At 41.1% G+C, this 144,179-nt stretch overlaps 2 protein-coding genes and 1 pseudogene across 5 annotated transcripts; 1 reads left to right on the top strand and 2 right to left on the bottom strand.

The window, feature by feature from the left end:
* Positions 1–1,802: 1,802 nt before the first annotated feature.
* On the top strand, positions 1,803–76,999 carry SMAD9 (SMAD family member 9). Of its 4 annotated transcripts, XM_003270278.4 has the most exons (7): positions 1,803–1,907; positions 41,877–42,474; positions 49,009–49,266; positions 54,544–54,654; positions 56,175–56,396; positions 68,225–68,481; positions 73,034–75,375. In XM_003270278.4, the coding sequence occupies exons 2-7, from the start codon at positions 42,063–42,065 to the stop codon at positions 73,175–73,177; spliced, it is 1,404 nt and encodes a 467-aa protein (XP_003270326.1). In that variant the 5' UTR covers positions 1,803–1,907; positions 41,877–42,062; the 3' UTR covers positions 73,178–75,375. The 4 variants fall into 4 exon arrangements, with proteins under 4 accessions (XP_003270326.1, XP_003270327.1, XP_030674377.1 ...); XM_003270279.4 differs by lacking the exon at positions 54,544–54,654 and having other exon boundaries at positions 73,034–76,999; XM_030818517.1 differs by lacking the exons at positions 1,803–1,907; positions 54,544–54,654 and adding an exon at positions 1,965–2,012.
* A 15,933-nt stretch (positions 77,000–92,932) lies between these two features.
* Positions 92,933–102,850, bottom strand: RFXAP (regulatory factor X associated protein). Its single transcript, XM_030818520.1, has 3 exons — positions 102,073–102,850; positions 96,523–96,630; positions 92,933–94,391 (listed from the first exon to the last, which is right to left on the bottom strand). Exons 1-3 carry the CDS (start codon positions 102,670–102,672, stop codon positions 94,281–94,283), a joined length of 819 nt encoding a protein of 272 aa, XP_030674380.1. The 5' UTR covers positions 102,673–102,850; the 3' UTR covers positions 92,933–94,280.
* A 24,725-nt stretch (positions 102,851–127,575) lies between these two features.
* LOC100582060 lies at positions 127,576–128,056 on the bottom strand (annotated as a pseudogene).
* Between the last annotated feature and the right edge of the window lie 16,123 nt (positions 128,057–144,179).

Here is a 144,179-nt window from a genome sequence, read left to right on the forward strand (position 1 = left end):
CCTTCTTGGAACTCACCAGATCTTATTGTTCTTGAGTGTAACGGATTAACTTTCTATACTAGCCTTGAGGAATACATGATAGGAATTATATCAGTGACAGACTAATGTTTAGGCAGGAAAAAGTCATCATTGTGCAGAAATATCCTGGTATGTAAATGAGAACGTACAGAAAAAAGCAGACTAAGACATACTCTAAATCAAAGGCCTGCCAAGAGTCAAGAGAATTCCGCGAACTGAGAAAGACTCCATGCCAGAAGCATGAGCCAGCGCTGCAGAGGTTATAATTTCTTTCTCTGCATCGTGTCCTCCGCATTATGCTCATATAAGAGAAGGAAACTGAGATAGTGATTGGGCCATTTCTTTTTCTTAATTTAATTTTTAAAAACTTGAGCCACAAGGTATCAATTCTGAGAACCTAATTAGTTTACTGGCAATAAAGTCCACATCCAGCCTAATCCTTAATATATAATCTGTAGCCCTTACCAGTGCCACTGTTTCCTGGTGTTTCTCACCCAGGATAATCTCAAACCCAACACGTAGCCGGGTGCAGAGGTGTCTGGGCCAGTGTAGAAAGATGACTTTGAGGTTAAGGCATGGTATTTAACGTTCTGCTGCAAATGTTGTTTTAAACAAATCACCTTTCAACTACAACGGTATAATAATGCAAAAATAGCATCTGCCACGAAGAAAGTGCAGTGCTTTGAGAACTAGAAAAAGCAGTTAAATTTAAGGCCTTGCTTTACATTTCGGAGCCGCTATCGAGGCCTACTGGAGGTATGACTTTCCTGCACACGGGAGCGAGCTGAAAACTGCCCTGTGGCTTTATTCCACGTTCACCCCTGCAACAAATGCCTTTTCTGTGAGGAGCTACGGGCTGATGGGGAATCAGAGGTGGTTCTTCCTAGTGGCGTTTCTGAGCGGGTTCCAGGAGTCCACAGTGACCTTAACAGGCAGGCTACCTGGGGGGCAGCCAGGCCGTGAGACGAGAAAGTTGTACAGTAACATTGCTGTGTGCCCGTAAGTTTGTATCTTTTATTAGATTAGATAATATATCTCACATGCTGGGTTGTTAAGCAAATAAATATGCGTAAGGAAATTACTCCACATAATTATATGAGTCGTTTTAACCACCACTCAACCCCAGAGTGATTAGATTTTCTTCTGCCTATGCCAGTGCGGCCCAGTTGCTCTGTCACTGTCAACGGGGACAGGATCCCCTTACTCCAAAAAGCAAATCAGGAACAAACAGGGCAAGTGAGAGTCACTATCAGGGCCCAGAAACGTGAGAAACAGCAGCTCAGAAGTGTCTCCAGACTGATGGGCTGGTGATCCTATATTCTTGTTGGGCTGACAACCCTTCTAAAGGCTTCGGGCTCCAGGTGCTGGCAAGAAATCTCAGAGGTGGGGTGGGAGAGAGAGACGCGAGGCGACCCACGCAGGCAAAGGGCTCCCACCCCACCCCGGGGCCCCCCAAGCAGGCCGGGATCGCCGGCAGGGGCTGAGCCTGGGGTCGCGCAGAGGGACCCAGAGGGCAGCCCGGGGCTGGGGGTGGGGAAGAGGCGGGAACGAGCTGCGGGCCGCTGCGACGAGTACTCCCCCGCCACCCCCACGCCGCGAGTTTCCGCGCACGTGGCCGTGGGGCGGGTCTCGCTCCCCGCCCGCCGCCGGGCCGGCGCAGCCCCCTCCTCTGCGGCTCCCTGAACGGCCAGAGCGCGCGGCGGCAGGCGGGGGCGGGCCGCAAGCAGGGCTCCCTGGCCGCTTTCCAGGTCGGCGCACTAATACGGGCGAGGAGGCTTCGCGGCTCCAGTCTGACTGACGCCGGCTGGGGCCGCCGCCGCCGCTGCAGCCGCTGTCTCGGTCCCCGCCGCCGCCGGGCCCTGCAGGCGCTGGGCGCGCGCAGCCAGGCAGTGAGTGCGCGGCGCTTGGAGCGGGCGGCCGGGGGACCACCGCGGGGGCGGGGTGGGGGGCGCCGGACCCGGGCGGGGGAGGGATGAGTGGCACCGCGGGGACAGGTAAGACGTGCCCTCCCCGGCCGCGCGCTGCTTGTGTGCGTGCGTGTGAGCGCCTTGAGGGGAGGGCGAAGTTGTTCGTCCTCGGGGCAGCCTGGGAGGCTCCTCGGCGTGTGGCTTGGCTCTTGGCGCTGGCTGTCCCGGTGTTTCTTGGTGGAGCCTGTCTGGGGTGGGGTGGGGTGGGCGCGGGGCCGGAGGGGACCGCTCCGGGGAGTTGGCTGCGGCGCCGCTCGCCTTCCTCGCGCCTGCATCCGCCCGCGCCGCGGGCCCAGGGACCTGTCAGGGGATGTTCGTCCCGCGGCGGGGGCGGGGGCGGCGGTCGGGTCGGAGCTGGGGCTCAGGGCGTGGGCAGGGACCGGGATAGGCGCCTGAGGAGTCGCTTGCTGTAGCTGGAGAGCGGGGACAGCGGACAGAGGGGGCGGCGGGGGTCGTCATTGTGACTCTTAGGGGACCACTTTTAAACTTGCCAGTGCCGAATTGGCCTCACTTGCCTTCTGTTTCATAGGCTTTTTGCTTTGTTTACCTTTGAGGCATGCGAAGTGAGAACAAAAAAGTTAGGAATGTTGCTCAAGTGTCTCCGGGCTGGCGCTTGGACTGTGTCGGAGCCGGGGCGTTTGTCTTTTCCTTGGCCCGCCCCTCGGTGCCAGCTCTCCGCAGAGGGGAGGGGGCGAGGTGGGGAGCAGATACAGGAGACTGCCTGACGCCAGCTTTGTGATCGGAAGGAGGAGCGCTGGGAGAACGTTTTTATGGATGGCTAATCGCTGACAAGTCTTCCCGTTGCTATTCCTTCCTCTTCCTGCCCTCGACCGTGGACATTTGAAGTGATAGTTTGGAAATACTACGTTGACTTATTTCTGGGCTGGAGTGGGTACTCCTGAGAACTAACCTACAAATGATACAAATCGAGTTTGGGGATAACGTTGTGTGTAAATTCTTTACCCAGTAGTTCACAGTGAGAAGCACACCCACAGGGCACTGTGGAGTGCTTTGGATGGACCCAGTTTAGTAGTACCATTTCGGTGGCTTGCCAGATTTCTCGCATGATCTTGTGGAAATGTAGGTTAGCAAGGAGCGCGGAGGCTGACCGTAAAGTCGTGAGGCATTTAATGATGCTGCCTCCTAAGCAGTAACTGAGCGGAACGTTTGTGGCACCCGTCTGGGAAAGTGAAATGTGACTACTACAAGCGTATCTCCTGCCTTAGCATTCCTCCAAGTGTGAGGGAATGCCTTTGGATGTTTACATTTTAAAAATAGTGATCTATATTTAAGAAGGCATTTAAAATAAAAGCCAAAGACATTCTCAACTCCAAATAGACAAAGATTCAATAAAAGAGTTTCCCTGTGCTTGTAGGAAAGCATCAGCACAATTTTAGACTGCTTTTAGGTTTGTGGTTATCCAAGAAGGAGGCTTCAGATAAGAAAAGGATGTGACGCTTTATAAATAAGGAGCATTTTAAATATAAGATGACAGAAATTTCAAGTACTGTATCCGAAAAACAACTTTTAGTGGTAATAGTCACCTTCACTGACGGCAAGACAGCTGTCTACCAGACAGCCTTTGGCCTCTTAATGTATTCTGACACAACCAACTCCCATTTTTATGCTTGACTGGTTATCTTTGTCAGAGCTGTTTTATGCTTGAGCTCTGTGGTTTCAAACTATGCTTAAGAGAATGCCAACATACTCTTGATCTGAACAAACTCATGTTTATCAGTGCAGTGTTTACTGAAAATCAAAGACGTAAACAAATTTTGGGTTAAACCTCTAAGTACTTTAGAATTGCCACATCGTTGTCATCAGCCTTTCAAAGTCAACATGAACTATTTGGCTTTTCTCCTTTAAAAATTTTTTTTAACTTATATATTCCTAGTTAATGAGTAATCAGAAAATATTCACAGATGTCAACTCTTGCATCTCTGATTGCCCAAGACATGGATGAGAAGAGTTTTGTTTTTTAAATGAAACATTACTAAAGATATCCATAAGTAATAAACAACTGGTACCCTATCTTTACTAATCATGTGGTCAGTTGGAGGGAAAAAAGTCTGTCCAGAAATTGTTTCATAAAGATGAAAATATTCAATGTCAGTATTTACTCAATATATTTTCCAAATAGTTTAATTCTGATTAATGAGAGTGCACTATGTATTGCCAAACTGGAGGGATGATGTTTCGTAAGTGATCACTGTAGCATTAAGGTAACTAGTTTATATCTGACATTCCCTCTCTAATAAATAGGACAGCAGTTTCATCATGTTCTGCTTTAATGTGTGGGAAATAATCCTTATCCACAGGATGTACTCTGATTTTAGGGAAGGTAAAGGTTATGACAAATATGTGGTTTTTCTGATTTGCCAGACATACTATGCTAAATTTTAAAGCTTTAACAAAGCTTGGTGCAGACTTTCTGTATATTGTTTTGGACACTTAGGAGTTAAAAAACGGGAAACTGTCCGGAATAAAACAGTAAATATAGTAGTATGTCGAAACCATGAATCTTCTCAAATAGTTGTAATTCTAGGCTGTTGGATTTATATTTCCTTGGTTACTGTTGCTAGTGAGTTGAAAAGTTATTCTAAAGCAAAAAAAAAAAAAAATGCAAAAAGTAAATGCATAAGTACTTATAATACTGTGAGCATTTTCACAATGTTTCATATTATCCTGGTGAATGTCCATGTCCTAAGTAAGGACGTTAGAAAAATAAACAATTATCCCCTGGTAATAAACTAACCTTCTAAAATAAATATTCCGGTAAATTTTGTCTCTTAAGAAACTTGTGTCAACTAAAGTTGTTAGGATTTCAAGATATCATCTGTTAGCATTAGAAGTCATTATACCCATGAAAACTGGATGTTCTTCTTGCCTGGTGGTCTTCATCCTAACACTTCCTACCCCAAAACAATGAGGGACACCTCGGCCACACTTGCCTGACTTGTATTCTGCTCTCCTTTGGTGTCGGCCTCCTTTTGTGTTAGGCTGACCCAAGACCACTTTTCCAGGCTTATCTTCCCGGTCTTTCCCTATTTTATGCTGCAGTTAAAATAGCGAATGCTAGTTTCCATGCATACCCTGGCGTTCCTCTCCTGTGTACCTTTACCCCACGCTGAGGCCTTCCCAGCTTCCCCACCTCCCACAGGATCCTCAAATGTGACTACTTCATCTTGTATGCCCTGTTCAGGCGCTGCCTTCACGGGACTTTCTGTGATGACCCTGGTCCCAGGTATGTCCTCCTTCGAACTCCTGTGGCTCTTCGCCTTTTCAACTCTTAGCTGTTTTGTATTGAGTTACTGATAGACTAATTTATTTCTTCCCCTCAGACCATCCTTACAAGATGCAGGAAGGAAGGGACTGTTTCATCTACCTTTTTTATTCTCTGAATGCTGACCACAGTGCCCTTTATAGTACTCTATCAATAAATAACAAATACATGACACATTTTTTTTTCACTGAACCCATGGTCCCTCTTGAAATAAAATCTGTCAAAGCATTTCACCCATAGGATAAAGTCTATCTTTCAAGAAGCTGGTGTTGAATCTGAGCTGAGGACTAGTTAAGAGGCCTGAAATCCCCTCAGCCCAGTTGACAGCCTCCTTTTCCTGAATATCGTGGCTGAGCATTACAGTCAGGAAAGCGTCTATGATACTCTTATTGCATTAGCAATTTTCCATATCAGATTCACTAAATACACAATGGAAGCCATTTAGTAGAAAAACAGATTTTAATGTGATATGGCTACCACAATGAAACACTAATGTGATTCCACAGAAAATTGCTAACACGATATGCTGATTCCTCCCCCCACCATAGCCGCATAAAAATTGATACTGTTTTTAGTGTATGTGTTTCAAACTATGCTCACAAAAGAAAAGCAGACTGTTACTGAGATGAGCTGCTGCTTTGTTCACGTTGGATGTATAAAGGGTCTTGTTATCAGCCTGGTCAGAGGCTGAATCTCCCTTCTGTGCTTTGGTCATTCTATTATCGAACAATACTAACTCTCATTTTAAAATATATCATGTTCTGTGTAATGATCCAGTATTAAAGTTAGTATGATATGAAAAAATAGAATTTGCTTATAAATGTCATGCCCGTATAATCAATTGTAGTGTTTTAATTGGGAAGCTCTAATCAACTCAAAACGCATTTTTCAAGAATCAAAACGACTCTAATATAAAATTTAAATATAGAATTTAAAATAAAATGCATAAATATTAAGATGGATTCTATATGTGTGTGCACAAGGCTGTAACACTTTAGAAGTCATAAGCACTGAAGAGATTATGGTTCTTCCCCCTCATTCCCAGCCCACATTTAATTCAAAGAAAAAAGTTTAACCCAAAGAATAATTGTAAAGGAGACCTATGTAGTTCTGATTTTTTCCTATAATGACAATTTCCAATTCCTCTTTTTTAGATATGAAATATCAAAATCTTCTCTCTCTCTCTGTCTCATTGTTTGGTACTCTGATTAGCTGATTCACTGGTGGGGATTATTTTTATGTGAATTTCCCCTTGGGGAAATTTAATAGTTAATATCTGATCACTTCCTTTTCTTTTTCATATTTAATTCTGAGGGACTATAAATAGAAAGCATGTACTCCTCAGTCCCGAGGAGAGTTTGGTGCTGCAGTTGTGAAAAGCAATCTTCAGTTTACAAGCGCTGGGAATGCCAAGGGTGCCCATTCATTCTAAGACTCCAGTTGCCAGTTTTCTATCACTGAACAAAGGAATCTGGATAGCATACATGTGGTTTTGGGGCCACTCCAACGTGTTGGTGACATTGGGGATTCTGAGCTGGGGGTTCCGACGACTTAGAGTTTGCAAGTAGTAGAAGTGTGAACACTGTGAGGTAGCCACGTCCTGAACTCACTGACCCCGAGAGCGCATCCCTAGGTAGACTGGGCCATTTGCCTTAAATCACTGCTTTAATCTATGGACTATCTTCTTCCCTACAGCCGGTTTTTTACTTTTAATCTGTTAAAGTGCTTAGAAGCCTATCAAATACAGATCTACTTTGGTTACTGTGTATTTTGATTTGTTTTCACAAAACGCAGTAATTGTGCAGTGGTTAATGTCATTCTAAAGGATTTTGTCCTAAGTACTTGTGGGCTATGGAAAGCTTACAGCAGATTTGCAAGTCTTTTTTAAGAAGCATTTGATGGATGGTAGCGTTCAACTGAAGTGCCAGGAGTTGCTTTCTGAATTCTTGTATCTAAATTTAACTGACTTGGTAGTACCGCGTTTCGGGAATTAATGGTAACGCAGAAAGGGATTCACAGATTCCATCAGTTTCCCACTTTGTGGCAGAATATTTGACATCTCTTATCAGTACACTTCATCATAAGTTCATGAATTCATCTTGCTCTTTTCTTTGCTGAGAATCACAATGAGAGAATTGGAGTTTGGCTGAGAGGAGGAGTGAGGAAGGAAGAGTAAGTCTTTTTTTTTTTTTTTTTTTTTTTTTTTTGAGAAGGAGTCTTGCTCTGTCACCCAGGCTGGAGTGCAGTGGCACAATCTCGGCTCGGCTGACTGCAAGCTCTGCCTCCCGGGTTCACGCCATTCTCCTGCCTCAGCCTCCCAAGTAGCTGGGACTACAGTCACCTACCACCACGCCCGGCTAATTTTTTGTATTTTTAGTAGAGACGGGGTTTCACCATGTTAGCCAGGATGGTCTCAATCTCCTGACCTCGTGATCCACCCGCCTCAGCCTCCTAAAGTGCTGGGATTACAGGCGTGAGCCATCGTGCCCGGCCCAAGTGTAAGTCATTTTAAGGCTTGGGCAGTAGCACTGTTGAGAAGTTTGAGGCATCTAAGTGTGGAAAGAGGGTGTTGCAGAAAGCAGATTGGCAGATGCCAAAGTTACACATCACGTATTTGAATTAGTGTTAGTAGTATGAAAGGCACCTGCATTGTGAGTTAAGAGGATCCTGGTGAGCTGGCCAGGGAAGTACATCAGCACTCATGACATTGTTTCTAGCGGAAAGTGAATTCCAGTTTCCAAATCACTACGCAGGATTGAACACAACTTGTTCATAAAGCAGGACCACCAGTGATTGATGATATGGGTGATTATTATTAATGACATAAGTGATTATTAGAAGCCAAGAATGGTGATAATGAATGTGGAAGATGAAAAATGTGTTAAGCTACAAAGATTTCTTTGTTTTCTAGTGGAAGTAGAATTTTATTTTTAGGAATAGGAGTTGAATAAAATATTTGTCAAAGACAAACATTTATGGACATAAATGTTTCCCTTTCAGCTTATTGACTATATGTTTACACAAAGCAGTCATTAGGTGTTGACTGTGTTTGCAAATAATGACAAGTTGGTATTATTTCAAAGGAGTGGCAGTTTTACCTGCTTTCTGTTGTCATTGCATCTAATTTTTTTTACAAGATATTCTAAATACACTTTATTTTTTTAAAGTTGTGCTGATTATATCTTGGGGTTTTAAAGTGTTGCAATTTTGTGGGTGTAACAATCAGTTTAGAAGGTGGAACTTGTAAATTTATGGGGCTTATATAGGATATTCATTCAACCATTATTTACTCTGCGCCTGTTGTATCTACACTGCCTATAAGGCCCCAAAACAGGCCCTGGGGACTACACAACGAAATAAAGTGACAAAAATAAAATCCCAGTCTCCAGGATTTCATAGCATAGTTAGTGTGAAAGAGATCAAGAAAGCAAATATTAAAATATTTCTCCAATAGTAAGATGTCTTACCTCCCCAAACTGTAATCTATTTGGGTTTATTTCTCTATTCAGCTGGCCTTGTGAGTCAGCAGTTTCTGCATCAACAGATTCAACCAACCGCAAATGAAAATTATTGGAGAAAAAATTAAAAATAACACAAATAAAAAATAAGATATAAAAACGATTTACATAGAATTTACCGTATAGTAGGTATTATAAGTAAGCTAAGATGATTTAAAGTGTAAGGGAGGATGTGGTAGGTTATATGCAAATATACCATTTTATACAATGGACTTGAGCATCCTTGGATTTTGGCGTCTGTGGGGATTCTGGACTGAATCCCCCATAGATACCTGGGGATGACTGTATCTTTCCTGATTAGACTTCTGTATTTTCTGTGTGTGAATTTTTAGTTAGTCTTGTCAAGGATAATGAGAATGATCCCATTTGGGATTTGGGAGGTAAACTAGAAGGTAGAGGTAAAGTAGAAGACATAAACGGGAAGAGGTTCTTTCAGTAAGTCCTCATGAGAACTTAGAGATGCTGAGAACATCCCTAGGCCATGGAATTTCACTACTTACTGAGTCTGTCAGGAGAAGGACCCAGCCTTTGTACAGTTTCCTCCTGTTTTTCCCTGCTACCCTTTACTGGTTCAAGGGTGAGTTTGCATGGCTGGTCCTCTAGGAAACGCCACCCAACCCTTTTAGCCAGCCAGGGGCCTCCAGACCACTTTGCGTACACTCCTCAGTAACTGTTGTAATAGTGCACCTATTACTTGCCTGATAATAATATGTTTAGATTGTGTCTCAATAGAGGAAAGGCACCATGTCTTATCTTGAAATATGCAGCTGCTAGGGTAGTGTCCACTTCATTGTTGACACTTGAACCACTCCACCTTTCGCTTACCTAAATATGTTGGGTTTTCAACAACCCCACCTTTCTCTTCCCTAAATAGGTTGGTTTTTGTAGGGTAAGGTGGAAGGAAGGGCAAGGAATTTGGATTTAATCTGTAGGCAAAGGAGAACTATTCAATTTTAACCCATAGTCAAGATAACTCTTAAATGGTTTGCACAGAAGAATCACATAATCAAAGGGGTATTTGGAAGAGTGAAAGCAAATTCAAGTGGTGTGCATGCTTTTAAATGGCCACAACTCCTCACTAAGCAGTTGACACGCCATCTCCACTGCTTCATGCTTCTCTTTAGCAAATAGAAATCTGAGCTTCCCCGACTGGGCGTGGTGGCTCACACCTGCAATCCCAGCACTTCAGGAGGCTGAGGCGGGCGGATCACCTGAGGTTGGGAGTTCAAGACCAGCCTGACCAACATGGAGAAACCCCCATCTCTACTAAAAATACATAATTAGCTGGGTGTGGTGGCACATGCCTGTAATCCCAGCTACTGGGGAGGCTGAGGCAGGAGAATCGCTTGAACCCGGGAGGCAGAGGTTGCAGTGACTGAGATCGTACCATTGTACTCCATCCTGGGAAACAAGAGCGAAACTCTGTCTCAAAAAAAAAAAAAAAAAAAAAATGAGCTTCCCCGAACAGCAGTTCATAACACGGCTTGTTTGTGATCCTTCATCAGTTTATGAACTCCACCCCACCAGGCAGCCTTTGGCTGGGAAACAGCCTTCCTCGAGACACACATCTATAAAATTTTAAAAATTGCCCACACATCATTAAAAATATATATATATATTAAAAAGCTTATTTATAGCCGTTTAATACTTTGCAAGTATTCAGACAGATTATGCTCTATATGATATTACCTTAAGTAGATAGACTATGCATAGGAAGTAGGGAATGCATTATATAATTCTGTCTTTCAAGGAAATTTATTGTATCGCATTAGTAAAGCAATGGGCTTTAGGTTAGAACTTCAATTAATTACATGGGGCTTAACGATACAATAGTTGGCCAGGTGCAGTGGCTCATGCCTGTAATCCCAGCACTTTGGGAGACCAAAGGGGGCAGATTGCTTGAGCCCAGGAGTTTGAGACCAGCCTGGACAACATAGTGAAAACCCTTCTATGAGAAAAATATTTAAAAAATTTAGCTGGTCTTGGTGGGGCGTGCCTGTAGTCCCAGATACTCAGGAGGCTGCAGGAGGAGGATCTATTGAGCCTGGCAGGTTGAGGCTGCAGTGAGCCGTGATCACGCCACTGCACTCCATCCTGGGTGACAGAGCAAGACCCTGTCTCAAAACAGTAATAATAATATTAATAATACAATAGTTAATGGTATTGATAAAACTGGGTTTTACTTTCGTTCATTCAACATTTATTGATGGCCTCCTGCATGCTAGGTAGGTAGTACAGACCACAAGGTGGCTTGGCTTGTGGCGTGATAGGAGGCTAGGCATCTCTGGAGAAAACACTCACCAAATCTGGGGATTCAAATGTGGTAAGTGCTGTTGTGAGTGACCAGCACGTTAGGTGCTGTGGAAGCCCAGAAGAGCAGCAGAGAGCTGATCAGTGCTGTTGCCTGGGGGCCTCCAGGGAAGGTTTCCAGGAAGTTGGCTTCCAGCTCTGTTTTGAAGAAGGAGCAGGAAAGATAGAGATGCACAGGGGCCTTCTGGGCAGGGAGGGAAGGAGTGATGAGCAAAGGGAGTGAAAAGAGATGAGGCTGGGAATGTAATCTGGGGAGGCCAGATGGTGAACAGCCCCATTTGAAATTGATGTTACAGGCATCAACTCACAACCCCCACCTCATGATATTTAGTGGGCTTTCAAGTGTAAAATGTATGGATACAGGCTTAGAGTAGAAATTTGGGGGATTCACTCTTGGAGTTGTACATTCTGTGGGTTTGGACAAGTGTATCATGACATGTATCCACCAGGGTAGTATCAGGCAGAGTCGTCTCATTGCCCTGCAAATTCTCTGTGGTCTGTGTTTTCATCCCTCCCTCTTCTCATATTCACTGTGGTTCCATCTCTACATTCGCACATAGTGTATTTGAGGATCCTGGAGTCAATGGTGGTTAAATTTTAGTTTAAAAAGTTTGGTTTTAGTTTTTTGGGCACCTTTTAACTGCCACAGTGAAGCCTACAGGAGGAATAAACAGAAGTATAACTCCATGTTGATAATATACAATAATATTATCTTAGTTTACGGTTTTCAAACTGCTTTCTCTCACATCCCCTCAGTACTTCTGCACAAAAGGTAGTGACTATTGTTTCCATTTTACAGAGGAGGAAACAGTATGGAAGTGACTAGTTACTTGAAGATGACAGTGACGGTACTAGCACTCAGACTGGAGTCTTCTCCTCCATTCTTGTGTTTTATTTATTATATCATGTTGCCTCTTGCTTCTGGAAGCATTAAATTGTGGGCCCTTCCAAACTTAAATAATAAAATAACACATTTGTGGGGTGGCATACAGTGTTTCCAAGAATATGCTGACTATGTGTGTGTAAATTATATACAGTTTATTCCATATGTGTAAAGAATGTAGGTCGCGATACTAGAAACTTAACACCATGATCTCTACAAGATAGTGTTGGCCTTCTCCTGTGTCACTGTTATGTTGGCTTACCATTGAAATGTTGAAATATGATCTTAATATTCAGACTATTACGTGGAAAAATATACAGCATTCGAAACCCGCCTGAAGTGACTCAAACTGTTAGTCATGACCTTTAGACTCCCATCTTTGCTGCTTTAATGCCCATTCTACTTCCCTTTCACTACATAGCAAACAGGCAGTGGAATAGTGGTTCTGTCTTCCAAAGAAGTGATAACAAGCAACAACAAAAACTGTATCTAGTCTCTTTAATTTAAAAAATAATTCAAAATCTCCATTGAAACTTTAAAAATGATATCCAATCAACAGTAACATTCTAGCCAAAAAATCAAACTGTTATGAGTGGCCAAGAGAACTGTATCTCAGGGATGTAAGTAAATGTAGACCAAGGCTTCCCAAGTGGCTTATTAAGTAGAAATTCCAATGACATCTGCTTACCGTAGTACTTCATTGCCATGAGCACAAGGCTGCCTGGTAAACCAAGAGTCTTCATGTGGGCCGCATATATCCCTTGTAGTCATGGCCTTCGGTTTCACATGAAATTCAGTATGAATATAAAAAATCAAGCTGTTGTTGCAGAGTTTCTGATTTTACAGTGAGATTGTATGTGTTCTTTCTCCTCCCACCATAATTAGTTGTTTAGTTGCTAATTTGTTTTTATTTTCACTTCTTTTTTTTCCTTTTGACTCTTTTATCAGATGAGACTCAAGCGATTATGATGTCACTTCCTCTGGGCCACAGTATACCAAATTCAGGAGTGATGATAATGTATTTTTAAAATGAACTTCAAATATTCTGATACTTAGTTGTGTATTGTAAGGTAAATTCACTTAACCCAATAATGTTTTTATGTAGTAGATTCTATTCTGTTATATTCCTATTCCAGGAGGGATCATAAAGTCAGTTTTATGAAAGAATGAATTTCAAATTTTGTGAACTTTTCAATTGATTTGAAGTCATGGAGACTCTGGGGTATTAGTAAAATTTAGCATGACAGAAATTTGTATTTCTGTCTTCTTTCAGAATGCCCACAGTTGTTGAATCTAGGAATGTTTGTTGTATTTAATTATTTGTTTTGACTGAAGAAATTTTATAGTTTGCATTACAAGAATAACTTGTTCTGAGAAAATCAAGCTGAATAATACTGATTCATGGCTTGTAACATTGTTGTTGGATGGCTGTCAAATAGAAAATAGATCTCATTAAAAAAGGTTTCTCTAGAGATTGTTCCATATTTTCTCCCCTTTTTAGTGTAGAAGCGAATGTTATTTTAAAAACAGTATTTTCTTTTCCCCCTCAAAACCACCACCGTCAGAGATGGGTATGTTTACATTAATCGGCACTAAGTAGAAGAAAGGATCTGAAAGGCAGGCAGCCTGCCAGGGATGTCAAGGGACTGGCTGTCCTTCAGAGAGGGTGGGCCGCTAAAAGGAGATTAACCTATGGAACTGGGCCTGGGCGAGTGTGAAGATTTCCCAGCATTTTACCTCATCAGCGATTCTGTTTTCTTCCATGGCTTCCAGGTACCGATGGCACATTATTTTTTACCTGAAAATTAGAGTTTATTAAAATACCTCTAATTTGGCAGAGGGAGAAACTCCATTTGTAAAATCCCTTGAAGGTAGTGATGAAGCATATTACTGTAACATTTGGATAGGGGTTTCCTTTATTGTGATTAAATATAAATAGTAATACAATTTACCATTTTAACATTTATTTATTTATTTTTAGAGTCAGGGTCTTGCTGTCACCCAGGCCGGAGTGCAGTGGTGCAATCATAGCTCATTGCATCCGCAGACTCCTGTGCTCAAGCCATCCTCTTGCCTCAGCCTCCTGAGTAGCTGGGATTACAGGTGGGTGCTACCATGCCTGGCTAATCAAAAACAACAACAACAACAACTTTTGTAGAGATGGGGTCTCGCTCTGTTGCCCAAGCTAGTCTTGTACTTCTGGCCTCAAGCAATCTTTCCACCTGGCCTCCCAAAGCCCTGGGATCACAGGCATGAACCACCGCACACGGCCTCATTTTCAACATTTTTAAGCATATAGTTCAGCGGCATTAAGCACATTCACGTTGATGTACAACTACCACCACTATCCATTGCCAGAACCTTTTCATCTTCCCAAACTGAAACTCTGTACCATTTAAACAATAGTCCCCATTTTCCCCTTCTCTTAGCCCCTGGTAACCTTCATTCTGCTTTCTTCTCTATGAATTTCCCTATTCTAGATATTTCATATAAGTAAGTGGAATCATGCATTATTTGTCCTTCTGTGTCTGGCTTATTGCACTCAGCATAATCTTTCGAAGGTTCATCCACGTTGTAGCATGTGTCAAAATTTCATTCCTTTTTAATAGTCGTGTAATATTTTATTGTATATGTATAACAATTTGTTCATTCATTCGTTTGTTGATGGATGTTTAGGTTGTTTTCACTTTTTGGCTATTGTAAATAATGCTATAAACATTACCTGTTTTCTTGTTTTTGGTGTATAATTAGGAGTGCAGTTACTGGGTCACACGATAATTCTACATTTACTTTTTTGAGGATCTACCAAACTCTCTCCCACACCTGCTAAGCCATTTTACATTCTCATCAACAATGTGCAAATTTTTCCACATTCTTGATTTTTCCTCATTGTTGCTGACACTTGTTATTTTCTGTTTTGTTGACAAGAGCCATCCTAGTGGGTATGAAGTGGTAACTTGTGATTTTGGTTTGCACTCATTCCCCTAGTAACTAATGATGTTGAACCTCCTTTTATGTGCTTATTTGCCATTTGTGTATCTTCTTTGGAGAGGTGCCTATTCAAATGCTTTGCCCCTTTTGAATTGGGTGGTTTGTTTTTTGTTGTTGTTGAGTTGTAAGAATTTTTAGATATATTCTGTTAACTTTTTTCTTTTTTGCCTCAATTTCCTGGTGATGAGATATATTCTGGATGTGTATCCCTTATCAGAAGTATGATTTGCATAGAATATGGTTTTTAATGGGATGTTTCTCGAGAAACTACATTTTTTTCCATCTATTTATGTAAGTGTCTTTTCACATCTAAGGTAATTACTTCTGTGGAATTCCATAACATATGGTCATGTAAATAAAACGAATAAAACATTTTTAAAAATTTCCTGTTTCTAAAAACCCACAAATTTTTGTTCACATTGATTTTAAATAAATCATGGTTAGAATAAAAGATACCTAGCCCACATAAGAGATAACAGTCCAGTGTGTGATATAACATTCAATGACACAGCATTTATTCTTCAAATGAAATTTGAAGGGCCATTTGGCCTTTGTAGCTGTAGAAATTTGATCAGTGAAGAAAAATTAGCTGCCATTCCTTAGAGTCTTTGTTATTTTTCCCTTGGTGTTCTCCTTATTTAAAGCTTCCGTTTGATTTAAAAGAGTTGTAAAGCATGTGGATTAGAAATAAGAATTTTTGGCCAGGCACAGTGGCTCATACTTGTAATACTAGCACTTTGGGAGGCTGAAGCGGGAGGATTGCGTGAGAAATAGCAGGAAAATATAGCGAGACCCTATCTCTGTTTTCAAAACAATAAACAAAACTTTTAAAAAATATAACAAAGGATATAAGATTTTTTTTTTTTTTGAGACAGGGTCTTGCCCTTTATCTAGGCTGGAGTGCAGTTGTACAATCTCGGCTCACAGTAGTCTCGAACTCCCCAGCCTCAAGTGATCCTCCTACCTCAGCCTTCCTAGTAGCTGAGACTATAGGCTTGCAGAGCCACACCTGGCTAATTTTTGTTTTTTGTTTTTTGTTTTTGTTTTTGTAGAAATGGGGTTTGGCCGTGTTGCCCAGGCTGGTCTCGAACTCCTGGGCTCAAGCCATTCGCCTGCCTCAGCCTCCCAAAGTGCTGGGATTACAGGTGTGATGCACCGTGTCTGGCCGGAAATAATAATTTTTAAAACAGCTCCAGTTCTGCCTTTTCATATTGATATATTGGTTAGTATTAATGAAAATCTGGCAGTAACTGTAACTAACAAAAGAAGATACTCAAAAGAAGTGTAAGACCTTTTGAACAGGATAAGAATGATTAAGATTTTCAGGAAGAGCGAATTATAACAGAGAGAGAATGGGAGTGGGGTAAAACAATCAAGTCGATTTCAAGTAATTAAAGTCTAGATGAGGGTTCCTCAGCCTCCACTCTGTTGGCATTGGGATCCCGATCATTCTCAGGGCTGTCCTCCAGCTTGTAGGATGTTTAACGGTATCCCTGGCCTCTGCCCACTAGATGCCAGTGGCACCTCCCTCCCCCAGTTACAACAACCAAAAGTTTCTGCAAGCATTGCCAGATGTCCCCTGGGGGGCAAAATCATCTCTGTCTTCCCTCAGTGCTCAAGTGTGATAAGAGCCTGAGCTGAGTTCTAATGGCAGAATGGTGATAAAAGGATGAAAACAAGTGAAATCTCAAGTAAAGGAAAAGAAGAAAATTATCAATAATTAATATGTATTAAGCATCTACTATATCCTGGGCACCACTGGGTGCTATGGTCATTTAACATAAATAACAATAAGAATTTATTGAACACCTCTTTTATGGGAGAGATTGGAGCTACAGAAATGAGTAAAATACTTGCTGCCTTTAAAGGCTTTGTGGTTCAATAAAGAGACAAATGGACAATAAATTGTAGTTCCAAGTGAAAATAGAAATATGTACAAGGTACTGACTGAGAAGATAATTTTATTTGGGGAAGTCACAGAGTCCTGGGATGTCTGAGCTGTGGTTGAAGGGTGAGTAGCAGTGTTGCCCCTTGGAGTGGGTTTTGCAGATGAGGTAGTAAATTGCCTGAGGCAATGTATTTGCCCATGGACTTTTAGTGGCTAAATTGAAGACCAAGCAGGTGGCAAAGCTCTCTCCAGACTGTCACTGCTGTCCAGGGAATAAAAGGCCCAGACCATAATTAAAGCTGGGATGATGGCGTAGGGCAATTATACATTTTCCCTGAGGCTTGAGTAGAGCGATTCGCACCTGGCTAATCCCAGCGCCATGCAATTTTAGTGACAGTTTATACACTTCACATATTGTTGTAAATCGTTATCCAGGCAAGGAAGATCAAGAGTCACGTATCTAACTCCCACCAGGTATCATACTGCCTGCCAAGTTACATTGACAACACATTGTTGATTTTGAAAAAATCAAATAAGAGGTACACTTGCATCCTCTGCTTAACAATTTCTTTATTAACCAGCAGTAGGTGTGGTGTAATGGAACCTAGAAACAGATGGGACCATATGGCTTGATTTGTGGAGTGGCAATATATTGCTTAATCTCTTACATGGCAGTATTTGCTATGTAAGACAAATAGTTATTCAGTGGCAGTTTACATAATATATATTAACAGTAGGGTGCTCTTTGGACTTCCATAATTATTTATATTTTAAATATTTTACATTGGAAAAGTAAATAGTATGCATCAAAGAAAATTGCTAATGAGGTTCTTAAGCTGCATCACGTGTGCCCTGTAATTCTGCTTTTTCTTCACTGGCTTCTGTTCCATTAGCAGCAGTAATGTTCAGACTTGCTGATGTCACTGCCCAGTTACTTAATTTGACTAAAAGTGTTGTGTGATAATTGTGTTTATTTAAGATTTTGTTCAGAATGTTTTTAAAAAGGTCGCTATGTTACTTTTGCATTATATATAGTATGATTGTAAAATTAATTTATCTAGAAGAATTGCTTGTATACACTAAAAGTTTTGGAGACTTTTGAGATAAGATGCAAAAGCTATTTTCTCTCGGTTCAAAGAAAACAATTTCATCTTACCTGATGTTTTATTTTTGAAAAAAATGTTTAATGTGATAGTTACTGATTTTTAGTTTTGGTACATTTGAAATACTAAAGACTGACTTGCACACAATAGCTGCTGCTGTTTGCTCACTCTGCCATTGAAGCCTTGAAATGGCCCCTCGAGGCCGGGCGTGGTGGCTCACGACTGTAATCCCAGCACTTTGGGAGGACGACGCAGGTGGTTCACGAGGTCAGGAGTTCGAGACCAGCCTGACCAACGTGGTGAAACCCCGTCTCTGCAAAAAATACAAAAATTAGCCTGGCATGGTGGTGCGTGCCTGTAATCCCAGCTATGCAGGAGGCTGAGGCAGGAGAATGTCTTGAACCCGGGAGGAGGAGGTTGCAGTGAGCTAAGATGGCGTCACTGCACTCCAGCCTGGGTGATAGAGCAAGACTCTGTCTCAAAAATAAAAAACAAAAAACAAACGAAAAAAAAGAAAGAGCCCCTCGGCACTAGAGCCCAAGGTCTAGGCCTCACCTCCTCCCTGCCATGTAAACTCCTCTTTGACAGAAATTACTCAGCCATGGTATTTTCTTCCACGCCTCTTATACTCCCATCCTCACACTTATCTCAGCTGTGGATGACTTTATCTTTTCAGGAGCCCACTCATTCATTTAGCAAACATCAAGCACATAATATGTGTCAGGCTCTATTCTAGGTGCTAGGGTACAGTGGTGAACAAAATGGACAAACGTCCATATCCTAATTGAGGCTGTATTGTGCTAGGGAAAGAGACAATAAATAATTTTTAAAAAGTAAAATACAACACAACATTGAAAAAGAAGAACAGGGCTGGGTGCGGTGGCTCACGCCTGTAATCCCAACACTTTGGGAGGCCGAGACTAGCGGATCACGAGGTCAGGAGTTCGAGACCAGCCTGGCTAACATGGTGAAACCCAGTCTCTACTAAAAATACAAAAAAAAAATTAGCTGGGCGTGGTGGCGGACGCCTATAGTCCCAGCTACTTGGGAGGCTGAGGCAGGAGAATTGCTTGAACCCGAGAGGCGGAGGTTGCTGTGAGCTGAGATCGCGCCACTGCACTCCAGCCTGGGTGGCAGAGTAAGACTCCATCTCAAAACAAAAAAAGAAGAACAAAGTTGAAGGACTCACATTTCCTAATTTTGAAACTTAACTACAAATATACAGCAATCAAAATAGTGTGGTATTGACATAAGAATAGACATAGAGATCAGTGGAATAGAATTGAAAGTCCAGAAATAAACCCAAACATCTGTGGCCAATTGATTTTTCACAAGGATTTCAAGACCATTCAATGGAAAGCAGTCCAATTCTTTATTCAGTGGAGAACAGTCTCTTCAACAAATGGTGCTGGGGCAACTACACAGCCACATGCAAAATAATAAAGTTAGATCCCTACCTCACACTAGATATAAAAGTTGACTGAAAATGATCAATAACCTAAACATAAGAGCTAAAACCATAAACTTTTAGAAGAAAACAGTGGTAAATATTTATAACCTTGGAGTTGGCAATAGATTCTTAGGATACCAAAAACATGAATAACAAAAGAAAAAGATTTCATCAAAATTAAAAACTTGCATGCATCAAATGACATAATGAAAATAAAAAGACAACATTCAGAAAAGGAAAGAGTATTTGCAAATAATGTATCTCAGGGTCTATATATCCACCATATGTAAGGAACTTTTAACAATGCAACAGCAAAAATACAAACAACCCAATTTTAAAGTGGGCAAAGGACTTGAATAGATATTTTTCCAAAGAAGACATACAAATGGACAGCAAATTTGCTCAATATCATGAGGCATTAGAGAAATGCAAATCAAAATCACAGTGGGCTGGGCACAATGGCTCATGCCTGTAATCCCAGCACTTTGGGAGGCCGAGGCAGGGAGATCATTTGAGGCTAGGAGTTCAAGACCAGCCTGGCCAACATGGCAAAACCTTGTCTGTACTAAAAGTACGAAAATTAGCCAGGCACGGTGGCACGTGCCTGTAGTCTCAGCTACTCAGGAGGCTGAGGCAGGAGAATCACTTGAACCTGGGAGGTGGAGGTTGCAAAAAAAAAAAAAAAAAAAAGGCCCAAAAAACAAAAAAGAAGCCAAACCCACAGTGATATATCACTATGTATCTACTAAGATGCTATAATAAAAACAAACAGTGAAAAATAACAAGTGTCAGTGAGGATGTAGAGAAATTGGAATTTTCATACATTTCTGATGGGAATGTGAAATGGTTCAGATGGTGTGGAAAATAGTGTGGCAGTTTCTCAAAAAGTTAACCATAAAATTACTGTATGACCCAGCAATTCCACTCCTAGGTATATGCCCCAAAGAACTGAAAACAGCTATTCAAACAGCTACTTTTGCACAAATGTTTATAGCAGCACTATTCACAATAACCTGAAGGTGGAATATGGACTATATCTGTCAATTGTTTATACACACCCAGACAAACACACACGTGTGATTCATCACACACAGTGTGTGGTTTCATTTATGTGAACAATTCAGATTAGGTAAATCTATAAAGACAGAATGCAGATTGGTGGGGAGGGAAGAATAGGAAAAAACTGCTGAATGTGTGTAGGTTTCTGTTTTGGAGTGATCGAAATGTTTTGGAACTAGGTAAAGGTGATGGTTACATAACACTGTGCACATATTAAATGCCACTGAATTGTTCATTTTAAAATGGGTGATTTTATGTTACGTGCATTTCACTTTAATAAATTTTTTTTAAAATAAGTAAAATAATTTACATTTACGTGTGTGTGTGTGTGTGTAGTCATAGTGATAGTTTTAGTGGTAAGTCCTTTTGGGAAAAATAAATCAGGAAGGGTTGATAGTAAGGTAGGGGTGGTGGGGGTTTGCAGTTTAAAATAAGATAGTCAGCCGGGCAGGTGGCTCACGCCTGTAATCCCAGCGCTTTAAGAGGCTGAGGCGGGTGGATCACGAGGTCAGGAGTTCGAGACCAGCCTGACCAACATGGTGAAACCCCATCTCTACTAAAAATACAAAAATTAGCTGGGCATGGTGGTGGGCGCCTGTAATCCCAGCTACTCAGGAGGCTGAGGCAGGAGAATCGCTAGAACCTGGGAGGTGGAGGTTGCAGTGAGCTGAGATCACGCCACTGCACTCCAGCCTGGATGACGGAGTAAGACTCCATCTCAAAAAATAAAAATAAAAATAAAATAAGATAGGGAAGGCTTCACTAAGATATTTGAGTAAAGTTCCAAAGCAGATGAGGACAGCAGCCATGTGTATACTAACATGAAGAACGTTGGAAAAACAGTAAGTGCTTTGAAATAGTTGCATATTTGGTATGTTTGAGGGAAAGTAAGGAGGCATTTGTGGTAGGAGTAGAGAGAGCAAGGGGGAGAGTAGAAGGAAAAGAAGGCAGGAAGGTAACGGATTCGTGCTCAAGCAGGATCATTCTAATATGCCACCAGTACTGAGAAGTAGTGGTGTAGGACCTTGCAGGCCATTGTAAGGCTTCTGGATTTTACTTAGAGTGAATCAAATCTTTGGAGAGTTTGGAGCAGGGAAAGATTGTGACCCAACTTATGTTTTAATTGGGCCAACATGGCTGTTGTGTTATGAATAGAGGGACTAGTGTAAAGCAGGGAGACCATATAAGCCTACTTTAATAATTCTTTTTTTTTTTTTTTTTTTTGAGACAGAGTCTCGCTCTGTCGCCCAGGCCAGAGTGCAGTGGCGCAATCTCGGCTCACTGCAAGCTCTGCCTCCCGGGTTCACACCATTCTCCTGCCTCAGCCTCCCGAGTAGCTGGGACTACAGGCGCCCGCCACCACGCCCGGCTAATTTTTTTGTTATTTTTAGTAGAGACGGGGTTTCACCATGGTCTCGATCTCCTGACCTCGTGATCCGCCCGCCTCGGCCTCCTACAGTGCTGGGATTACAAGCGTGAGCCACCGCGCCCAGCCGCCTACTTTAATAATTCAATGAAATGTTCTGCTTCTGCTTTTCACATACTACACAATCTCATCCAAACTAGTTTCCTTTTCCCCTCATATGCTGATAAATTTAGGATTCCATCCTTCAGTTCAGCCTCTCCTTTGAGCTCCAGACCCCGAACCCACCTACCAACTGAATTCCATTTTGATATTGTGCTTCCCCCAACTCTCTATCCAGCTCACTACCTCAGACTCAGTAAATCCAAGATGGATGTCTTTGCGTCTGTGTTACCCCCAGCTTCATTTAGTTCCTCCTGAATTTGTCATTTTGATGAATGGCATGCCCAGGTGCCCAAGAAATCTGGACTCTTCCTACTTTATTGATCCCTAGTCAATAGTCAAGATTTTGCGATATTCTACATACTTTTTCATGTAAATTTTAAAATTTATCAACATATACAAAAAAGTACTGCTAGGAATTAGGTCAAAATGGCATGGAATCTATAGATTGATTTGGGGAGAACTGAAATCCTAACATTATTGATTTTGCACATCCATGAACATGGTGTATTTCTTCATTTAATTTCTTTCTGCAGTGTTTTGCAGCTGTCATTTTTGAGTTCTCCCCCCACCGCCCCACCTTTTTTTGGTTAAATTTATTTCTAAGTGTTTTATGGTTTTTGAGCTATTGTAAATGTTTTCACTTTTTAATTTTCCATTTGTTTGCTGCTGGTAAATAGGAATATAATTGTTTTTGTACATTTACCTTGTATGCTGCAATTGCTAAATTCACTAATCAGTTTCAACAGTTTTTTCAATTTTTTTTTGGTAGATTTCTTTAGGATTTCCTTACTTTGTTCTTTCTGTTGCCTGTGAATGCAGAAAATTTTTCATTTCTAATCTTTTTGCTTGTTTTTGGTTTTGTTTGTTTGCTTTATTGCACTGGCTAGGACATCCATACAATCATGAATAGCAGTGGTGAGAGTAGATTTCTGTGCTTTGTTTCTAGTCTTAGGAGAAGTATTCAGTATTTCACCACTAATTACTATGTTAGCTATAGGTTGTAGTTACCCTGTACAGATTGTGGAAGTTTCCTTCTATTTCTAGTTTGGTGAGAATTAATAATTTTTTAAAACTCATGAATGGGTATTGAATAGTGTCAAATTTTTTTTCTGCATTTATTAAGATGATAGTATGGCATTTCTCCTTAATTTTGTTAGTATAGTGAAACATGCTAATTTATTTTCAAATTTAATGCCAGTTTTGCATTTCTGTGATAAACTTCATTTGGTCAAAATGTGTGTTAGTCCTTTCTATACTGCTGGGTGTGATTTGCTAATATTTTGTTAAGGATGTGTACATCTATTTTTCTGAATACTATTTGTGTTTTCTTTTTTCTTCTAATATAAGATTTTTGCATCAGGGTTATGCTAGCCTCACCAAATTATTTGGGAACTGTTTGCTCCTTTGTGTTCTGAAGAGTAGGTGTATAATTTCTTCTTTAAATGTTTTTGATAGAGCTCTCCAGTGAAACCATATGGGCCTGGTGATTTTTCCTGGGAAAGTTTTAAATTGTGAATTCAATTTCTTTAATATATATAAAGCAGTTCAAATTTTCATCTTTCTGTGTAGACCAACTATGTTACCTACCCCTATTAAGGGTAAACCACACCCTTATTAAGACATAGGACATTTTGGCCGGGCGCAGTGGCTCACGCCTGTAATCCCAGCACTTTGGGAGGCTGAGGCGGGCGGATCACGAGGTCAGGAGGTTGAGACCATCCTGGCTAACACGGTGAAACCCTGTCTCTACTAAAAATACGAAAAACAATTAGCCAGGCATGGTGGCGGGCACCTGTAGTCCCAGCTACTCGGGAGCCTGAGGCAGGAGAATGGCGTGAACCCAGGAGGCGGAGCTTGCAGTGAGCCAAGATCCCACCACTGCACTCCAGCCTGGGCAACAGAGAGAGACTCCATCTCAAAAAAAAAAAAAAAAAAAAAAAAAAAATAGGACATTTCTGTTACCTTGGAATGTTTCCACTAATGAACTTTGGGTAAATAGCTCCTTGTAAGTCATGAACTGCATGAATTGAGCAATTATAACTGAAAATACAAATGCATTATACCTTTTTTACCCAATCAAGTAAGTTTTCTTTCATTAGCAGTTTTCAAAAAAAAAATAGGAATTTTTCTACGTTTTGTTTTTATGAAAAGCAGGTTATCAAATTCTGCATTATTATTTTTTATTTAGGAAGATGTTAACTTTCTAATTTCCTTTGAAGATATCCCACATTTTGTCAGTTGATGCCAGTTTTCAAATAGACAGTCATGAATATATTGTAGATTTCATGTGCTGTGGGCGACTCTCTTGTATAGCAGGTTGGGCTTAAGCAGAAAGGGCTTTGCCACAGTATGGAATACTACGAAGCAGTTACCAAAAATGAAGTAGATTTATGTCCTGCTAACAGAAAATATCCTCAAGCAAGTTGTAGAATGCTTGAATCTCTTTAAAAATTCAAACTAATGCTATATTTTTTGTAAGGACTTTGATATGTAAAGATATGCAGAGTAAAATATCTGTAAATAAGTCCAAGCTAATTTTAGTAGTCATACCAAAGAGTGCATAAGGATTTGGGAACTGTGGTTGATGGTCAGATGAGATTTAACCTGATTATAGATGTTTGAATTTTCAAAATAATAGCAGATTACTGTAGAACTTATGTAATTAGAACTGCGAAGGGCTGTGGCAGATTTACTGATGACTAGAGGGAAAATGCGTCCAGATTTTGTTTTTGTTTTTGTTTTAGCAGTTACTTTGAAGCTGTTGAAAACCAGCTCATAAAATCTACACATAGAGTGTTCTAAATCTGTTTTTTTTTTTCAAATTATGGCATAAGAACATATTGCAAGTAAAGTTCACATGCAACTTAGAATTCAGATAAAAGTTGGATATTACTCTTGCTACCTCAAAACTTTAAAAACATTAAGTACTTAATAACATGAAAATGCTTGGAGTATACCATTCATTGAAATAGGCAGAATATGAGATATATTTATAAATGAACTATTTAAAAATGTTTATTTAGAAAAAAGAAATACACAAAAATGTTAGTAGTGATCGGTTTCTCTGGGTGGATAAACAGTGGTTATTTGAGCCTTCTTTTTTAGGAACTTTTCCATATTTTTCTATTTTTTTGGCTTGTTTTTCATTCACACAAATTTCCGAGAAGGGAAGAGAAGAAAGAAAATTCTTAGCATTTACAAGCATGCTACAGGGAGTTCTGGTGCTTTTTAACAGGAGAATGGTAGGATCAGATATGCATTTTAGAAGTCTGGCACTTTGTAGAAGAGATTTGGGAGGTCTGGAGGGAGATCAACAAGATGGAGAGGAAGAGTTGTTTTTGAAGGATGTTTAGTAAATAAAAAGTCGGCCGGGTCTGGTGTCTCGCACCTGTAAGCCCAACACTTTGGGAGGCTGAGGTGAGTGGATTGCTTGAGCCAAGGAGTTCGAAACCAGCCTGGGAAACATAGAGAGACCTTGTCTCTACAATAAGTCCAAAAATTAGCTGGCCATGGTGGTGTGTGCCTGTAGTCCTAGCTACTCGGGAGGCTGAGGTGGGAGGATTGCTTGAGCCCGGGAGGCAGAGTTTGCAGTGAGCCGAGATTGTGCCACTGCACTTCAGCCTGGGCAACAGAGTGAGACCCTGTCTCAAATAAATGAATAAATAAATAAATAAATACTCAACAGGATTGGCAACAGGGTGGGTGGGAGTAGAATGAAAGAATAAGGGAGAGGTTAATTTTCTGCCTTTTATGTTTGTCATTTTAAAACTAAGTCTTTTCAAATCTATTTTGTAACTGCACATTACTTCTGATTTAGGTAACATAAATAGGAAACTGCAATTCTTCTCTTTCTGTGCCAATAACTTATCTCTGCTTAGGTGGAAATCACAATTTCAGGCTGACTTGGAAAATACTATTTATTTCAATTAGATTAATATCTGAATATAAAAACTATGATGCAAATCCTTCTAATGTCTTCAACCTGAGTAACTTCACTGGGTAACAGTCCCTAGGCCAACTTAAAAAAAAAAAAAGCACTGAATTTCCTATGCCTAGTATTCAAAACTTAATCTGTGTGCAGCCATTAGCAAAGCAATTTCTCTCCAAATATTGAAATTCACATTGAACACATCTTTCTCTGAAATTCTGCTTAATTTTTATTTAACAATTACCCAGTTCTAAAAGATCTTGTGATTATTGAGCAGAATCAGGATTTATGCTCTATCAGTGGTTCTCTACAGAGGGTGACAGGAGATATTTGACAATGTCTGGAGACATTTTTGGTTGTCATCACAATTTGGTGGGAATGTGTGCTACTGGCATTTATAGGTAGAGGCAAAGGATGCTGCTAAACACCCTGTACCGCACAGGACAGCCCCTCCACACAAATCTAGCTTCAGATGTCAGTAGTTGAGAAACCTATGCTAGTTGAGGTTGAGAAACCTATGCTAGATCTTTAGATGGATACAGAGATGCAAGTGAGCTCACATTTTAGTAAGGGACTAAGGGGTTTCCTCTTAGTCATGTCTAAGAGGATAGGTATATCCACATCACAGGGTTGTTTACAGTTAAGGACTCATTAGAAAAGGAATGACCTGGGAACATTGAGGAGGATGTAGATTTGAGGATTTAGGGTTGATGGAGCGGTGGAGGAATCTAACTGGTTAATCTAACCTAAAGCTGACAGGTGCTGGCTGGAACTGACTGCAGGAGATTGAGGTGAGTGCTAAGTAAACAGGCAGTTTGGAGCCCCTCACTACCAGACAATTCAGGGAAAACTGATAGCCCTCCTTGCCATGGAAGTGAAGGAGAGTGTGACATAAGGGAATTTGTCATAAATCATGGCCAAGTAGTGTTCTTGGGGTGTGAGATGATTCTGCAAGGGCTGGTTCACTGCTGTCTTTTTCATGGCATCATGTGCATTTCTCAGTGAGATGTCACTTGGGGGATAAAGGAATCACAGGCTCCAGGGGAGGTGGGGTTCTCCACTGGGACCTCAATGAGTATGATGCCACACAGGATAAGTGACATATGGTAAGTACAAAGCATCGGGCAGGGGATCAGGAGGACTCCATGGAGGTGACTGGACCTGAAAGAGGGGAGAGGAAGAGGTCAGGAAGCAGAAAGACAGGAATGAAGATACGGAGACAGGAATGATGATACGGAGCCAGGAAAGAGTTTCTAGTCTATAACGAATAATTTCATTCTTGGGCTCCTCACTGATTGTTCCATGTGTTAGTTTTGTAACTTTATGAGTTGTTGTATTAGTCTGTTCTCACACTGCTGATAAAGACATACCAGAAACTGAGTAATTTAGAAAGAAAAAGAGGCTTAATGGACTCGTAGTTCTACATGGCTGAAGAGGCCTCACAATCATGGTGGAAGGCAAAATGCACGTCTTTCATGGCGGCAGACGAGAGAATGAGAGCCAAGTGAAAGAGGAAACCCCTTAGAAAACCATCAGATCTAATGAGACTTACTCACTACCAAGAGAACAGTATGGGGGAAACTGCCCTCATGATTCAATTATCTCTCACCAGGTCCCTCTCACAACATGTGGGAATTATGGGAACTACAGTTCAAGATGAGATTTGGGTGGGGACAAAGCCAAATCATATCAAAGCGTAGCGGTTGCCCAATAAATACTGTTCTTAACCTTCTTATTCATTGTTCTAAGGCTATTCTAGTTATGGATTAAGATTCTTATTTTTTCTTAATCTTTGAACTTTTGTTGAACTTATATCTGGTAAGAAATATTGTTAACAGCAGGGACCATGTTACATAAAATTGTCTAGGATTTTGTTTTAAATTAATTAAAATATTTTTTAATATTTGATACATTCAAAAGAATATGTAGCACACTTACAAAAATTACGATGGAATATTATAATAATACAACACATAATATGACAGTATAACATACTAATGCCACATCTTCTTGTTGGGCTACTCCCCTGCCTTCTGCTCAGAAGCATTAATTTCTGAATTTTGTGTTTTTATTGTCTTGATTTTTAAAATGAAATTTAATCACATATGTATCTCTAGGATACTTAGTGTTTATTTCTTTTTAAACTTTATAAGAATGATTTCATACTCTATGTCATCTTCTAGGCCCTGCTGTTTTTCACTAAATGTTATATTTCTAAGATTAATCTGTGGATATCATTAATATGTTTTTATTACTATATGAAATTCAATTGTAAGCTTATTTCATCATTTATTTATCCATCCTCTAGTCGATGGATATTTGGGTTATTTTCAGATTTTTGCTTTTTTGAATAATGCTGCTATGAATATTCTAGTATGTGCAGTGGTTTCTATATATATATATATATATATATATATATATATATATATATATTACTCTCCACAGAATATGTACAATAGTTTCTTTAGGGAAGTGGCTTTCAATTAAAAAAAAAACAAAACTATAATCCAATAGGACATATACACAAATACCTCTATTCATCTCTTCAAAAACTTCAAGAAGTAGTATTTTTCCCTACTATCAACAATGACCGATAAAATCTAGTCCATTTTTTAAAATGCTGGTTGAGATCCAGTGAATTGGTTTCATTAATCATTTCTACCTGATGTTTGGAAACTAGCCTAGGTTATATACTTTGTTGTGGAATTGCTATGTCTTATAATATACAAATTTCAACTTTACAAGATAATGGCAAATTATTTCCAAAGTTCTTGAACCGACTGTTTCTATAAATTCTTATTATTCACATTCTTATCAACACTTGCCAATGCAGACCAAATTTAAGTTTTCTACAAGAAGTCTATTAAGTTAGTAAATTATATGAAGATATTTTAATGATTTTTACTTATGTTCTAATTTTATAACTAAACATTTCTGGCCCCAAAAAGTGCCAGTGTTTCTAGAAGACTGGAGAATGCTGAGTTGTCCTATATTCTAATTGAGATTTTGCATAGGAATGTCTTCACATTTTCTTTTCTTAAAAGTACTTCTTGCTTATTATTCTCTTTGCTTTGCTGCTCAAGGTTACAACTATTGATCTATGTCAGTTGTGGCTTCGTGCTGGATTATTTTAAAGTTAAGCATCACTGATAAGTTATCTACTTAGTAAAACTTAAACCTCCTGAGAAAACAGCTCCGTCGTTCCTGATGTAGTCCGATCCATTTCACTCTCAGAAGACTGGAATGTTTATGGACAGTTGGTGATGTCAACTTTAAAGCACAAATGATGGTTAAATTTATAAAAGCAGGTGGTTTAGTGGAAAATTTTGGTTGATTTTTTCAAAATATGGTTTTTAATATCTGAAGCGACACAGGAAGAACTTAGTGTAGTTAGTTTGTGGGCTTTTCCATAATTTTTAAGGTTGAGAATGTCTTTCCTGATATTTTCTTTGCACTTGCTAGGGTGGTGCTTTGATAGGCTGGTGTATTCTCTCTTGGCTTTTGCTGTGTTTCATGACTCCTTAGCACATAAAAATCTACTTGTTCATCTACATTCAGTGACTAAATCGACATAGGAAGAATTTTTGCTCTGCGCAATGACCAACTTCATTATTCATGGGATATGTATCCTCCGTGACTTTGTAAGGTTCTTTCCTTAACATCTATCTGACCTGAGTGGCTCCAGTTTAAGTTTTCAAGTCAGTGGTACAATGAAGCCTAGTCACCCATTAATACCATTTTATGTATATTTCAACAATACTACCATCGTCATTGACAAAAATATTTCAACATGGTCTTGTACTGTCATTTTCTGTGTGTTTTTCTGGCTTGAGAAGGTACAGAGCTCATTACATTGGATGAGCTCACCCTTACTCCAGGACAGATTCAGTTTTTGGTTTTGTTTTGTTTTTAATTTCTGGAATTCTTTCCCAACCTTAAGAATCCAAACTGCAAATCTAAAGAAGTGCTTGTTTGTGTGGTGGGACTGTAGCATTTAACAGATGCCAGATGGAAGGAGCAGATGAATGATAGTGCAGCAGGATTAGGGCCTCATTGTTGTCATTTCCTCAGTTACACCATAACTACATTTTCAGACTTCCACCTGGAGAAAAATAGAGCAAGTTGGATTAGCTCCAGCTTATGCCCTAGAGTCCATCCAGTGCTGACCTAGGGAACAGGGAAGCTGTCCTGTGGGTGCCGGTTACAGATTCTGGGGCTTGCTAGGCCAGGTGTAATGAAGAAAATACATTACTTCTGGCTTGGCCCAGAGTTTTAGACTCTCTACAATGAAATCACTCTGTTGCCACCTATGTTTAAATAAAAACAAAACAAAGCAGCACATCTGCCCCCTCACCTAGTAAACCATTTAGTAAGGCCAGAAATAGCACCTCCCCTATCTTTTATTACATTTTTAAGACTCTGAATATTTGAAGCAGGCTAATGGCATCATGACTTAGAGTTCTTATTCCTTAGGTAATGGAGATTTTGAATCTGGGAAAGTATAGCTCATGCCACAGCACCCGGTGCATGATAGAGTCTCCATAAATACTTGTTGACTGAATCAAAGAATGAATGAAAGTGTTGAGAAGTATGTCAGGATGGCTTCCGCAAGGAGGTTTTAAAGGGCTTTTTAGAAATAATCTCTACTCCTAAGCACAAGGAAAGATAGTAACATGTTTTTAGTAGGACTAGGCAAAATGGCCATTGATTCTTCTTAGGATTTGTATTTCTCAGAGGACCAAAGCGGGAAGGAGGAAAAGTGAAAGGTCATTTGTTGGTTTTACCACCATGAACTACAGGCTGGAGTGAAGTTAATACATTTTCTAGTAAGCCCCATAAAAGTGACTTGTGAGTTAGCATATGAGAGATTCTGAATGAAAAATAGGGAACGTTTTGAAGAACGTGCTCTGTAGTCTGTGGTGTGTCTGTGATGCACTGTTCCTGCCCTGCCACCAGCTCACATTCCTCCTGTTTTGGCTGAACTGCACTGATTTTGAGAGAGATAGGGGTCATGGGGGTGTGGAGAGGGGAGAGTGGGGGGTAAGAGAAAGGGAGAGACGGTACGAGTGCATACATGTATGGTTAGAGGGGAGCTCATTTCTCTGGTTCCCAAACAGGCATCAGAGTTTAAAAAGGGCATCCAAACTCTCCTGAGGTGACTTTACAACAATGGGAAGAAAGTTGAATGTGCCTAGTTACCTACAAAACCAATTTTAAACACCTACTTTAAACAAAGAGAAATATCTCTTCCAAATTCAAGCTAAGCTGTTCCACCTGGGTATCGTCTGATATTTAGAAAAATACAATTTATCTGTTTTCTGAAGGACATGCTGGGAACATTGAAAAAAACTGGTTCATTGACTACATCAATAAAATATTGCTTGCAGCATTGTTTACCAAAAAGCTGGAACAGTTGTATAATTCTTAAAGTTTTAAGGATGCTTGGTGTTTTGATGGGCAAAGAGTTATAAAATAAAGTGTCCTCAAAACTAATTTGATTTGTTTTACAGTGATATTCTTCAGTGCCCTTCCAGAACATGTAGATGAAAAGATAAGCACAATACATTTTAAAAGTTAGAGTTATATTTTGGAAGTAGAAATGTAAATGAGATCTCTTAATTTTACTAAAGGGTATAGATTTTTTCTGACCAAAAAATTAAATATGCCTTTAGAAAACAAAAAGAAAGAAAAAAATTAGATATTCCTTTCGAAGTAAAATTAGCAGTTACACAGCAAGAGCTTGGTGTAAATGTTTTTGAATAAAAGGATATTTATTCCTGAAAAAGCTGTCTGTGAATCAGATTTTTGTAAATTGAGTCATATTTTTACATGTATTATGACTTATTTCATAAGACAAATAATCTTTCCTAAGTTTATATTTTTGATAAACTTAGATTTTCATGGGTCAGAATTGCTGGAGTAAGGACACCTTATGATGTTGCATAAGATCTGGGGTATTCTTTTTGAGGTTGCCAAAGCATAAGAGATTTGGTTCTTTTTAAGGGCAATCATTATTTACCAGATGATAAACAATTCAATAAAAATAGATTTCTAAGGATCTACATTTTGTGATTGATAAATCATTCATGCTAAAATAGTTGGCCTTGATGCTGTTCTCCTTGAGAATGTGGGATGTTTTATAAACACATTAAGAGTTACAAATAGAGTAGGGAAGGAAGAAATGATTTCATTGTCAGTAATATAATGATATAATTTTGTGTATACATAAAATTTCAATCAAAGAACTCTAATAAAAATAAAAAAGCCTGTTAGAGGGAGATCTATATTAAGAATTGTCTTTAAGTAACATGGGCCGCTTTGTTCTATGAGTTAAAGGCCCATTTTGCTTCTGTTTTCTCGTTTTTCTGCTGAGTTCTGGCAATTTAATTAGAGTTTTAGGACAAGTAGGAGCTCGTGATGAATGGATTGTCCCTGTTAGTAAGGTGGTCACTGCCTGCTGTCTAACTGGAAAGTGTAAGACTTATCTTGAGCATGAAGGAAACATGGAGCCACATTTTAAAGTAAGTAGCACACAATTTTCTGATGAATACAGGAAATCCAGTGTTCCTGTGGCCTTAACAAGAGCTGGACCAGAATATGTGGGCACCCCAGAGACACTAATCATATTATACTGCTTCAAAGCATTTTGAGGAAGGGTGGGAAAAATGAATCTTTGCTAATAAAACGTTTATTCAGGAATAAATTCAATTATGATTTTTCTTCTGAAGCAGAAGCAGTGTTTGGAAAGACAGTGGGCAACCTATTCCCCACTTTTCTGCCGTCCTCAATTTTCTATTGTAATTTTTCTGACTTGGGAGGCATTTTTCAGTTGATACAAAATGCAAACTGAAATGTCTTCCACCCTTCCTCTCCTGTGGCCACGTTCCCTTTCCAAAGGCAACAAATGTGGTCAGTTTCATGTGCGTCCTCTCAGGCACATGGAAGTGTTTTCCCTTCCTCTCTAAGCTATTATATTAAAAGGGTTCAAAGGACGATCAAGTTAATCACATCCTTTAGTAAAGCACACAAACACTCTGTATTCCCATTTCAGAATGTCTCCCCACTTCCTCACTTCCAGGTGCCAAGTGTCACGCACATCACAAAACATATTTAGGAGTGTTGTTTTTTTCCCACTTGAGAGCACCGCCTACTTTCATCATCATGTGATCAATGTATGATTTGGGAGTTGATTGCAGTGATATTTTTGCATCTGTTATACATAAGTGCCCAAATACTTGCCTGGCTCTTCTGCCTCTTTATCCAGCTCTGGTCACCTTCTGTATCATAAAGGTGGAAAGAGTCCAGCAGTAAGCTGTATTAGTCCATTCTCACACTGCTATAAAGAAACAGCCTGAGACTGGGTACTTTATAAACAAAAGAGGTTTAATTGACTTCCAGTTTCACATAGCTGGGGAGCCTTGGGAAATTTACAATCATCGCAGAAGGTGAAAGGGAAGCAAGGCACATGTTACATGGCGGCAGGAGGGAAAGAGAGAGAAGGGGGAAGCGCCAGACACTTACCAACAACCAGATCTCATGAGAACTCACTCATTATCACGAGAACAGCAAGAGGGGAATCTTCTCCCATGATCCAATCACCTCCCACCAGATCCCTCCCTCCACAAGTGGGGACTACAGTTCAAGATGAGATTTGGGTGGGGACACGGAGCCAAACCATAACCGTAACCAACTCTGGTTGCAGGCTGAACACCCTGAAACAGCAGTGCTCATTTATTCTGAGAGTAGAGCTCCTTTTTCTGAAACTCCTCAGAGTGGGACCCTTGCGGTGGCTTTGTTGTCAGCCCTTCTGGCTGACGGGCCCCTGCTGGAGTTTGCCTTTTGTTTTCTATGTAGAACACACTTCTGCTTCCCCACACTGTGGCTACTTCCCACCTTTTCCTTGCTCCTCAAATCTGTCACCCCTCCTGCTGCCTGTCTCACTAACTTCTCTGCAACCTTGGAGTTTTTAGAGGGAACACCCTCATCATCCTGTGACCAGATAGACAAACCTGCCCGTATCTGCTCCCGTTTACTCCTCTTCCCTTCTGTTGTCCCACTTCCATCTTTTGCCACATGCATCTCCCCTTTGTATGGATAATCAGTAAAATGAGTAAGATTCTCTCTAGAAGCCTCATCTTTAAACAAAACACAACACGCTGACCTCACCTTCCTAGTAACTGCCACCTCTGCCGGGTCTCCCAGCTCTCTCACCTGTCCTTCTACATTGTTTTCTACTTGCTCCGCCATCTGATCTGTTCTCCATATAAGCAGCTAGGATGATCACCTAAAAATGATCAAGTCGGCGAGGCGCTATGGTTCACACCTATAATCCCAGCACTTTGGGAGGCCGAAGCGAGCGGACCGCCTGAGGTCAGGAGTTCGAGACCAGCCTAGCTAACATGACGAAACCCTATCTCTACTAAAAATACAAAAATTATCTGGGTGTGGTGGTGTACACCTGTAATTCCAGCTACTCAGGACACTGAGGCAGGAGCATCACCTGAACCCAGGAGGTGGAGGTTGCAATGAGCTGAGATGACGCCACTGCACTCCAGCGTGGGAGACAGAGGAAGACTCCATCTCAAAAAAAAATAAAAAAGATCAAGTCAGATCATTTAAGTTCTTTGCTTTTCAGACTCATTCAAACTGGACATGGTGGCTCATGCCTATAATCCCAGCACTTTGAGAGGCTGAGGCAGGAGGATCACTTGAGTCCAGGAGTTCAAGACCAGCCTGGACCTCGTCTCTACAAAAAAAAAAAAAAGAAAAGAAAACCCATTCAAAGGCTCCCATTTGCACTTTAGATAAAACCCATTTTCCATATGCTGCTTTCCAGCTCCAGCATGACACTCGTGTCTTCCCTTCTTGCCTCACTTCCAGCCACTCACACCCTTGCCCACTCTTCCTTGGCCACAGTTTTTCCTCCAGTTACCCAAATGCATGGAATTCTCTCCACCCCTGTGCCACCCTCTTGGCATTTTTCTCTGGAGGTCTCACTCTGCAGCCCTTGGAGTGGCCGCACTTTCTCGTCCTCTTGATCTCATTGTCACCTCCTCAAGGGGTCTTCACCAGGAAGTCCAAGCAGGTCCCTGGCCCCACAATCATGTTTGTTCCTGCATAAGATTTCATGGCTTGTTAATATTTACATGTTTCATATCCAGACAGTTTCTAAGCCCTGTAAGGGCAAGGGCCATGTCTACTTTGCTCCCCACTGGGCAGGGCCTGGCACATGATAGGCATTCATATCAGGGCCATTGCTGAGATACGTGAATGAGTGAATGGAGGCTGACATGCAGCTCAGCTCGGGTTTGTCCTTTCCTTTAGGAGACAGAGCCCACCTCTCTGTTGTGCTTCCTGCCTCTTTAGAGCCACAGCGTTTTGGAGATTGAGGAGATCTTGGAGGGCTTCTCTCTCACATTTCCGCCATTTGGGCTCCATCTCCCATCCTCCTGCATTTCAGTACAGCTCAGGTCCAGCCTTGGGTTCAGGGGGTCTTTTGCTGTCCGTCTCGCCTTGTCAGGGGATGCACCCATGTTGCTTTCCTCCCATGTCCTTTGGGAGCGGGATTATGGTGCAGTGGCTTAGGATGTATGGAGCCAGACTGCAGGGTCTGAATCCTGGCTTACTAGTGGTGTGACCTTTGCAAGATAGTTAATCTCTGTGTACCTTGGTTTCTTCACATGTCAAGTGGGGTTAATGAGCACATGCAGCTGTGACAGTGATTCGGTGAGTAAATGTACTTAAGGCACTTATCATGAAGATAGTCAATATGCATTGGCCATCTGCCTCTCTCCCGTCTACCTTCTTCTCATGGTCTCCATGCACTGTAATCCTTCCAGGCTCTTCCCAGTACCAGCATAGTGAGAACAGTCAGTTACTCTCTACAGTCCCTTTAGCTTAGTCCCCTTCTCACTCTTTCTCCTTTTCCCCCTTTTTCTAATTCAGTGTTGTTGTTGTTTTTTTAACCTTTTGGGGGTCACAGGCTCTTTTGAGAATTTAAAGACAAATACCTATGGACTGTAGAAAAACTCAGTATTTGTGCAATCACCCCAAATGAGCACACAATTCAAATGTCCACAGATGCCTTGGAATCTCTCTACGGCCCCCTAGATAGAGCTCCCGTTACAAACAACTGTGTCTCTGTTGTCTTCTTTGGTGCTGTGGGCCAAAGGTATTCCAGAGAACTAGAACTGACCCTTCATGGATATTTAGGAAACCTCAGAATACAGCTAGAAAAGTCTCCTTCCAGAAGGTGAAATTATGATACCATTTCTATGTGTATCCAACCGCGTGGTACTAAACTGGTATATGCATAAAGTGATTATTTATATCTTATAATACAGCTTATGATTGCTACTCATTTGGGACATATGGGAATGCCAGGCTACTTTAAGTGAGGACAAATTTGAATTAAATATACGTGTGTGTGTGTGTGTGTGTGTGTGTGGTGTGTGTGTTTTAAGCCCAGTTTCTTCTCAAGTTGTACGGTAATAAGACATGATATATGTGTGCCAATGGTGATAGTAACAGTCAGCTGTTTTCTAGATAGAAGTCCTTTTGGACATAGTTTTACACTTGTGTGTAAAGTATAAATAAGTTATTATAAAGTAAAATAAGCATTTATTATGGCTGTATTAATTACCAGTGTACAAAAAGTGCTGCAGAAATAGTCTAGATAACAATATGTTTCTTGGAGGGGGTTAAATGTTCCTTCAGCAAATGTGTTCACTTTCTAAATTGGTTAGTAAACGGTTTTATAGATAGCAAGGTATACTTAACTCTGGTCGTGGATTAGAGGGTCAAAATTGATAAGTTTGAAAAATTAAAAGACAAAAACAAATAAGGAAATCATGATGTTTTATCGTGGTGATTGTTTCTGGACTAGTCCCTCGCAGAACAAACAAGTGCTCCCTGACCCCCTGGGCTGACCTGACCGCATTGTGCAGCCTGGTAGGTGATGGAGGCCTTGGCCACATGGACCCAAAAGCAGTGCCCGTGAAGGATTGCTCAAAGGTTCCATGTGCCCAGGGCTTAGGAATGCTCCATCTTAAACGGTATTTTTAAAATTGTATTTTCTTCAGTATTAAAATCACCAACTGAACCTTCCAAGGAGACCAACTGAGTGGAAATAATCTTCAGTAACTGCTAATGGGAGCTGGATTTAAAGCCCTCAACTTAAAATAAAAAAGCTTATGTCTCCTGAACTGTTACCCAGCCGGGTAAATTGTTTTTTAGTGTGGAATTATGTACACTTAAATCATGGTGTATGCATGTGGTCAGTGCTGCTTTTCTTTTAAGTGGGCTTGTTTATTTAAAAGACTCGAAAATGAGAAGTTGTTTTCTTACTCAGTTGGGGTTTATTGTAAAACTCAATGCCAGAAAAAGAAAAAAGTACTGTTTTTATGCTGCAAGTGTGTGAAGTGTGTCCTTTCCAAAGAAAGGACAGTCATGGTGTTTTTTCTCTGTGCCCAAAGAAGGAAAGCTCTAAGGGCCAGCGGGAGGCTCTGTGGGGGATCTGGGCTTATGAACGCTAATCACGCACTGACCAATGGTTTCAAACACAGGAACGCCCAGTATATGTTTTTACTCTTACTCCTTTGCAGTAATTAATACTGAAATGAAACAAGTAGCTGGAGAGCAAAGTGGGAATTGGTTCATGTTGGTAGATGATATTTGTTATTAACAGGGTCAGTTTGATAGCCGTGTCAGAGTTGTTGTTGTTTTGCCCTGCTCCGTGCTATGAAGTGTCATGAGTGAAGGTCGCGCTCGGACTACCACGGGCAGTCCCGATAGCATCAACACAGCTGAGCAAGTCTTGAGATCCCATGTGACGCATCCAGCCAACAGCCATGGAGTCATGGACCCATCGCCCAGAAACACCCTTCCCTGGAGGCTGAGCCTTGTCTTGATCTGCAAATGAGGAGGGGGTGGAGTCCAGAGAGACAATATGACGTGCCTAAGAGCACACAGTTGATCTGTGACAGGGATACACGATTTTCTTACAAAAGTGAGACTATACCACACCAAAAAATCTTAGAAAATTATCCTAATCCACCACTGTTTATATTTTTATTTTTTATTATTTTTATTATTTTTCGAGACAGGGTCTCCCTCTGTTGCCCAGGCTGGAGTGCAGTGGCACAGCCATGACTCACTGCAACTTCCGATTCACAGGCTCAAGCGATCGTCCTGCCTCAGCCTTTCAAGAAGCTGGGACTACATGTGCCCGCCACCACGCCCAATTAACTTTTGTATTTTTTGTAGAGATGGTGTTTCACCATGTTGTCCAGGCTGGTCTCAAATTCCTGAGCTCAAGCCATCTGCCCGCCAAAGCCTCCCAAAGTGCTGGCATTACAGGCGAGAGCCACTGTGCCTGGCCAGTTTATTTATTTATTTTCAACTGTGATTTAAATCCTTTTAAGTGCAGCCCAGTTATCCTCTCAGGAATCTTTCCAGACTTTCCGCCCCCTCAGGTTGGGCTCACTTATTGTTTGTTTCATTCTTCTTTGCACTTTTTAGAAATGTAGTAACTGAGAGAAATGTTAATCGCCCCTCCTCCTGTTTTTGCAACTAGTTTTTTTTCAGTGAATGCTCTGAGGCTGCTCTGTTTTGTTATGGTGAACCTGGGCTGTGGAGTTACCAGGAGATGACAGTAGGTTAGAGCTCAGAGTCTGTGGGCATTTCAGTTCTCTGACGATGGAAAGCTGTTCGGAGCCAGGTTGACACAACTGAACAAACTTGCACTGTTAATGTCGGGGTGATGACCACCTGGAGACAAACAGGGAGGCCCTTTGTTCTGCTAGTGGCTACAGCATTATAGGAATGAGAATGAATAACCTTTATGAACCCTGAAGTGCACTGCCTGGATAAATAGAAACAACCCAGACAGGGAAATGGGGTCTCTGCCATCCAGGCCGTAGTGTAGTGGTGCAGTCATAGCTCACTGCAGAGTCAAACCCCTGGGCTCAAGTGATCCTCCCACCTCAGCCTCCTGAGTAGCTGGAACCCAGGCTGTAAGCCACCACACCTGGCATGATTCATTTTTTACAATTAATTTTTCTATTAAAAATATGCCAAGCATACAGACAAGCATAGAACATAATATTTTGAACATCTGTATACCCACCAGTCAGCCTAATTAAAATCTTTTTGATCTTTTCTATTTCTAGCCTACCTGGAGGCCACTGTTAGGAATTGGGTGTTTATCACTCTTGAAGTTCTAAATTTAACTCTTTGGGGCCTCTCTCAATGCAAGGGCCTGTGTTTAATGGGACAGGAGCGGTATCTTGCAGCAGTAAAATCACAGTTTTGGAACTGTCGTGAGACCAACCACTGTAATGATTTGAAATGTGTCAGTGAGATCGGTCTGCAGAGAGCCGAGGTGTTTCAGACCCTAGATTCGTGACTAGTTGGGAATTCCCCAGAGAAAGTGTGGTGGCCACTGAAGGTCACTCATCGAGGTAAACCTCAGACAGTTTGAAGAAAAATGTATGGTTTAGGAGTAGTGCTTTTCAAACTTTTTTTATTGTAACCCAACTTAACAAGTACATTTTCCATTGTAACCCTGGATACATACACCACACACACACACACACACACACAGAGCACATAACTGTGAATGAAAATTTGTAATGAAATGATTATTATTATACTTATTATTTTTTGTCAGCTGCTCTGCAGTAAAGTCTGTTTTGTTTTGTTGTTTGTACAAAAGCTGTTTTGTTCCAATAAATTGATTTCACATGCCATTGGTAAATAGGCATCCACAGAACCAAACAAAACCTGGTTTAGGGAACTGTTACTTGTTTCATGGAGCAAAAGTTTCTAAAAGGTGTATTTGATTTAACTCTGCTGAGTGTTTTTATAAAAAGCTTTTCTCTACGACTGACCTCAGCTTAAAGATCTGTACTACAACTTACTAATAATGAATTCCATGTAAAACTAAGCAGAATTCACAACTCTTTTGGGGTTCAGGTTATTCTATCATGAGACTTCTCCTTAAAGCTTCTAACCCTCTTCAGCCATTGCTTTAAGGCAGCCTGACTAGATTAAGTAAACAGAACTCGAACACAGTGACTTAAATATACTTTATAAATTCATGATTGTTAAGCCACAAAATCAACCTTTCCAAATAAAACTGAGTGTAAGTCAAACTGCCAAGCGAAAAAGAGCAGCTGTGGAGCTCTCAACTCTCCCTTTTGTCATAGTTTATCTCTGTACAATGCCAGATAAAGCCCAGATGAGGAATAAAGTGATGTGATTATTGCTTTATACTCATTAAATTTCATCCGTTATTGTGGGACCATGCTGCCATCCTCCTCACCTGAGGTGCCCGATAATGATCACCCTAGCAGGGGATTATAAGGCACCTTTGTTCGAAAGAAGTTTATAGAATTGGACTCAGAAAGGTACAGCTTGCCCTCCAGGGAAGCACAGGAGAAAATTGTATTTAATGCATATTAAACAATTGTTGGAGATTATAAGCTACATTGATTCCAAGATCCCAAAATACTTGAGTGAGCTTACTCCAAAATGTTACCAGCCAGCCACTTTAAATATTAATGAGGTAGCTGGTTTCTAAAATCTGGAAGAAGGAGGAGGTTTTGTTTAAGCCAACTGTTTCACAGAAGAGGAAATACAGTTCTACCTCAGGAAATTTAAATGAGACTGCTGAATAACCGGGAAAGAACATCTGTGGATGACAGGGCAAAGAAGAATTAAGCTGATTTTAGGCCAAATAACAAATGTGACAGCTGTGCTTTTTTGTGTATATATTTGTGTGTGATAGTATATAATTTCTAGAAAAGCAGTTCTCATGCATTTGGGTCTTGAAAATTTCCACTTTTAAAAATTACTGAGAACTCCAAAGAACTCTTGCTTCTGTGGGCTGTATCTATCAATTTTTACCATTTTAAAAATTGAAACTAAGAAATTTAAAAATATTGATTGATTCATTAAAAAAACTATATTAACATAAAATACTTTTATTTAAAACATTGTTTTCAAAAAAGTTATTGAGAAGAGTATTATTGTTTTATATTACTGCAAATCTATTTAATACTTGGCTTAATAAATGGCACCTAGATTGTCATCTGTTTCTCTATATACTCTATTGTGTTATGTTGTTTTGGCTGAAGTATGTGAAGCGAAGTTAGTTCACACAAATAAGTAATTGGAAAAGAGGGAACCTCGTAGTCCTCTTAAAAGGATCTCAGGGACTCCCAGGGATGGATCCTTGGGGCACACTTTGAGAGCCGCTGTCCTGAAAAGTAGTTTGGAAGACTATGTTAAGAGTGGCTGTCCAGGAGTGGTGAGATTATTCACGATCCTTTTTTTCTTTTCTTTTCATTAGTATTTATTTTCTACAAGAAGATGGATTGCTTGTGCAAACTAAAAATGAGAAAGAAAGAACATACTCATGTTGAGGGCAGATTATGGAGGCCCTGGAAAAACCCAGGCAGAGGAGTTTACACTTGGGAGACCAAGGAGCCACTGTCATTTCTTAAATGGGAAAATGATAAGAGCTGTGTTTGGGAGTAAGTGGATTCGAATTGAAAGAGAGAAAGAGAGATGCTACTTCAGGGAAGTGGTATGATGGGTCAGACCTCAGGTGTCGGCAGAAATGGAGAGAAAGGGACAAACTCCAAAGACTTTGAGGGCAGAATGACCTGAGACCTGGATATAGGGAATACAGGAGAGGGCAGAGTCAAAGACAACAGTTTTCAAATTAAAACATTTGAAGAATGTTTTTTCCCTTCTATCCAACTTTGGGGCCTGGTTCTGTTGCTCAGGTTGGAGTGCAGTGGTGCAGCCTTGACCTCCGGGGCTCGAGCCATCCTCCCACTTGAGTAGCTGGGACTGCAGGTGTAGATTACCTCTTTCTATCCAACTTCAACTTTTTCTGAATGTTACCCTGATTGAGCTAATTGAAGTCTTGTCGTGTTTTCCAGAGTTGGCCAGCCTGTTCAAGGGCTTAGGAGAAAGTCAACACACTTCGCAACTTGAATTGGTCCCAGCTGCTCCCAGAAGAACGGGTGGGTTGGTCCCTATGCCACTCCTGGAGAGCTACTCGCCGCCCACTTTGCCGTGAAGGGCTGTGCGGTTCCCCTGCGCGCCGGAGCCTGCTGTGGCCTCTTATGCACTCCACCACCCCTATCAGCTCCCTCTTCTCCTTCACCAGCCCCGCAGTGAAGAGACTGCTAGGCTGGAAGCAAGGAGATGAAGAGGAAAAGTGGGCAGAGAAGGCGGTGGACTCTCTAGTGAAGAAGTTAAAGAAGAAGAAGGGAGCCATGGATGAGCTGGAGAGGGCTCTCAGCTGCCCGGGGCAGCCCAGCAAATGCGTCACGATTCCCCGCTCCCTGGACGGGCGGCTGCAGGTGTCCCACCGCAAGGGCCTGCCCCACGTGATCTACTGCCGCGTGTGGCGCTGGCCGGATCTGCAGTCCCACCACGAGCTGAAGCCGCTGGAGTGCTGTGAGTTCCCATTTGGCTCCAAGCAGAAAGAGGTGTGCATTAACCCTTACCACTACCGCCGGGTGGAGACTCCAGGTGGGTCGTCTTTACGACGTCGAGGTTTATTTTCAGAGAGAAGGTCATGTGCCCCATTGATGGAGAATGATGGGGCACCAGCAGACAGGGACCTCTCCCAAAAGAGAGAGAGAGGAGAGGGAGGTTCAGTTTTGAGGGACTCGTCCAGAATTTTGTTTCCCGGAAGGAGGCAGATGTCCAATCAAAGAAAGAAGGTTCCCATGAAAACGATATTCCTGCCTGGAATGCCACAGGAACACTCAATCCAAAGAGAATCGCAGTAAAACCCTGTTATAGCCAGTGTGAAGGAATGAAGATAAACTAGTCAGAAAAATCTAGAAAGAAGATACTTTCATTTGATTTCATTATGCTGGTAAGCTTTGTGTGATTTTGAAAATGAGGCAGATGGCTAATCAAAGAGAGAAAACTGCCATAAAAGTTTTATTTTGAGGTATCTGGGACAAGTCAACATAATCTTTTACCAGTTCTTAGGGTCCTGAAAGGTTTTAAAATGGCCTTGATAATGATGAGCTGTAAAAATTAAACATCACCCCCCCAGCCCCCACCCAAACAACTGAACTGAACTGTACTAAACTGAACTAAGGCAGGGTTTTTTGGCTGCTACTTTGTTCAAGTTCAGGTAAGTAGAAGATATCTCATGTCTACGTCTGAAAACAGCCAATGAAAGAGTGGCTGGAAATCATTCCAGGCAGTTATTTTTAAAAATGGTTTTAAGTACAGACAGGTATCACTTAATGATGGAAATACATTCTGAGAAATGCATCAGTAGGTAATTTCTTTCTTGTGTGAACACCCTGGAGTGTACTTACACAAACCATGAGCCTGCTACACCTTTAGGCTATATGGTGTAGCCTGTTGCTACTAGGCTACTAACCTGCACAGCATGCTACTGTACTGAATACTGTAGGCCATCCTAACCACAATGGTATTGGATGTATGCGAACAGATCTAAACATAGAAGAGGTACAGCAAAAGTACAGTATCATAATCTTAGGGGACCACTGTTGTATGTTGGTCCCTCAACCAAAACATGATTACACAGTGCATGACTGTATAGGAAAGTATCCTTCTAAAACTCTTCACACCCCTGTGTGTGTGTGTGTGTGTGTGTGTGTGTGTGTATGTATATTATATATATGTGTGTAAGAAATATGTATATATTTCCTCCTCCTCTTGGAGAAGCCTGGTGTTTATCTTTGTTCCTTCACACTGGCTATAACAGGGTTTCACTGTGATTCTCTTAGATTGAGTGTTTCTGTGGCATTCCACACAAGAACACAGTTTTAGGAGCGCTTTCTCTCTTTGGCCATCTGCCTCATCCCAGGAAACCAAAGCGCTGACACATTAGCTCAGGGAAATTGCCCATGTCCAATGAAGAGATGGTCCTGTCTAGGTAGGCAGGTTCAGTTAACCTTAAAACGGTATCCAATAAGTGATTCATGCCTAGCCTACCTCAGTCTTAGCTAAGTGATATTTCAAGCTCCCAGAACTTAACATCTACCTGTGTGTGGATGCCTCCCACAGCCCATTCAGGGACTGAGGCCCTGGCTGAGAAGGTATTAGAAGGTTCCACATGCTTAGCAAATCTGATGCGTTTCCCCTAAATCCTGGAGCGAGTTGCTTTCCACCCTTCTTCCCTGCTTCGTTTTGACTCTCTTTGCTTACTTAAAAAAAAAGTCAATAATGTCTAAGCTTATAACAAAAATGGCTTGATTCCATTTTGTGTTTCAAAGATTTGAATTATATTAAGCATCCAAAATATACCCAAATGGAAAAATGTTCATTAATAAATCATTTCTCTCTTCCTGAATAATGTAGTTGTAAAATTTAACAACTTGTAAGAAATATCTTGTAAAATGTACCTGGTTTTCCTTTTGAATATTCAAAAGCCTAATTTTAAAGAACTATTTGACATTTTAGTTTTTCATGTGTTTTGTTTTTTTGTCTTGCTCTGTTGCCAGGCCGGAGTGCAGTGGCGCAATCTCTGCTCACTGCAACTGTCACCTCCCCAGTTCAAGTGATTCTCCTGCCTCTGCCTCCTGAGTAGCTGGGACTACAGGCACGTGCCACCATGTCCAGCTAATTTTTGTATTTTTAGTAGAGACGGGGTTTCACCATGTTGGGCAGGGTGGTCTCGATCTCTTGACCTCGTGATCCACCTGCCTCGTCCTCCCAAAGTGCTGGGATTACAGGCATGAGCCACCACACCTGGCCTTTAGTTTTTCATGTTCTGTAAGATTCTTTTAGGAATGGTAGTGTGAGTGTTTTACATGTGGTAAATAGATTTCATTTTATCATAATTTAGGTGTGAATTTCCAGAAGGAAAGATGGGTAAAGATTATATTAATTTAAGGTAATATTTAAGTTACAGAGGTTTTTCTTACTCGTGTTTTTTTTAATAGAAAAAGTAGATTTTATATCTAGTTAGCTATCCATATTTAAAGTAAATATTTTAGGAGTAATAAAAATGTTAATGTTAAACAAGTTTGCTGAGTTCCTATTTATCATAAAGCTTAAGTTTTGCCTTTGAAATCTCATTTTTTGGCCATCCATTTTAGATACATTGAAGGCTGCATTCCCGTTTTCTTTTCATTCACACATCCACTTCAATAATTGACTTCAGTGCTTTCCAAGTTATGTGTGGTGAGGGATCAGTTTTTATTTTTTTAATTTCCAGTCCTTCAAATGAATACTTTTATAGTACAGAGAAATTACTAGGCAAATGAAATTTTAAAAAGACTTAGAAAATATAAGCCCAATTTTAAAAATTATTTAAACAAGTATAAACTAGAAACTCTGTCAAACTGCTGTGAAAAGTTTCTAAGCACTAATTTCTTCACAGACTGGTACCCAACAGTTGGTGAAGGGTCCCCAGTCCTCAGACCACACTTTACCTGGCACGGTTCTGGTGGAAGCCATGGAAGACTATTGTTGTGGTACATGATGATTTTACTCCATTCGGCTGGAGGTTATTTCAGGAGTGTAATTTCTTTTTTATATAAAGTATTCATATTATATCAAAACCACATGACTTTAAAAAAAAAGACAGAAATGTTTTTTTTCCAGCTCTGCTTTGCACCCCCATGTGCCCTGTAACTCCTTCCACTGTTTCCCCCTGTGTAACACTGAGATGTAAAGATAGCATGGTATTTAAAAGTGGCATAAGATAGGCATGAGTGTCTATAGGTGCACTGTCATATTTACAAGCAGCAGGTGAGATGTGGAAGTAGAATTAAGTAATTAGGGATAGCTGTGTTTTGAGTGAAAGTATTTAAAAATATGATCAGTGCACATTTAAGGCAACTGAGCCAGTCAGGTCAAATAACAACTAGGATGAAACCATCAGTTTTCTTTGCGAACATCCACTGGCTTTGATTTTGCCCAGATGGTAAAAATATATTATCAAGATAGTTGTTATGATAAAGGGAAATGTATCCTTTCTTTTCTCTTGGTGCCTCAGATCTACAGGCCATGAAGAAATAGAAAGTCTCTACATTCAGACGGATAGGAGGCATTATATTTTATCAGTGTTAGGAATATACCGTAGATATTTTATATTAAAACTGAAGTCACAGAGATTATTCACATTCTTCTTCATAAAAAAGTGAGTGTTTACTTGAACGTCGTGAGCATTTTGATGAAGGGTCATTGACAAAGAAGCCATACACATTTGCAGTGTCAACTCCTCACTTCAGACTATTCATGAGGCACATAATCTTTTTTTCCTGCATAGCTGTGGAATATTAATACATTAAGGGGAATTTGATGGTTTATGATCCATGTCACTGGTTGATGGTGATGTTGAATGTTCTCTGGTGTCATAAGGCAGCATACGTATATAATAGCTTATAAAAAGGGAAGAAATTATTTGTTTCTCTGCCACCTTCGCCTGTAGCAGTTTTAGTTTAAAACCTTTTATTTACCCTTCTTAGTTTATTTTCTGGCCATATAACTGAAAATTATTGTTTGTTAAGAAAGAGATAGATGTATGATGTCAAAGGCAGTTGGCAGACTTCGGGGTTAATGTCATTGTTATTGTAATTGTCTGTTTATTCTAAAACATTTACCTTTTTTTAAGACCTTATTTTTTAGAGCAGTTTAAGAACATTTACTTTTTATGAGTTTTTATTAATACTTGCCTGTGGTTGACAAATCAGTAGTGTGATTAGAACCAAGATCTGTCCTATTCGTACCCAGAGACAAACTCTTCTCAACAATTCTTGCTTAGTTCTTTCGTATTTCTCTCTATTATTACTAAGAATTATGACAGTAACTCTAGATAATATATAATATGCTTACATATCTATTTCCAAATTTATCACCTTTTAGATAATGTCATTGACTACCATAAAAGATGAGGATTTCACTCATATATATATATATATATATACACGTATATATATATATACACGTGTATATATATATACGTGTGTGTATATATATATACACGTGTATATATATATATATATATACGTGTATATATATATATACACGTATATATATATATATACGTATATATATATATAACGTTATATATATACGTGTTTTATATATATACACGTGTATATATATATATTTTTTTTTTTTTGAGACGGAGTCTCGCTGTCTTGCCCAGGCTGGAGTGCAGTGGTGCGATCTTGGCTCACTGCAAGCTCTGCCTCCCAGGTTCACGCCATTCTTCTGCCTCAGCCCGCCGAGTAGCTGGGACTACAAGCTCCCGCCACCACGCCTGGCTAATTTTTTGTATTTTTAGTGGAGACGGGGTTTCATTGTGTTAGCCAGGATGGTCTCGATCTCCTGACCTCGTGATCCACCTGCCTCGGCCTCCCAAAGTGCTGGGATTACAGGCGTGAACCACTGTGCCCAGCCTCACTCACTTATATTTTAATCTTCTTCCTTCCTCCTCTTCTCATCCTTGATATCTGTATTTTAGTTCATAGTTTGTATTTGTTTGTGGTTATTCCAGTGGTTTCCATTGTGGAATTCGGGGGTAAGAATTATTTGTCCTCAGAAGGGCATTGGTCCGTTGACTTCTAGTAGCCAGGGTTAGAGTGGGAAGTTGAGGTCGGTTGATTCTCATTTCTTTATAGGTGACTTTGTGGTGATCCTCTAGGAGCTTTTGGAATGTTCCAGTTATCCCGCAATGTTTGAAATTCAAGATGGAAAGACTAGGTCTGGATCTTTTTTTCATTAATTGAGCTCTGAGCACTCTGTGGCTCTTTTCAACATGAAGACATAGGTCCTTTGTAGCTCTTTGAAGTTTTCCTTTGTTCTTTCTTAGACTACTTCCCCCTTGTGTTTTCTTTGCTTCCCTGTCTGGAACTTATGTTGGTCACAGATGGCTCTTCAACAACATTTTTGGAGTAGCTGCTTTATGCCAGGCATTGTAACCTTCTAGGAGTCGGTAGGACGTGAGGGCCTGGGCAAAGCTTGCCCTTAAGAATTTGAATTTATTCTGAAATTTTGTATATAATCAGAATCAAGAACAGTAACATTCTTTTTAAAAAATGAAACCCAGAAAAGCATAGTAAAATGAACAAACATCATTTGTGTTTTGTTACTGCTGCGTATTTTATTTTATTTTTTTGAGACAGAGTTTCACTCTTGTCACCCAGGCTGGAGTGCAATGGTATGATCTCGGCTCACTGCAACTTCCACCTCCCAGATTCAAGCGATTCTTCTGCCTCAGCCTCCTGAATAGCTGGGATTACAGGTGCCCGCCACCACACCTGGCTAATTGTTGTATTTTTAATAGAGACGGGGTTTCACCATGTTGGCTAGGCTGGTCTCAAACTCCTGACCTCAGGTGATCTGGCCTCCTCGGCCTCTCAAAGTGCTGGTATTACAGGTGTGAGCCACTGCACCCTGCTGCTGCTTATCTTTTACTTAGTCACTTTTATTATTATTCACCGTTTGTATTTTACTTAATAACTTTTAATTACTCATCTTGAAATCTTTCCATTAAGGACACATAGAATGTTTTATTTCAGTGGCACTACTGAACCTGAAATTGAGTCTGGTCATCTAAATAATTCAACATGATCTCTGAAGGAGAAATATTCTGGGCATCACTTAGGGTTTCATTGCAAGCAATAGAAACTGATTTTGCCTTGAGGGAAAAAAAAGACTTATTTGGCAGAATTAAAGAAAGATGTGACAATCAGGTCGCCAGAAGGCCAGGTATTAGGACAGCTCTTGTCATTTCCAAGGTAGGAATAAATAGCAGGTCTCTTTAGAGTGCTGACACTAGAAATACCCTCCTCCAAATACTCTTGTGAATTATGACATTGTGCTTAAGATGCCGGCTACAAGGAGAAGACTGTTACCTTAGCTTACTCACATGCTTGCTTCTTAGGTGGAGATGGGGACTTAATCGACAGTTTTACGATGAGCACAAAGACTAATGGGAGTAGTTCCCAAGGGGAAAAACAGCTCTATCCTAAAAAAAAATAGATAAGAACGGCAAGTATCCACTCTGTTGTGTACTGATGAGCAATGTTCAATTCTAACTGCCTTGTTCCTTTCTGATCCTAGTACTGCCTCCTGTGCTCGTGCCAAGACACAGTGAATATAACCCCCAGCTCAGCCTCCTGGCCAAGTTCCGCAGTGCCTCCCTGCACAGTGAGCCACTCATGCCACACAACGCCACCTATCCTGACTCTTTCCAGCAGCCTCCGTGCTCTGCACTCCCTCCCTCACCCAGCCACGCGTTCTCCCAGTCCCCGTGCACGGCCAGCTACCCTCACTCCCCAGGAAGTCCTTCTGAGCCAGAGAGTCCCTATCAACATTCAGGTCAGTAAGAACTATGGTCTGTGGGGAAATACGGGAAAATCAGCCCAACATCATGATTTATGATGAACAGTCACAATGACAGTCATTGTAACTGTCATTCATATAGTATATACAGTTTACAAAGCAATCAGCCTGAAAATGATTAGGACTATACCCATTTTGAAGCAGTTACCCTGGAGATAGAACATGTTTTTGCTCTAGTTTTAGTTCTAATGCTCTGGAAGCTCTCAGAAACTAAATGGATTTGAATAGGATCCCTGGGAATTTCCAAGGATTTTTTTTTTTTTTTAAGGCAGTAGAAATAAGATTAAAAGACTTCTGTAATCCAAGCAGAAGACTTGGCCTGAGGACAAGCAACATGGAAGATCAATGTTAGGCCTTTACCTTGGTTGCCTCTTTCAACAATCAAAGGAAGCCCTTGCCTAAAACATATGCCTGCATCCTTTGAGTGAGGCAGAAAGTGAAGCCCCAACTCCAGCCAGTGCATTACCCCTTTCTGCCATGTGAAGCCAGGACAACATTTTAAATATAGAGCTCTTCAGTTTGCTGAACTGAGAAAGCATGTGGAAGGGAAAGGGAGCCTCTAGCATACTGTCATCATTGCTCTCGCTACCGTACCTGTAAAGTGGATCTAAGTTGAGATAATACATATGCACCTCATGAGTGTGAGATAAATACTGTGCAGAGCTGACAAGTTCCTAAAGGCATGCATAGATACATTTGGTGCCAGATGTTACAATCTGCCTCGTTCATTTATTCCTATAATCATTTATTTAATGGATATTTATTAAACTCTTAGTATATGCAAGCATTGCCTTAGGATTGCTGAAAGGGGAATTAAAAGGTTAATAAAAATTGTCCCTACAATGTGGGAAGATAAAGAGGGAATTGCCTCTTCACCTCTGAGTTACTTAGTTCCTTTTGCTCCTCAGCAAGTTACATAAGCATCTACTATTACATTTATTGCACTATATTATATAATTCCTGTGTGTCTGTTTTCCCCATTAAACAGCGAGCCTTCTTTTTTCTATGTCCAGCACAGAGCCTGAAATGCAGTGGTTGCTCATCAGTTGCTTATTACATAAATTACTACACAGGTGTTTGTTTATTTATTTTTATTTTTAACTTTTTTTTGAGATGGGGTCTTGCTCTGTTACCCAGGTTGGAGTGCAGTGGCATGATCCTGGCTCACTGCAGTCTCTGCCTCCCAGGTTCAAGCAATTCTCCCACCTCAGTCTCCCAAGTAGCTGGGATTACAGGGGCGCACCACCATGCCCAGCTAGTTTTTGCATTTTTAGTAGAGACAGGGTTTCACCGTGTTGGCCAGGCTGGTCTCGAACTCCTGACCTCAGGTGATCTGCCTGCCTCGGCCTCCCAAAGTGCTGGGATTACAGGCGTGAGCCACTGCACCCAGCCCACACAGGCATTAGAACATGGACATGGAGCGCCAGACCATAGGCACAGGTTTTATCGACTCAGTAAATGATGACTGAGCACCTGCTGAGTGTCTGGCACTGGGCCAGTGCTAGAGATGCAGTGATGATTAAGACAGTGTAGTTGTCCCCCCTTATCTGAGGTTTCAGCTACCGGAGGTCAGTTGCAGCCTGAAAATACTGAATGGAAAATTCCAGAAATAAACAATTCCTAAATTTTAAATTGTATGTGGGGATGAAACTTCATGCCATCCTATCCAGGTTCTGAATCATTCCTTTGCCCAGAGCATCCACGTTGTAGATGCTATCCACCTGTGAGTCAATTAGTAGCTGTCTCTGTGATCAGATCAACTGTTGAGGTCACCCTGATTTAATAGTGACCACAGAGTGCAAGAGTAGTGATGCTGGCATATTGTTCTAATTGGTTTACTTTATTATTAGTTACTGTTCCTAATCTCTTACTGTGTTTCATTTATCAATTAAACTTTATCACAGGTATGTATAGGAAAAAAACCATAGTATATGTGGTATTCTGTACTAGCCACAACTTCAGGTATCCACTGGGGGTCTCAGACTGTATCTCTGGTGGAGAAGGGGGGACTACTGTGGGCTCTGACCTTCAGGAGGCAGTGGCTATTGAGAGCCATCACATACAGGTAGCCTGTAGCAGTCCAGGCAAGTGATTATAAGGACTTGAACTAAAACAGGGATATGGGGTTGGAAAGAGGGCAGTGAGTTGGAGGAGGGGGTCCAACAGGACTTACTGTAGGGTGAAGGCAGAGATGCTGGAGGGTAGCTTGAGAGTCATTCACTCAGTGTGGGAGCAGATGATTGAAGTTTTGCAAGTGGCTGAGTTCACTGAGAAAGAAGAAATACAACAGAAAGAGAAGTCATTTGAGGACAGAACCTTGGTTAAGGAACAGGAGGATACTTGTGTTGCAAAATATATATTTACCTAACACACTTCTATGCTACAAAGACTTCCTGTGCTGACTCTGAATTCCTGCGCTGGTTACTCTGACAGGTTGATGTTCTTTTTACTCTTCCCACCCGAGCAGGACAGACACCAACAATGATGCAGAAGCTGGTTAGTTTCTCACCGACGGCACAGCCCTTTTCACTTCAAAGAAAATAATTCTTGTCTGAATGATTAACAGCAAAATGCCAACCTGAGTAACAGACCTATAGATAAACAAGAGTAAAAGGAACCTTTGCGATTTACTGCTTCAGCCTCTAAATTTTTTAAAAAGCTCTATTGAGGTATAATTCACATACCATACAACCACCCATTTCAAGTGTACAATTCAGTGGTTTTTCGTATGTTAATTTTTTTCAAGTAGTGGTGAAATATATCTAACACAAAATTTGTTTAACCATTTTTTTTTTTTTTTTTTGAGATGGAGTTTTGCTCTTGTTGCCCAGGCTGGAGTGCAATGGCGCAATCTCAGCTCACTGCAACCTCCGCCTCCCAGGTACAAGCCATTCTCCTGTCTCAGCCTTCCAACTACCTCGGATTACGGACATGCACCACCACACCCGGCTAATTTTTTTGTATTTAGTAGAGACGGGGTTTCACCATGTTAGGCTGGTCATGAACTCCTGAACTCAGGTGATCCACCCGCCTCGGCCTCCCAAAGTGCTGGGATTATAGGCATGCTCCACTGCACCCAGCCCATTTTAACCATTTTTAAAAGTACAATCTGGCCAGGTGCAGTGGCTCATGCCTGTAATCTCAGCACTTTGGGAGGCTTAGGCAGGCAGATCACTTGAGGTCAGCAGTTTGAGACCAGCCTGGCCAACATGGTGAAACCCCGTCTCTACTAAAAATACAAAAGTTAGCTGGGCGTGGTGGTGCACATCTGTAATTCCAGCTACTTAGGAGACTGAGGCACGAGAATCGCTTGAATCCAGGAGTCGGAGGCTGCAGTGAGCTGAGATCGTGCCACTGCACTCTAGCCTGGGTGAGGACTATTTAAAAAAAAAAAAAGTACCATCTGATGGCATTAGGTGCATTCATAATGTTGTGCAACCATCACCATATCTATTAAATTTTTCATCACCACAAACAGAAACTCCGTACTGATTAAGCAGTAGCTCCCTATTTGCCTACTTCCCCAGCCCCTGGTAAGCTCTATCTACTTTCTGTCTCTCTGAATTTGCCTATTGCAGGTACTTCATATACTAGATTCTTGCAATATTTGCCCCTTTGTGTATGGCTTATTTCACTTAGCCAAGTATTTTCACAGTTTGCGTTGTGGCATATATCGGTAGTTCATCTTTGTGACTCAACGATACCTCATTGTATGGCTATACCACATTTTAAAAAATCAGTTCATTAGCTGTTGGATATTTGGATTGTTCCCACCTTTTGGCTCTAGTAAATAACACCCTGCTTTCAATTCCTTTGGGTATATACCTAGGAGTGGAAGTGCTACATTATGTGGTAATTCTATTTTCAGTCCCCCTTTCTTTAATTTTAATTTTTTAGAGACAGGGCCTTGTTTTGTTACCCAGGCTGGAGTATGGTGGCACAGTCATAGCTCACTGTAACTTCAAACTCCTGGGTTCAAGTGATCCGCCTACCTCAGCCTCTGAGTAGATAGGATTACAGGTACACACCACCATGCCCAGCCAATTTTTTATTTTTTTGGTAGGATGGGGTCTCATCATGTTGCCCAGGCTGGTCTCAAACCCCTGGACTCAGGTGATCCTCCCACTTCAGCCTCCCAAAATGCTAAGATTACAGGTGTGAGCTACTGTGCTCAGCCTGTTCTGTCCCTGGAGTAAATAGACATATTTAGTCAAAGACCTACAAAAAGGCCATCTTGCCTTATAACTTTTTCACCAGAGTTGTAGGAGTCGTAGTCCATTTTCTCACAAGGAAATACCTTATCCATGGTTTCCTAGTATGGTCCATGAACCCTGCATTAGAATTGCCATTGGGGCATGTTAAAATGTACATGGCTACATTCAACGACTGACCTATTGAATCGGAATTGCTAAGGATGGGGCCAGGAATCTGCATTTTTAGCAAGCTCCACTGGCAATTTTTGTGTACCCTTAAGTGTGAGAACTACTTGTGTGGACAATTCGATATAACAAAGGCAGATTGATGCAACCTTTTACGCTGTTGTATTCCACCACGGATGTTAACAAGACCATTCTGAACTAACATTAGACATGCATACTGGAGGAATTGGTTGTTTTGTGCTGAGGTCCTCCATAAAGAGTTTTTCCCGTGCCTCATGAGTTTTTACCGTGTTATGAATTATCATCCACAGAATGCATCCCATTTGCCTAACCATGATCACTGTCCAGTCACAGGACTGACATTTGGGTAGAAGGGCCCTTCTCAGCATGCCTTGGGTACAAGGTTATAATTACGTTTCAGATATCCTGAAGTATCTCAGGGATAGAGCATCCCCGTGGTCATTGTACAATTTGTGACAACATAGAAGCTGAAAATTAAGCTCACTTCAAAGAAGGTTTAGCTTTCCCTGTGTTTCGCAAAAAGCCAGATCACAGACTATTCTGCTATGAGAAAAGCTAGGAGAACAGGTTCTGCATTTGAAAGTCTTGCCCTGAAGTCATTAGAACTCAATGATAACTCAAAAGTCGGAGGGAAAATGAATTGACCCTTTAGTGAGGCTCTCAGAACAACCAGTTTCTTCTGTAGGGTACTCACAATGTCACTTCAGAAGAGCCTTGTTACATTAATATGGTCTCTCTGTAGGAGTAGCACTGTCCACCAAGCTCAGGAGTTTAATGGCAAAAGATGTCGGATCCAACTGTCGTTGTGTGGTTTATCAATTTGACAATTCCTTTGTTCTACTGCTTTTTTTAGTTGACACACCACCCCTGCCTTATCATGCCACAGAAGCCTCTGAGACCCAGAGTGGCCAACCTGTAGATGCCACAGCTGATAGACATTTAGTGCTATCGATACCAAATGGAGGTAAATTGCAGATGAACAGTGAAATGTAGCTATTTTCCAAAAGTATTTCCTATTACCCCCAAACAAAGCAACTCAAAAAAGAAAACCAGAAATGTACTGGCCTGCTGTTTTGCATGTGTTTTAAGAGGCAAATGGGATGGCTTTGCATTTTAACTTTGACATTCCTCAGTACAATAGAATTAATGTTTTATTTATCATCCTCATTACGAGAATAAGTTAACTTTTTATTTTAACTTAGCATGTAGAAGTTTGTAGTTCTTGATGTTAAGTATGGAGTTGGGAACTCAAGAAGTTAGGGATTTTATTCTATTTGTGTTTTTACTATATGTTTATAGTGGTGTCTTTCAGTTGGCCAGGGAGGTACTTGTAGAAATATACATAAATGAGGTTTTTACAAAATTTTATTTGCATCTTATAATAGTCTAGATAAGTTGCTCGACTTTAATGTTCATATAAACCACGTTGTGATCTTGCATAAATGCAGATTTTTATTCTGTAGATCTTACAGTGGGGTCCAAGGATCTACATTGTTAAGCTTCCGTGTAATGCAGAGGCTATACTGTTTCATGAGCCAGATCTTGAGTAGAGAGGTTCTAAAGAAGCATACCATTTGAAATACTCCAAGTGAATATTTTATAAGCTAAGATCCTTTTGTAAGAGAAATAATAACCCCCAAATTTATCTGTTTCATAAATTTATATTTAGTGCATATAGGAACACACTCTAGATGCAAGAATGACAAAGATGTTCAAGGAAGAGAAAGGTAATAATAATCAATAGAAAGGCAGAGAAAGGGTGTGGGTGGCAAAGGAAGAAGGAACGCTGAACTTTGGTTAGTTACAGGAAAGTGACTAAACTTTATGTTGGGTGTGAAAACATTCATGGGTTTCCTGATGAAATATCCAGCTCTCTTTAAATGTTTTTTTTTTTTCCATGCATAACTAGATATCCACAAAGCAGAATGTGAGCCCCTCTATGTGGAAGCTTTTTTTTTTCTTTAAGTAATTTAATGTCCTATTCAGCATTATTGATTTGCTTTTTATCATAGTCAAACTATTCTTTTCCATCTCTGGTTTGTTAGAAAATGATACCTTTTGCCACAAGGATTCAAGTGGGCACAGTAACAGCAACATGCCATCTTTCAGATGTTTCTGAAAGAAGAGGTGACCTGCCAGCTTCCTTTGAGCTGTGCTTGCTTTAGGGCTGACAGTTTTTTTACGTTCATCTGTTCATGTCATGTTTTCCCTGGTCCCTTCATAACCAATACACATGTTTATAAATGCTCTAGCCTTGGAAGATGAACAAGGACCATGGGCTCTACATCTCAGGTGTGCTAGTGAAATGAGCCAGCCCCAAGCAGCTCCCATGAGAGCTACAGGTTCTAAAAGATTGCAGTGGCATGCTTGGTCTTGCGGCTGACTTTCTGGTGAAAAGCATTAACTAAGTTTCCTGGTGGAATCATGAACTACACAGCCCAGGTATGACAGTAGCCATGTGCTCTCTGGTTTGTTTTCTTCCAGACTTTCGACCAGTTTGTTACGAGGAGCCCCAGCACTGGTGCTCGGTCGCCTACTACGAACTGAACAACCGAGTTGGGGAGACATTCCAGGCTTCCTCCCGAAGTGTGCTCATAGATGGGTTCACCGACCCTTCGAATAACAGGAACAGATTCTGTCTTGGACTTCTTTCTAACGTAAACAGAAACTCAACAATAGAAAATACCAGGAGACATATAGGAAAGGGTAAGAGCAAAGATGTCATTCCTTTAGTCATCCAGCCAAAATTTAGATGGTCATGTGTGTAGAAGTGCACATGACCACCCTCACATGTTGGTCATGTGCCCCTGTGGAAGGACCCCAGGGCAGTGAGCTCTGAGATAGCTCTGACATTACCACTGGGGAAAGCACATGGGTTGTCAGGGTCTTAGTCCCTCTGCCTCTAACCTCGTCATGCCACCTTCTAGGGGTGGCATGGAGTGGGGATTGTGAAGACAAGCAAGATGATAAATATGAAGAAAGCCAGATGAAATTATTAAATAGAAGTGTTATGCATTATTTTTCATTTCCCTAAAACATACAAACTAGGATCATTTCTGAAGAACAGGAATTCTGACTGGATGATTATTTGTATCAGGTGAAGTTCCCTTTGGAGACTTAGCACCTAGGTAGTTAGAAAGAATGACTGATTTATGTCTGGAAGCCTTTGGCATGTGATTGGGGCTCTCCTGTGTGCAGGCTGATTGGGTACAAGTCATACTGGTCTCTTTTCTGACCAGTGATGCTTTTGAAGCCCATCTCATTGGTCTGAGTGATGGTAGCAAATCCCAGCCGAGTGTGTGGTCTGGCTGAGGATCTTTAAATTATTTTCTTTTCTATTGGAATAGTTGGTATCTTCGAGTGATACCATGCAGTCATGGATGTAAAGAATCTTCAGTCATTTGACCTTTTCTCTCTCCATCCAGCACTCAAGCCACCTCGGGAAAGGAGCCTGAGCCTTTTCTTTCAAATTTCCAGGGGAGATTCATTGTTCCATTTGGTGATGCATTCTGATATTCTTCCTAACATAACTTCAAAATGTCTCCTGTTGGAGTAAACCTAAAAGCCATTGTTTAGAAACAGGTTGAAATCATTCATTGATGTTGACTCTTAATGGAGACAGTTACTTTATGTTTATTTATATTCTGTCTCCATAGTGGCTCTGAGGCAACTTACGAGAAACCATTTTGCAGTGAAATGATAAATGAAAAATAGAAAATCAGAAACGGGTTGAGGGGAGGGGAGAAGAAGCCAGATATGTCATCCATAAGGGTTAGCATTGTTAACCAAACTAAGCAGGGTCGGGCCTGGTTAGTACTTGGATGGGAGAATGCCTGACCTCCTGGGAATGCAGCCCAGTAGGTCTCAGCCTTATTTCACCTCACCCCTATTCAAGATGGAGTTGCTCTGGTTCAAACATCTCTGACACAGATTGCTGGAGAAGATGGTGGTAATTTTACTCTAGGTTTCCTGACAAGGAGGGAAGAAATGAAAAACTCACTCTGGAATGTAATTTTTATCCCAAAGGGGGAAGATAGCCATTCCTCAAAGGAAATAATCTTGGAATTAATTCCTAAACAAGTTTCTTGAGCATGGCTTTACTTTCAAATGATTTTTAGAAGAACCTTCAGTGAACTCGCAAGGCAAAACATTAACACATAACTTTGTGAAGCAGTTTCTTGAGGAGCTTTGCAGATTGGTCTGCATGTTCAATTTCTGCTGGTGCCAGTGGATCCAAAGACAGGATTAAAATATTAAAGGAGTGCTGAATGTGTTCTAGGAACCTGTCTGCAAGTCGCTTCTTCAAGGTGCTCCTGCTGAGGACATGGAGAGTCTGTGGTAGTCTGTTTCGTTGCTATAAAGGAATACCCGAGACTGGGTAATTTATAAAAAAAAAAGAGGTTTATTTGGCCCATGGGTCTACAGGCTGTACTGCAGCACATGTGCTGGCATGTGCTTCTGGTAAGGGCTTTAGGAAGCTTCTAATCATTGTGTAAGGCAAAGGAGAGCCTGTGTGTCACCTGGGAAGAGACAGAAAGAGAGAGAAGGGAGGGAGGTGCTGGGCTCTTTTTAACAAACCGATCTGGCAGGAACTAACAGAGTGAGAATCCACTCATTACCTCAAGGAGGGCACCAAGCAGATCATAAGAGATCCTTCTGTGTGACCCAGACACCTCCTACCAAGCCCCACCTCCAATATCGAGAATCAGATTTTGATGTGAGGTTTGGAGGATTCAAGTATCCCAATTATATCAGTAGCTCCTGTGTTGTTGACTGAGAGATCATCTTTAGGGTTAAGAAGCCACATGAGCAAGAGCCGGGACTGATGACCTGTTCCACAAACTGGAGCACCTGATAGTGCTCCCCTCGATGCAAGGGTACTCACTGTCACATGGTCCGAAGGCAAAGTTACAGTTTTCTCAGAGCTGCTTAGGAATTACTCCAATGTGGAAAAAAATTTTTTTTTTTAGACATGCCACAAGCCTTGCCATAAAGCATGGTGGAAAAAAGTGTTGGCTTGGGAGATTTTAAAGCAAGGGCAGTCGGTCTTCTGTGAGATCACAGGATTCTCTCTCAGATGCTGCCATGGGTTATCTGGTTCTGAGCAGCATGGCTTCCAGGAGCACCAGCCTGAGTGAGTTAGCTGCAAAATGCATTCCTAGGCTAGCAAATGAGTTAACTTGCTCTGTGGAGTTAATTAACAGACATTAGATTTTAGTGATACGCGTTCATCTCACAAGTACTTACTGAGCACCAACTCTCAGCCATACTGGACACTAGGGACGCAACAGTAGAAAAAAGACAATGACCAGACTTCCTGGATTACTTACTGCTGGGGAAAGACAGACACGAAATACAACATATAGTATGTCCAATAGAGAAACACAAAGCAGGGGAAGAGAATGGAGACTTTAAACCAGCGTAACCAGGGAAGGCCTTCCTGAAAAAGTGACATTTGAGCAGATGTTACCGGAAAGGTGTCCCGATCCAGACCCCAAGAGAAGATTCTTGGAACTCACACAATAAAGAATTTGGGGTGAGTCCATAGAGTAAACTGAAAGCAAGTTTATTAGAGAAGTGAAGAAACAAAAGAATGGCTACTCCACAGGCAGAGCAGCAGCATGGGCTGTTCGACTGATAACATAGTTATTTCTTGATTATATGCTAAACAAAGGGTTGATTTTTTCATGAGTTTTCTGGGAAAGGGGTGGAGATTTCCTGGAGCTGAGGGTTCGTTTCCTTTTTAGACTGTATAGGAACCTGCTGGGCATGGCCATGGCATCTGTAAACTGTCGTGGTGCTGGTGGGAGTGTCTTCTAGCATGCTGATGCGTTATAATTAGCATATAATGAGCAGTGAGGATGACCAGAGGTCACTTTCATGCCATCTTGGTTTGGGTGGGTTTTGGCTGGCTTCTTTATGGCACTCTGTTTTACCAGCAGGGTCTTTGTGACCTTTATCTTGTGCCAACCTCCTATGTCATTCTGTGACTAAGAATTCCTAGCATCCTGGGATTGCAGCCCAGTAGGTCTCCACCTTGTTTTACACGATGGAATTGCTCTGGTTCAAATGGCTGTGACAGAGAGAGCAAGGAAGTCAGTGTTCGTGGAGCCTGAACCAGTCTGTCAGGTTACATTTTAGAGCTCCCTGGCTGAGGTGAGGGTCCATTCAAATTGTTGCGGGGCCTTCAAATTTTATTTTTGGTTTACAATATGATCTGACTTTACACTTTTGAAAAGATTGCCTGGCTGTTCTATTGAGATTAATTAGACGGTGATGGGCAAGGATGGAAGATTTTTTTTTTTTTTGAGATGGGAGTCTTGCTCTGTCACCCAGGCTGGAGTGCAGTGAAACGATCTCAGCTTACTGCAACCTCCGCCTCCAGGGTTCAAGCGATTCTCCTGTCTCAGCCTCCTGAGTAGCTGAGATTACAGGCGCACACTACCACACCCAGCTAATTTTTGTATTTTTAGTAGAGAAAGGGTTTCTTCATGTTGGCCAGGCTGGTCTCAAACTCCTGACCTCAGATGATCCCCTGCCTCAGCCTCCCAAAGTGCTGGGATTACAGGTGTAAGCCACTGCACCTGGCCTGAATATATCATTTTTAAAAATTCTTTTTAGTGGCCAGACACGGTGGCTCACGCCTGTAATCCCAGCACTTTGGGAGGCCGAGGCAGTCAGGTCACCTGAGGTTGGGAGTTCGAGACCAGCCTGGCCAACATAGTGAAACTCCGTCTGTACTAAAAATACAAAATATTAGCCGGGTGTGGTGGCAGGTGCCTGTAATACCAGCTACGCGGGAGGCTGAGGCAGGAGAATCACTTGAACCCAGGAGGCGGAGGTTGCAGTGAGCCAAGATCGCGCCATTGCACTCCAGCCTGCGCGACAGTGCGAGACTCCACCTCAAAAAAAAAAAAATTCTTTTTATTATAGTTAATGATGAGCCATTCCCCTACCCAGTAGATATCAATTAGCCTTCACGCCATTTCTGGCTTGTATTCCTTGTGACTTAAATTAGCTAAGATGGCTGGCCTTGCTAAAGGAAGGTCATGTTGCCACCCTGTCAGCAGTGAGTGCATTTTGAGTTTTGTTTTCTCTAGTGGTGATGATGGGTCCTCATTTACCCCACTTACCATCTAATGGGTATGTCCCTGAGGTAGAGGGGCTGGTAGAAAGCATTTATTTGTAGCCACGCAGCAGTTAACTGGTACAAAGGGATTGAACCTATGACTTTGACCTCACTGGCAAGATGCTTTAAATAGCTACTGACAGTTAGCACTAGCATACCAAAAGCTACCACGTAAATGTCAAAGGCAATACCTTGGGCAGCCTGGAACATCGCATTCCAGTGTGGGACCTATCCGTATTCTTCCTTAGAAACTAGGCAGACCACTTGAACTCTCTACAATTACATATCAAATAATAATATGATGATGATAGCTACCCCCATTGATTACCTAATATGTAAGAGACGCTGGTGGCCCGGAGCGGTGGCTCACGCCTGTAAGCCCAGCACTTTGGGAGGACGAGGTGGGCAGATCACGAGGTCAGAAGATCGAGACCCTCCTGGCTAACACAGTGAAACCCCATCTCTACTAAAAAATACAAAAAAAATTAGCTGGGTGTGGTGGCAGGTGCCTGTAGTCCCAGCTACTCGGGAGGCTGAGGCAGGAGAGTGGTGTGAACCCAGGAGGCAGAGCTTGCAGTGAGCCGAGATGGTGCCACTGCACTCCAGCCTGGGCGACAGAGCGAGACTCTATCTCAAAAAAAAAAAAAAAGATAAAAAAATTTCTCCCTTTGTGGGAGAAAAAAAATGATAACATTAACCCTGGTTATTGAACTTTCTGAGATAGATAAAGCATATCCTGAAAATAATTATCACATATTCCAAATCATTGCATTGTTTTGGAAATTGGGTTTTTTTAAACCATTTTATGAATGTTTATTTTCTTGTATATCTCAAGTTCTGTGTAATTCTAGTAATTCTTCTTGTTTTATGAAAGGAATTATCCTGACATAAGGATTTCACCAGTCAGCAACTTGCAGAGGTGTTACCGGAAAGGGGTCCTGACCCAGACCCCAAAAGAGGGTTCTTAGATCTCTCACAAGAAAGAATTTAAGGCGAATCCATAGAGTAAAGTGAAGGCAAGTTTATTAAGAGAGGAAAGGAATAAAGAATGGCTACTCCATGGACAAAGCAGCCACCAGGGCTACTGGTTGCCCATTTTTATGATTATTTCTTTTTTTTCTTTTTTTTTTTTTTTTTTTGAGATGGAGTTTCGCTCTTGTTGCCCTGGCTGGAGTGCAATGGCACAATCTCGGCTCACCTCAACCTCCGCCTCCCGGGTTCAAGCGATTCTCCTGCCTCAGCCTCCCGAGTAGCTGGGATTACAGGCGTGTGCCACCATGCCCAGCTAATTTTGTATTTTTAGTAGAGATGGGGTTTCTCCATATTGCTCAGGCTGGTCTTGAACTCCCGACCTCAGGCAGTCCACCCGCCTCGGCTTCCCAAAGTGCTGGGATTACAGGCGTGAGCCACCGTGCCTGGCTGGTTATTTCTTGATTATATGCTAAACAATGGGTAGATTATTCATGCCTCCCCTTTTTAGACCATATAGGGTAACTTCCTGATGTTACCATGTTCGCCATGGCATTTGTAAATTGTCATGGCACTGGTGGGAGTATAGTAGTGAGAATGACCAGAGGTCACTGTCATCGCCATCTTGGTTTTGGCCACCTTCTTTATTGCAGCCTGTTTCATCAGCAAGGTCTTTATGACCTGTATCTTGTGCCAACCTCCTATCTTGTCCTATGAGTTAGAATGCCTGCCCGTCTGGGAATGCAGCCCAGTAGGTCTTAGCCTTATTTTACCCAGCTCCTACTCAAGACAGAGTCACTGTGGTTCAAACGCCTTGGGCAGAGGGTCTGCATGTCCAGGTGGTATTTGGGTTGCTTCCTTTCCCAATGGATTTCATTTCCCTGTCTCAAAATAATCCTTTTGTTCTGCCTCTGAACACGTGTAAGGCTTCTCATCTTAAAAAAAGCAAAACCTAAAAAATATCTTAACATAGGATACAATGTCACACTGTTAGTCATTAAACTTGATGTTGCAGAATACTTAATATCCTGAGAAAATGTTTACAATATATTATTAACTGAAAACAAGTTTTAAAACATCCTGTAGAGTATGATCCCAATTTTCTTCTTAAAAATGCACATGGCTGAGCATGGTGGCTCACACCTATAATCCCGGCACCTTGGGAGGTCAAGGTGGGTGGATCGCTTGAGCCTAGGAGTTCATGACCAGGTGGGCAGCATGGTGAGACCCTGTCTCTACAAAAAAATACGAAGAAGTTAGCTGAGTATGGCAGCATGCATCTGTAGCCCCAACTAGTCAGGAGGCTGTCTCGAAAACACACAAAAAAGACTGAAGGATATATAGTAGATGCTAGCTTTGATTATTTCTGGGCTGTGGATTTATGGCTGATTTTTCTTTTCTGTCTGTATTTTCTAAATTTTCTGTAGTGGGTTTTCTTGATCCTGTGTGGATGGGGTGGGCATGGTGTGTAAGGGTGATCTGGAAGGCAGCAGCAGTGGTGAGGGAGACACCCCACAGTGCAGCCCAGGCAGAGTGGCCGCGTGTTTGAGTGACAGTATGGGACATGCCGTGTAGTAGAGTTGGACCCAAACAAGTTTGTTCATCGTGTTGTCCTGAGAAACTTGGTCATCAGGGACAGTCTTGGAGGACCAGCCTTGCTATCAGCCCAGAGGTGACTTTGTGTGAGTTAGGAAAAGGTGCCTCTTCCTCAAGAGAAATTACTGCCATCTGCTGGGAAAGGATTGTAATAATTACACAAAGCTCTGAAGACTAGGAGGCAAACCCTGGTTTGCAGTGGTTGTGTAATAATGCATAACGGTAGGCACAATCCTGTGGAGGACCTGCCTCCATCCTCTGAACTAGGCCCTGGTGTGGATCTGGAAATCTGCATTTTTATATTATTAGTATTTTTTTTTACCACCCATTAAAACTTTTTTATTGTGGGAAATTTCAAATAGGAAAACAGAGAGGGGAATATAAAACGTCTTCGTCTTACTATCTCCAGCTTCAATAAAGATTCACATTCTGTGCCATCCTTTTTCATCTATCACTCTACAGTATTTTTGCTAGAATATTTTAGAGCAAATCTCAGGCTTCATATCCTTTTTCCCATCTATTGGAGTTTATATAAGGAATAATACCATTATTACACTCAGAAATATATATATTTTCTTAAAGCTTCTAAAATAGCTGTGCAGAAGAAAAGGCAACAAAGGCAAGGGGAAGATTAATTACAAACTCGAGAGGAGGTGTTGCGCTTGTGCTGGGACATTTAGGTTTTGTCCTAAGAGGAGTGGAGAGGCTTCGGCATCTTCTGTGCAGGACACTCTGCCTTTTATGGTGATCTTTTTGCCTCCCTCCTGGTAAGGAGGGTATCCCTGCACCTTCCTTCTACTTTGGGACACCAACTTCTTCCTCCGTTAGTAGGTTCCAGAGATTGGCACAGTCTCACCAGCCTGCCCAACCTGCCCTCTTTCCAGTCATTTCCTGTCACTCAAGACAACAGAAGAGGATTAAAAGAGGACACACTTTTGTAGTTCGACCCAGCAAACCCAAATTAAACCCCAGGTTCTTCTGGTCCTCATTAACCGCAACACAGGACTTCACACTCCCTGATCCCATAAAAAGTGGGTGGCAATCACACACAAATGGAAAGTTCAGATAAAGAAAGACACGGCCCAAGCAGATACAGAGCCCAAGATGTGGGTGGAACTTGCTTGAGGGCCGCATTGCCAGCGTTCTCTTTATGGTCTCAGGCAGTACTTCCTTTGGGGCATTTATTCCTTATTGCTAGGAGTTAGAACAGGCTGCAGGATTGTAACACTAGCTTTTCCTTACACTTCTAATGCTACTTAATTACAATAATGAACATATTAATGGCATACTTGATTGCAACAATAATAGGTGTGATGTCTCTTTTAAGCATTTCATACAGAACTGTCAGAATGTAGGCTGCAGTAAAATCTGGACATGTTCATGCTTTTCCTGTACCGTTTTAAAGGAATATCACAGGCTAGGCGTGGTGGCTCATGCCTGTAATCTCAGCACTTTGGGAGGCCGAGGCAGGTGGATCACCTGAGGTCAGGAGTTCGAGACCAGCCTGCCCAACATGGCGAAACCCCACCTCTACTAAAAATACAAAAAATTAGCCAGGTGTGGTGGCAGGCGCCTGTAATCCCAGCTACTCGGGAGGCTGAGACAGGAGAATCGCTTGTACCCGGAGGCAGAGGTTGCAGTGAGCCGAGATTGCACCACTGCACTCCAGACTGGGCGACAAGAGGGTAACTCCATCTCAAACAAACAAACAAACAAACAAAAAAAGTGCAGGTCACCCGGCCTCAGCCTGGACCTGCTGAAGTAGTGTTCTGTTTTAATAAGCCCTGCAAGTGGTCTTAGTGCAAGCTAAGGTTTAAGAACCACTGCTCTACTCTGTGGTGATCTTGAATCTGACACTAGCGTTTAAAGCTACTATTCTGGCCCACCAAATGGATGCAAATAACATTGTTGGCCTACTTGACTCCTCCTCAGATGCTGGGGTCTCTAGCCAGCATCTGGCCTCCCTCACCCTGAGGCTGGGTTCCACCCTTTCCTGGTGTTTCTGGGCAGGCCCTGCATGCTGGTCCCATTGGCTCTGCTCTTCTCTCTCTGGATGCTAGACGACTGCCTACCTGCCCAGGCTCTTCTCTGCGCTGGTAGCTTTGCCAAAGTGGACTGTGGTTGCAGATGACCTGAACAGGATTGAAAACCAACCCCTAAAGATAGATAACAGACTCAGATAACAAAAAAATCGTATTTATCTTATGTAATAGGTTTTGAGAGGATTACATATTTGAAGGTCATTCCATTCACATACCGACTTAATCCTTAGCAGCTCCACTCTGGCTCCTTCACCTGCTTTCCCTCTTGAAAAAACCTCTGCCCACCCCCACAAGGCAGGCCTTTCCCCTTTGGAGCCCACAGGGGTTGTTGTAGGAGGCGGTGTTTGCATTTTGCCCTGGCCTGGGGTTCTCTTTATGATCGTGAGGGTCCAGCCAAGTAACTCTCCCAGCCAGTTAGGACCATCCTTCTGCCCCCTGGCACCACCACCTAGGCCCTGGGGCCCAAGGCCATTCAGAAGAGTGAATGACAGTGATGAGATAGAGGAGGGAGGGGAAGGCTGAGGGAAGCGGAGGAGGGGAGCCAGTCTCTGGCTGAGGAAGAGGAGAGGCAGTGACAGGACAGTCGTGGCCTGGATATCCAGGGCTGTGCTTTAGCTGTGTGACCCTGGCTCAGTTTCTTCAGAGTGATGTGGTTGGGATACTTACTACTCAAAATTGTTCTTTTCTAAAATCTTATTAAGGGAAAAGGAAACAATAAATATGGTGGGATGTAATCACATGTAATGCAGAACTGCCTCACATGCTACTTAGGACCTGACAAAGAAACTCCCAGCAGCTACGTCAGTAATGTTTGCTAGATTCAGAGTCATGCACATGGGGCCCTGAGCAGCCCTAGAAGCTGTGAGTTCTGTTCTTTAAAAGTTTCACAATTTCATTTTGAGGAGACCCCAAATATATAAGTATATTCTGGATTGTTTCTACAAACACCTTTTAACTGCACAGTGATCATATGTATAATCACATTGACTTCTAGTGCTGGAGACTTTTTTCCCCATCAAAAGTGGGAGTAAAATTGTCCTGATATTTAATATTCACTAGACTAGAATTTCTTCATTTTTGTCTAACATCAGTCCCTTGCTGTACATTTATATTAAATCTCAAACCCAGACATTTAGAGGGAAAGGATCAACTGAAATTTAATTTAGAATGGAAATCAGCATGAGCAGCAACATTCTCAGGATGCTTTTCTTTTTTTTTCTTTTTGGACTCTCACTCAGTCGCCCAGTCTGGAGGTGCAGTAGTGGCGTGATCTCGGCTCACTGCAGCCTCCGCCTCCCAAGTAGCTGGGATTACAAGCATGTGTCACCACGTTCAGCTAATTTTTGTATTTTTTAGTAGAGAGAGGGTTTCACCATATTGGCCAGGCTAGACTCGAGCTCCTGATCTCAAGGGATTCACCTACCTTGACCTCCTAAAGCGCTGGGATTGCAGGCGTGAGCACCCAGCCTCAAGATGCTCTTTTGAACTTTAATTCCAAGAATATTAGATAAAGTGATACAGGCTATATTTTGCTTATGAGTTTTTATATTACTGTATCTGAAAATGTAGAAATTTCACTGTTCACAAATAAAAATAGACATTATTTATATGCTTTATATTAGTGGATGATAAACTTAAATGAAATAGGTCTCTGAGGTATTTGTTAAGAGAAACAGATTTATAAGTGTTGGTAAATTTTTTAAGTGTCTTTTATTGTTTCCCCTGAGGTGGGTTTAATATGTGCACTTAAGTAACATTTTCATGATATTAACTGTGTCCAGTTTTAAATTTTAAAATTTGTGGGCTGGGTGTGGTGGCTCATGCCTGTAATCCCAGCACTTTGGGAGGCTGAGGCGGGTGGATCACTTGAGGTCGGGAGTTTGAGACCAGCCTGGCCAACATGGTGAAACCCCGTCTCTACTAAAAAACAAAAATTAGCCAGCTGTGGTGGTGGGCACCTGTAATCCCAGCTACTCGGGAGGCTGAGACAGGAGAATCACCTGAGCCTGGGAGGCGGAGATTGCAGTGAGCCGAAATTGTGCCACTGCACTCCAGCCTAGGCGACAGAGTGAGACTCTGTCTCAAAAAAAATAAAAAATAAAATTTGTGTATGTACATGAAGGATTATTTGATTTTTTTGCGTGATATATTCACTTCATTTCTAATATCATAAAACCTTATTTTTGGAACAAATAAACAGGAGTGATGGGAGGAATAGTCTATGAGACCTTACTGACTGGTTCTTGGGAGTGATTGTTAACATGGGTTGCAATCCACTTTTATTTTTTTATTTTTATTTATTTATTTTTTTGAGATGACATCTCGCTCTGTCACCCAGGCTGGAGTTCAGTGGCGCTACCTTGGCTCACTGCAACCTCTGCCTCCCAGGTTCAAGCAATTCTCCTGCCTCAGCCTCCCGAGTAGCTGGGATTACAGGTGCCCACCACCATGCCTGGTTAACTTTTGTATTTTTAGTAGAGAAGGGGTTTCACCATGTTGGCCAGGCTAGTCTTGAACTCCTGACCTCAAATGATCTGCCCACCTCGGTCTTCCAAAGTGCTGGGATTACAGGCGTGAGCCACCGCGCCCAGCCGCGATCCACTTTTAAATGGATTTGTGGAAAAAGCACAGATTATAATTAAACTAGGTGGCATTTAGGTCACACATCTCATTCATCTGATCAGTGATCTGACAATGAACCTGACGGGAGAGTCACATCTCCTAGGGTTTCAGGAATCAGTGGGAGAGGCATGCTATGAAAGGGCGTGTGAAGGAAGGCTGTGTTTTTGTGTCTGCAGGTGTGCACTTGTACTACGTCGGGGGAGAGGTGTATGCCGAGTGCGTGAGTGACAGCAGCATCTTTGTGCAGAGCCGGAACTGCAACTATCAACACGGCTTCCACCCAGCTACCGTCTGCAAGATCCCCAGCGGCTGCAGCCTCAAGGTCTTCAACAACCAGCTCTTCGCTCAGCTCCTGGCCCAGTCAGTTCACCACGGCTTTGAGGTCGTGTATGAACTGACCAAGATGTGCACTATCCGGATGAGTTTTGTTAAGGTAAGGAGTGCTTGCTATCACATTATAAACTGTTCAGCGAAAAACAAAACAAGAAAGCACCCTGACTGCTGTGGCAGTTCTGTGGTCAATTCAGATAGACAAAACCAATTTTTTTTTTTTTTTGAGTTGGAGTTTCACTCTGTCACACAGGCTGGAGTGCAGTGGCATGATCTTGGCTCACTGCAACCTCTGCCTCCTGGATTCAAGCAATTTTCCTACTCAGCCTCCCGAGTAGCTAGGACTATAAGGCATGCACCACCACACTTGGCTGATTTCTGTATTTTTAGTAGAGACAGGGTTTCACCATATTGGCCAGAGTGGTCTTGAACTCCTGACCTTGTGATCCGCCCACCTTGGCCTCCCAAAGTGCTGGAATTACAGGCATGAACCACCACGCCCGGCCCAGAACCAATTTTTTTGAGTTCTATTGTTTTTAGGAGGAGTTCCTCTTTGAGTATAAACTGTCTTGTTTAGCAATTATATGAAAATTCTTACACATTACTTTTGAGGAAAAACAAGGTGTCTATCTGATTGTTTTTAATGCAGATGATAAAGTAACAACAGTAATTTTACAGGACTAGTGCAACAGAGATTTTTCCATCCTTCGAATTGCCAAGCACTATTATCAGCCAGTGAATGTTGGTGAATTTACCTGAATTCAGTAAGATACTCTCCTTACTCTTAGAAAGCATACAGGCACATGGAGGAGATAATGTTTATGAATAAGCTACAAAAATAGGCAGGATTGGTTCTAATACAAGATAATAAATTAAGTAGTGTTATAAAGGTATAAACAATTTGGAATAGAAACATGAGGCGAGTGTGATTAATTCTGAGAGTAGTATATGTTCTGTTGATGAATATTTGTTGAATTTCTCATATTGAATCTTATTAAGGTTGCTATGAAGGCTGGAGAACCAAGGAAGTTTCTTAGTGGGAAGGAAAAACAACTGGGTTTGTATATGGAAGCAAAAGCCTTCAGTTTCATCACCTGCTATTTTATCTGTTGCAAAGTACTCGCAAATCAGTCTAATATTTCAAAATCTGGGCTTATCAAAGTATCGGGGTATGTGTGACAGTTTTCATACTGCCATGATTCCATCCAAGGAATCAGCATGGCTTGTTCCAGGCATTTTTTTCAAAGTAAATTTTATTAGCACTTTAAAATTACCGTGACAAATAATTTTTCTATACTCAAATTATGTTTTTATTGTTTATCATTTTAGTAATTATTTAAAAAGTAAGAACAATATAGTTTCCAATTTTAAAAAAACAGCTGCTTGAAATTATTTCTCTTTCATGGTGACAAAGCAGTTTCATTCAAATTTAGTGTTTTAAAAGCATATATTATAAAGTTATATTAACAAATAACTTTGAAATCTTTTCAAATGTTCTGTTGCTTTAGAAATGGCAGAGGGCATCATTTGAATCATACAGTTTTTTTTTTTTTTCCAGGTCTGTGTTTTTAAAATTAGGATGAAATGCCAATATCTCATAGGTAATTATTTCACTCTAATTAAATATAAGCTTATATAGAAATCTGATTTTCCTAATAACTAGATACATTGCTCAGATAGGCAGCATTTACATTCATAAAGCCACACAATTGACACAGAAGACAAACTGTTCCTAATACTGCAGGAACTTTTAAAATAAATACATAGTAAATATAACTATAGATCATTTTTTTTAAACATTTGAGATGAGCAGCTGTAGTCACCACTGGGCTAATGGATCAGATCTCTTTAAGGTTTCTTTCAGCTCTGATTTTTACTGATTCTAGGACTCATTCAGTCAGTCAACAAATGTTTATTGAGCACCTGCCATGTGCAGGCCAGGCATGTGGGACATACCAATGTTTACTCACAGATCTCTGCCCTCAGGGAACCAGTATTCTGGGAAGGAGAGACGGATAATAAACAACAGCCAAAACACAGAAGAAGGATGGAAAGAGAAAGTCCGGGGGCAGGGTGAAGGGAATTGGGGCATGGGGGCAGTGGAGTCATCTGCACATCAGGGTGGGCCTCACTGAAAAGGTGACAGGTCAGCAGAGATTGGAAGGAGACGTGGAGCTAGGCCCAGGGACCCCTGGAGGAAGAGCAGACAGGCCAGCGTGGCTGGGGCCTAATGAGCGGGGGGAGTGAGATGAGCGCAGCCGCAGGGAACCGCAGCAAGGCCTCCTGAGCCACTGCTAGGAGTTTAGCGGTCACTCTAAGGAGGGGGCGAGCTTTTGCAGGGCTCAGAGCAGAGCATTTTCATGGTCTAACTTCTATTCTTAAAGGATTGCCCTGCCTGCTGTGTGGAGGATAGATATTATACAGGCAAAGTTGCAAGTAGGGAAACCAGTTAGGAGGCTGTTGTAATATTCAGGTGAGAGTCGCCCTCACCTGGAGGGATCCAGTACAGCTGTGAGAAGTGGAAGGATTCTGAATTGTGAAGGCGGATCAGGCGTGGGAGAAAAAGAGGAAGATGAAGTTAGTTGCCTTCAATCAATATGGAGAAGACGCAGGTGTATTGAGATGGCTGTCGCATTCAAGTGGAGTTGCTGAGTAGCCAGTTTGATGTAAGAGTCTGGATTCGGGGAGAGAGGTTTGGGCTTGAAATACAAATTTGGGAGTTGTCTGCAAAGGGATCGTATTTAATTCTCTAAGTCTGGGTGAGAACACCAAAGGTTTGAGTTTAAACTGAGAAGGGCCGGGCGTGGTGGCTTATGCCTGTAATCTCAGCACTTTGGGAGGCTAAGGTGGGTGGATCGCTTGAGGTCAGGAGTTCAAGACTAGCCTGGCCAACATGGCAAAAGGCAAAACTCCATCTCTACTAAACATACAAAAATTAGCCAGGCGTGGTGGCACGTGCCTGTAATCTCAGCACTTGGGAGGCCGAGGCAGGAGAATCGCTTGAACCTCGGAGGCAGAGGTTGCAGTGAGCTGAGATGGCACCATTGCACTCCAGCCTGGGTGACAGAGCCAGACTCCATCTCAAAAAAATTAAAATAAAATAAATAAGAAAGGGGTCTCTAGGACTGAGCCCTGGGACACTTCAACATTTAAAGATGGGACAGAAGGGACAGAATCAGCAAAGAAAACAGAAAGACCAACCACTGAGGTAGTAATAAGACCAAGAAGTGTGGTGCTTTGGAAGCCAAGAAAAGACAGTGCATTGATGAGAGGATGTGATGAACTAAATCAAATGCTGCCCACGTAACGCAAAGGCTGAGAGCTGATCATTCATTTTAACAATGTGAAGGCCTTTTTTGATCTTGACAAGAAAAGTTTTGTTGGCGGCTGGGGTGAAATGATGATCAGAATGGATTTAAGAGAGAATGGAAGGAGACAAATTGAGACGGCTAGTATGGATGACTCTTCTGAGGGTTTTTGCCAGAAAGGGGATAAAAACATAGGGCAGTAGCTGTTGGGGGTGGAGAAGTATTTTGAAGTTGGAAGATATTTCAGTGTGTTTCTATGTTGACGGGAATGATATGGTAGACGCAAAAGATTGCAGGAGAGAAGGGGAAGATTTGCTGGAATCATGTCTCTGGGAAGGCAGGTCTGAGAGTGCATCAATGGGTGGACCAGCTTATTTGGAAACACAAATAATCTGTGGTAAGAGGTTGAAAGGCCAAGTATGTGGATGCAGGTTGTGTGGAAACTCTTATTTCTGATGTATTCATTTTTCTCATTAAAATACAAAATAAATCTATGAGTTGCAGGTATGGACAGGGAAAAAGGGGTTGGAGGTTTTAGTGGAGAGGAGCGATCACCTAGGAGGGGGACATGAGAGAAGGGACTGGGGGGGGTTGTGACTGCCGGGGACATCACAGGTCCACTTGAGGTTCTCAGTCATGAAAGTAAAATGTGATCAGGCAGCATGGTTGTGTTGAAATCCAAGTTTAAAAAAACTACAGAGAATCACTGCTCCCAGTCACAGACTGATATACTTGGCTGTGCTCTCCCTTCATTTTTAAATATCCTTTCATTGATACATAACATATAGAGAAAAATATGCAAATTTTTTTTTCTAATTTTTACTGTCTCTCTTTGAATGGTGATAAAAGGGAAATTGCCAGGTGAACTGGAGAGAGAGAGACAGAGTGAGAACACACAAGCTTTGATAATGAGCCCTGAAAAACCAAGAGCGCCTTCCAGTTCTGTCTTGACTGCTTTCAGGTCCAGTCACTGGTCTGCAGTAACCATTTTGTGCAAGAAGCTGTCCTGGGCGTGAAGGGGTGAACAAAAGGTCAAGTTTCTTCCTTTGTGGAAGGGAAAATGATTTTTCAGTGCTTCCCATGTGACTGGAGTGCCAGAACCTCTCTAGATCCGAGTATTCAGTTGTGAACCCTGAGGGAATGCACTGATTTGGATTCATCTGAAGGCATCTGGTTGGTGCGAGAGTTGACCTGTGTTTACAGGAAGGTAGAGGCCATGTTGTCTCCCTCTCAGGTCTCAGGAGCTACGCTGGGGTGTGGGCCCTGCGCCCCCCTGAGCTCTGCCTGGGGCTCTGGAGGCCGAGTCTAAGTGTGGCACCATCACTCAGCTCCTTTCTTGTTTTTCAGGGTTGGGGCGCCGAGTATCATCGCCAGGATGTCACCAGCACCCCCTGCTGGATTGAGATTCATCTTCATGGGCCACTGCAGTGGCTGGACAAAGTTCTGACTCAGATGGGCTCTCCACATAACCCCATTTCTTCAGTGTCTTAACAGTCATGTCTTAAGCTGCATTTCCATAGGATAGAGGCTATTGCAGGGAGTGGCTTGTATCATTTCAGATTTGCAACTGAAGTTTCTAAAAACATGTGTAAATACATAGAATGTATACTGTTCTTATTTTTTTTAATCACCATTTGTTTTGTGCTTTCTAGTTAACCTGATGCCAGTACGGTGCAATTGGAAAAGCAGGCCCTTGGTGCCTGTGCTATAAGCAGCAGATTTTGTGGGAGGAAACAGTTGAGAGGCAATATTGTCAACAGTATTTGAAGGGTGTTAGCAGAATAAAAGGCAGCTTTAGTCAGCCGTGTCGTTATACAGCATGTTGTGTGGCCTCACAGAAACACTGAAACTGTTTATACAGCAAAAGTCAGGTATTAGCAGCACTAGAGCAAATATCACTCAGATGAAACAAAGCAGTGAAACCCGTACAGTTTAAACGATGTCACTTTGAGTGCTATTGGCAAGAAAAAAAAAAAACAAACTTGTACAATGAATTAATGAGATAGGCCATAGAAACTTTATTTCTAAGGTTGACATACCTATAGCTGGGCTCCCGTGCTCTTATCAGTGGTACATGTTAAACTGTGATCGGAAAAGAAAAAAAACTGTGAAGCCAAAAGTCGTGTTCCCTCAGTCTACCACTGTGAAAACAGAGTCTAATATGGGAAAATAAATATGAAAATAGCATGAAATGCTGTTTCCCAAATTACAAGATAAGACCAGAACTTGGTCCAAGAGCCACCCAGGGAGACTCCTGCTTTCCACAGAGGAGACCAGGTTCCTGTCGTCCTGGGTGTTCGTGTCAGGCAGTCCTGCAAACTTTGAGTCTGCACAGCATGCCAGAATAGCTTGTGTTTCAGTCCTGTGTCAAGAAGCAGGTGAAACCAAAGGCTGGAGAAAAGCGTCACACGTCGACTTACGCTTTCTCATTTCCCACGTTCCAGTCTCCTGGGAAGGGCACTCTTTTGCCACGTTTTCCTGCCTCTTGGCAAATATTAACTCTTTGCAGATTACTAAAGCAACAGTAAAGACTTTGAGAAAATCTAGATACATTACTGGATCAATGAGTTATTTAACCTGGTGTCTCTGGTGATTATCTAAAGTCTCATACCTGGAAATAAATTCCCAAGGAAAGTGATAATAATTTCATAATCATCTGTAATTTCTGGGGAACAGTGGTACTGAATAATAAGACATCTTTTAAAAATACACACAATATTAAAAACCTATTCTTATTTTACTTCAGATGAGGGAGGAAAATCCCCCAAATTTCTAGGTACTTTCATGTCTATACTTGCCATGCACTAAACACTGCATTGCTTGGAAAAATATTTCATACCCTCTTTAAAAATGTACAATTTAAGATGGCAGTTAATGCATGTAACAGACAGCACTTCAGTAATCCAAGAAGTTTCTTCATTTATACATTTTATCTCAACTCTTTCTAGCATTAGTGCACATGGTAGTTTTTCTAATTAAATTGTATTCAAGGTAGAAATGATCATGTGAGAAAGATATATGATTGAGCTACTACTGTCACCTCGTATAATGACTAGTGTTATCTAATAGAAACTTTCATATATACACCATAGAAAAGAATTATTACATTTTACATTGAAAAATGTAATATATGGCCCATGTAGTGTATAGAAAAATCTGTAGTTTATTGGTTCGTCAACTATGTATTGTGCACCTACCTATAGGTGTCGGGTACAGTGTTAGGTACTGTAGAATCAAATGTAAATAAGAGACAGTCCCAGCCCTCATGGAGCTGAGAATCTAATAGTGAATCTGTACAGACATCTTCATGTTTCAGAACTTTTAAAACAAAACAAAATAATGCAATCTATCTTTTGCTTGAAAGAATGTAATTGATTTCTTATCTCTGTTTTGAAATTTTTATTTCCTTACTCTTCTGCAAAGTCAGGTAATGGATTCCTTGTATAAATGCTACTTTTCTTCCATGTCTCAAAGTTGTTTTTTTTCTCCCCTTTCTTCCCTATTTTCCAATAATTCTCCATCTCCCCTTTTCTTGGAAAAGGCATTAATATGGTGAATCTCATATGGGAACCATTCCATGGGAGAACTTCAACACAGTTTTTGCTCCAGAGATCAGACATAGCTTTCGCGATCTCTCTACCAGCTATCTAACTTCTCCTCTGGTAATTTTTTTTTTTTTTTTTTTTTTTTTTTGAGACGGAGTCTCGCTCTGTCACCAGGCCAGAGTGCAGTGGCATGATCTTGGCTCACTGCAACCTCTGCCTCCCGGGTTCGAGTGATTCTCCTGCCTCAGCCTCCCAAGTAGCTGGGACTACAGGCTACCATGCCCAGCTAATTTTTATATTTTTAGTAGAGACGGGGTTTCACCATGGTAGCCAGAATGGTCTCTATCTCTTGACCTCGTGATCCACCCGCCTCAGCCTCCCAAAGTGCTGGGATTACAGGCGTGAGCCACCGTGCCCGGCCTCCTCTGGTAATCTTACAGCTTTACAGAATCAATCTAAACTGGTGGCTCATAAATGACATTAAAAACAAAAAAAATCTGGATGCAGTGTCTCATTCCTGTAGCCCCAGCACTTTGGGAGGCCAAGGCGGGAGGATCACCTGAGCCCAGGAGTTTAGGGCTGTAGTGAACTATGATCATACAACTTCATTCTAGCCTGGGTGACAAAGTGACACCCTGTCTCTAAACAAAAATCAAGAAACAAAAAACTTGTATTTCCCTGCAGCTTTGGGAAGCCAGAACCCAATATTGCAGTGAATCTGAATTTTCTGTGACAAATAAATTATCAAATTGGCACATATGATCATCACCAGTCATGTCTCATCAAAAGCCTTTATTAAGATGCTTGTAAATTTTGAAGAATTTAGAATTAATGAGAAGTTAACCCTTTAGTCATTGTAACACAATCATATTTTAATCAGCTTTTTCTTTTGCTACCAAGAGTTTCAAAAAATAAATGCAGTATTTGATTTCAGGCTTCTAAATGTGCTCATTTAGCATTCATTCCTTGATGTAGACAATTAAAAAAAAACTGAATAGCATTCTTTCCAGGATGACTAATAAAGCAGACATGCTAAGCCTATAAATACATCAGCACTGCAGGTTTAAGGTTGCCACGGACAAGGATCACACAATAGAGAACGCTGCAGTAACGTTTTGGGCTGCTCACAAGACCCAGAACATTGATCAGTTCTTGTTGTTGGTTTATTATTTTTCTGTTAAAAAATTGTGAAAAGTTTGTTTTAGCTAGATGATATTTTAATAGCTGCAAGTGCTTTGGAACTATAAAGATGTCACTACTTAACACATATACCTTATGTTTTGTTTTGTTTTGTTTGACACTCAGTATAAATCAGGAAAAGTTAGCCAACCACCTAGCATTTAGAATCCTCATTTTTATTGTCTTCTAAGGATTTGGATGTTCCCATAACAGCAAAAAAACAGCAACAAAAACATTTCATAAATATTACTTGATAGACCGTAAGCACCTGCTTAACTTTGAATGTGTCCCAAATATTTAGTGTCTATATATATACATATATATATTCAACAAATAAAGCAAAATATAACATGCATTTCACATGTTGTCTTTCCCTGTTACGATTTTAATAGCAGAACTGCGTGACAGCTTTAGGTGATCCTAGCATATATTAAATTCAAATTAATGTAAAACAGATTAACAACAACAAAGACACTTTCTATTTGAGTGAAGTCATGCTTTCTATTATAATAACTTGGCTTCGGTTATCCATCAAATGCACACTTATACTGTTATCTGATTGTTTATAATAAAGAATAGTGTACCTATATGTCTTTTGGCTCATTTTTCCTGTAAACCTCATAGAAGATTCACTGTATGTGGGTCTGCAGCTCCTTAAGTCAATTAATTTTAAACCATTCTATTTTGAAAATAGGATGTTAAATTCCACATGCTATAGAGAAATTAGGTAGTGGTTTTGAATTAAACACCTTAGAATAACCGTCATGAAGTACAGATCTTGAAGATACTTCACAGTAACTTTAGAAAGGATATATGTAGAACCTTTTTCTGGATAGTAGCAAATACGTGATATTGCAGTATATAGGAAAGAATGAGCACTTTTATTATTGTAAACATCTGTACATTGCTACAGATTGCCTATTAGAAAGGTGCTAAAAGGCAACTGGTGAGGGAGAACTAAGATGAAATCCAAAGAAATATGAACACATCTAAAAATGTAAATTCTCAATTCCTTTCATTCATCTAAATTTCCTTCTAATCTTAAAAAGGAAGGGGAAACTCTATACCTATAAAGCAGCTTTCTTATTTACTTGATCAGAGTTGTCAATTTTTTTAACGAAATGGAGCTCTATATTCAAAAAAAGTGTTTTGTGGAACTCCAAAATATAAACACATGAAAGATGTGCCAGTTTAGATCCTGGTGGGGACCATGAAGCCTCCAGTTTACACTGTAAGTTTCTGGAGAGCAGTGATTGTGTCTTGTTTGTCTCTGCATCTCCCACGGTTCCTGACCCTGTGCTTGCATCTAATATTTGGTACTGGCATTTCAAACACGGATACACATTCTTTAAACATATCATGGTATAGACATAAAATACTGTCTTTAAACATTAGCCCGTCTTAGAGAAGAAATATTTTCCTCATCCTAGACTCCTTACATTTACTTATCAGATAGTTCTTACGCATCAGCAGGCACTGTAGATACAATGACAAAAGTTCCTACTTTTAAGGAGCTTACCATTTTGTGGAGAAAGATGAACAAGTAAGCCAATAATAAGCAGTGTGCTGTCAGCTGTGACAAGCCGCTGGGACCACCGAGTGACATCTGCATTAGGCCCTGGGAGAGTACCAGGGAAGGCTTCTGGGCCGATCCAAGGTCATCCTTCTGCCATCCTTAATGTCAGTTCTCTTAGTAAATCATCCTGGGCATTCCTAAAGCACGTTAGTGCCTGCTGTCTGTGTTCCCATAATACTTTGTGCCCATTGATGGTCAGTATCAGTTCCTGCACCACACTGTTTACTTATCCATCTTTCTGCCAGGCTGGGATGTCTTTAAGGACAGGGATTCTATTTATTCATTTTCAGCATTTCCCAGCTACTGTTTGTTTAGAAAGGCTTTTGGGGATCACGTTGTAAAGGCAGAAATGGTAGCTGTTTTTAACTCTTCCTTTAAAAATATCAAAGTATTTAGCTTCTCCTTTCAAAATAAAAGGCATTGCAAGCCTCCAACTGCATATCACGTAACCATGCACAGCAGATAGGGATCAGAAAAGCATGCTTGTGATTCAGTTTGGAAATAGTTATCCAGCTGCATAGCAGTAGCAAGGAAAAGTAGCTTTAGCAATTAAACAGTAAAATTGCTTGTATTCTGAGCATTTATTTTCACAATGTGAATTTGAGTATGACAAGCATAAAGAATTTTGATGTTATAACACCAAGTTAACAGACACTAATTCTGAAAGTTTACCTCTGCATGAGCACTGATGGTTCCATTATTTGCATGCATCTGATAAAAATGTTAGGTATGGCCTCAGAATGACTCAATCTAAATGCCAACGTTAAATTGAGTAAATATAAGGAAAATTGTATTCCGTTTGGTTTTTAAGCCAAACAATTCACACCTGCAATGTGTTATTTGGAGAGAACGCTTGCAAGTGGCAGGCCAACTTCTCTCTAGTCTCATCATTTAGGAAGGAAAAGCCTAAAAATTATCAAAATAGGCCAGGAGTAGTGGTTCACACCTGTAATCCCAGCACTTTGGGAGGCCGAGGTGGGTGGATCACCTGAGGTCAGGAGTTCAAGACCAGCCTGGCCAACATGGTGAAACCCCGTCTCTACTAAAAATACAAAAATTAGCTGGGCATGGTGGAGGGCGCCTGTAATCCCAGCTACTCAGGAGGCTGAGGCAGGAGAATCGTTTGAACCCAGGAGATGGAGGTTGTGGTGAACCAAGATCGTGCCATTGCACTCCAGCCTGGGTGACAGAGCGAGACTCTGTCTCAAAAAAATAAAAAAATTAAAAATAAATAAAAATTATCAAAATAATCCACTGATATTTAAGCATAATTTCAAATATTCCAAACATCATGCTGTAAAAGTGTTTTGTCTTTTTTGATGCCATAACAGTATATGCTTCCTTATACATTCAGTCTTCAAGCTAAATATAATACCATTTTATAGTTCATTTGTTAACACACTTGCTTTTCTTGACCCAATTATTTTAAAACAAATTAAATATAGCCCATCAGTAAATGAATGTGGAAAGTGAAATTTGTCTTAATAAATATTGAAGGGTATACTGAAATGATTGCAGTACAATGTTGAAAACATGTTGATATGCAATAAAATATTTTAAACTTAAAATCATTTCATACACCATAAAAAAAGTTAAATTGATGATTTTTTTCTAAGGGAGTTTGTGAGATTATAGATTACTATGAAAGGCGTTCGCAAACAAAAGTTGGCAAAGTTCCTATTTGTTTCTCCTGGTTTGGCATAAAAAGGAAATACAAAGCTCAGTGCTGAAGGACAAGAGAGGGCTCTTCAACTTGCTGAAGGAGTGGAAAAGAACTAAAAGGAATGGAAAGAACTTTTGTGAAACAGGGATCCATTGGCATTATACCATGTAAATCATGATAGCTTGACATAAAGGAGAGAGGCAGTAATAGGCAGGAGTTGGAGGTAAAGGGTTTTGCATACTAAACTGAGAATTTGGACCACAGGTTCTTAAATCTACAATGACAATTTAAAGCATTGCTACTAGTTACTTTAAAAAGCAACAGTCTATGATAGACCCTCCTTGGGTCCCCCTGAATCATGATCCCCCTATCCTTGCTCCAGGCATGCTACAGATTGCTTTGGAAAATTGTGTTGGAAGACATCTCAGAATTTGGGAGTTTAAGGCTCCAAATCGTCCCACTGCTTATAAGCTTTATCTCTAAGAGTTTGGTTGAAGTTTAGAAAGCTTTGGGTAAGCAGCAGAGGGCACTCAATGTACAATAAATATCGCATATTCTAACTTGAGGGAAATGGTTTTTTGATTCAGAGTATGCAATTGGCTGGGCGCGGTGGCTCATGCCTGTAATCCCAGCACTTTGCGAGGCCGAGGCGGGTGGATTACCTGAGGTCAGGAGTTCGAGACTAGTCTGGCCAAAATGGCAACACCCTGTCTCTACTAAAAATACAAAAGTTAGCTGGGTGTGGTGGTGTGTGCCGGTAGTCCCAGATACTCGGGAGGCTGAGGCACGAGAAGAGCTTGAACTCGGGAGGTGGAGGTTGCAGTGAGCCAAGATTGTGCCACTGCACTCTAGCCTGGGCAACAGAGTGAGACTCTGTCTCAAAACAAACAAGAAAACAAAGAGTATGCAATCATTTTTCTTACAAGTATTATAGCATACAATCTAGTTGGTCACTATTGTTTATACTAGCTAAATTTATCTTTTAAATAGGCAAGGTACTAAGCAGTGCTTGCCTTAGAAACGTAATGAGATTCACCCCCTACCACTGGAAGACTTTTATTAATTTCCTGTTGCTGCTGTAAAAAAGTGCCACAAATTTTGTGGCTTAAAACAGCACAAATTTGTTTTACAGTTCTTACCCTTACAGTTCTTGAGGCCAGAAGTTTGAAATCTGTCTCACTGGGATAATGACAATGTGGTGGCATGGCTAGTTCCTTCCGGAAGCTCTAGGGGGAATCGTTCTCTTGCTTTTCTTTTCTCTTTTCTTTTCTTTTCTTTTTCTTTTTTTTTTTTAGCTTCTGGAGGCTGCCTGCATTCCTTTGGCTGGCTATGCTTTTCTTGAATCTCTCTAACCTGTTGCTTCCATCATCACATCTCCTATTCTTCCGTAAGCAAGCATTCCTCTTGTAAGGACACCTGTGATTACATTTAGAGCCCATCCAGATAATTCAGGTTGATCTCTCCATCTCAGAATCCTCAATTTAAGCACCTCTGCAAAGTTCCTTTTGCCACATAAGACAACATCAACGAGTCCTGGGAATTAGTACAAGGATATCTTGGGGGGCCATTATCCAGCCTATCACAAGACTCTACTACTGATACTAGAGGGAGGCAGGGAAGTGCTGGGTAGAGAAGGGTGGGGTCCCCAGGTGAGGGCTCCACGCTCGGGCCTGTGCCCACAGACCTAAGTGAGAACAGGGATTCCTGTTTTCTCACCCAAATGTTGCATTTCCCAAGACCACTCTGGCCTGCCATGCCCCCATCCCATGGCCCTATAAACCTGAGACCTTAGCAGGCACAGACACAAGTGCCTGGACATGGAGAGGAGCAGAGAAAGAGAGTGGCAGAGAGTGACCAAGAGCGGGAGTGGCAGGGCGACATGGCAGAGAAGGGAAGAGGCGTCTGAACATCTACCGAGAACAGCAGGACTCCAGGGGAAGATCACGTTCCCACTCCATCCCCCACTTCCGGTTCCGCATCCATCTCGCTGAGAGCCTCCACCACTCAATAAAACCTTGCAGTCATCCTTCAAGCCCACGTGCCATCCGATTCTTCTTGTACACTGGGGAAGAACTTGGGATACAGAAAGCTGTCACACTGGCCACTGCCCTTGCAATAAGGCAGAGGGTCTATCGAGCTGATTAACATAATCCTTCTGCAGATGGCAAAGCTGAAAGAGCACACTGTAAGACACGCCCACTAGGGATTCGGGAGTCACAGACAGCCATCCCTAGATGCTGCCCTGAGGTCAGAGCCCAGAAGCGTTCCCCACGGCCTCTGCACCTGCCTGTCTGCATGCTCCTCCTAGGGGTTTGAGCAACAGGGAGACCAAAAGAGTGAGCCATACCCCTGTCGCATGCCCTGCAAAGGGGATAAGGGAACTCTCGTTTCACTAGTTATCTTGCGCTCTAATCAGAACCATTATCAATGGAAGTTAATGGTTAAAAACCATTATCTATTGTTAATGTTATTAGGTTGTATCCATTTCCTTTAACATAGGGTCCTTCTTACAGCTGTCAGCTGTCCAATAAACCAAGAATTTGACTGACTTACTGTGTAACTATGGTAGGTTTTACTTCAGTGACCTCCAACGAGCCACACACATCCCAGTGTTGATGGCCACCCACATGACTTTGGGTTAGCCATGTGACCTAATTTGGCCAATGGCATGTTAGCAAGCATTATGCAAGCAGAGGTTTGAACGAGTACTTGCACAATGGGGCATGTCTTCTTGGAACAGTACTCTTGGGAGCAAGCCCCCATGCTAGACTACTGAATGAAGAGATGTCTGTGGGTCACGTGCAGTGGCTCATGCCTATAATCCTAGCACTTTGGGAGGCCAAGGCAGGTGGATCACCTGAGGTCAGGAGTTTGAGACCAGTCTGGTCAACATGGTGAAACCCAGTCTCTTAAAAATACAAAAAAAAAAAAAAAAAAAGTTTGCCAGGTGTGGTGGCACATGCCTCTAATCTTAGCTACTCAGGAGGCTGAGGTAAGGAGAATTTCTTGAACCCAGGAGGCAGAGTTTGCAGTGAGCCAAGATCGCACTATTGTACTCCAGCCTGGGCGACAAGAGCAAAACTCCATCTCAAAAAAAAAAAAAGAGATGACTATGCACAGAGGCTCTGGAGAAGGGGCCAGCAGAATCTCTAAAGGCCCAGATAGTAAATATTTTTGGCTTTGTGGGCCATGTGGTCTCTGATTGTCACAACCACTCAGCGCTGCCACTGTAGTGCAAAAGCAGCTGTAAAGAGCACATAAGTGAATAAGCATGGTCGTGGTTATGTTCCAATAAAACTTCGTGGACACTGAAATTTGAATTTCATACAATTTTCACATATCACAAAATATTTTTGTTTTGAATTCTTTTTCAACTATTAAAAAATGTAAAAGCGATTTAATTACTGAAAATGTAAAAATTACTGCTCATGGCAGTACAAAAACTGAGCATGGGTTGGAGTTGCACAGGGGCCTTTGGTTTGAAGCCTCCAGCTCTGGAGGATGGGAGGTCATCTTGACTGTCCAGTCATAGCCACACTCCCATCTGAATGCGGCCTCATGAGATACCCCAAGCAAGACTACCAGAAGAAACGCTCAGCTAAGCTCAGCCAACCCACAACATTGTGAGGAAAAAGAAAAGAGGTTGTTATTTGAGCCACTGTGCTTTGGGGCTTTTCAGTCATCTAACACATGGCAACAGTAGCCAGACCTGTAGTTGTGCCTATCATTCAGGTGTTTGGAATGTTGATAAAACTTTGCCTGCTGTTCATCAAGAGGTCTCAGGTAAGCAGCTTATCACAAAATACAGGCAGTACCTGCAGTTTATTATATGGTTGCTACTCTGGTTCTGATCAATATCTTCTTCAGCTTGCTATGCCTGTATGTCAACTATTTAAGAGATTTCTGTTCAAAATTCTTACTTCCTTTTCCAAGATCATGTGAGAAGGTTTGCCATTTTGGTTGCTAGAAATAAACCCATCAATTCCTGCCTCCTATTGATAGAGGCAGGAGAGAGCCAAATGCCTAGGCAGACAGGGAAGGGTCCCCAGAGAACCTCTGACCCATCCAGGTCACTGTGCACAGGGGGCTTGCCTAAACATGCCCACGGTGAAAAATTCTGTCCCTTAACACGTGCACAATATGGGAAATAAATCAATAAGGAATGGCTCAGACTAAGGGCTCATATGCACACTGAGGGAATGGGGTGGAGCCACCAGGAATTCATGCCTTATGCAGGGGAGGAGCCTGGTCTCTTCAGCTTGTTTGTGGTGACCTGGTATTCAATTTGTGAGGTGGGAGCCTACTGGTGGGAACCCCCCCCTTTTTTGGTGAGAATTTTCTTTTCACTTAATAAATTCTGCCCTCCTCACCCTTCAATGTGCCCTTGTGCCTAACTTTTCCTGGCTGTGAGACAACAACCCAGATTTAGCTGAATTAAGGAGTAAAAAATCCTGCATCACTATTATTAACACTAGGGATGAGCTATTACATTTCCCAGCAAGGGCACAGTGTAGGCAGCCAGGCAGCACTGGCCTCTGAGGACGCTGCCGATCCTGCCACTGCTGCACTTGGCATAGTCACCACAGTGGTCCCAGCATCTGACCTTCAGCACATAGCCAGAGAGACACTCAGGGACTGGTGATCTGCTGCTCAGAAAGCACTCAGCACTCAGCCTTCCTCTCCAAACTGGGCACCTGAGATTTGCTCTGAATGTCTCAGTTCTAAGTTGTTCTTGCCCTTCAGAATGGGCAGTGCCTGGCCTGGGCAGGGGCTAGAGTGACTTTCAATTGCTAACAAAGCAGGACATATTGAGGAAAGTGAGATACGGGGTGGACTTTATAACTCATTAAAGGTAGCAAATGTCTGAGACTAACTGCAAAAGGCAATTGATTCTTTGTTGTTGGCATTAAAGAGGTGAAGAAGAAATAGAGACACAGTAACATATCATTTGGGCATGTTACCCAGAGAAGGGCACCCAGATAAGACAGCAATGCTTGTTTTTTCTTGGACAAGCATTTCCCTGGCCAAAAGGGTTCACCTAACTACCCCAAGAGGCAGGGTGCACACGTCATGATGGATAGTTTAAAAAGAAAAGGCCAGCTCTGCAAGTATAAGAGGAACTCAAAAATAAGAGTCTCAGCACACCCTGCTATGAAGCAAACTTGAGTTTCCATACTGGCAGACAATTTTAGGTTTTCTCACAAAAATATTGATCTCTCTAACACTCAGTTTGCCTCATTTGTTTTGTTTATGGAGACAGGGTCTTGCTGTGTCACCCAGGCTGGAGTGCAGTGGCAGGATCAGGGCTCACTGCAGCCTCAACCTCCTGGGTTCAAGCAGTCCTCCCACCTCAGCCTCCTGAAAAGCTGGGGTCACAGGTGTGCACCACCACGCCCAGATAATTTTTGTATTTTTTGTAGAGACAGGGTTTCACCATGTTACCCAGGCTGGTCTCAAACTCCTGGGCTCAAGTGGTCTGCCTGCCTTGGCCTCCTAAAGTGCTGGGATTACAGGTATGAGCCACCACACTGGCTGGTTTCCTTCATTTTCTGAAAAGGATTGCTGTCACAATTACCCTCACTATGCCCCCCACAAGTTTCTGCAGATGCTTCTAATCAGCATGATGGTGAAGTGCAGGTATGCATGTATAGTTTAATGATATAACCATATTACCATAATAAACACTAACAATTTTAACGCTAATATTTAATGTTAATTAATATATTACTATTAACATATCCTGCTGCTTATTAGATTTTCAAAGGCAACCGGTATAAAATCTTATTAGTGCTGACTGTGGTCTCCAATTTAAGAAGAGTAAATCATTCGAGGTGCAATTATAGGAGGAACACAAACAGAAAATCCCACTAGTCATAACTTATCTTCTGGTTGTCTTCCTCAGCTTTCCGTTTTGTTTTCATGCTGCACCTACTCTTGGAACCTCTAAAGCCCAAGCTACAAACAGCTCATAAAAATCAGCATCTGTGCTTATGAAATACATCTTAAGACAGGCTACATCCTTTTCTGCTACGAGGGTAAAGCTCTGAAGAGGAAAGATTTACTTTGCTGCAGTAGATGATTTTTTAGAAAGTTCATCTCCAATGCTTTAGAATAATCCAAACAACTATTTGGAGGATGGAGTACTATATGTTAGGGGTAATGGGGGAATTACCCCTTTACCTTTTGATTAAAAGTTGAGATCAAATCACCTAATTATTAAACATGCCAAGTATTTTCATTAAAATGTTTTAAAAACAACTGTTAACTTCAAACTCAATAAAAGCAGTCTTTAAATCAGATTTTTTTTTCTATAGTGAGGCAAGTCTGCTAGATAAACGATAGTTCAGCCCGTATTCAAAGAAACTGCTATCTGAAAACAGGTCCTAATCCGTGTACCTTCAACAGTATCTGTGGTCATGAGTATAATATTCATTTTTCTAGCTAAGGAAGTTAGAAACTAAAGACAGAAACTGAGGGTGTAATAGTGATTTTAAAAAATACTAAAATTTCCATTTCAATGAGTTACACAAAAGCAATTAGAACTATTTGACAATATTCATATTAATTATATTTTCTAATTCTAGAAAAATAAATGGGACATTATAAATCAGTAATCATTTGAAATATTCCAACTGGAGACTTTGTTTTTTGTTTTGAGACGGAGTCTCGTTCTGTCGCCCAGGCTGGAGTGCTGTGGGGCGATCTCGGCTCACTGCAAGCTCCGCCTCCTGGGTTCACACCCTTCTCCTCCCTCAGCCTCCGGAGTAGCTGGGACTACAGGTGCCCACCACCACGCCCGGCTAATTTTTTGTATTTTTAGTAGAGACGGGGTTTCACCATGTTAGTCAGGATGGTCTCGATCTTCTGACTTCGTGATCTGCCTGCCTCAGCCTCCCAAAGTGCTGGGATTACAGGCGTGAGCCACTGCACCCAGCTAAGACTTTTTAAACCAAGACTAGAAACCCAGAAGCCATAAAAGAAATGTCAGACATACTGAAATACACATCAAGTAAAAGCTCCTATGGCAAACGATACCATAAAAAAGTAAATGAACACATTTTAGATTTGGAAAAAAAAGGATAAAAGTGACAAAGGTTTATATTTCATGATATTAATGAGACTTTTACACCCTGAGCTAGAAAAAGGGAACCTAACAGAAAATAAGCAAAAGGTATGACTAAGCAATTCACAGAACAGCAAATCGAAATAAGCAGCAAGCATATAAAAAGATACTTTAGGCTGGGTACAGTGGCTCACACCTGTAGTACCAGCATTTTGGGAGGCGGAGTTGGGCAAATTGCTTGAGCCCAGGAGTTTGGGACCAGCCTGGGCAACATGGGAAAAACTCATTTCTACAAAAAATACAAAAATTATCCAGGAGTGGTGGTACGCACCTGTGGCCCCACGTACTCAGGGGGCCAAGGTAGGAGAATCACTTGAGCCCAGGAGGTTGAGGTTGCAGCAAGCTGAGACTGCACTACTGTGCTCTAGCCTGGGCAACAGAGTGAGACCCCCATCTCAAAAAAACAAAAAAACCCCAAAAAAACAACAACAACAAAAAACAAGAAAAGATGCTTTAATTTACCAGTATTCCAGAAAATGCTAATAAATGTAACAATATTGGCAAAGATGTGAGGGAAATTAATTCTTTTTCATTTGTTGGTAAATATGTTAAGTGTTACAGATTTCCTGGGGAAGGGAATATAACAACATCTATTTAAAGGAAACATATAGCCCTCTACTCAGCAATCCCACTTCTGGAAGTCAATCCCAAGGCCATAAAACCACCAATATATACCGGTACATAAGGACACATTACAAGGATGTCTGCTGCAGCACTGTTCATAGCGGCAGAAAACAAGACACCAAGTGAATGCCTATCAACAATGGAGTAGTTGAATAAATGATGGTGCATTCATATTATGAGATACTCTGCAGCCATCTAAAGGAATGACTTAGAGTTATACAAGTGACTCAGAGGGACTTCTACACGGTATTGAATAAAAAAAGCAATATACTGACAAGCGTGTATAATATGCCCACACTTTTCTGTAACGATGACAATTCTAAATGTATACGTGTGTTCATATATGATTATACAAACATGAAAAATCAGACTACATCCTGGGTAGTTGACAAAGGTTACCTGGAAGTTGGGTGGTGCATGGAAGACAGAGGGTAAGAAAATTTTCAAAAGGAACAGAAGGGGGTAAAAAGTTAAACAAAAACCTCTCAGTATATACAATATGATTATTAATGTATTTCTATAAAATTGTATGTGTATGCATACAGAAAGTTTCATTTAAAAAAATTTAATTACTTAGCATTTATTGAAGAGCCTACTGTGTTAGAATAGGCACCTGCAGTCGGGCACAGTGGCTCACGCCTGTAATCCCAGAACCTTAGGAGGCCAAGGTAGGCAGATCATTTGAGGTCAGGAATTCGAGACCAGCCTGGCCAACATGGTGAAACCCTGTCTTGGCTAAAAATACAAAATTAGCCAGGCTACTCGGGAGGCTGAGGCCGGAGAATCACTTGAACCCGGGAGGCACAGGTTGCAGTGAGCTGACATCGTGCCACTGCCCTCCAGCCTGGGCGACAGTGAAACTCCATCTCAAGAAAAAATAAACCAGGCACTTGAAAGTGTTAGTTTTTACTTTAGCAACAACATACTATTCTGGAAAAAGCATCATTTCTGGAGACAATTTTAGGTTCAAATCTTGGCTCTGGCTCTAACAATATGACCTGTTTTATACGTCACTTTAACTTCTCTGATTTGCTTTCCTCATCCCAAATCGAGGACTATACTACTTGCCTTGCAATGTTTTGAGGTTCAAATAAATTAGCACAAATGAAAATACTTCCTAAAATAATATAATTAAGGTTAACATAAAATCTGTCTTTTAACATATTCCAAAAATCAAGGCTTAATTTGTGCAAAGGCTTTACTCTTATGGCCCAATGATGGTGCATCCACTGCCAAAATGCAAGGGGCATGTCCAGATTGCATTGGCCCATGACGAAAGCTTACAACAGTGTGCAGTAAGTCATTTGGAATCAGAGGGCCTGGATTTAAGTCCAACAGCTGTGCAGTCTTGAGCAAGTGATTTAACCTTTTCAAGTCTGCTTCTGTGTTTATAAACTAATAATTGTGCATGCATTATGGGATTGCTGTGGAGAGCAAGCAAATATGCAGAATTGTTTTGAAAACTATAAAGTGCTAGAAAATTGGCAGATTTTGTCACATTGTCTTTAGATTATACTTTCTTGGTGTATCTCCAGCAGGGAACTATATATTTTGGACCCCAGGATGGCCTGTAAACTCCAAGGGGAAATCTCACTACACATAAGTGTCACATATACGTAAATAAAGATTCACAAGTAAAATATTTTTTGAAATTTTTTAGAAAAATAGAAAGCAAAGGAGCAATTACTGTAAGCATAAGTTGTCTATACACCTCAATTTTTTTTCTTTTTTTGAGACACAGTTTCACTTTGTTGCCCAGGCTGAAGTGCAGTGGTGCAATCTCAGCTCACTGCAACCTCCGCCTCCTGGCTTCAAGTGATTCTCGTGCCTCAGCCTCCTGAGTAGCTGGGACTACAGGCACGTGCCACCATGTCTGGCTATTTTTTTTTTCTTTTTTTGTATTATTAATAGAGAAAGGGTTTCACCATGTTGGCCAGGCTGGTCTCAAATTCCTGACCTCAGGTGATCCACCTCCTTGGCTTCCCAAAATGCTGGGATTACAGGCATGAGCCACCGTGCCTGGACATCAATTTCTAACAAGATTTTTTTAGTTTGTAGTAAGAACAACATTTCTGAAAAGGTCATATATGCATGGTAAGAATTCAAGCAATATAAAAGATCATTTCAACAAAAGATTGTCTCCTGACTACTGAACCCTCCCATCCCATGCCACCAGTGCCCCAATTTTCCTTTGTGGCAGTTTGGATTAACTACACCTGAAGCAAAACATTATTCCATAGTTTTCTACTTTTTTTGTCTTGCCATTTTTTTAAAATCGTGTTTGCAGTGCTCCAGGGCTCTGTTTGATGAGCTGATGCAAAATGCTTTGAGCTTCTCCTTGAGGTAGTCCTCCCTGGGTAACTTTCCTGCCATTAAATCCTAAAGGCTTATTTAATTGCTCCAAACCAACTCTTCAAGCAGAAGCCTAAGGGTCTAGCTGCTGAGCATTTCTAAGGGCCAAAGGTATTGATAAATATTTATTATAGAATAAAAATTGGGGCTGTCACTAATTGATCGTAATGCGTACTGCTCACTTCCTGAGTCCATAGATTCCTAGCTGAAATACCTTGTGCTCTCATTCTTCCGACACTTACACTGCAATGTCATAGGAACCTCCAGTCTCCATTAGCCTCATTTCTTCTCTGCTCAGCTCAAACCTATGCCTAAAGGTCCTTTCAGAGGCATCCTAACGTCTTCATCCCTTACTTCCTTGCACCAAATGAACCCTACATCAAGCCTATCATCTATGTTTCCTACTAATACAGATGGCTGAGCCCAGTGAAACAGCATCACCTAACTGCAGATTGCCATTACAAATTCCTGGTTTCCAGTAGGCCAAGTCTTTAATGCCACTTGTCAATCCTTTTCCCTACAGTATTATTTAGAAAATAGATTTGGCTGGCTGTCACAATAATAACAACCATGGTTATACCATCATCATAACTGTGGTAGAAACAATATACTCCATTTCTTTTTCCCATAGTAGTTGAAAGACAGGGCATCCCATGCTAGTGTGGTGGCTCAGTTCCCTGAGGACATCCAGGGACACAAATTCCTTCTATTTTGTTATTCCCCCTTCCCTAGTGAATGACCCTCATTTGGCCCATAGATGCTCCACTGCTTTGTTCACATTCCCGGCAGCAGGATGGAGGAAGAGAGGAAATGGGCTGCTTGCCCCGGGCTGCCATCTGGAAGTTGCACTTATCACCTGTGCTTACATCCCACTGGCCAGAATTTACTCATATGGCCACACTCAACTGCAGGGGTAGCTGAGAAATTCTTAAAAAAATAAAATCAACTATTAAAAAAATTGAAGTGTAAAATACATACTGAAAAGTACAAAAATCATAAATGCATAGTGTGTTGAACTTTCACTAATAGAACACACATGCCTAACCAGCAACTGGAAAAGCAAGCATCTCTGGAATACCAGAAACCTCCTCAAGCCTTTAGACTGTATCCTGCTCCCACGGGTGTTTTATCCTGCTTCTCTGTTCTGACAGCATAGTTTCACCTGCTTTTCTACTTTATATAAATAGAATCGTATACACGTCATTTGTATCTGGATTCCTTGGCATGGTATGTGAGAATCAGCTACGTGGTTATATATGGCTATGTTCCCAACCCAAAATTCTACTATGAAAGAAGGGGGAAAATGCTCTCAGAGGACTACTAGTAGGCTACTAGCTACTAGCCATCTCTCTTTTTTATTTTTTTAAGACAGTGTCTCACTCTGTTGTCCAGACTGGAGACAGTAGTGCAATCCCAGCTCACTGCAGCCTCTGCCTCCTGGGTTCAAGCAATTCTCCTGCCTCAGCCACCCAAGTAGCTGAGATTACAGGCATGAGCCACCATGCCTGGCTAATTTTTGTATTTTCGGTAGAGACAGGGTTTCACCACGTTAACCAGGCTGGTCTCAAACTCCTGACCTCAAGCGATCTGCCTGCCTAGGCCTCTCAAAGTGCTGGGCTAACTTTGGTGAGCAACCGTCCCAGCCGCTACTAGCCGTCTCTTTCACTGACTTTAATGTTATCTTCCTAATATTTTCTTTCTAAAGCCCCTTACTACTTCCTGCACCCCACATTATCATATGACTTATTTTCCAACTTTGCTGGAAAATGGAAGCTGTGAATTCCTTTATGTTCTTATTACTACAAATAGACATGTATATGAGGCATATCTCCTCAAATGAACTGGCACAGAATCACTTGTGCCATATTTTGTTAGAGCAGTCATAAGCCTGCCCAGATTCAAAAGGGTAGAAAATTTATATCTTAATGGACAACAGTGCATAAGAGCATGTGGAGTGAGAGATACTGTGCAGACATCTTTGAAAAATATGGTCTGCCACACCTAGCTTGAAAGCATTTGCACAGCTATTTTAAATCACAGTAATCATATACAGAACTGTGAGAAATAATAATGAATTGTTTCAAGCCATCAAATTTTCAGGTGATTTGTTTTGCAACAATAAATAGCAGCTAGGTGTATCAGTTACCTACTGTCACAAAAATGCTGCATCTAACACACTACCCCAAAACTCTGTGGTTTACAATCATAATTTATTATTGCCCACCAATCTACAGGTCAGTTTGGTGGCTCTGCAAATCTGGGCCAGGCTTGGCTGATCTCAGTTGGTTATCAAGTGTATCTGCGGTCAGCTGGCAGGCTGGCTGGACAGCTTATCTAGCATAGCCTCACTCACATGTGTGGCTGGTTGCCAGCTGTTAGCTGGTACAATACAGGTGACTGGACTATGTGTCTCATTATCCAAGAAGCTAGGCTGGGCTTCTTACCATGGCAGCAGGTTAGGACTCTAAAAAAACAAGTGGAAATGTTCAAAACTGTCAGAAGTCTATTCAGAGCTGGCATCTTGTTATGTCCTCTGCATTTTATTGGCAAAAACAAGTCACAAGGCCAGTCCTCTAGATTTAACGGGTACGTAAATAAACTCAAGCTCAATGGGTAGGAGGAGCAGCAAAGTCACATGGCAAATGCCATGAGTAAACACCAGGATAAAAAACTGGAAACACACTGCAATACATCTACCCAAAATAAACCTTATTGCTTTATTGATCATTTTATAAGGTAAAAAAATGTCTAATGTGGCAGGCAAAAATTAAATTGTGTTGAATATTGTCCTATTATTCTTATCCAAATTCATGAACATATTCCTAAAAAATATCCTTGGTAAAGATTCTGAGCCTCTCAGTTATCTATCCCACGTCTGACAATTACTCATCATCACAAAGTTCTTACAAATATTTAAATTCAGTCCCTTTTCATTCAGCTCTCACTGGGCTATTATTTTCCCTCCTTTCCCATTTCCATCCATTTCCCATTTCCCTCCTTTCCCATTATTCCATCTGAAGAAGCATAAGCTAATGTTTTTCACCATAAAGGGTAACTTAAGCTTCAAAAATACTCTCAACATCGTAAGTATGAGAATCAACTAACAGTTAATAACAGACAGTAGATGAATTCCTCTGCATCTAGTAAGAATAAACTAAAGAACAGAATAAAGAAATCAGCCAACTCAAAGGTCAACAACTGGACTTTAATGAATTAATTTTGTTAAAAGTGTTTTGAACAGATATGCCAGTAAAAACACACACATTTAGAAATGAACAAAAACATTCTTGCTCTCCATAAGCACTTCCTAGAACAGCCATGATTAAGTTGAACTTTATATATAGAGTTTAAAAAACAAGTAACAAATTTTTGTATAGTTAAACTTGAGACACATACATTTATATCCCAATATTGGATATATTCTCTTGACATTTAATTTGTTATTCCTATTGGTAGGTTTGCCTTTTTAAAGTTTTAAAGTTTTCCTAGGAGAAAGTATAAGAAAAAGGTATCCAGATTACCTATCATTTTTGAACATTACTTAGGAATAACAGTTTTCAGATAGCTCAATTGTGAAAAACAATGACAAAATGCTGGAGTGTTAGTTTTATTTTCAGGATCTCCTTTTTGAAAAGGATCTTTTTCATTTTGTTTAATAAAAAGTAAGTATAAGAAAAATAATTTTGTCTTGGTATTGGTGGGCTGAGATCTATACTGTTCACAAATTCAACAAACAAGAAATGTCTGCTTTAAGAAATCAGCACTAACAGGTAACATGAAAGAGAGAAGCCAACTGTAGGAGACACATCCCAGTGTGCTTAGTTAATCTGTCAAGTTTTACTAGCACACCTCTGAAAAGAGATGCACATCTTAAATTCACAGATATTAAACAATAATCACTTTCCTTACATCTATATAAAATGTCTTACCTCTTTGACAGCTTCAGTCTTAACTGCAAAGAAAGGTTATTAAGAGAACCCAATTATAGGTGCCCCAACTACATGTTAACACCACAAAATAGCCATCAGCATTTCTTAAGAGTGTTATTGGCACTGTGGGTGAGACGATCCTTAGTATGTGGGACTACCCTGACACTGCAGAACATTTAGCATTCCTGGCCACTCACTAAAAGCCAGCGGTTTTCAAGGTCACTATGACAATCACATTGAACCTTGATGAGAACCACTGAGCTAGACGAGTCAAGATTAGTATCTATTAACTTTATGACTTCCACAGAAAGTAACTGCTTCATTACCTTCAGTAACAATGACTGAAGAGGAATCTATTTTTTAAAAACATTATAATTAAATGTTATTTTGGAAAGATAAGCTGACTTCTTCAAACTCATAGTAATCTGAAAGATTAGATGCACAAAGTGCAATACTTATTTATCCCCAAATGCACACATACATTTACAGGAAAATGTTTATGTTCTATAGGCATATATTATTACCTCATTTATGTCTGGTAAAAAATTATGCTCATCTATCACAATAAGATAAAAACCATGTAGATGTTCTTGATAAGTTCCCTCACATTGATGCTCCTGGAAACTGCTGCTGTCTTTGCTCCAAAACTTGCTGATTTAATAGTTGTTGCTGTTTCTGTAAAAATTGCACTACTTCTGGACTTCTTAGTAACGACTTAGAAAGAAAAGAAAAAAATTATTAATAGCATTAATCTACGTGATTAGACGGTTTTCATGCTATGAAATTACTCTGATGTGTCCCTACATATGATACAATATGTTCACAAAAATATGCCTGAATCAAAATCACTTTTACATCTGATGCACTGCAACTAAGCTGCAAACTAAAAATAATGTGATGTCACACATCAAAATACTAAAACCTAAAAATAACGCGTGAAGTCTGTTATTGGTGACTTTGTGCAAAAAGGAAACACCTTCTCTAATATGCCAGCAAATATACTCTCTTGAAATATGTAAGAACAAAGGGCTAAAAGTAGCACTGACCCAGGATTACAGCAAGAAAAAAAATGGAGATGAAAGGGGGCCACATGTGAAAATAGCAGCTAAATGCCAGTTTGTACATACATATAAACTAGTGCTAGAAGTCAAATTTCTCATTAGCCAACTGAGTCTTCATAAAGAAATTAAAAATTGTGTGTATAGGCGTGCATATATATATATACATATATATATCGGTATATACCAAAATTTCAGGAAAAAAACTAATATAACTGCTCTAAAACATCCAATACCTTTTTGTACATTCATCATTTTAAAATATAGTTGTAATAATATAACAAATATAACAGACTATGATTAACATATTATTATTAGAGACAGGGTCTCACTCTGTTCCCCACGCTGGAGTGCAGTGGCGTGAGCATAGCTCACTGAAGTCTTGAACTCCTAGGCTCAAGCAATCATCCTGCCACAGTCTCCTGTAATATGTTTTTATAATAAAATACTTACATAAATTTATAAAGAAAAAAATCTTTGGCCCCAATAAGCTGCAGAAAGACAAACTGAATAAAGTGAACATACTATCATTAAATACTGACTTTCAGATTATATGTATTATATCTTAGTACATTTTCTATTTATTACATAGTTTTGTTTAAAAATCATCTTAGCTGTTATGACACTGTTGGACATTTAGGCTGTTTCAACTACCATTTTTACTATTTATGATAAATATATTCCTGGCAATACCTTTATGTTTAACTCTATCCATATTTAGGATTTACGTTCCGTAAATGTCTTCATATTAAATGTGATGTCTGAGTCAAAAGGGATGACTCCTGGTACCTATTGCCCAACTGCTTTCTGAAAGTGCCATACCAATATATAATGCCACTAACTACTTGAGAATGCCCATTTCATGAAAGTCTTAACATCACTGCATCACTGTGCGTAATCGTTTGAATAATTTTCATTTTTGTTTGTTATTTTTACTGATATTGAATACCTTTCCATATCATTTAATGGTATTCTGCCTTTTTTTTCTGTTTATATCTTTTGCAATGTATTGAAGCCAAAGGTTTTCCTCATCAAATTACAGGAATTTTTGTAATAACCTTTCTTTGCAGTTAAGACTGAAGCTGTCAAAGAGGCAAACATATTTTATATATATGTAAGGAAACTGATCATGTTTAATGATTTATAGGGTGCTCTGTTGCCTAGGCTGGAGTACAGTGGTATGATCATAGCTCATTGCAGCCTCGAACTCCTGGACTCAAGCAATCCTCCTGTTTCAGCCTCTTGAGTAGCTCGGACTACAGCTACGTATCATCACACTCAGCTAATTTTTAAATTTTTTTGTAGACGGGGTCTCGCTATGTTGCCCAGAATGGTCTCAAATTCCCAGCCTCAAGTGATCCTCCCACCTGGCCTCCCAAAGTGCTAAGATCACAAGCATGAACCACCATGCCCAACCACGAATATTTTATGTGATAAAATACCAGCCACATTAACCATAGTCTTTTATATTTGTTGTACATATTTTTGCTCTAGGTAATTGTGCATTTTGCCACCATTTTTGACTACAGCATTCATTTTTATGTCGTCAAGTTTATAATCTTTTCTCTGTGATTTTGTCTACACAAGCTAAAAAAAAAAAAATCTCATTACAGATTTTTGAGGTAAAGCTCCGATTCTTTTTTTAAAATTTTGACTTCTTATTAGGAATTTATTTTGATGTATAGTGTGATGTCATGAGCTAAAAATCTCAAAAATCTCAATAGTTCCATTTATAACAAACAACGTTTGTTAACACATTTATAACTGATTTACAAACGGATATTTACCAGTCTTTTTTGATTTAACACTTGTTCTAAAAGAGTAGGTCTTGCAGGACGATCCCCAAAAGATCCTGTTCTTTGTTTAACAATGGAGAGTATGTTATCTGCACTTTCCTGGGATAAATGATAAAAATGCAAATAGATAAACAGTTAACGTAATAAGTCATGATTACAGGTATTTCAAAGATGTAATGAACAGGTCTTTGCATTTCTTCCTTCTTCTTGCCCAGTCTCTGGGAAACTCTGGGAAAATTCTTCATTATCATAGGCAAAGTATTGGCAGTTAATTTAATGTAACATTCATCCTCGCTCCCTCTCCCCCCAGATTTTCAACCTGGGTTCTTTAGCCTCTTGGCAGGTCTCAAAATTAATAGTGTGTGTGATAGAGTGTGATATAGTAATAGTGTGAGAGGTGGGCCACTAAGATTGAGGCAGAGTCACTTGTGAGCTATTTTCAATATTACAAAAAATGCCAAGTGGAATTGACCATTCTCTTTACATAATGCTATTCAGGCCAAAACATAATCTGCTTGCCTTTGGATGAAATATATGAACTCAGAGGCAAATTATATACTGCTCAATAAGATATCTGATAGCTTTTTACCCAATTAACAACCAAAACAAATGGGGGAGTAGTAAAATATTGTTTAAAGAAGCAATTGATAACCAAAGCTTTCAAAATTTAGATAAACTTGCTTGAAAAAGCACTAGTATAAATAGTCTCCTGCCACCTGTATGAACAAAACAGGTAAGTCCTAAAATGATACCATTACCCTGAGATTTCACTGCCCAAAAACAAAATCAGCAGCACTTATTACCAAATATGTACCCCCAGTTACCTGACAGCATCTTAAATACTTGTAATTTTGCTGGCATAACAAAACATTGTTTAGTTGACTGAAATATTCTGACTCTTACAAAACTATGCCACAATACCACATCCAAAATTCTTACTAAGCAAATATAAAATTATAAATGTTTTACCAGAAAGCCATACCTTACATGAATTTAACCTCTTTGTTCTTTACTTGGAATATTATCTATGCTGTTTTTTTCTCTTGGCCTTCTTTCTACTGGCCTCTGAGTTATCTATGAGAATATCCCCTTAATCTCTTTCATTATGAGAAGTTTACCAACCTGATATTATAAAAATATTTCATCCCTAAACACTTTAGGCCTCAACACATAAAAACTGTAAAAAGAAAATTCTAATACCCAGAGGAAGCAAAAATAATTTCTTCCTCCTCCAGCAACACCTGAGTTGATTTTATTTATGAGATTCTTTCATTTTTATGTGCAAGATAATGGAATGCTGAAATTGACTTGATGGTACAGTACCCTCTGCCCTCACAACCCCACTATGGAAATTCAAAAGGTTAGTATCACAAAATATTAGATACTCAATTAGATAGAGAAGCTTATAGTGAAAATAACCTTTAGTCATCTAGTCCAAACTTGTACAGATGCTGGAATTCTTTTTCAAAAACTTTTAATGCTTTTTGTCCTACAGAGCTTACCAACTTTTGCCACATTTCCTTTGGTTTTGAATAGCTCTAACATTTCGGTAGAATGTTAGGTAGCTTTACTTAAGCTGAGCTGAAATACATCCTCCTTGTGATTTATGCCTAAGAGTCCTAGTTACCTGAGAACCATGCCATATAAGTCTACTGCTTCTCTTAAATGATAGCTTTTTAGATATTTAATAAGAACAATCCCACCAGCAGAGGTCAATTCATTTATCCCTAGTCCCTTTATGTGTCTCTCATATAGCATAGTTCTTAGATTGGTGGAGTAGACATTATACACACTTGTTCCTCATTTAACTTTGACTTGTGTAAGAAATATTAATTTTAGATACCTCAATTTCTTTAATTTTTTTTACCTTAATAAATTCTTCATTGGAATAGAGACCTTAATTTCTAATCTGGCTGCTCACAACAGAGCAGAAGACACCATCATCACCTGTCAGTCCTACTATAATAATCTTCGAAAGAGTCTCAAAATCTGTAGGCTCTCAACTTTAACCCACTCCATCAGGGCAGGATCCTCTGCTACTTCCTAATTAGATCACTTCATTTAAAGACTCCAAACCCAAATCCCATAGCCTGGCATTCAATACTATAAAAAATTGGCTTCAACCTATCTTTCCAAATTTCTCTCTCATGAATTTTCCACTCAACTATTTTAGCTAGAATAGTCCACTTGCTATCTTCACAAAAGTGTTTTCTGTATTCCTACTTCTCTTTCTTTACTGAAACGTGCTTCTCTTTCCTTTTACCTACCAGAATTCTAGGGAAGCAGTATAGTAAGGAGGTAAAAGTGAAAGCTCTAGAATAAGACCGCTTGTGTTTGAGTACAGTACTTGCTGGCTGTATGACCTAGGCCAAATTCTTGAGCCTCTCTGTGCCTCAGTTTCCATGTATGTAAAATATAGTATCTATCCCATTGCTGAAGGGTTGTGAGACTCCATTTATAGCTTAACACAGTGCTTGACACATAAGAAACTCAGCTCATTAAGCGTAAACTATTACCCATCTCTCTACTGAGTCACATTTCCTCTGCAAAGCCTTTCTGGAGTATCTCAGCCTACAATGATCTATCCTCCTCTGAACTACTAAAACCAGACTATACAGTTGGCTCTTATTATATCCTGGCTGGCACTGTTATTTTCTTTACACTCAGTTTAACAAAGATAAAGACTTACAGATCTTGTTACCTCCTCAGAACTGATAAAGTATCCCACAATATAAGACAACCTGGATACTAAGCTATTACTATTATTTGTTGCTTATAGCAATTAATTCCCTTCCATAAAAAGTCATGCAAATTATTTTACAATAGTGAAGCTAGGTGCAGTGGTGAAATAATCCCAGTTACTTGGAAGGCTGAGGTGGGAGGATCACTTGAGCCCAGGAATTCGAGGCCAGCCTGGGCAACACTGTGAGACCCATCTCTAAAAAATTAGATAAGTAAATAAATAACAAAATAGTAATAAGGTTCTTTTTGTGGGAGGTGCAGAGGGAGACTCTAATTCAGTATCTATTTGCCTTTTATACATTTTCCTCACTGTAGATGTAAATGTTAGGTAGTTTAAAAAAAAAAAGTAAGCAGCCATAGGTTAACTACTTCTTTCTTGAAAATAAGTATTATTAGGCCGGCGTGGTGGGTCACACCTGTAATCCCAGCACTTCGGGAGGCTGAGGTGGGAGGATCGGGAGTTCGAGACCAGACTGGCCAACATGGCGAAACCCCGTCTCTACTAAAAATACAAAAATTAGCTGGGCATGATGGTGCATGCCTGTAATCCCAGCTACTCAGGAGGCTGAGGCACAAGAACTGCTTGAACCCAGGAGGTGGAGGTTGCAGTGGGCCGAGATCGCACCACTGCACTCCAGCCTGAGCAACACAGAGTGAGACTCTGTCTCAAAAAAAAAAAAGAAAGAAAAAAAGTATTATTTTTCTCCCTCTCTAAAGAATTCGGAAGTGAATGAGCACCTGTGGAACATACTGAGGAAGAAACTTGATCACCTTTACTAACTTTCATTCTTTTCCAGATGCTTATTTCCCTAAATCCCCATAATCAGAGATTTGGTAAAACATAAGAATATGGATTGAGGGGGTTTTTAAACTAAGATTACAGAAGTCCTGAGCCCATTAATTAGTATGCAAAATTAAAGTTACGTAGTGGATTTTTCTAGGAAGAGTCTTCATTAAGTCACCAGATACTCAAAGGAGTCCTCTTACTACAAAAGAGTAAAACTTAAGGGAAAGAGAAGTCACTCAGTCCTAACCAGTGTGAATTAAGTATGACACACTGGCAACTGTAAATTTTAGAAATATTTAGAATATTATACTTTTTGTTTTTGAGACAAAGTCTTGCTCTGTCACCCAGGCTGGAGTGAAGCAGCACAATCATGGCTCACTGCAGCCTCAACCTCCTGGGCTCAATGATCCTTCCACCTCAGCCTCCCGAGTAGCTAGGACCACAGGCATGTGCCAACATACCTGGCTAATTTTTTAAATTTTTTATTGAGATGGGGTCTCCCTATGTTACCCAGGCTGGTCTCAAACTTCTGGGCTCAAGTGATCCTCCCTCCTAGGCCTCCCCAAGTTCTGGGCTTACAGGTATCAGCCACTGTGCCTGGCCTAAAACATTACATTTGTAAACAATTACAAGGTCTAATATTTTAGTAATGGAGCACTTCAAGTTCAGCCTGAAACTAAGAAATTTAAAGACTCAGAATACATCCTAGGACCCTAAGACAGCTTGCAGTTTAAAAAAAACTTTTTTTGATCACTTTTTTTTTTTTTTTAAGGAGACAGGGTCTCACTATGTCATCCAGGCTGGAGTGCAGTGATGCAAACAAGGCTCACGGCAGCCTCGAACCCCTGGTCACAAGCAATCTTCCCACCTCACCCTCCAGAGTACAGCTGGGTATACAGGCACTTGCCACCATACCTGGCTCGGATCACTTGAAACAAAATTAAATTTTTCTCTACACTGAGGGATTATATAGCTCTCACAAGAAGAAATACCTGCTTATCTGTGACAGCCTCAAACTATACCACTAACAATGACAATAATAATCGCTAAGGTTTGCAAACTTTAGCCAGTTGCTGGACACTGTGTGAGCACTCAATATGGAATGGCTCACATATTCACAGCAACATTATGAATGACACACGATTTTAATGCCCATTTTACAGAGTTTAATAACCTATTCAAGCCACACAGCCAGCAAATGATTGCAACAGGGATTTGCACCCAGAAGTCGAACTCCAGAACACTGGTTTTACCTTTGGCTCAGTTCAAATCAAACAATCCAAAAGTTTTTTGAGACTTATACCCCATTATTATCCTTTTTTTTTTCCCCCTCAGGAGTACTAAGAAAAGGGGTAGTGAGAACAGGGTACTAAGAACAAGGATAATGAGAACAAGGTATATTAAGTATTGGGGTAGTAAGAACATGAGAACAAGGGACTAAACATAGGGGTACTGGGAACAGAGTTGTAAGAAAAGGGTACTAAGTACAGGGGTACTACAGACAGGCAACTGAGTATAGCAGTACTAAAAATAGGGTACTAGGAAGAGGGTTAACAGAACAGGACACTGAAAACAAAGTACTAAATACAGGAGTATTACAAATAGAGGTACTGAGAACTGGATACTGAGAATAGAGTAGTGAAAACAGAAAGAGATTACTTTCTCAGAAGTACCAACTTCATCTAGGTTCCTAAGTCTCCTTTAGCGATGAACCAGACCGATCATTTACTCTATGTCCTTCCAGCCATATCCCAGATCTATGACAGCTCTGCCGATATCACATTATTTTTACTGAAATTTCTGCACCTATCATATGAGTTCAACAGAATTGTTATTGCTTTGCACATGTTGGTATAAACTTTAATTTAGGGCAAACACTCTAACTCTCAACCACTAACCCAGTCACTGCAACCCGGCCCATTTGGAAGAGGCAGGCCCTGGAGATGCGATTTGCGTTAAGATTAGGTTTCTTCTTCCACCTCCCACCCCCAGGCCTCAGCTAAGTCTGATACCTCGAGTTTGACGTTTCCCGCGCTGCCAGTCGAGGCAGTCCCACCGCAGTTCAGGGCCTGGTCGCTCTTCTTCTTTTTATACTTGTCCTTGTACATCTTGTTGCGGTGTTTCTTGCACATCCACGGCTTGCGCTGCTTGGCCACCTGGCTCGTGGTCTCGCTGCAGCCCTCGTAGGTGCAGGTCTTGCTCATGCTGCCCCCGCCGCTGCCCCGCCTCCGGGCGCCCCCGCTGCTGCCCTCGCCCCCCGAGTGGGTCTCCTCGTCCTCCAGATCCTCCAAACTAGCCGCGCTCTCGCCTCCCCCCGGAGGGTCCGAAGTGTCTAGCAGGTCCGTCTCGTCCTCCCCAGCCTCCTCTTCGCCATCCCCGGCCCCTTCGCACAGGTACCTAACGGGCTTGCCCACCCCAACGCTGTCCCCGGGGGCCGCGGCCTCGTCCTGCCCAGCACAGGGTTGCATCACCAGCAGGGTGAATTGCGAGGCCGCGGCCGCCACCGGGGCTGGGGCCAGGGTGGGAGCCGCAGCCGGGGCTAGGGCCGCGGGGTGGGGCACGCCGCTGGCGGCGCCCGGCCCCGCGCCCTCCGTGACGCCCTGCGCCTCCATGCTGCTGAGACCTGGCCGGGGTCCACGACCCCGGGCTTTTAGCACCTGCCTGGCCTAACGGCACTTCGCAAACCAAAGACTCAGGACACGCTGGGGTAAAAGGCCCCGGTGCTGCGAAGGCGTCCCGACTGCGCCTGCGCGACCGAAGCCTGCGCTTCAGCGTGTGTGCGCCCGCGGGCTGTCAGGGAGCGCGGCGCCTCTGGGGGCGGGGCTGAGCGCGCCTCCGACGGGACTGACTGCGCATGTGCGGCTCCGGCTCCTTCGGCCAGCTGGGGGATTTGCAGACAGGGTCTGGGGGACTGTGTCAGGTGAAAACTTGCAGTGGTTGGCAAGGCAGCGCCGTTTTACCTGAACCTGTTGTATCTAAAACGGTTCAAAGCATCTTCTACAGGAGTTCCAGTGTGCAAATTAGGATTGTTCCTGAGCAGTCTCACGACTTGTAGTGTTAGGATGCTCATTTTATTATTTCCCCCCAAACTGCCTGCAAGGGGAGATTTGAAGCTGGGATGTGGTGGTGTCAGAGCCTGGAGCCACTAGCTCGCAGTCCATGAAGGCAGAGGTGGCTTATTTGAAAATAGTGGAGCGGAGAGGGGTGGGCCACACCTTTGGCCGAGTTGTATTTGTATTGAGGGATAACTTTGTTTTTTTCTCCTGGAAACTCACTTGATTTTTAATACTTGCTCTTTGCTGTGGCTGCTGAGATAAGTCTTAACTTTTTCATTTAACACAGTGAAAATGTGTGAAAAGGAATACTGAATGGCAAATGTTTAAAAAAGCAATGAATGTTTTATCAGTTCTATCAGTTGCTGGGCAATTGCTGGTTGTTAAATCTTGGCTTGCCCAAATCCCAGGAGAGAAAATATCCTGTCGTATCCTGAACTGTTAAGTAGATGTTCTTTTTCCCTTCATCCTATTCTTTCGCCTAGTCAGATTTCCCATCCCACCTACCGGAAAGCAATGACTTTATTCAACAAACTATAAATCCATTCACACTAAGATGTTTGGGTGCTGACATGTAGGTAGATCAGTTATGTTTTAAAGAGAGGCACGCGGAAGGGAGAAGGTTTGGAATTAGAGCAACCTAGGTAGTACTGTCCTGTGTGACTACAGCAAGTTCGTGACAGCCTCTCCGAGCCTCAGTTTCCTCATCAGTAAAGCCTGCAGTCGATGGTGTGCTAGGGCCAACTGATGGTAACTGGTTACTAAAATTTCAGGAATATAATTAGCAGAAAAATTAAACACTGCTGTTATTAAAAGTCTTACTACATAAACTTCCAATAAGATTATATTAAAAACAAAGGTTACAAATCTCAAAACTCTTCATTTTCTAATTATTTTATTATGTTTTATCATCGTCTGTGCTTTTAAGGTTATTTATGTGTATTGTATCTGTATGCGGAAATATTATTTAGTGGTGTGTTACTGCACATTTTCCCAACTCTGCCTTCAGTATGTCATGTTGATTGCTTGAAATCAGCCACTATTGGCGTATTTACACCAGGGAAATGATCAAATGCTACAAAGCAGGTTTACACTTATTGTTGTCTCTGCACTTAAGAAAGTGATAGTGAAAATGTTAATGAAGATTAAATTTAAGGCTGGGCTCAGTGGCTCCCACCTGTAATCCCAGCGCTTTGGGAGGCTGAGGCAGGTGGATCACGAGGTCAGGGGTTCGAGACCAGCCTGACCAACATGGTGAAACCCCATCTCTACTAAAAATACAAAAATCAGCCAGGTGTGGTGGCCCACACCTATAATCCCAGCTACTCAGGAGGCTGAGGCATGAGAATCGCTTGAACCCAGGACGAAGAGATTGCAGTAAGCCAAGACTGTGCCACTGCACTCCAGCCTGGGCAACAGAGTGAGACTCCATTTAAAAAAAAAAAAACAAAGATTAAACTGAAAATGTATTCTATCTGCAACTGTCACATTGTGAATATCCAACCCCCCCAACTGAGGAAAGATTCTTTCAGTATTTGAAAACCATCATGCGATTCAGCAAAGAAATTACTTACATCACATCATTGAACAAGTGAAGATCTTACATACATCTTCATTGTTTCACTTTTGTTTGTTCTCAATATAAACAAAAATATCTACCAACATTCTTGTCAAAAGTACACTTTATATCCTTGCTGTCATCAAAAAAAAAGAAAAAGAACAAAAAATACACTTTACTTCTTTACTGAATTGGACAGAAACCAAGCATTTATTCCTTTTTGTAAATGAAAAAATATAACTTTATTCATAAATAGTGTTACTTTTTTTTCTTCAACTTTTATTTTAAGCTCAGGGATACATGTGCAGGATGTGCAGGTTTGGTACATAGATAAACATGTGCCATAGTAGTTTACTGCACGGATCATCCCATCACCTAGGTATTAAGCCCAGCATTCACCAGCTATTCTTCCTGATGCTCTCCCTCCCCCACACCCACCTTTAACAGGCCACAGTGTGTGTTGTTCCCCATTGTGTCCATGTGTTTTTATCGTTCAGCTCTCACTTATCAGCGAGAAGATGTGGCATTTGGTTTTCTGTTTCTGTGTTAGTTTGCTGAGGATAATGGCTTCCAACTCCATCCATGTCACTGCAAAGGACATGGGATCATTCCTTTTTATGGCTGCATAGTATTCCATGGTGTATATGTATCACATTTTCTTTATTTAGTCTATCATTGATGGGCATTTAGGTTGGTTCCATGTCTTTGCTATTGTGAATAGTCAAGCATTTATTCTTTTTTTTTGGAGTCAGAGTTTCACTCTTGTTGCCCAGGCTGGAATGCAGTGGCATGGTCTTGGCTCACTGCAACCTCTGCCTCCCGGGTTCAAGTGATTCTCCTGCCTCAGCCTCCTGAGTGGGTGGGATTACAGGCATCTGCCACCACGCCCGGCTAATTTTTGAATTTTTAGTAGAGATGGGGTTTCACCATGTTGGCCAGGCTGGTCTTGAACTCCTGTCCTCAAGTGATCTGCCCACCTCAGCCTCCCAAAGTGCTGGGATTACAGGCGTGAGCCACCTCGTCTGGCCGCATTTATTCTTATTTTGAATTTGGGACACTATTGTTGGTGAATTCATAAAAACTGATAGTGATTTTAATAAGAAATAGTAAGTCACCTTGAAGTTATGAATGTATAGAATTTACAGTATTGAGTATTGTATATTTTATCAATGTTTGTGAATCATGTGCTAACATTCTTTATCTCAGGCAGTGACACACACAGAACCCCAGAATTGGCATAAATATTATTTTAAGCTGAAGACACTTGAGATTCAATTGATACAGAAAAAAGCCTTCTCAGAGCTTCCTTTATCTGACTAAAAGCTGAAACTTCTGATAAATGAAGACCATCATAACTTCCCTCTTGAGGAAAGCTACTACCAGGAGAGAGACCAAGGTAAATCTACCATAAATACCCCATGACCATGAGTTCAGAAAACCTACATAAACATATATTATCACAAAATGCCTTATTTCTCATTTGTTCTCCTAAAACCACATTTGTTTTTCCTAAAGGAACCTATTTGTTCATCCCATAGGAACATTTACTCCGTCTTCCCTTTCCTTACTAATTTAGGTATATAAGGCTCAAATTCTAACCATCCATTTGAGTAACTTATCTCTGAGCCCTCCTGTGTACATGTAGTTCTTGTAAATAAACTCTTTTCTTTTACTAATCTATCTTTTGTGAGTTTAATTTACAAGCTCCCAGGCAAGAAACCTAAGCAGGTGGGAGAAAAGTTTTGTCTCATTTCCAGCCATCAGTTAACTGGTTAAAATTTTTTTTTTACCAGCATACTACTCGGAGCAGTATTATTTAAATTAGTACAAATACCTGTTATGGTGTTCAATAAGTGGCAGTAAGCTTAAAAAATAAACCTACTTTTTTTTGAGGTATGATTTTGCTGTGGTTTGAAATGTCCCTTAAAAGTTAATGTGTTGGAAACAATTGCCATTATAACAGTATTAAGAAGTGGGGCCTTTAAGAGGTGATTAGCCCTCATGAAAGATTAATGCCATTATGGCTTAATTATCACAGGAGTGCGCTCCTGATAAACAGACAAATTCAGCCTCATATACTCTCTCTGTGCTTGCTTCTGCCCTCTGCCCTTCCACTATGGTATTACCCTGATCAGATGCCAGGGCTGTGCTCTTGGACTTTTCAGCCACTAGAATTGTGAGCCACATAAACTTCTGTTCCTTGTAAATTACCCAGTGTGTGGTATTCTATTACAGTGACAGAAGATGAACTAAGACAAATTTACACACCATGAAGTTCACTTATTGTAAGTATACAATTTAATGATTTTTAGTAAATTTGTAGAGTTGCAATCATTTTTATAAAAAAGTTTTAGAACATTTCCATCTCTCCACAAAAGACCCTTCTTATCCATTCTCAGTCAATCCCTGCTCCTACTTCCAGCCCCAGGAATCCATTAATCTTTGTCTCCATAGATTTGCCTTTTCTAGACATTTTGTTAGGAGCAATGAATCCATACTGGTCTGCAGCGACCTCAATTCTTGCCTCCTTACCAGAAAGAATTTGACCGAGGGGCCTAGGCAGAGTGAGAGACTGAGCCAAGTTTTTGAGCAGGAGTGAAAGTTTATTTAAAAGCCTTAGATCAGGAACGAAAGGAAGTGAAGTACACTTGGAAGAAGGCCAAGCGGGTGACTTGAGAGATCTAGTGCATGGTTTGACCTTGACTTGGGGTTTTATTTGTTGGCATGGTTCCAGGGAGTTGTGTCCCTTCTCCCCCGATTCTTCCCTTGGGGCGGGCTGTCCGCATGCACAGTGGCCTGCCAGTGCTTGGGAGGGGCCGCGTGTGCAGTCTGTTTACCAAAACTGTGCACATGTTCCATTGAGGCATTCTTCCCTTACCAGTTGAGTGTTTCTAGAGGAAGGTCATACACCAGTTAAACTCTGCCATTTTGTCTCTTAGTGTGCATGCTTGAGCCACTTGCCCAACTCCTGAGATCTTATTGGGAAGCTGCTGATCACCAATTTTAGGTGTTTCTATCTATAGGGAGACTGCCTTTCCCTGGCGCACGCTGCGACAAATTATTACTTTAGAGAGGCAGTTTAACAACTGCCTGACCATGATCTTCTGATGGTTGCCTGACAATCCTCCTAAGGGGTACACTCTCCTGCCCTGTTCATGTCTGACTAAGTACCTACCGTAACAGTTTCATATCAATGTAATCATGTAATATATGGTCTTTTGCACCTGGCTTCTTTTATTTAGCATAATGTTTTTGAAATTCATTTACTTTGTTTCTTGTATCAGTAGTTTGTTCCTTTTTATTGCTGAATATTATTTCATTGTATTGTTTATCCATCTACCAGACCATGGACATTTGGATTGTTTTATGGTTTTGGCTATCACAGATAATGGCAATAGATTTTATTATCTAGTGCTTAGCACACAATAGGTCTCAAAAGTATTTTCTGAATGACTATTAACAAAAGAGTCAGGTTAAGGGAAGGAGCTTGAGTGAATGCAGGACTTTTGGGTTCTAAGACTGGCTTTGTTCCTAAGTGTCAGGGGCACAGTTCCTAACTGATCAGGCAGGGGCCAGGAATCTCTGAGCTTAAGACTTCCCTTCTACCCTCTGAGGGTTTGATAAAGAGTCCAGGAAATAAGCTGACCACAGGCAGATAAACAGGAGAAAAGGTACACACATTTGTTACTTGCACAGGGGCATAACAGAAAAGTGAATACCCCCAGATCCAGTGAGATCTAGAAGCTTATATACCTTCTTAACAGGGCAGAGTGAAGTGGGGATGTAGGTAACTGAGGGGAGAGGAAATAATTTCTGGGAAAAATGAATGGGCTCTTAGAATAGATGACAGTTTGTGACAAATATTGTCTGGATATGGTACTGACTTCTAGCCTTCCTCTGCTGTGATAAGAGTTAATCTTCCTAGTTGATAAATCCCCCAGTGATGGGATTGGATTTCCTTATGGAGGATCTGTCTTTAGGGAGATAAGAGATGTTTAGAGAATGCCTCTGTCTGCACCCAATGCCTCCCAAGTGTTCTCACTGCAGAGTAGTCAGTATAACAAGGTAACATGGGGTGGCCTTTCCTGAACCTCCTTAATGATGAAGTTGGTCTAAATGATCTGTAAGCTCTTTCCCAAGTTTAGAATGTAATATACTGTAATGACCTTTTATGTGCCTGTCACTTGGGATTTTGATTTAATTGGTCTGGCGAGGGGCCAAGGCATCTATATTATTAAAAAGCTCTCCAGGTAATTCGAATATGCAATCAGGGTTGAGAATCACTTAATTATCTATAATATACTAAGAAGTAATCTAGTATACTTAGATGTACAAACAGATATCCTAGCTCAGGGATTCATAAACATAGGGTATTTGTCATCAACCAGTAAGATTTTGCACATATGGTATTTTTTAAGTGGTAGGAACTCAGATTATTGTCAAAGCAAAATTTTAGCATTATTACTATTGCCATTATTTCATTTAGATTCCATCCATTTACTCTTTAAAGACTTACTACGAAAGACAAGGCATTGTGTAAATTCTGCATGAGCTTCCTCATCTCCTCTATTTATTTCCTTAGTAATCTTCCTATTTCCCTATAGCCATGCACATTCCTTCTTTTGTGTTTTTGAAAATGGTGCTTATCAATTACCAAAGGAGTAGTCTTTCTCTCTCTCTCTCTCTCTCTTTTTTTTTTTTTGAGACGGAATCTCACTCTCTCACCAGGCTGGAGTGCAGTGGTGCGATCTCGGCTCACTGCAACCTCCGCCTCCTGGGTTCAAGTGATTCTCCTGCCTCAGCCTCCTGAGTAGCTGGCACGCACCACCATGCCCAGCTAATTTTTGTATTTTTAGTAGACACGGAGTTTCACCGTGTTGGCCAGGATGGTCTCGATCTCTTGACCTCATGATCCACCCACCTCAGCCTCCCAAAGTCCTGGAGTGATTACAGGCATGAGCCACAGCGCCCTGCCAGGAGTAGTCTCTTTAAGTGGGAAACAGTGAGATGAAGAAGTGCTTATTCTTTTTTGATAATCTGGCTTATTTTTCATGACAAGGAAGCAAGGCCTATTAAAGGGGCCTCAAGTCTGGGGGTCAGGGTGGGGCATTGCAGTGAGTGGATAGAACTAAAACAGAATGGCATCAGAAATGAGGCACGTCTAGGGACCAGCTGCTCTCCCCAGCTCTCTTTCTCTCAGGTCACCTACTTTTTTCTGGACAGTTTTCCTTTGTCTCCCAGCTTTCTTCAGATCCTTCATAACAGGCTTGTACGTGGCTTTCTGGTTGGTCTCTGTTTGACCTATAGATGTACTTTGCTTGCTGTCCCCTGTTCTTTTCTGTGCTAGGGGTGGTGGCGGGCAGGACTGAACCATACCAGAATTCCCATGGTCTTTGGATTCTGACTGGGTTTGACTAATGAGTGGGCCACCAGAGCAAGGGGAAAGTGAGAGATGAGGATACTGCCTGCACTGTGCTTCTCTCCTCCACTTTGCCTCTCTGGCAGTCTCTATATTCCTCCAAGAATTATTTTCTAGAACCAAAGGGCTATGCGTTTTCTCTTCTATTTCCAACTCTATACTCCATTTCCCCTTTTCTAGCTTAGTTTTCTTTTTTTCTTGTCTCCATAAAACAGCGTCATGTTTTCCTGAGAAGTAATTTATGCTGTGATTTGGGGGCTGAGGAAAAGAACCATTCTAATTTTCTTTTGCCAGTCACCTTTTTTTCAATCCTTTTCCAATCACCTATGAAGCTTGGTGTCCACAGAGTACCAATTCTCACCAAAACAGAACTTTACCATTGTTATTATAGCATAGGAATCACAATGAAGAATTCTGATATGAGAAATTTGTTTATGACAATCTGTATTACACATTATATCATATATAACTATTTTATTTAATTAAAATTTATTTAAAAACAACAACTCATCTTTTGCTTCCAGGAAAGTGGGAAGAATATTAGGAAATAAAAATGAACATAGAGTTCATTTTTAAGCCTCTATTTATGTTTCCTGCATTCCTCAGTTTGTAGATAATGCATGAACAAAAAAGAGACTGTGCTCAGAATTTCAGAAATACTGTTCTGATTTTGTTTAGAACAGCCAGGAGATGACCTCCTTTGAAAGGAGATTCCTAAAGAATTGTTGGATATATAACACTTTTATATTTATCTCATCGTGAAAGGTGAAGCAGTTTTAGGGGCTTACATATTCTTAGATAGTCATGCCTCATATGTTCACTTCAGTCAGAGGCTGAGTGCCTATGTTTTTTATCTTTTACATCCCAAATCATTCTTGAATCTGGCCTAACACAGATGTCACAAGATGTATTGCTCATATGTTAATACAACATGGGATAGCAGAGAAATATCCCCAAGCATGACCTTCTGTGGTTCCTTTACAAGGACAGTTCTTTTATCAACACATGTGTGTTAGTCTGTTTTGTGATGCTATAATAGAATACCGGAGGCTGGCTAATTTATAAAGGAAAGAGATTTATTTAGCTCACAAGAAGCATGGCACCAGCATCTGCTTGGCTTCAGGTGAGGGCCAGACATGGTAGAGGTCAAAACATAGTGGAGAAGGTCACAGGGAAAGTGGTCACGTGTGAAGAGGGGACAAAACAGGAGGAGGAGCCTCACGTTACAACAGCTGGCTTTCATGGGCGCTAATCCATTCCTGAGAGAACTATTCCAGTCCTGACAGAGCAAAAACTTACTGCCTTGAGAATGGCACCAAGCCATTCATGAAGGATCTGCCCCCATGACCCAAACACCTCCCACTAATCCGTATCATCCAATATTGCCACACTGGGGCTCAAATTTCCATGAGTTTTGTTGGGAACAAATCACGTCCGAGCCATAGCAACATGACATATATTCATAATCATTGTGATTTTATCAGATACTCACACGCCAAGCTGACTCCTGAATTGAACATGAGTAGGGAAATTTATTTTAAAAACTATTTTTCAGTAATCTACATAAGTCTGGTCCCAGACAAATAGTGTGACTGGAAGGGCAATGAGAAGCAGTCCTTGATTCACATATAAACATAAAGCTGGCAACTGGATCCATTTGCCATGGCAGCAAAAGTCTGAGTCTGGATGAGAAATAGGTGATGCTCTCATCCTTCTTGCTATATGTAGAGATGGTGGGCGGGGGGTAGCATTTTTTATTTTTTTTTGAGATAGAGTTTCACTCTTGTTGCCCAGGCTCGAGTGCAATGGTGCAATCTCGGCTCACTGCAACTTCCGCCTCCCGGGTTCAAGCGATTCTTCTGCCTCAGCCTCCCAAGTAGCTGGGATTACAGGCGCCCACCATCACACCCAGCTAATTTTTGTATTTTTAGTAGAGATGGGGTTTCGCCATGTTGGCCAGGCTGGTCTCGAACTACTGACCCGTGGTCCACCTGCCTCAGCCTCCCAAAGTGCTAGGATTACTGGCATGAGCCACTGTGCCCGGCCAGGGGTGGCATTTTTTTAAAAACTTGTTAAATTTTTGGTTTAACTAAGTTGCTTATTTATTAAGATGCTTTTATTTTGACTAAGATGAACTGTAATGAGGCATTAAACCCCATCAGTTTATAGCAACATTAATTTTTCCAGTGATGGGAGATTTACAGAAATGTGAGTAGGTTACTTTATCCAAGGTCCATTTTTAGTTAGGCAAAAAAGGCTTCTAATGACAGAGTAAAGATGATGACTTTCGTAGCCCAATATATGAAGCAGTATTTGTTCTGGGCCATTGCAATCTGGGAAGACCAGTGCCCTAACTATATTTTAGACCACTCTTGCCTTTATACCTTCATCAAGGGACTCAGAGAAGATCTCAAAGGACAGAGATATAGAACAGGGAGCCAGGGAAAGATGCCTAATCATATAATACATAAAACATGCAATTCACCTACAGATATACTTCCGGCTTGTAGTACTGCTATATTTGTGTTTAAAAGCACAAACATTCTGGTAAATTGTATTTGGCACAATTTCCATCAAAAAAGGAAAGAAATACATGGTACATTATGTATTTACATATTTTTATTGTATGTGCTATATTCCTAACAGAAGAAGACTTCTTTTTGAGTAAGCATTGATGAGAAATCTTCTACTTATAATTTTACACATTCAATGACTAGAATAATTTTCTTTCTTTCTCTCTTTCTTTCTTTCTTTCTTTCTTTCTTTTTTTTTTTTTTTTTTTTTTTGACAGGGTCTAGCTCTGTTGCCCAGGCTAGAGTGCAGTGGCGCAATCTCAGCTCAATGCAGCCTTGACCTCTAGGGCTCAAGTGATCCTGTACCTCAGCCTCCCAAGTACCTGGGACCACAGGCACACGCTATCATGCCCAGCTAACTTTTTTTTTTTTCTGAGATGGAGTCTTGCTCTGTTGCCAGGCTGTAGTGCAATAGCACAATCTCAGCTCACTGCAACCTCTGTCTTCCAGGTTCAAGTGATTCTCCTGGCTCAGCCTCCCAAGTAGCTGGGATTACAGGCGCAGGCCACCATGCCCAGCTAGTTTTTGTATTTTTAGTGGAGATGGGGTTTCACCATGTTTGCCCGGCTGATCTCAAACTCCTGACCTCAAGTGATCTGCCCACCTTGGCCTCCCAAAGTACTGGGATTACAGATGTGAGACACTGCACCCCGCCAAATAATTTTCCATAGATCGGTTTCTGGCTCTATACATTTCAAACTCTTTTTCTCCTCCACTAGCTCATGCTGAGAGTTGTAGGACACATTTATACTGTGATTTGACCTCTGGCCCTACATTTTCTTCTCATGATGTCCAATGAGTCAGCACTGTAGGAAGTGGGAATATTCCTGAAAGCCACTGGGAAAGCCATTGAGCAATCTCTGAACCATTAACAGAAGAGACTGTGAATGACATGAATATATCCCATTAAGCCCAAGATAACTGTATTACAACCTCACTCACTCAGCCAGACCCCCGGAGGCCCAGTCCCTCTTCAACACCATCCAACACGAGATGAAATGTGACAGAAGGAGAGTTCCAGTGGAAAGACACAGTGAGTGGGCTCAACTGATTAAGGATAATTACTTTCTTTTACAAATTTTACACAAATATAGGACCATGTGAACACATTGCTGGCCTCTCCCAGCCTTGGAGGAGAAAGTGGAGGATCAGGAACTTAAGTTTCATCTTTGCATAAACCTACCTCTGGTTATGAGTACTCTGTCCAGATAAGGGGTGAACTGAAGGTTTGTGTTTCCACAGCCTCTCAGAAAGGACATATTTTATTTAAATTTAAAGGTCTACTTAGGGGGATTATGGTTTGGAATTGTCTTAGGTAAAGATTTCCTTTTTTCCTCATATTTAAAAACAATCGTGCAGGGTCCTTATCAACAGGACTCATTTTTACTCTTTCTTGTCTTTCTTTCTTTCTTTCTTTCTTTCTTTCTTTCTTTCTTTCTTTCTTTCTTTCCTTCCTTCCTTCCTTCCTTCTCTCTTTCTTTCTTTCTTTCTTTCTTTCTTTCTTTCTTTCTTTCTTTCTTTCTCTGTTTCTTTCAATGCTTATTTATTTATTTATTTATTTTTTGGAGGTAGAATCTTCCTCTTGTTGCCCAGGCTGGAGTGCAGTGGTGCCATCTTGGCTCACTGCAACCTCTGCCTCCCGGGTTCCAGCAATTCTTCTTCAGCCTCCTGAGTAACTGGGATTACAGGCGCATGGCACCACACCCGGCTAATCTTTTGTATTTTAGTAGAGATGGGGTTTCACCAGGTTGCCCAGGCTGGTCTTGAACTCTTGAGCTCAGGCAATCTGACCGCTTTGGTCTCCCAAAGTTCTGGGATTACAGGCATGACCCACCATGCCCGGCCTCCGTGTTTATTTTTAATAAGCCCCAAGGGAATCTTATCCCTAAATTAGCAAGAGACTGTGAGAACTGGCCTACCTTATAGATTTGCTGTTATTATTGATGGGATCCAGGACATGCTACCCCAAATATGGAAGCTTGGAGGCCACTGTCTGACCTTCTCCTATCTTTATGTGTGAGAGCTGGCTGTAAAAGAATTCTTTGACATACCTCTCCTGAAAGTAGATCATAAGAACCTCATGTGACAGGTGTCCTGCCCTAAACTCAGAGGAAAGGATTGAAGACATAGTGACGCTAAGAAGAGTCTGAACAAACAGGCCTTGCTAAGTTCCCCCAGTTTATTACTGCTAGATCATATCCCCTTTGCCCAATTATACTTTTACATGACTATCCACTCTTTATCAAACCTAGGCAGGAAAACACAGTTTTCTCTATTTCTTTGGGTGTTTATTTCTGAAGGCTCAAGTTTCAAGTAAAACTTTTGTTAAATAAATTTGTTAAGCTTTTCTCTCATTAATCTGTCTTTTTTCATAGGAGTATTAGCCATGACCCTTGTGATGGGTGAGGAAAAGAAGTTACTTTTCCCCTCTACAGTATTAAATGAGATAATATGCCAGCACTTAAAAAGGGCTCAATTAAGGGTAATGGCAGGGTAATCAGTTTATTGAATGAGCTGGATTGGTAGGATTTAGGAAATAACTATTTTCTTTTACCACTTTCTTCGGACCTGATGTGTCTGCTTTTTCTTTCTCAACTCTGGAGAATATTTTGGGATGATCCCTTAGTTTCTCTATTCACTTTCATGAATTAATAAGCAATCTCATTTTCAGGCTACAAAAAGCCTTGGAAAACAATATCAAACTTCATTTTTTTTTTCATGTACTTTGGAACTTCTCTCCTTTATAATTCAAGTCTGAAAATTAACTAGCGGGTGGTAGGCAGACAGCATGCCCAGTTTCTTCATTCTCCTGTCCTCCACTTTCTCCCCTACTTACTGTTGTGATTTTTTTTTTCTTTTTGAGACGGAGTTTTGCTTTTGTTGTCCAGGCCAGAGTGCAATGGCATGATCTCGGCTCACTGCAACCTCCACCTCCCGGGTTCAAGTGATGCTCCTGCCTCAGCCTCCTGAGTAGCTAGAATTACAGGTGCATGCCACCACCACGCCTGGCTATGTTGCTGTTTTTGACTCCTTCAACTAAGGCACAGGGATGGGGAGAGCTACAGTTGAAGAGCGAATCATAGATGGTGGGTGCTACTGGAATCTGTAGTTGAGGCTTTTCATGTGACAGATGTCCTAATGATGGCTTCCTTTCTGGGGGCTTCTATGACTTCTGTTCCCCTGATTTAGGTGATACCCATTACTTAGCATCTTTCTGCTGGTGGATCGCCATACTGCCACATGTGGTCCTCCTGGACAGAGTCCTTTTGGGATAACTAAAGCCCAACCATCTTGCCCTACCAGAGATAAAAGAGAAGCTGGCTCCTATAGCTACTGGTGTCCCTATCCTTTTACATTTTTATCAAGACAGCTTTAGCTAGTCCCTTGCTTTTAGATGTATTTTAGAAAGATTCAGGCAACATTCCTTGTCACCATCCAAACTATACGGTATATGTGTGCAATTTCTCTATAATGTTTTTTCTAAGTCCTACTCATTTATCTTGAAAGGAAGAAGGGTGTTAAATTTATGAAAGTCCATTGATTTAGACTGAGCTCCTGCACCAGCTTCCAGCAGACCAAACCAGAATGCAGTCACTCATGCTCAAGTTCCACATCCCCAAACTGAAAATAGGTTGTTTAATCTGACCTTCTGAGAAATCAGGAAAGAGATGATAGCCAAACCTCTGATCAGCCCAGTTTTAGCCCACATAATAAGGAAGTCCCCTCTGCTCTAACCCTTACAAGGAAAGTAATCTGACACTAACCAATCTGCTTTTTGTATTATACTATTTCCTTGTTCCTGCTCAAGCTACCTTTAAAAAACGGACTGTTTTTCCATGTCCAGCAGAACACCTGTCCAAATCTTTAGATGGGGTGCTGCTTGATTCATGAATTGCTAATAAACTCCAATTAAATTTTAAATTGAATTTGTTGAGATTTTGTTTTTTGACAAAGGAAACACACAGTTCACTTGCCACTCTCTTAGAAGAAATCCTCTCTTGGCATTTTATTTGGTTTTGCCACTTTCAGCTTCTCTTAGACGAAGACGTGGGCTGAAGAGGGGGAATGAGTTTCAGAGTACAGAACCAGTTTGGGACCACGCTGGTGTCCAGGGAGCTGGCACATAAGTGTGGGCACCTAAGCCCTGGTGTTCTCTTCCTTGGGGACTTACTCAGAACTATGAGACAACAGGAAGAAAAGTAGTCACTGTTATAATTTGTGTAGTCATGGTTTGGGCCACTTAGATCTTCAACTTTTTTCATAATATACTGTGGTTTTCTCATTCATCCTTGCCATTTTTCACACAGAAGAGCTCTAATGCTAAGGTACCTCAATTGCTAAGTTACCCCACCATCATTCGAGGTGGTACCCCCACAACCACATTCCCAATCTCTTCAGTTTATATTACTATCACTGTTATCATGGGATCTATGCAGTCAATTGTTCATGATATACACTAAAGCAGGGAGGTGATAGTTTGGGATAATACTGAATTTCCGTGTAATAACAATATACAAAAAAATGTTTTAGATTCCTTATTGCTATCAGTGAGAGTCCTCACCTGCTGAGCCTGGAAACCATACCACAAGAAGACTAATTTCCTCACTAGTTTACATGTTGGAGGAATTCAGGAAGAGGGACTTAATCTCAGAAGAAGACCCTACATTTTACAGAGATCTGCTATAACATATAAGCAGAATGCAGTGAATAGGAGGAAAGATAGGAATATAAAGTTGGATTGGAAAAACAGCTAGAACAAATTAAACTGGGAACAGGGACCTTCTGACTAAAAGTACCAGACTCTATATGGAGGTATACACGGCCAAAGAAAATTCACAATGCAACATTCTAAAGGCTCCCCGGAGATCTGAGCATTAGAGGACGGTCTAGCATAGGCTAAAGTGATTAAAGATCAGTTACAGAAATCTGTCAGGGAACTGAGTACAAACACGTTGTGCTTTGGAAAGAGCATAAATGCCATAATCATTACTTTGGGAAACAGAGAAGCACTGAATCAAGCCATCAAAAGAAATGTCTTCCTGGAGAACAAACTTAGTTAAACAGAAGGCGAGGCTCCTGGAATCTGTCCAGCATCAGAAAAGAACTGGTCTTGCAATATCCAAGCCGAGGGGATGGACACTGACTTCACGCCATCCATGGATCCGGTTCCAATCCAAATACAGCTCGTGCTGGGTGTGGTGGCTCACGCCTGTAACCTCAACACTTTGGGATGCCAAGGCAGGCACATCACTTGAGCTCAGGAGTTCAAGACCGTTTAAAAAACAGACTGTTTTTTAAACAGCCTGGGCAAATAGTGAGACCTCATCTCTACAAAAAAATAAGCCGGGTGTGGTAGCGCACACCTGTAGTCCCAGGCTGAGGTGGGAAGATCATTTGAGCCCAAGGAGGTCAAGGCTGTAGTGAGCTGAGATTATGCCACTGCGTTCCAGCCTGGGTGAGAGAGCGAGACCCTGTCTCCAAATAAATAAATAAATAAATAAATAAATAAATAAATGGAGAACCAAAACAAAAATACAACTCACATGTTCTTGTGAGGTATTAGAAATCCTTTCATCCTGTGAACCAAATAGTCTGCCTTCAAAATTAAACGGAACTTGCTGCAAAAAGTAGGGCAGCGGGAAACAAGCTGACATCCTTTTGAATATTTGCGTAGGCTCAGTTCCCGAGCTAAGCAAATGCCACAGACTCCCTGGGGGGTGGCAAGGACAGAGATGACAGAGACACAGAGCCAAGCAGCACTAGTGTACTTTTAGATGACAAAGGGCTGGTAGATGGCTAAAATTAGGGAAACTACATTTAAATATTTGTTCACCATTGTTGTGGTCACCGGAGGGTAGAGTATAGATGCTGCTTGTTTTGCATCATTACCTGTTTCCTCTTCTTACACTAGTCTTTTTCAATTAATGTGAGCAAAGTAACAGTAAGATGTCACCACCATTAGTTCTGTATTTTGTGGGCCAACCCAATTTTTGGCAGCTATCCTCCATGGCCTTTGGTGTTTATCCTCTTGAAGAGTATTTTGGTACCCGCTGTGATGTGTGCACAAAGACAAGCCACGTATTTTGGGTGGGAATGGCTCTAAAGTTTGAATGTAATCAATCATGTGGTCAGAGTCTGGCTCATCCCAAGAGTTCTGATGAGTGTGAAGGGCTCCTGGATGTCCAGAGACTCCTTAAATATGTGCCAGCCTATTTTATTGGCTTACAGTTTCCTTTAAAGTGCTCAGAATGTGTGCCAGGCATGGTGGCTCACACTTGTAATCCCAACACTTTGGGAGGCTGAGGCGGGAGGTTCACTTGAGCCCAGGAGTTCGAGACCAGCCTGGGCAGCATGGTGAAATCCCATCTCTACAAAAAAAAAAAAAAAAAAAAAATTAGCTAGATGTTGTGGCACATGCCTGTAGTTCCAACTACTTGGGAGGCTGAGGCAGGAGGATCACTTGAGCCCAGGAGATTGAGGCTGCAGTGAGCTGTGATTATGCCACTGCACTCCAGCCTGGGTGACAGAGTGAGACCCTATCTCAAAAAAAAAGAAAAAGTAAAGTAAAAAAAAATCAAGTTTTCAGAATACAACAGACAGATGACAGTTTGTCATTTTTTTTCTATAACAAAAACGTCTAGAGCTTCATCGACACCTTATGGATCAGGATGCTTACTTCATTTTTAGAACTATAGTTACAACTTCTAAATGCTACTTTTTACAAAATTGTGGCCATAATTGTGGCCAGTTTTTACCTGCCTTGACATGAAGTTATTTTAGATTTACCAGTATGAGCCTGGTGGACTCATAGGGAAGATTTTGTTTTGATCAAAGTCTGTGGAAGTCTACTTATTCTATAGGACAATTTGCCTTTCCTGGTGTGGGGTTAATTTCCATTTCATGGGAGCTATCTAGACAGCTTGTAATGCAGTCCCAGGGAACAGGACTTTTCTTAAAATCATGTTGAATCAATCAAGGAGTCACGAAAATAAAGTTGAAAAGCAAGAATTTTTATTGGAACTGATTTTTCTTTTTTTCTTTTCTTTTCTTTTATTTGAGATCATGTCTTGCTCTTATCACCCAGGCTGGAGTGCTGTGGCCCGAATTCGGCTCACTGTAACCTCCACCTCCCAGGTTCAAGCAATTATCCTGCCTCAGCCTCCCAAGTAGCTGGGATTACAGGCATGTGCCATCACACCCAGTTAATTTTTGTATTTTTAGTAGAGACAGGGTTTTGCCATGTTGGCCAGGCTGGTCTTGAACTCCTGACCTCAGGTGATTCGCTCGCCTCGGCCTCCCAAAGTGCTAGGATTACAGGCATGAGCCAACATGCCTGGCCTGGAAATGATTTTTCAAACAAGGTTAAAAACAGAGCTTTCATACCCTCTCTATTATGTATACTTACCACTGTTTTGTTATGAACTACAGTTGATCCTTGAAAAACAGGGGTTTGAATTATGCAGGTCCACTTATATGTGGATTTTCTTCTGACTCTGCCACTCCTAAGACAGCAAGACCAACCTCTTCTCTTTGTTCTCCTCATCCTACTGAATGTGAGACAACAAGGATGAAAATCTTTATAATGATCCACTTAATGAATAGTAAATATGTTTTGTATTCCTTATGATTCTCTTAATACAGTTTTCTTTTCTCTAGCTTTATTGTAAGAATACAGTATGTGATATGTATAACATACAAAATATACTGTTTATGTTCTCAGTAAGGCTTCCAGTTAAGAGTAGACTATTAATATTGAAGTTTTTTGGGAGTCATAAGTTATATAAGGATTTTCAATTGCACGGGGATCAGTGCCCCTAACCCCTGTGTTGTTCAAGGGGTCAACTGCATTGTCTCACATTGTCAGACAGGCGAAAAAGAATACGTTAACATCAGGGCTATATCCTCTGGAAAAACAACAAAAATGCTTTTGAGTTGAGAAAATAACTTTAGATGCTACTGAAATTCCTCAGAAGAATTAAGCCAGAGTGCCAGGTATATTAATCAAGTATCAGTGACGGGAGTACCGAAGTTTTCCAAAAGGAAAAAAAAGAAAAGAAAAGAAAAGCAATGATCAAGTAGTTTTTAGTTGGCAGTTGGGTAAACACTCCATGGCCATGTTTAACAGTAAATATTGGGGGGACACCTAATCTGGCCCTGGTACAGGGGGGCTTTAATGTGCAAGCACATGAAAGAATCAGCCCTTCCTTGGCATAGGAAGGATCATAATCTAAGATTCAAAGGATAACTCCGTTGTGGCTCACACCTGCAATCGCAGCACTTTGGGATGCCAAGGTGGGCAAATCACCTGAGGTCAGGAGTTCGAGACCAGCCTGGCCAACATGGTGAAACCCTGTCTTTACTAAAAATACAAAAATTAGCCAGGCGTGGTGGCACATGCCTGTAGTCCCAGCTACTCGGGAGGCTGAGGGAGGAGAATCGCTTGAACCCAGGAGGTGTAGGTTGCAGTGGACCAAGATTGCACCACTGCACTCCAGCCTGGGTGACAGAGTGAGACTCTATCTCAAAATAAAATAAAATAAAATATAAAATAAAATAAGATAAAAATAAAAATAAAAATAAAAAATAAAGATTACCTCGACATAACCTTGACTCCAGCCCCATTCTGCCAGCTCAGCACCATGGGTGGGGAAGCACCCACTTCTCCACAGGTGAGATCAAGGGTCTAATCCTCATGACCAGGATTTATTCCTCATACACTTGGCTGTAAGAGGTTTCCATGGCACTCTGCCCACAGGGGATCCACCATGGATGAGTAAGCTTACTTCTTAAGTGTCATTTGCTTGTTTAATTTTGTTTAATCTGTTACTGATACAGAAGGAAGCAATTCCATAGTTCCCTTCTCTTGAGTTTACACTGTACTGCTGAGTTGGTTGAATACAATTTGTTCTGAATGATTTAATAAAATAAAATAATAATGTGTATTTTACTTTGGACATAAGATGTAATTGTACATCTGATATTCTGAGACTACTTAGCATTTCAAATGAAAGTATAAAATCATAATTGGTTGAACTTTTGGTGAAGTCCTAAAGGACTTGTTAAGGATGGTAACTATAGGTTTTTAGGATGTATTCAGTCAATTCTTTAAAAGAATTTATTGAGATATAATTTATGTACCATAAAGGTTACCCATTTTAAGTGTACAATTCAATTTTTTTTTTAGTATATTTCCAGAGTTGTGTAACCTTAACCTAACTTTGGATTTTCTTCAATTCAGAAAAAAACCCTGTACCTATCAGCAGTCATTCCCATTCTTCCTCCCAACTCTTTTCCTTTCCCATCCCGAGGCAACCTCAAATCTACTTTCTGTCTCTGTCTTGATAGATTTGCCTATCCTGGGCATTTCATTAACTGATATCATACGACATGTGATCTTTTGTGAGTGATAGTGGTTTCTTTTGCTTAACTTTTCGTTTTCTCCTTTCTTTCCTTTATTTTCCTTCCTTCCTTCCTTCCTCTCTCTTTTTTCTTTTCTTCTTTCTTTCTTTCTTTCTTTCTTTCTTTCTTTCTTCTCTTTCTTTTCTTTCTTCTTTTTTTTTTTTATTGACAGGGTCTTGCTCTGTCACCCAGGCTGGATGTAGTGGTGCAATCATAGCTCACTGCAGCTTCAAACTCCTGGCCTCAAGTGATCTTCCTGCCTCAGCTTCCCTTGTAGCCAGAACTACATGTCAGTGCCACCACATCCAGCATATTAAATTAATTAATTAATTTATTTATTTATTTTGTAGAGATGGGGTTTTGCCATTTTGCCCAGGCCGGTCTTGAACTCCTGGCCTCAAGTAATCCTCTTACCTTGGCCTCCCAAAGAACTGGAATTGTAGGTATGAGCCACTATGTCTGGCTTCGCTTAGCTTTCCAATCACTCATTCTTTCAATATGTATTCATTGAGCTTCTATTATTTACGCCGTGGTAGGCCCTGGAAATACCAAGGTAAATAAAGCACTCTTCCTTCCAGGAGCTTACAGTGGTGGTTCTTGACTCTGTTAGACCCAAAGGTCTCTCATTTTTTTAAACAAATATTTTGCAAAATTTCTTTCGCAATCTCAAAATAAAATTCGCATTTAAAATGACATGCTTATGCAGAGAATTTAAAAATCAACATTATCCTCAGGGGCTGAGAGGAGGGAAAAATAGAGAGTTGTTTCAGGGGTATAGAGTTGCAGTTTCACTAGATGAAAAGTTCTGGAGATAGGTTGCACAACAGTGTAAATATACTTAGCACTGTAGAGCTGTATATTTTAAAATGGTCAGTATGGTAGATTTGGGGATGTTTATTTTTATCACAATTTAAAATATTCCACACTGTCCTAAATGTAATATAAAAGAGACATAAAGAAGAAAGTAATTTATAATCTAATAATATGTGTATCTAACGTTTTAATTTCCAGGCACAATTAGGCAGAACTATAATGATGTAGTCAAATGCACTCATCTGATAAAATAAATAAGAAATACAGGTCATTTTAAAATACGAGGTACAGGAAAAGGAAAGAACAGAGGCATATGTAAACACCAGGATAGAAATAGTTTAGGAGAAACTAAAACAAACCACACTAGTTTGTATATGATAAGAGAACAAGATGAAAACCTTTAATTGAAGTGGGGAAAACATCCAAGACAAATTATGGGCATTGAAGGGAGAAAATGAGTTGGGCATTATTTAAAAATGAAGGATAAAATAATTATATTGTGACACATGGTATGGATAACAGTATCTCACATAATGTCTTAAAATCCCACAATTTATTTAGTTATACGACCAGTCTCTAGAGCTTAAAAATACATGGGTGAACATTCTCTGATAAGCAATGGTGAATGGAGTAGACTGGAAAAAGAAACCATCAGACAAGAGGCTCTAAGAGATTGTGCTCTGGGAACTCCAAATGGTAGAGAAAAAAAACAAGTAGCCAAAAAATAAATATACTGATGATATGGTTTGGCTGTGTCCCAACCCAAATCTTATCTTGAATTTTAGCTTCCATAATTCCCACATGTTATGGGAGGGACACAGTGGGAGATAGTTGAATTACAGGGATGGTTTCCCCCATGTTCTCTTGGTTTCCCCCTTGTTCTCTTGGTGGTGAATAAGTCTCATGAGATCTGATGATTTTATAAGGGGTTTCCCCTTTCATTTGGCTCTCATTCTCTCTTGCCTGCCGCCATGTAAGACGTGGCTTTCGCCTTCGGCCATGATTGTGAGGCCTCCCCAGCCACGTGGAATTGTGAGTCCATTAAACCTCTTTCCTTTATAAGTTACCCAGTCTTGGGTATGTCTTTATTAGTAGCGTGAGAACAGACTAATAACAACAGTTTCAAAATGTAATTATCATAACATATATATCTTATCATAGTACTTTCAACTTAAACAAATACACGCTAATAATATGAAATATTTGAAAACAATATCTTGTATTAAAATTCAATGACATGTCTGTTTCCTAGGTCCATGGTTCAATATTTTGTACAGAGTCTATTAAAGTTAGCTTAAAATCTCCTGTCACCAGTTTGCAATTGATTTTCATGACATTCGCGGTAAGCATTTTGAAACCATCCTCAGCTATATGTGTAGTAGGAATGTTGCCATTTGGCCATACCACCCTGAACCCACCTGATCTCATCTGATCTCAGAAACTAAGCAGGGTCAGGCCTGGTTAGTACTTGGATGGGAGGAATGCTGCCATAATTTAGATTATTTTCAAACAAGTGGGTGAGAAAGTCTTAGCTGGATCCGAGATCTTTTTATTATGACAGATTAAATCATACGTTGTTCTCAAAGTCCAATTACATTTTTTTTAATATGAAAGGCACCATACTAAAATCAATTAACTTTTCTTGAAAATGCTGGCAAAGATATTCCACATCTGTTTGAAACCACCCAATCTGATATTGTAAAATGTTAATGGATCTTTAAACCTAATCATCACAGAATCCAAATGAGAGCAATATATTTCTGAGTCAGTATCTTTTAACCTACCCTTATGTTAGATTATGCGGCAAAGCTGAAAACTATAAAAATTATCATTGAGCAAGTGCAATGCATTGAATGGTTATGTGCCCTTAAAATTTAAATGTTAAAATCTTAACACCCCTGGTGACGGTATTAGGAGGTGCGTCCTTTGGGGGCGATTAGACTATGAGGGCAGATCCCTCATGAATGTGATTAGTGCCCTTATAAAAGAGACTCCAGGGAGATTCTTCGCCCCTTCTGCCATGAGAGGACACAGCAAAAAGGCGACTATCTGTGAATCCGGAATAGGGCCCTCACCAGACACAGAATCTACTGGCACCTTGATCTTGGACTTCCCACTCTCTAGAATGGTGAGAAACAAGTATTTGTTTTTTTTATGAGTCACTCAGTCTGTGGTATTCTGTTAGTAGCCTGAAAAGACTAATCTGGCAAGCTTATTTAAAAAATATTATGTTTATTGATTAAGTCAGGATAATTCCCTATACTATAATGAGATTGAGCTCCTTTCCTTAAAATGTAAGAAGGACCTCATTTGCGCTGTAGCTCTACCTTTGCAGTGGAGAGATAGGACTGTGCCCTCCTTGGCATTAGTTATAGGAGGAAACCTGACATCTGCTGCCTCCTGATGTGAGGAAATATGAAGTATAAGCATTACATATGATTCTTGCCAAAAATGTTTGATGTGAATCTAATGAAGTCTATAGAGCTCATTTCATATTTATAGGGATAAGAGGGAGGAATAAGTTAAATGGCACCATGAAGAGACAGTCAGAAAAATTCAGAATGTGGAAATTCGAAAGGACAACTGGCTTAGTAAAAAAAGGTCAATTTTATAAAAATTGTATTAAAAAATAGGGTCAAGAAATTTTCTAGCTTAAAATAGAGTCATGATGCACAAATGCAATTGATTTTTGTTATTGTCAAAAGGTGTCTTGGGGACAGTTGGAGACATTTGAAAATGAACTGAGTATTAGATGACATTAAATAATGATTCTGAATTTTTTTTTACTCATGGTACAAAAGCATTTGATAAGTGATGCATCAGTACAGAAAAACACATCACTTGTAGCTTGTCCTTTAAAAGTAAGATAGCCAAGTGAAAAGTCAGTACAGATTCTTATTTTTAATTTTAAAAAATCAAAGGTACACATTGAGACTTGAACTGCTGTGATTTTTCTTCTTTCCAGAGATGACATACATGTTTTCTGATAAGTAGTATTCTACCACACGTTGCACTAAACCAAAGCAGACAGATGACTGGTAAGGGTGTTTACTATTTCCTACTCATGCTGAGCTAGACTGGCAGTGGAACACCATCTCCGTAGGAGAGATTTTGACAGTAAGAAATGGCAAAGTCCCTACCTAACCCTGAGAACCCAGCAAACTTGTTTATACAGAAAGGATTTTCAGCAAACATGCAAACACACAAACATGCTATAAGAACGGATACCTTTTAGTGTATTCATAGGTGCCCAGTAAAATAGGAATGAATGCCAACGTAGAAAGCATTTTTGCCTTCGTAACATTCACTAAAAAGCACACGGTATATAATACTTTGATCTTTAAGTGGGCAATCATGGAAGTTCCAAAATCATATCCAGTGGAAACGATACTTTTAATGGCGGTCTTGCAAGATCAGGTGTCTGATAGGCAGGCACACCCAGGGCAGTCACAGCAGGTAATTTATCTCCTAGCATGCAAGTCCCTCCCCAAGTTCCTCATTGGTCGAGTACTATGGGGTTACAATCTTTCTGGATATTGCCTAAGTTGCATTATCCCCTTATAAGGTCATACCCCACCCCCTTCCCTGCTTAAGTTTTGATTTCCCTTTACTGCAAGGCTACTCAGACTACTAGGTTAGCCTGAGAATTCATCTATACAAGTATTTTCCAAAAATAACACTTCAAAGAGACTTCTGAAAATAGTGGGACTACATCAGGACCAGCAGAAGACATAGTCACACAAGGACTTCAAATGTTAAGACCAGGAGTTTTCACATGTAGCTTTTAGATAAAGAACTTCTCTTTCAGTTGATTCCTCCAGCCAGGACAAGCTGTGATCACAGGAGATTCAAAAATCTCAAGATGGACAGCTGGCTGGAGTAACACCCCAGATAAATATAAAAAACCTCATTGAGGCTGAAGAACTGAAACACTAACCCATGTCAAAAATGAGATGCAAGTGCACAAAAAATTTCTGCAAACCCTGCTGGGATAAAGAGAGTTCATGATGGTGGGTTTTGATACACAAACATGAATGCTGGGGTGAGGAAAGGCCCCCCACAGGGTGGAATGCTTGACATGGGCTTGCTCACAAGCTGCCTGAGTCAGAAGCACCTGAGAGAGGTACCTACTTGGGGAGGGGAGGAATATTAGGGTTAATGAATACAAGAAGGTGATTCGGCCGGGGGAGGGGTGGGCATGGTGGCTCATGCCTGTAATCCTAGCACTTTGGGAGGCTGAGGCAGGCGGATCACTTGAGGTCACAAGTTCAAAACCAGCCTGGCCAACATGGTGAAACCCCATCTCTACTAAAAATACAAAAAAATTAGCTGGGCGTGGTGGTGGGTGCCTGTAATTCCAGCTACTTGGGAGGCTGAGACAGGAGAATCATTTGAACCAGGGTGGTGGAAGCTGCAGTGAGCCGAGATTGGGCCACTGCAGTACAGCCTGGGTGACAGAGCGAGACCCTGTCTCAAAACAAAAACAAAAACAAAAACCCAACAAGATGTTTCAGGATAAATAGGTCCAGGAGGGTTAGATCATTTTGGCTTTTACCCCATCAATATTTAATGCGAATGAAGAGTTGCAGAACAGAATGAATTTTTCCAGGATACGTTCTCCTGTCATCATGAGCCGAGCCTATTGAACTACTGAGCCTGTGAAAATGAGAATGATACCATTCATTGTCTGGAGGTAGGTCCTAGTGCTGCAGATTGTTCTGAGAAGCTGTCATAGAAGATGATTTTCACAATGAAGTCTCCACTAAACCACGGCTTAAGTCCAGTCTCTGGCCTTCTTTTTCTGCTTTGCAGTCCAGAAACATTTCTTTAAAAGCCAGAAAATCTGTAAACGTGAGCAGCGTTTGGAGTATGTCCCCAACCACTTCATCTCTGTGGTAACGTTGTGAAAGTTGCCATGGTAAAGCCAAGAATTCGCTCCAGCAACTGTTCTTCTATATACTTTTCTGCCAAAGAAATATATTCATTAAAAATAGGTGTGTAGGTGAGTTCATTCCCTTCGGTGTCCTCAAACTCCTGGTAGCAGTTGTTGATGAAATTTCTCTGTAATAACTGGAAATCTTCATCCGTGATAACGTCCTCTAAATGTCCAACCACAGCATCAAAATGTGCATCAGAGTCAGAGGAGAAGGGCACAATGAAGCCTTCTTCTAAAGTGCCCATGGTTGGTGCCACTGCATCCACCCAAGTGAGCTGACCCGTTGGGTCCCTACGGTTTCTAGGGCACAGAGGTCTGCTGGGGGAAGACTTATTGCCCAGGCTGCGGCCCACTCCTGAATTTTTTAAGGTATAGTAATAACATTGTGGTTATGCAAGAGAATATCCTTATATTTAGGAGATTCATGATTAAGAACTCAGAGGTGAAATAGCATGGTCACTGTATTTTACTTTGAAAGGTTTTAGTCAAATATACAAACATATTGGAAGCAATTACAGCAAAATACTTGCAATTGCCGAATGTAGGTGGCAGGCATATGGGTGTTCCTTGCTCTAATCCAAGAGTGTCCAATGTTTTGGCTTCCCCGGGCCACATTGGAAGAAGAACTGTCTTGGGCCACACATAAAATACACTAACACTAACTATTGCAGATGAGTTAAAAAGAAAATCACAAAAAAACTCATAATATTTTAAGAAAGTTTATGAATTTGGGTTGGGCCGCATTCAAAGCTGTCCTGGTCCACATGTGGCCCATGTGCTATGAGTTGGACAAGCATGTCCTCGTCTTTCAACTTTTCTGTATATTTGAAAATAAATATATTAATATACAAAATATAAATTAAAAATTATAATTTGAATAATGACCTTTTCAAATATGCTTGAAGGCTATACCTCATCAATTTGCAGTGTTTCCAATTATATATATATTTTTATTGATCATGTTAAAGATCCATAAAGGTCCATAATGTGAGCCAAACCTTTTTAAAATATTTGCTTGGTGAACCATCTTATTTGGACACGACATTCAAACACTTAAATGACATTTGAAAGATTATGAATAATCTGTCAGTGAAGGGATTATTTTTAAACATTCATTGATGATTATCTTGTTCTCTGAGACTTGGTAATTAAGTTGTTGATGAATAATAAAATGACTTGTTAAAACACCCGGTATCTCTTTTTAAAGTTGGCTCTAAACTTGCATTATTGGTGCTCCATCTGTTAAATAAGCAATGATGTTGGAAAAGGAAATTTTTTTCCCTTTAATTAATTTTAGGGTTTCAAATATTGACAAATTTTTTGTATTCATTGTTAGTAATTTTGAAAATAATCTTTTCTACATAATTTTTCTGTCCTTGCACACTTTATAGATGCAAATATTAAAGTCTTATGATTATTCAGGTTGCTTTTGCCCACTCATAATCAAGGTTATTTGCATTATGCAATTGATTTCAATATCTTTTACCATCTTCTTAAAGCAGTATTAAATGGGATAGAGAAATTATTTGGTTTGGATTTCTTTTTATCCTCTTTGTACTAATCTCTTATATAGTTTATAAAACTAATTTTCTTAGAATATTGTATGATGTACCATATTGCATGATCTTTTATGTTGTTCTGTAAGAACCAATGAGACTCACCTCCTTTTGCAGAGAACATTCTTGAACATTCCAGTGACAGTATAGCAATTTTCAGTTTTCCTTAAATATCAGAAATATATATATATGTACATATCTTTGCCAATGTGATCAACATGTTCCTTTGTAAAATGTTCACTTACTCTAGATGGGTTCGTTGGCTTAATTAGAAAAAAATGTGTTGGCGGAATAGACATATTGGTGACTGTTCATTTGTGCATAAAACCTGTAAAACCCAATTTAATATATTTGACTGAATATTTGCCCACATTTAAAATTTATATTTGACATTTTGAAATAAGAGCTAAATGAGAAGATTTGTACATCTACTTACAGTCACCATGAATGCCTCATCGACAAATGCAGATGCATACAGGAGTGTTGTGTTGGTGACTCAAATACCACCCTCAGTGGTGCCCATAGTGATGTGATTTCTGAAATGGGAAACAACTCTTGATAAAGTTCTGAACATAAACCAAGTACATTCTTTCCTCAGTTTATGGTAGTTATATTCCTGTGAAATTCAATATATAACACCATGCAAAAATACTTTTGATTTTATATAAAACAGAATATGAATCTTTTTTTTTTTTTTGAGACAGAGTTTTCATTCTTGTTGCCCAGGCTGGAGTGCAGTGGTGCTATCTCGGCTCACTGCAACCTCTGTCTCCTGGCTTCAAGCAATTCTCCTGCCTCAGCCTCCTGAGTAACTGGGATTACAGGCATGCGCCACCACGCCTGGCTAATTTTTTTTTTTTGTATTTTTAGTAGAGATGGGGTTTCATCATGTTGGCCAGTCTGGTCTTGAACTCCTGACCTCAGGTGATCTGCCCGCCTCAGCCTCCCAAAGTGCTGGGATTACAGGTGTGAGCCACTGCACCTGGCCCAGAGCTCGAGTCTTAACTCATAATTATAAACAAGTTTTTCACCTAAAGAAAGGCCTGTGGAACATTCCAAAGTTGAACATGATGCATATAGTTCTTTTTTGTACTGAACTGTATGGATATTGCAAGGTGTCTAGCTTCCTGGCTTGTCCATTGAATATCTGTTGTGTTCTCCCAACCCCTAAACTCATTACAACTAAAAATGCCCCTTACATTTTTAAAATGTCTCCTGGGAGCTATATCACCTCTTTTGAGAACCACTGGCTTAGGGTTGAAAAAGAGTCAATAAATATATAAGAAAAATAAAACATTGTTAAGTGCTCTGTATTCACTGGTAATTCTAATGTAGAAAGGCTCCTAGGAGAAGGGATGTGTAAGCTGAGTCTTGTAAAATCCGTGTGGACTAGGATAAAAGGACATGGTAGGCAGAATGAATAAGTTATAAAGCTTATAAATACTCAAGACTTGCAAATAGTTTGGTACAACTGGAATCTAGGATGCAGAGGTGGAGTTTATCAGGAAACAATTCAGGGAGGTACGTAGAATCCAGGTCACAGAAAGACTGCCTTCCATGCTAAGATGCAAAGATGCATCGGCTGTGTGTGTGTGTGTGTGCGCGTGCACATGCATGTGTGTGTGTGTGCGCGCGCGCACATGCATGTGTGTGTGTGTGTGTGCGCGCGCGCGCACGCATGTGTGTGTCTGTGTGTGTGTGTGTGTGCATATGTAGTTTATGGCAAGGGGCTGACATAATCAGATGTGCTTCTTAGAAATGAATGGATTACCAGGGTGCAGGAAGGAAGGCAAGAAAATCAGTTGCTTTTACTATAGACTTTCCAGTAATAATTTTAAGAATCTACCATTTAATAGTTTCCTGGATCTTAGCCCTCCTGAATGTCATTTTAGTGTACTCTTGTTTTTACTCTCCTTTAAAAAAAAAAACTAAAACTTTTGGAATCACTGTTTCTGTTCTAGTAATAACTACACACTTTCCCTGCATCTAACACCCTGCCTCATACAAGTTAGACCTTATTGCATTTTCCTTTCCCTTTTATTTATTTATTTTTATTTTTTTGAGATGGAGTCTTGCTCTGTCACCCAGGCTGGAGTGCAATGGTGCAAACTCAGCTCACTGCAACCTCCGCCTCCCGGGAGGCAGAGCAATTCTCTGCCTCAGGCTCCCGAGTAGATGGGATTACAGGCGCCGGCCACCATGCCTGGCTAATTTTGTATTTTAGTAGGGATGGGGTTTCACCGTGTTGCCCAGGCTGGTCTCGAACCTCTGAGCTCAGGCAATCCACCCGCCTCGGCCTCCCAAAGTGCTAGGATTACAGGTCTGAGCCACCGTACCCGGCCCCCTTGCTTTCCCTTTTATATATATTGGCTTTTGAGATCTCATTTTAGTTTAATTTCTCTTTAATATGTTCTCTAATATTTCAACCTTACTCCTAAGGAAATTTTCCTCTAGCTTAATCTGTCTCTTTATTTTCAATTTTCTCTGCTTATGTTCTGATATTAAGACTGACATGTTTTTCATACGACTCCAGTTTTTCTGTGACATTTTAAGCAATCATGTTCCTCAGAGACCGTATTTAAAAAATTATCTGTCTTTTTATTGGGACAGTGATAGTTTCTTTCAGTTATTTCTCTAGTGTTATCTAAGAAGATAGCATTTTTTCAACGAGGGTGCCCATTTATTCTTCCAAAATGTACTTCCCTTTTAGGTTGAATGCATAATTTTAGTCTGAAATCCAAAGCCTTGGTTTGAATTCATGAAATTAACAAATTCAGGGCCAGCTTGAGTTTACATGGTTGGTGGTGACTCAACACTGTTTATCAGTCACATGAATCGAAGATTAATTCCTCTAAAGTTTCCTCCTTGGCTCTAAATATAGAATAGAATTTGGGTCTACTCCAAGTGAGATCATGTACTACCTATTTGAACCTAACACTAATAAGTTAAAGCTAGAATCTCACATGCTATTGCTCTGTGACCCATGTGGAACCTAACTTCTTCGTAGACCTGGGTGAAAATCCTGGTAGAAGCCAAACAATATACTGAAACTCTGCCTCTTTCAAGGCGAAACCTCAGTGGGACTCTAAAGGCTGTCTCCGGATTTATTTATTCCCTCTATCAGTCCTGGCCGCAATCACAGGCCTATTTGTGCTTGTGTTATTCAAGGCCATCTGCAGCTGCCCACAGGCTAAGTTATTTTTCAATTTAAACCCAGGTTTGCTTGCTAAAGCTTTTGTGGCTAGTTTTGCTAATGCCACCGAGATCACTGAAGTGGTCAGTGCCTGCAGCCCACGCAATATAGAAAGAGCCTCTTGGTTGTGTATTCAACCACTAGGTCAGAATCTTTCAGAAGCCTGAGACTTACACTCACTTGTCCAGGCTGAAGCAGCTAAAAGCCGTCTTCATAAAAATCAGGCATAAGGTGCAATATTGGCTGCAGAAAACTCAGTGTTTAAAATTCCTGCATGGCTCGAGCTTGGTATAGTTTCCCCAAAGGTTATATCACACCAATCAATTCCTCCAGCCTCCAGAAGCCTTAATCTTTATGTGTTCTAGTTTTGGTTCCTAAATTCACTCAGGTATGTGGCAACAATGGAATTCCTGACACCAAACGCCAGAACTAGGTAGGTTTTCCCATCAGGTGTACCCCAGCACTCCCCTGGCCCTCTTTCCTGCCAGAAGCAGAGCTTCTTCACTAAGCCTACACCAAGGCTAAGAGAGGCTCACAGTGCTAAGCAGGCAGGCCGACCCCCAAAAATAAGAGGACGGGAAAAGGATGGGCTAGAGCTCCCGCGTCTGCCATTTGGATTCTTCATTCCTCTTCCTCCGTGAATGAGAAGCAAGGGTCATCACCGAATAAGTCCTCCAAAGGTACGTGCTGGAAACTTCATCCCCAGTGCAGCAGTGTCGAGGGGGTGGGGCCTTTAAAAAGTGATTAAGTCAGGGGGGCTTCACCCTCACGGGTGGATTAATGCCATTGTCACAGCAGTAGGTTAGTCATAAAGGCACATTCACTCTCTTGCTCTCTCTGTCGCATGCACTCTCTTGCCCTTCCACCTAGTTTCCATGTTACGATGCAGCAAGAAGGCCCTTGCCAGATGTGGCCCCTGGATTGTGGACTTTTCAGCCTCCAGAATTGTGAGCCAAACAAACTTCTTTTGTTCATAACTTCCCCAGTCTGTGATATCCTGTTACAGCAGCAGAAAATGGACTGAGACACCCAGGGATGTACCTGGAACCTAGAAAAAGGTATAAAGTGAAGAAAAGTAGACCTGGTATGTGTACTCAATTTAGGGGATTCTGAAAGTGTTCCTAGCTTTTTCATATTATAATCTTCTGAGAGAAAATCTTTAATACAGAAGGAAGGGTTTATGCCTTATTTATTTATTTATTTATTTATTTATTTATTTATTTATGTATGTTGAGACGGAGTTTCACTCTTTTCACCCCAGCTGCAGTGCAGTGGCATGATCTCGGCTCACTGCAACCTCCGCCTCCTGGGTTCAAGCGATTCTCCTGCCTCGGCCTCCCGAGTAGCTGGGATTACAGAAGTGCGCCACCACGCCTGGCTAAGTTTTGTATTTTTAGTAGAGACGGGGTTTTGCCATGTTGGCCAGGTTGATCTCGAACTCCTGACCTCAGGTGATCCACCCACCTTGGCCTCCCAAAGTGCTGGGATTACAGGCGTGTGCCACTGGCCAATGCCTAATTTATTAGTATTGGTGAATCATCGGAGTTTTAAAGCAGAAAAGTAATATAATTGGAATTTAACTTGGCAGTGATGCATAGTCAGAGGGCAAGGAGAGACTGTTAGGAAGCTGACGGAAGGTTTAAGCAAGAGGAAAAGGGAGATTTCACTTCAAGCAAGGAAAGATGAAAAGTAGGGCACTGATTCAAAAACTTTTTCATGTACAGAAGATCTGAATGAGTGGTTCTGATACTTGAGGTTTCCAAGCTCCAGGTATAGGGGAAATGGTAGAGCCATTAGCAAATTATGAAGACAGGAAAGTGGTTTTGATTGAGGATACGGGCATGATGAGTTTTTGTTTGTTTATTTTGTAGTTTTGAGTTTTTTTAGGACACTTTACCAAAAAAGGATACGTACACAGTGTAACAGTAAAACAGATACAGATGGAAAAAGTCAGGATCAAGGAAAAAAAGATCACAGAAGACAAGAGTCCACACTGCTGATGTGAATCAGATGCAAATTTGGTTGGGAGTCAAATGATGGGTTACGTAGTTCCCATTAATGGATCACACACAGCACATCAATTATTTGGAGAAGGGGGAACACAGTTTTCCATTATCAAATTGTTTCTTATTTGTTGTTTACTGTTATTACGTTATTATTGCTTATGATGATGATGATGATGATGAATAATCTAATCATAATAAGACTGGTAACTCAGTTACCAAAATCTGTTGGTTCTATGTTGCTTTATTCTCTCTAGACAGACTGCACGTGTTTCTCTGCAGTCCATAGTTAATAAGTTGGGCCACATCTGTTCTACCTGGATTACTGCAACAGTCTCCAGTCAGTACCCTCCCCGTTTCCTCTTCACATTGCTGCCAGAGCCATCTTTCTAAAATGGAAATCGAATCTATTACTTTCCTGCTCCAAACCTTTCATTTATGCCTCATTTTCATTTTGGAAAAACATCCACATTTCTTAGCATGACTTAAAGGCTCTTTGTGATAGGTTTCTGCTGCCCTCCCCAGCCTCAGTCCCCCTGGAGTGAGCACTCACTATTTTGGAGTTGCCTAGCAGCTGTTCTTCTCCTATGGGTAACAGCATCTCAGTTTCCTTCCTGTGGCTCCTACGGACTGTGAGCTGTCTCTGTGGGGCCATCAGGGACAGTCTTGCCTTCCTCTGGCCAGCAACAGGCCTGAGCTCGTTCAATCTGGCTCTCTCTTCAGGGACTTTGAATCTCAGAAGGAATAACGCACAGGCAGAAACATGGTTAGGGCTCATTATCTCGGAGGCAGTGCCCTGACAGCTTATTGCATCTCCTGTGTCACTGTGTCTGTCTCGTTCTGAATCTAACCTTCGTGCCCTTTAACTGCATCAGTGAACTTCTGACATTTTTCCCATAAACTGATTTCTATTTTCCTCAGCCAGAGTGGGCTTCTGCTGTTGCCACCAGAATATCCCCCATTCTCCTGGCCAACTCCGACTGTTCTTTCAGGCCTTCGCTTGCATATAATTTTTATGCTACCTTGTGCAGGAGGCAGATTTCTTCCTTGACTTCTATTACTTTCTTCCCTGACTTCCCAGGCTTCCTTCCTGTGGTTAAACAGAGGAGCAGACCCGTGTTACTTACAGGTAATTATTCATGTTCTTTACCCTGTGTTCCCTTATGTTCAATGGTTTTGTTTTTATATTGAGTTTTGTGATTATATTTACAGGAGTTATTTATATGTAAGCTTCTATACTTAATTTATTTTGTTTTTCCTACTTTTTAGTTCTTTATTTTGAATTCCTTCAGTCAGCCACGTATCCATGAGTAGTTTCCTTTCTCAGTCTTTGCCTTCACACGTGAACACCACTTTGGCTGGGAATGAAATTCTTGATTATGTTTCCCCTCTCAAAGTCTTTACGAATTTTTCATTATCTTTAGGAACTTAGTGTTATAAAGAAGTCTGAGGAAGCAGGCCAAGTGTGGTGGCTCCCGCCTATAATTGGAGCACTTTGGGAGGTTGAGGCAGGAGGATTGCTTGAGCCCAGGAGTTCGAGGCCAGCTTGGGCAACATAGAAAGACCCTGTCTCTCCAAAAAAAAAAAAATGAAAAAAATTAGCTGGGTGTGATGGTGCATGCCTGTAGTCCCAGTTACTCGGGAGGCTGAGGTGGGAGGATTGCTTGAACACAGGAGGTCAAGGCTGGAGTGAGCTGTGACTGCACCACTGCACTCTAGCCTGGGTGACAGGGCAAGATCCTGCCTCTTAAAAAAAAAGAGAGAGAGATTTTACCCCTTTTTAAGGAAAGTCGTTTTTCCTCCTCCCTATTTGGATATTTGCAGAAATGTATAAATATTCTTGAAATTTTAACTTTTGACAAGGTATGCCTAGTATGAATATTATTTAGATTAATTTAGAATTTGCTTGGAATATAATAAAACATTTTTCCAAATTCACTGGTTTTTTTTGGCATATTAAAATGCCTACTATTATAGCTCCAGGACCAGTCAGGATGTGATCAGAGACGTAAAACCAGTAGGAATATCATTTATTTTAGGGAATTAAATATGGAAGCCAGTCTTCAAGACAGCTCACCCAATGATCCCTACCTCCATGTATCTACACCCTGTGTAAACCCCTACCACAACGTAGCGCTCTTGGTCTGTGTGACCAATAGAAGTAATCAAAGGGATAATATACTCACTGCAGGAGGAGTCAGCCACCATGCTGTGGGGACACTCAAGCAAGGGAGATGAACTGCAGACCTCTGCCAATTGCCTGCACTAAATTTTAGTAACATTAACTCCAGCCTCCATTAAACTTTTAGATCAGGAATCAGCAAACTACCACCCCCTCTTGGCCAATCAGTCTGCTGTTTTTGTAAAGAAAGGTTGTTGGAGCATGGACAAGACCATTTCTTTACACATTGCCTGTGGCTGCTCTTAAACTATAAAGGGAGTTGATTGATTGCAACAGAGACTGTATGGCCCACAAAGCCTGAAATATTTGCTATCTGACCTTTATAGAGAAAGTTTACAGAGCCCCGTTAGCATCTTTTTTTTTTTCTTGAGATGGAGTCTTGCCCTGTCGCCCAGGCTGGAGTGCATTGGTGCGATCTTGGCTCACTGCAACCTCTGCCTCCCGGGTTCAAGTGATTCTCCTGCTTCAGCCTCCTGAGTAGCGGGGACTACAGGCATGTGCCACCATGCCTGGCTAATTTTTGTATTTTTAGTAGAGATGGGGTTTTGCCATGTTGGCCAGGCTGGTCTCAAACTCCTGACCTCAGGTGTTCCACCTGCCTCGGCCTCCCAAAGTGTTGGTATTACAGGCTTGAGCCACCACCCCTGGCCCCTGCTAGCATTTTGATTGCAACCTCATGAAAGGCTGTGAGTTAGAATCATTTAGCTAAGCCACTGTCAAATTGCTGACCTACAGAAACTGTGTGAAATAATAAATGTTTATGTTGTTTTGAAGTAATTTGTTGTGCAACAATAGATAACAAATACATTGACCTTATATAATTTTGGGAGCTGGCTAGGCAGTCTATGTGAGTCTATATTGTTTTTGTACCTGGTGCTGGAGCCTGAAATCTACAGGGCAGGTAGTTGGAAAAGGAAGATGGATGTGAATTGAAACCTGTAGCCCACAGGGAAGGAATTGAGTGTGCATTGGTCTCTCACCTCTTCCAAACCTGCAACCTTGGTGGTGAGAGTGTCCCATAGCAGGTATCAGTGCCCTTTGCCAGGGAGCTAACCATGCACCTGGCTCAGAGGTTGCAGAAGCTGAAGAAGGATCCAGTAGGAGCTGGATACTGGTGGCCCAGCTGCTGCCCCACCAACTAGATGAGCCAATGTGCCTGAGCTGCCACAGCACCTTGTTCCCTGACACGACCTTTTGAGCACAAAAAGATGGCCGCAAATTCACTTCTGCCTTGGAAATCTCTAGCAAACTGTCTCTTCTTGCCCATGCTAACATGAAATTAGGAAGGGAAGGGAATCTAGTTCTAGCTTATCTATCCACCACTCTTTCATATACTTAAAGGGTGAAGCACTTTTATTTAATTAGCATCATTATTAAGTGATTTATCCTTCTGCCATCCTCACCAAAAATTATAAATTACTACCAATAGGTTTGACCCAGTCTGCAGTTCTTCAAGGGCTTCAAAGAGCGTAAGACACAGTCCATCTCCTCAGTGGCTCTAACATGACCATGCAAGGGCCTTATGTGTTAAGAGAATGAAACGTTTTCAGTATGGCTAGGCTGCTTCTATGCTTACAGAACGAAGAAAAAAACAATAGAGGCAACTGTGTGCCAAGACTTTTGGTCCAAATCCTGCAGAACCCCAGGTATCTAAGCAAAGATCATAGGATCTGAGTTGCACGAGGTAATGGAATATTACAGCAATGACTTTTAAATAGTTCATGCCTTCCTTTATCCACACACTAGGATAGTCTCCTCCTTCATGGACTCTGACCTTGGGCACGTAACAGCTATGCCCAATGGGACAAGAGCAAACGTAACACAACTAGATTTGAAAAGTGCTTGTGAATTAGCTTTTTATACTGTTATGAAAGTATTCCCAGACTATAATGTTAAGTAAGCAACAGTAAATGAACAAGGTGAAGATAAGTATGCACAGTACACTGCCAACTATGAAACAATGACAGCAAATACTATATTAATTCATATACGCATACACATGTTGGAAAAGATGCACAAGTAAATTTAAAAATTCAAATATTTCTCATATCATCCCTTCTGGCACCTCACATTCTCTTTTTAAAAGTATACCTTTTGGAAGTTTTTAGTGAGAGTAAGCTGAAAACTTTCTGGGTTATCTGAGGATGTCTTTGTTTCATTCCCATTCTTAAAAGATGATCTAGCTGGTTATATGTTTTAGATTAGCAATTCTTTTCTTTCAGAACTTTGAGGATATTATTCTATTGTGTTTTGGATTCTTATTATTACTGTTGAGAAGTCAGTTGTCAAACTATCTGTTTTTTTTTGTAAGTAACTTGTTTTTTTCTCTCTGAATATTTAAGTATTCAGAGTCTTCTTTGGTGTTCTGCAGTTCTCCTATGAAATGTCTGCATAGAGATTTCTCCAATTTGTCTTAGCTAAGAATTATTGTGCTTTCTGAACCTAGGGATTTCTATTTTTCATCAATTTTGAAAGTCTTGGTCATTACTCATTCAAATAAATACCTGTCTCACATGTCTGTTCAGTTAATAACTTTTTACCTTAATAACTCTTCAAAAAGCATACCTCTTTCAATTATTCTTTCCTTTCCCAGCTAATGTCTCCCTTGCCCAATGTCATACTATTGTGATTTTCTTTTCTTTCCTCCCTCCCTCTCTCCCTTCTCTCCTTCCTTTCTTACCTCCTTCTTTCCTTTTTCCTCCTTCACTCCCTCCCTTTCTTTCTTTGTTAATTTGCTCCTTTAAAGTAGGCATGTCTTTATTTTAATAATGTATTCTTTGCCTTTTTAACCATTTACTTATTGTAACCAGACCAGAATTAACACAGGATTCTGCATCAGTACAGTACTTGATTACTTGTGTTCTGCCTGAAAGACCATCTTAGGTTTTTTAAAATAACCAAATTACTTATAAAAACAATTACATTATTTCTTCTCTCTTTATCTCTTTTTGCCTGTATACAATAAAGGCTCTTGATATCTGAGTTTAAATTCATTCCAGAATTTAACTACCTGTGGAGTGAAAATTATCTCTTACTTTCCCTTCTTTCTGTCAGGTTTTAAGTAATCAAATGCAGAAATTCTCCATGGTCATATTTAAGCTTATGGGAAATAAGGGATTATTTAACAAATGTCTTAGAATGAGACATAGTGTCTTCAGAGACCCCATCCACTCCTTTCTTAGAGTACCTTGAGTGCCACAGTTTTCGTAAATCCTACTCTTCCCACTTAGAGAGGGTCTCCGGAGGTAGTATAGTTAGTGGGTCTCTCAAGACAGAGTTCCCAGCTATAAATCCTGGCTTCACTTTCCAAGGGGAAAACAGGCAAAATCATCTTACTGTGCCTCTGTAAGGTGGAGATCATCTCAGTACATAGGGTTGTGGTGAGGATTAAATAAATTAATAAAGGTATAATGGTTATGACTATAGCTACTACAAAACAGATATTCAGTGTATGTCAGCAATGATTTCTCTTATTCAAATAAATGCAAATTGTAGGTGCATTGCTTCAAAAGTGATATTTGTTTCTGTATTATCTATGCAAGTCATTTTTACTTCATGCCTCACAATTTCACGTTAATGACTTCTCATATAGAAGATGATATAGTTTGGATGTTTTGTCCTTTCCAAATCTTATGTTGAAATGTGACCTCTAATTTTGAGGTGGGCCTAGTGGGAGGTGTCTGGGTCATGGGGACGGATCCCTCATGAATGGTTTGGTGTGCTCTCCCTAAGGTAGTTAGTTCACATGAGATCTGGTTGTTTAAAAGAACCTGGTATCTCCTCTCTCTCTCTTGCTTCCTCTCTCTTTTGCTCCCTCTCTTGCCATGTGACACACTGGCTCCCCCTTTTGACCTCTGCCATGAGCAGAAGATTCCTGAGGCCCTCACCAAAAGCAGATGCCAGTCCCCTGAAATATTTTCAGGAGAGGAATCAAAGAAGGCTGTGGAGCAACTAGTTGCTAGAGAGATTTAATGACTAAATGGGAGCCAAGTGCTAATAGTCAAGACAATGGAAAAAAGGACTTGTAGGCCTTTCAGAGATCTTTGAGGAAGCCCCTCCCATCACAGGCCCAGAGGCCTAGGATTAAAGAATGGTTTCAGTGGCCAGACCCAGGGTCCCACTGTCTTGCACAGCCTTGGGACACTGCTCCCTGCACCTCAGCAGCTCCAGCTCCAGCCCCAGCCCCGGGTCAAAAGGACCCAGGTGTAGTTTGGGCTACCACTCTGGAGGGCACAAGCCATAAACCTTGGCAGCTTCTACATCCTGTTGAGCCTGCAGGCATTCAGAGTACAAGAGTGAAGAGGTTTGGCTGCCTCCACCTAGATTTCAGAGGATCCATGAGAAAGCCTGGATGCCCAGATAGAAGCCTGTTGCAGGAGTGGAGCCCTCACAGAGCACCTCTACTAGGGCAGTGTGGAGGGGAAATTTGGGGTTGGAGGCCCCACACAGACTTCCCACTGGGATACTGTCTAGTAGAGCTGTGGGAAAGAGGCCACCGCCCTCCAGACCCAAGAATGGTAGAGCCACTGGCAGCTTGCACCCTGAACTTGGAAAAGATGCAGGCACTCAATTCCAACCAGTGAGAGTAGCCATGGGGGCTGCACCCTGTAAAGCCAAAGGGGTAGAGCTAAGGAGCCCATGCCCCATACCAGTGTGCCCAGAATGCAGGACATGGAGTCAAATGAGTCTTTTTTTTATAAATTACCCAGTCTCAGGTATTCGTTTACAGCAATGGAAAAGGACTAACACAGAAGGTGTTTTTAAGTATATTTACATTTTGTGACCATTTTTGTGTTTGTGTTTTTGCACCTGTGACTCACAAGTATGGGTGAGGAGTGCCATAAGAATCCACATAAACTGGCTGTTTTGGACTGGAATCAGCATTCCTTTGCAATTTTGTTCAGATTATAAAATAATAACGGAGTTGATTCTTAGTTACAAGTGTGAAAAACTTGCTGCAATTAAGAAATTATTCATGTATAAATATTTTTTAGAGTTGGAAAGGACTTTATACAATGCTTAAAGGGGTTTTAGGATAGTCATAAGTGAAGAAAGGGCAACTCTCACTTATACGCATATATATTATCATTGTCTTCTTTGTTCTTTGAGTTCTAAAGTTCTTTAAAGCTAAAGATATATAAGATATTCCTATCTCTATATAAGGTTTTTCTACCTATTCAATGATTCAATAAGTACAATTGTTTATTAGATTCTTGCCTGATTTAAATGTTTTATGGGAAATAAAGAAGGAATAAAGAATAAGCATTTGTGACTTGCAATTTTAGCTTACAAAATACTAATGAACAGACTGTTGACCTAGTTTACCTGAGAAAACATTCTGGGACAGTTTGCATGGAGTTGTGATTTTATGTCTTTCTACATCTGCATACATAGTTACAATCATGGGGAAAGTATCTGCTGTACCATGTGGCAGAGAGTGCATTCTCTTCCAAGAATACCCAAACCATTCTACTCAAACCTTTCTTGCTCACCATATTCCATAATATCTTCAATATAGTATGAGGTTTTATAATTTCTAAAGTACTTCAATACACCTCATTTAGTTCTGATAAAATCCTCTTGAATAATAATAATTATTATTTTTATTTCCAACTTTTATTTTAGATTCAGGGACACATGTGCAGTATGTGCAGCTTTGTTACATAGGCAAATGTGTGCCATGGTGGTTTGCTGCACAGATCATCCCAACACCCAGGTATTGAGCCCAGCATCCATTAGCTATTCTTCCTGATCCTCTCCCTCCTCCCAACCCCCACCCTCTGACAAGCCCCAGTGTGTGTTGTTCCCCTCAGTGTGTCCCTGTATTTTCATTATTCAGCTCCCACTTATAAGTGAGAACATGCATTGTTTTGTTATGATTCTTAGCTTCTTTGCATTGGGCTACAACATGATCTTTAGCTCAGTGAAGTTCGTTTTCTCCACATTCTGAAGCCTACTTCTGTCATTGCAGCCATCTCAGCCTCCGCCCAGCTCTGAACCCTTGCTGGAGAGGTGTTGCGGTCATTTGAAGGAAGGATGGCACTCTGGCTTTTTGAGTTTTCAGCGTTTTTGCACTGATTCTTTCTCACCTTTGTGGGCTTATCTACCTTCAATCTTTGAGGTTGCTGACCTTTGGATGGGTTTTTTGTGTGTGTGGTTTTTATTGTTGTTGCTTTTGGTTTGTTTTTCTTTTAACTGTCTGGCCACTCTTGCATAGGGCTGCTGCAGTTTGCTGAGGGTGCGCTTCAGACCCTAGTCACCTTGGTTTTTCTCATACCTGGAGGTATCACCAGTGAAGGCTGTGAAACAGCAAAGATGACAGCCTGCCCCTTCCTCTGAAAGCTCTATCCCAGGATGGTAATGACCTGTTGCCAGCCTGAATGTGTTGGTAGGATGGGGCTGGAGACCCTGGTTGGTAGGTCTCGCCTTTCAGGAGGAATGGGATCAGGAACCAACTTAGGGAATCAATCTGGCTGCATTTTGGTAGAGCAAGTGTGCTGTGTTGGGGATCTCTTCAGTCCCCAGTTTGGCATCTCCAAGACCTGCAAGGCTGGACCGGCTGGGATGCCCAAACGGTGAAGATGGTGGCCTGCTCCCCCACAACCCCACACTGGCACTCCGTCCCAGGGAGAAATTAGAACTCTGTCGGCCATAGAACATGGCGGGGCGTGGTCGGCGGCCTCAGCTGGGAGGATCCACCCAGCCAGGAGGAATGGATCTGGGTCCTGTTTAAAGAAGCAGTCTGGCCATGCTGTGCTGGGGACAAAACAGCCGAGCTGTGCTGGGGAACCACCTCTGCCCCACTCGGCTTGGACTCTCCAAAGCCTGCAGGCTGGAATGGTTGATTTGCCCAAACTGCAAAGATGGTGGTCTGCACCTCCCTATGGGCACTCTGTCACAGGGTGAAATCAAAACTCTGTCCATAGAATAGGGGCAGGGGTAGCTAGAGGCCCCGGCTGGGAAGACCTGCCCCATCAGGAGGAGTGGATAGGGGTCCTGTTTAAAGAAGCAGTCTGGCCACTTCTGGCGAAGCAGCTGTGCTATGCAGGGGGTGGGGGTGGGGGTAGTGGGGAGGAGGTGGAGGGAGGGTGGAGGGTGGGGGTGGGGATGGGGGATGTTCGGGAGGGGTCTGCAGGCTGGAATGTCTGAGTCAACCAAATGATAGAGGTGGTGGCTTGTCCCTCCCCCTTGGGGGCTCCATCCTGTGTTAGGATGGCTGCACCCTGGTGCTGGTGGCTGGCTGGAGTTCCAAGCCAGTGGATATTTCTCGTGAGGTGCTGTGGAAGTGGGGTTTGCAAACTGATGCTGCTCAGCCCCCTGGATTCAGCCCCCTTCTTGGGGGTATGTACGGACCTCCCGCCTTGCCTGAGTTGCAGTCCCCTTTGTCAGAGATCCCAGGGCTGGAGTCTGTAAACTCCTGGGTCTGTGTGCATG

This window comes from Nomascus leucogenys, chromosome 9 (genome assembly GCF_006542625.1).
Source record: "Nomascus leucogenys isolate Asia chromosome 9, Asia_NLE_v1, whole genome shotgun sequence".
Taxonomy (NCBI): domain Eukaryota; kingdom Metazoa; phylum Chordata; class Mammalia; order Primates; family Hylobatidae; genus Nomascus; species Nomascus leucogenys.

Bases quoted from the DNA above. Each gene is read 5' to 3' on its own strand.
- RFXAP (XM_030818520.1), bottom strand. From the start codon at position 102,672: ATGGAGGCGCAGGGCGTCACGGAGGGCGCGGGGCCGGGCGCCGCCAGC. The intron at 96,631-102,072 runs GTATCAGACTTA...CATTTATCCCAG, and splicing joins CGGGAAACGTCAAACTCGAG to GAAAGTGCAGATAACATACT. The intron at 94,392-96,522 runs GTAAATATCCGT...TTTCTTTCTAAG, and splicing joins TGTTAAATCAAAAAAGACTG to TCGTTACTAAGAAGTCCAGA.
- SMAD9 (XM_003270278.4), top strand. From the start codon at position 42,063: ATGCACTCCACCACCCCTATCAGCTCCCTCTTCTCCTTCACCAGCCCC. The intron at 42,475-49,008 runs GTGGGTCGTCTT...TTCTGATCCTAG, and splicing joins CCGCCGGGTGGAGACTCCAG to TACTGCCTCCTGTGCTCGTG. The intron at 54,655-56,174 runs GTAAATTGCAGA...GTTTTCTTCCAG, and splicing joins GCTATCGATACCAAATGGAG to ACTTTCGACCAGTTTGTTAC.